General features: G+C 52.9%; 2 protein-coding genes across 5 annotated transcripts; one reads left to right on the top strand and one right to left on the bottom strand.

Annotated features, from left to right (window-relative positions):
* The first annotated feature begins 9,001 nt into the window (after nucleotides 1-9,001).
* Nucleotides 9,002-55,117, top strand: LOC133351397 (liprin-beta-1-like). Of its 3 annotated transcripts, none has more exons than XM_061566563.1 (23): nucleotides 9,002-9,237; nucleotides 12,039-12,103; nucleotides 22,968-23,236; nucleotides 28,783-28,869; nucleotides 30,135-30,248; nucleotides 32,557-32,649; nucleotides 32,869-32,986; nucleotides 33,618-33,673; nucleotides 34,456-35,862; nucleotides 38,051-38,148; nucleotides 40,505-40,568; nucleotides 41,310-41,562; nucleotides 43,892-44,066; nucleotides 44,543-44,671; nucleotides 45,330-45,480; nucleotides 45,720-45,831; nucleotides 45,986-46,074; nucleotides 46,313-46,432; nucleotides 47,385-47,510; nucleotides 48,034-48,222; nucleotides 49,288-49,488; nucleotides 50,577-50,641; nucleotides 52,813-55,117. In XM_061566563.1, exons 2-22 carry the CDS (start codon nucleotides 12,040-12,042, stop codon nucleotides 50,595-50,597), a joined length of 3,936 nt encoding a protein of 1,311 aa, XP_061422547.1. In that variant the 5' UTR covers nucleotides 9,002-9,237; nucleotide 12,039; the 3' UTR covers nucleotides 50,598-50,641; nucleotides 52,813-55,117. The 3 variants fall into 3 exon arrangements, with proteins under 3 accessions (XP_061422547.1, XP_061422546.1, XP_061422545.1); XM_061566562.1 differs by having other exon boundaries at nucleotides 9,003-9,237; nucleotides 22,968-23,221; nucleotides 50,573-50,641; XM_061566561.1 differs by having other exon boundaries at nucleotides 9,003-9,237; nucleotides 50,573-50,641.
* Nucleotides 55,118-62,952: 7,835 nt separating this feature from the next.
* On the bottom strand, nucleotides 62,953-115,222 carry LOC133351417 (synaptotagmin-10-like). 2 transcript variants are annotated; one of them, XM_061566614.1, is made up of 10 exons: nucleotides 114,979-115,222; nucleotides 82,360-82,599; nucleotides 81,443-81,541; nucleotides 79,646-79,874; nucleotides 78,215-78,806; nucleotides 77,244-77,364; nucleotides 74,393-74,564; nucleotides 73,435-73,564; nucleotides 71,611-71,665; nucleotides 62,953-70,732 (listed from the first exon to the last, which is right to left on the bottom strand). In XM_061566614.1, the coding sequence occupies exons 1-10, from the start codon at nucleotides 115,130-115,132 to the stop codon at nucleotides 70,707-70,709; spliced, it is 1,818 nt and encodes a 605-aa protein (XP_061422598.1). In that variant the 5' UTR covers nucleotides 115,133-115,222; the 3' UTR covers nucleotides 62,953-70,706. The 2 variants fall into 2 exon arrangements, with proteins under 2 accessions (XP_061422598.1, XP_061422597.1); XM_061566613.1 differs by lacking the exon at nucleotides 62,953-70,732 and having other exon boundaries at nucleotides 71,417-71,665.
* Between the last annotated feature and the right edge of the window lie 13,243 nt (nucleotides 115,223-128,465).

Raw genomic sequence — 128,465 nt, 5'->3', positions numbered from 1 at the left:
CCATGGAAATAACACACAAAAAACACGCAATAAAACGCACGCCAACTATAGATGACAAGTTATGCGATGGGGGGGGGGGGGGGTGGAACTCGGGTTTCTAGACACCCTTGTCCATCACAGGTCGAACGGGAGAGGACACACCTGGTCGCTTAGCGAATATATTTTAAACGCAACACAATATCCGACATCTGATCTCGGCACAAATTAATTCCTAGCCACTCGAACACAGGATGCCAATAATAATTACCAAACATTTTTGCCCGGGTCATACAGGGGCGGGTGGCAATCGTCGTCACAGGGTGGTGGCGCAGTGGTTAGCGAGCGGTGCCATGAACCCCAGGAGATCCGAGTTAGATTCCCGGCCACGGCTGACATCAGCGGCGAGTAATATCTTGACTCGGTCCTACCTCGCCCTATACGCTTCACCAAACCGCACTGACCAGCGTGGTGAAGTATGGTCAAACAACCACCACGACGCGGAGATGCCTTCGTCCAGGAGCGGATTAACAAAGGAGGGCTGTAAAAGTGACTACAACTATTATTATTATTGACGCCCTACTCACTGTTACAACTTGGCAAGAGCAAAGTGCGCTGTGCTAATATTAGTTCAGAGATATGCCGGGGTCTACGGTTCCTGGCTTTCCTCTACATTTTCAGCAATGTGCCGATACAGTCACTAGACGCGGTACCAACGGGTCACCGTCAGCTCTTCACTGCTGGATGAAGGTCCCCCTCCTCCCCTTAGGCCACCGCTTGATCGCGTGGCTCCATCTCCGCGGCGGTGGGCATCCTCCGAGACGCGTTCTAATCACCGGGGCTCCTCACCGCCCCTGGACCACAGCAGCAGCAGCCACGATCAAGAACCTCAATCTACGCGGCCACGCAAGCGTCGAATGGAATAGATTCTCGCCACTGATTGGTCGCCAAGAATCAATTGTTATTTTCTGATTTGTTTCGTGCGTCAAATTAATTTTCACGCTACATCACTTTGCTGATGGTTACATTTCAGACCAATGAAGAAAAATATAACCATAATGACCAGCATTGATACCACTAATCATCCCTTGCTATTCATTGCTTTACAACGGCTTTGATTCGTTTGTGGTCCTTCTCCCGCACCTCCGATAAGCACGGTTGGCTACGCACGGTTCGAAATAAATTCATAGATACCGGGACAACAGTGGTACTCGCATATCAATACAGAAACCAACTCTCGACAGATTCGTCAATTAACATGCGACTTTTCAGGCAATTATCCTGTTTTATAGCACAGAGGCCAGAAAGATAAGTTAAAAGTTGGAGAATGCAATTCATACCACGAGGCCTGATGGTGGGGAAAAAAACAATCGTATCAAACTTCATTCATCTGGACAGGATTTATTTCAGTCCTACATTTGACGATTTGTGGGTGCATGGACGATGTCTTTGGTTAAGGCAATCCACGAACTTGGTGCCAAAACAACCAGTAAGGGGACAAACGAGGCAGTCAAAACGAGACGGAAAAACCCCATCAAACCGTGACCCTAAATCATAAGAATTCCTCCATTCTGTGGGTAGAGTGTAGGGTCAGTTGCAAGGGAAGTGAACCGTCACAAAGACAAAGATCCCCCGTATAAGCTTCGACAGACTGTTGGGGCAAGCGCTGGAAAGCGAGCACCTTTGAAGGCCGGAGCGGCACACGAGGGGGTGGGTGACCAGCACCACACCCGGCCGCCTTTGAGGCTTACACAGCACACCAGGTTACTCATTCGTAGCAGAGTCGACCTAGTGGAGGCCCAGGATCGGTTCGGATAGTCGTCACCTGAAGTTGGCCGTGAGCGGGAATCGAACTCGGGTCGGCGCATTCGTAGCGCTAACCGCTGCGCCACCGCTCTCCTGAACTGTCACAGCCCAACACACACACACACAAACTTACAGCCCACACACGGCAAGCTGCAACCTCTCGGCTGCGTTTTCAAGTTCATTCGCCGATGACCGGTCGGACCTTCCGTGGTCTCACCTCTCGGACGAGTGTCACTCTCACACGACGACGGCCCTCCGGCGGGGTCTCCCGTGTCTTCACGATCCCTGGCGGACGGGTGGTCGGCCTTGCATAGCAATGCGCGCGTGTCTGTGTCTGTGTCAGCGTGGAGAGAGAGAGAGACGCTACCACGCCGCTGGACTTTACACCGCGGACTGCCCCTTCACCCCCTCGGGACCGCACCGCCCGCCTGTCTCCCTCTCTCTCTCTCTTGCCCTCTCAGCCTGGGACGTCCAAAACACCGCGGCAGCTATTTTAGTTTCGCACACTTCATTAACCTCATTTAGTTTCGTTTTAATTCATCGCAGTTAGCAGAGTGGGTTTGTGGGGCAAGAGGGCTGCACGTGGAGGGTGTGTGTGTGTGTGTGTGCCGAGCTACGCATTTGGTAAAACAAATACAAAAATATGTATTGGAAAGAACTGACCTACCGTGGTGGAGGAAAGGGTCAAGGGGGTCACGGCGTTGATTCCGGCAACCGCCGAGAGCCTGGGTTCAAAGTCAGGCGGCCGCGTGTGATTGGCCGGGCGAGGTGGTAGCTGCACTGCGCGCGGCTGCCTCCAACCCGGAACTGTGGAGGCAGCAGCGAGGGTTGGTGGGTCACTACGCACAGGAGGCCAAACTCCCGTCCCGTGGACATCTACTCGGGAGGAGCCGTACACTGGCTCGCCAGAAGGACAGACATCAAAACATGTGGACTCCACCTGCCCCATCTGTATGGGATAGAGCGTTGCTCCCCTTCTCACGAGTGAATTATCCGAGTGTCGGTTTTTTTGTCCACGTTAACAACTCACTAAATTGGCCAAAAACGCCTGAATAGGGGACCGCGGATCTTGGGCAATTGTTGTGGGCGTTGGCGTTTACTACGCGGCTGCTGCTCTTCCCGCTTATCCGTGCCTCCTCCTCGTGGCGCCTCCCCAAGTCGTCATATCGACGACGGCGAGATGTGGATGGCGTGCGGCGGCGGTGGCTTCGCGTTTCGAGTTGGCAAAATGACGATTGCTAACGACGCATTGCGCGACACCTCCACATCTGCCTCCCAACACTGCCCGCTGTGAACACGCGCGGGGCTCAGCCCGTAGTCACCACTGCCGGACGAGGACCTCCCCCCACCCCCCATGCCTTTGACCATACTTCACCACGCTGATCAATGCACGTGTCTAACGCGTAACTGCCCCGCGTTGAAAATCTTGCTTGCCTCCCCTCCAGAGAGTGTCCAACTCCTCTCTCCTAGCCTGAGGCCCGCGTCCACTCGTCTCCCGGTGGCACGTGACAGACAGAGAGGTCCCCACTTCTCAACCCAACGTCTCCTCGAGCCGTCACGGGAGGCGGATGCCGCTCGATCGCCCCGCGCCACCTTCCATTGCTCGCGCCTGGGCCTCGTGTCGCACCCGGATCTTGAATCTCCAATGGTCGCGCACACCTCGGTCTGGTGGACGTCCAGTGTCGCTCGCCCCTGGTCCCAGAAGGCCGTGTGGTGTTCATCACCCCGACAACGACAAAACATTCCCTTCACGATTACCCTCACACGTAGTCAGTCAGCCACCATTCAAATCGCCACCTGTTACCCTCTTTAAACTAGTCATGCCTCAGGTGTTATCACACAACTTACTCTTATTTTTAGTAACAAACAGAGCCACTGGTCCCCTTCACGGGTCGAAGGTATGCGCCGTGATGCCCCCTTCATTGCATCGTCTTAACATAGTACTTTGTGGAGCAGGAGTTCTTACACCAGCAAATTGGCTTCTCACGTCAGCGTGCCCCTGGGTTCTTTTACTCTGCTGGGCTCCCTCTTGACCGAACCTTGCCTCGATGTTTCGCTATCGGATACAGATCTGGGAGTGGCCTTCATTAAATAGGGGGTGCAATATTGCATATTTCCTGCCTGGCTTCAATTGGAAATGCACGCACACACCAACGCTAATACGACTTCCACAGCTCCCACTCCTCTTCTCGCATTGGAAGAGCTCGCCCATTGGGATAGCAATCACCACCGGGCATGAACTCCCCACTGCTAAACTCGATTACAATCAGGCTGAAGTCGCGCGTGGAGAAATTCCTCCCCACCCACCCCCCCTGTTCGCATTGTACTCAGTCATCATCTCTGCGTCGACTCTACAACACCAGCTCCACAAATTAATATGTCTGCTGTGGCATCGTTCACCTCGTTATAAAGAGTAAATGGGTTTGCACGTGCAGTTGGAAAACAGCACATGTTCGGGGCAAAGGAGTAAATTGTGAATAAAGAAGGTGCATTGCCCGAAACGTCGGCTGATATACATATTAGAGCAGTTGTCATTGAAGAGTGCGTTGAGTTTGTTGTTGTCGTTGTTTGTGTTAGTATGCACCATATGCCAACGCGGTATAACCAACTTGTTTTTGTTACTTTTGAATGAAAGCGATTTTGGGTTTCCCGTGCTGCACCACTGCCACCTCGTGTCTTGCGAGAAAATCAACTCCACGCACTCTTAGTTCTGGTCCAACGAATCTTCTGCAGCGGAACCACGTGGTTGTGATCTCCCAGGTTGAACCACGTGGTTGTGACAGGCCAGGTGAACAACATGGCCATAACGCATGTCCATCTACATGTATGTGTGTTTGTGTGTGTATAGCGGTAATGGGGGGGGGGGGCAGTCGTGTAGTGGTTAGCGCACCGCGCTATAAACCCGGTGATCCGAGTTCGATTCCCGCTTTACGGCCAACACCATTGACAATTATCTGAACCGGTCCTGAGCCTCCCCTACGTCGACTCAGCCTCAAATGAGTACCTGGCGCGGTGCTTACACTTCGCCACTGGGGAGACAAAGGTGGCCGGGCGTGGTGCTGGCCACCCACCCCCTCGTGTGCCGTTCCGGCCTTCATAGGTGCTCACTAACAGCACTTTCCCCAACAGTTTGTTAATACTATACGGGGGATCTTTGCCTTTGTGTATATACATTTCACGTGTTCTCAAACTGCACCTAGCCTGACACAGGAGCCACTTAGTTCATGTATATGGCAGTGTGAATGTGCGTGTATATATGTGAGTGTGCGAGCAGCACTTGACCTAACAGCCTGTGTAGGCTACACTGGAGATACGTTCCTGTGTACATGTGTTTGTTTGTGTGTACGCGCGCTGAAGCAATGGGATCAGTTCACGCGGTCAAGTGAGATGTGGGGGATGGCGTCGTGAGTCTTCCATCCAGCAGCGGACAGAACGTGGCTGCCGATGATGACGATTGTGATTGTGTAACTGGAGATTGGCAGGTGCCCTGTGCATCACACGCGTGGCGATGCATTGATGCTTTCGCGGTTTAACTCTCAGCACGCTGAGCAGAGGTCGTCGGTTCAATCTCACCGCGTTGCAGCTTAAACTCTGAGCACATCTCTTCAATATCGCCCCCGCCTCTGTGCACAGTGTGGGTCTACTCCAACTTCTTCCTATGCATGCATGTTCAACTTATTTCGCACGTAGCCAACCGTGGTGTATGGGGAAGGACAACAAACGAAATTGCAAAGAGCAGTTCTAAAGAAAAGACGTCTTCTCAGCGTGGAAGAGGAGGCACAATTTCCCTTCGAGTGGATTAACCCATCGCGTCCTCAACGTTAGAGGGAGCTCTCTCCTCGAGGCCGTTCCACCAGCGGTGTGCGCGAGCGAGCAATTGCAGGGCTGCGCCTTAACCTCTGAGCCAACATGTGGCGGCGATTCCTGCTCTAGATTTGAAGAGAACTTCTCTCGACGTCTGTCTGGAGAGAAGACGATCACTCATACGCGAAACCGCGGGTTAGCAACGACACACACACACCCTCACACACACACACCCTCACGCGCGCACACAGACCCGCACGCGCGCGCACACACACCCCCCATCGGACCCTCTGCGCAGATGGAAACAAACAACCCGATTGAATATTTTGATATTAACTGGCAATGACAGGATCGCTCCTGCTCCCGGATGTGTATCGGCTTACGTCTTTGAATGAAACCTGGGCTGGCGCAGCACAGAGGGAGGGATGGTTTAACAACGCGCAGCCCTGCGTCGCGGTCGACTTGTAGATGTTGTGGGTTTACTCTCCAACACACAACCGGTGTGCTGAACTAGTAACGAATTGGCACGGTTTTGTTTACGTGACAAACCTTGCAAATTGGCTGTGTCGGGTGGTGGCGGGTTTAACGACACAACATTTATATTTACGCGATCTAACCTCCCCAAAAAATCCCCCTTGATTATGGAGAGGGAGGGATGATGGCGTGACGTCACTCAACAAGGAGTGCAGGCGCTGGGTGGATTATTATAGTCATTATCAGTAATAATTAAGTATAACAAATATATATTATAATAATTGTTATTATAATTATTATATAGCGGGATGGTAAGACGTGGCGACGGAGGCTTGGGGGAATGCGCCACTTTACATTTGTATAAAGTGTCGCATTTCATCCGTAAATTGCAGCACGCCACCGCCGTGTATGTCAAGCAGGGAACGCGCAGAGCCTGCAGGGTCCACTGCCAGAGCTCGGGGAGGTAAAGGCCACTTTGAGAAGGTGAGTTTTCAAGACAGGACTTAAAATATACATCCAGAGCTTTAGGCGCTGCATTGGCAACAGCCCCAGAAAATGAGCCTTGACCTCGGCGTGCTTAGAAGCAGGAGATCTGAAGGTCTCAGGGACCTCGTTAGAGAGCGAGCACGGATCAGCTCCTGTAGATATTGCGGAGCGCACCCAATGAGCGCCTTGTAGGTCAGCGGCAGGATCAGGAGCTGAATGCTCAATGACGAGATGGCTTCGCGGGGAGAGCTTTAGAGGGCCCCTCGAAACCCACAGAATGCTGCCCTGACGTGATGGCTTCATACACTGGAGGGAGTTTGGCCTAGCCTTCTAATATTCCACGTGTTGGATAGACGTATCAGTATACCCACACTTTACTCCACCACACGCGACCAGCCGATCGTAGACTCATTTGGTTTTTGCTTTTCTTATTTTAAATTTATAATTAAAAATTTCAATTGTATTTTATTATTTTTATTTTCTATATCCGTGACTTTACCGAAAGAACCAAGAATGTGGTGTTACTCCCTTCTACCGTTGGGTGCACAGAGACGGGTGGGAAGGGGTGGGAAGGGGTGGGGTGTTTTAAAGAATCGTGTTCATCGCTTCCACTGCCGAGAGAGAGAGAGCGTTGAATCAACTCCTGGCAATCCGCCAGCGATGATGATGATGATGCACAGAGGCCTGGCTCTGCTGATGAGACACTGAATGACGAAACCGGAGTTTTGTTTGCTTTTGATTCAATGCGGCTGAAATGATACGCTCCCAGAAGGTCGTGGGACTGCTGGAATGTGCAAATAAAAATAAAATACTACGTATTTTGTTGTTAACTTAGGGAGACGTGTCTTCCTCGCCTGGTACGCAGGAGGTCGAGGGTTCGATCCCGACCATGATGCCTGTATATTTGGAGTTTGCGTATCTCTTCCCCCCCGCCCACATTTAGAAACACACATTTAGATTATTTAGATAATTCTGCTGCTATAAGTGTCCACGTGATAAGCCACTTTGTTGAGCTATCATTTGTAGCTTCTGAAATATAAGTTAAGAGTTCAGTGGGTTTTACTTGGTAAGATTAAAAAGAAAAAATATGAGTTTACTTCTATCCATAAATATTTTAAGTGATGTGTTTACCTGTCCTATGCTTTGCCCTCATATTGTGTTTGTTGTTGTTGTTTGTTGTTGTTGTAACATTCTGACCCGAAACCCGACTGGACACGTGTGAAAAAGAGCTTAACAGCTCACCGGATTCCTCCCGTGTGATTAAACAGATGCCGTTGCGATTGTGCTTCTGATGAAGGAGAAGCATCGGGATGAATGAACCAACGTCGCCCGCATCACGCGGGCAGCCACCCCACGTGGTGCACCACGAGCGCAGATCTCAACGCGAGGCCACGTGTTCCTCAATAGTCGTCAACCACTCTGGGAGCACACAGCCGTAACCCGCTCTGCAGATCATTCAACCGCATTCACCCGAGTCCATACGCGCAAGACTACTTTCACGGAATGTGTATATGTTTTATACTGATATTTTTTGGGAGGCATGCATTGGAAGGCGCAGAATGTTAATCAACATCTTACACCGCCTGCAGCCAGTGGTTGTAGCCCAAGGGCTCCGGCAACCTGGGGCTCCGTAGCCGCGTGCGGTGGCTCTCGAAGGACGGCTGCTTCGTGACGTTCTTTCTTAAGCACAACCGCCGGTCTCGTATTCACCGCACACTGACTGCATTGCGGCTCTTGAAATGATTAGGGTTTTTTGTTGTTGTACCGAATTCAAACAATAAATGATCTCTTCTGTTTATTTTCGTCGCCGGCACCCTGTTATAGCAGCCCAGTGCGCTATGATACCCAGCCCGTGTGAGTTGAATTCCTGAACACGGCCGCCAACAGCAGTGCTTGTGATGTCAGAACCGGCCTTGACCACCCCACCACCACCACCTTCATCGCCACTTCACCAACCTGCACTGGCACGAGTGGTCACGTGGGGTCAAAGAACCCCACCGTGGACCACGCGGTGTGGGGAGGAAATGCCCTCATCCAGCAGCGGATGAATATTCCACACGAGGTCACTGTGAGGCTGAATGTGAAGGCTCGTGGTACAGTAGACGAGCCTTAGCTCCGGGCTAAATTGAGTTTGAGACCCGGTCTCAGCGCTCAATTAAAACAACCGCACGTGCGATCGCGACGCAGATTTGCGAAGTTAAAGGCGCAGCGCTGCAATCGCAAGTTCGCTCCGCTGCTACCGGAAGAAATCAACTTCCACTCGAGGGAGCTCTAGAGGGTTATTTGGCCTCCTCTTCCATGCTGCTTAGAGGTGGGTCGGGGTCGGGGGAGGGGGCGTGGGGGTGATATTTTGGGTGGAGGGGGAGAGAAAAGAGGGATTTGAGAGAAGGAGCGAGGGAGGGACGGGCTCACACGTCAGGTGCGATTGTGTCACTGCTATTATGGGTGGCGACTTTGGCGCTGTATGGAAATGAGGGCAGGTAAGCCTCACCTGGATTAGTATCGTGGGCGGTTCAGCAAACTCTGCCGTGACTCGTTTACCTGTCAAACGAGTCGTTTACAGTAGGAAACTCACCGCGCGCATCGAAGTCTGCAGAGGAGACAACGTCGTTCGTGGGCGGACATCCAACTCGGGTCGCCAGATTTAAAGAGGCGCAGTGCGCTAGCCACCGCGCCACCGCTCCGACCAGAGTAAGCCAGCCTTTCTGTAAATTCACGCATTGTATTATAAGGTGTCGTGCCTCTGCACACGTCTCTATGTGTGTGTCTGTGTGTGTGTCTGTGTGTGTGTGAATGGTATGTCTGAGCAAGTCGACTCAAATGAGTACCCGGTGCGGTGTGTAAACATCGCCATGAAGGAGACGAAGGCGGCCGGGCGCGGTGCTGGCCACCCACACCGTCGTTTGCCGTTCTGTCCTTCATAGGTGCTCGCTAACAGCACTTTCGCCAAAGGTCTGTTCAGGCTATACGGGGGACTTCTGTCTTTTGGCGATGTCTGTGCTGTGCGTGTACACTGTATCTGCTGTGTACGTGCTGTGCGTAAGCTGAGTGTGGAGCGAAGTGGTCAGCGCGCTGCTCTATGAATCGGGCGGCCCGAGTTCGATTTGCGCTCACGGCCAACATCAGTGGCGAGTGACATCTGAATCGGTCTTGGCGCCTCCGTCTCCCGCTCCCTCCCCTTCACCCCCCCCGCCGCCCCCACCCTTCCAACCTCCACCCCCCCACCCCCGCACTTCGACTCCTCTAGATCGACGCAGCCTCAAATCAGTTCAGTATCTGGTGTGGTTGTAAGCATCAACACTGGGGGAGACAAGGACGACCGAGTGAGGATGCCGGTGACCACATCACCCCTCTCCGTGCCGCAGTGCTCGCGGCCTGACTAGATCGCTCGCTAAGTAACAGCCCGTGTCTGGACCCAACAGTCTAAGAGACTTGATGAGCGCTGTCTCCCGTCTGTGATGCTGCTGCTGCAGCACGCGCGTGTAGTATTAGAGCCTGGCTCGTGTTCGCGTCTCAATGCGTTCCGTGAAGAAAGCGCTCGGATGATTATCGCGCTGGTAATACCAAGACGCTTAATTTTCTTGGCTATAAATCCCTTAATTCAAACTCTCTCCCTTCTCTCTCTCTCTCTCTCGCGTCTCGTGTGTTCCCTTTACAAAGTTTATCTCCTCCAGAGCGGCCTGATAATTATATAACAGTCATTGCCTTGGCTTTTGCCGTGACGTGAAGACGAGCTCTCTCTCTCTCTCCTTGCGAGTGTGGAACAAAAAGAAAGACGTGCGCACACGAGACTGACTGCGACCTTCAGGACCACGTTTGTCTCGCCATATCCATCAATGCTGGTGAACTACCACGTGTTGATAGGCAAGGACTGGTTTCAACATTCAGTGTATCATCAGCAAAGTGAGTCTTCCTTGTACCAGAGCTGGTGAACTACCCACATGTGTATATGCAAGGGCCCTCTGTAGAAATGGGTGCTATGCATGGACGTCGATCTTCTTTCGTACCGTACGTAGCCAACCGTGCTCATCGTATGAAGGAGGTCACTCATTTCCCCTGCTGAACTTTAGTCTAGCAAGACACCACTGTTGAGAACAAAAAGATAACCCAAAGTAATTTGTTTAATGGTTATTTTACAGAGTGTTGTCGTTCATGCAAATTGCATCTCACAATCGCCGAGGAGCCACAGACAAAGCTGGAAGGCAGCGGCACCCAGGCGGTGATGAGCCAGCACGACCGACAATTGACTAAGCTCTGCATTACTATATATATATTAATTTGTTATCGGCAATCTAATACGTGTGTATACATCTGGTAGGCATCGGTAAGTAGTCACGTGTGCGAGGGGCAACGCTCTATCCCATTCAGATGGTACAGATGGACATTAGTCCACAAATTGCAGTACCACTTTTTTTTTCCTAGCGAGCCAGTGCATGGCAGCTCTTCGATCTCCCCGCGAAGAGAGTTTCACAGCTCATCTGTATGTGATCCACCAATCCTGACTGCTGCGTCCAAAGTGCTGGGTCACAGGCTACCACGTGCAGCGTAGCCTCCACCCCAGGCTAAGGCCTGGATCTGCTGATGAGGCCCAAACGGGGCGAGTCAGCAGTGGCACAAGACATTTCCAAAACTATCCTTGAACTTATTTTGGGCTTCTCTCTAAGGCGATTCATCCTGACACGAGTGCAGCACCTGGTGCGTAGACATCATAACCGGGGAGACAAAGGCGTTCGGGTGCGGCTCTGGCCTTACTTAATAGGTGCTCGCCAACAGCCCTGGCCGCGAGAGGAGTCCACGTGTGCGACCACCAAACTCCGCCAATGGCGTCCTGCGGCGCCACGCGGGGCCTCCCATCGCTAATTTTCTTTCAATTATTCAGCGATTTGTCTGTTCATAAACCCACTCACGACCCCCCACTGAGAAGAAGCATAAACAAACTAGCTGACAAACTCCTACCACCCCACCCCACCCCCCCAAAAAAAAGCAGGACAAGAAACAAATGTAAAATGACAACGATATTAATAATCGCGACAACAGCCGAGCCGTGGTGGTGGTGGTGGTAGCTATGCCGCACGTGGCTGCCACTCACCCCTCGCTGTAGAGGCAACAGCGAGAGGTCGGTGGATCACTGCACACGGATCATTGGGGAACTCCCTTCCTTCCCGTGGGCGTCGAGAGAGAACGTAACCCTGGCTCACCAGGACAAGGCGCTGCAGCGCAGTGGGGACTAATCACCAGCTGTTCCATCTGCACGGGGATAGAGTGTTGTCCCCTCGCACAAGGCTTAAGTTTTCTCCGGGCGCTCCGGTTTACTCCGCAATTAAAAGTAACACCCAATGTAGCAGCAGCAGCAGCAGGAGCCGTCTGGACATGGATACTATGACTCAGTGTTGCTCTTCTGCATAAATAAGCATATTGGTACTTAATTATGACAATTATTGAGTCACTGTAATTCGCGCATGGCGCCGTGGCACGGCTCCCGTTTCCCACAGGATGGAGTCGGATGCGAGCCGGATGCTGGCGGCTGCGATCCAGCAGGTGGATGGAATCATAGCAGGTACTCGTGGGCAGCGCCACACGTTCACGCAATCATTGAATCATACATTTGTGACTTTAATAATCCATTCATCCCTCCAGCAAGCCATCTATCGTTTAATCTAGTCATCAAACCATTCCTCACATCCATCCATCCTAGCTTATATCCATCCATTCTTATTTAATTCAGCCATTCATAAATCAATCTATTAATTCATAAATCCATTAGTTCATAAATCTACGTGTTTATTCATCCGTCCATATATTTCTCAATATATATCAATCTATCCATATCCTTAAATCCATCCATAAATACATCCGTCCATACATTTTTCTAGCTATCCATGAATTATTCCATATATCCATGCATTACTCCACCCGATCCATCATTCATCAATCCATTTCTCATCCTTTCCCTTCCCTCATTCATTTACCCGCTAACCTCATCCCGCCATCAAGCCATCGAATCACGAATCCATCCATCCATTGGTCCATCTGTCTGATTTATCCACCCTCCATTCACAAACTCACCGTTTTCAAACGCCACCAAATTTGTGAATGACTTTCAGCATTGAACCGCGGTTCTTTGTGCATTGTCTCCGCTCTGTCCAACGCTCTTCCCTCTCTGATCTATTTTCTCCTGCCCCTCTCCATCTCTCCTCGGAAAGAACAAAAAACCCACCCACAAACACGTCCGTGCAACGTTGCTTCGGTTAAAATCGACGACTCCTCGTTAGACCAGTAGCATCCTCAACCAACCAGCTGGCTCAGCGACAGAGAAAGCCGCTCGCAGTCGGAAAGACGACAGTTCAAATCCTGGCGATGGAGGGTTGACTCAGCCCATCATCATCATCCCTTTGGGGTCGATAAAATAGGCACCACTGTGTGGAGAAAGTCAACTGCGGTTGTTTTGCGGATATACCCCCCTCCCTCCGTCATATGAATGTGGATGTGTCACCACACACTCTGCAGGGCCGCAAACAGGGGCTGAGCACCGATGCACCAATGCTGCTGAGAGCAGCACGAATTGTGTTGAGTTCCACTTCAGTGGGCGAAGACGGGGAGCGCAGAGGCGCCGAGAGACGCGAATCACCGCGTGCCGCCGTCACTCGGAACACAGCAACGGGACATCTACCAACGTCTCGCTCTTGGGTGACAATTAGCCTTCATCTTCTTTGTTCTTTCGGTAAAGTCACGTAGAAGGGAAATAATAAACTAATAAAAATAAAACATAATAAAATAATTATTTAATTAATGTTTATTTGTATTATTAATAATAATAAAATAAGAAAAATATAACATAATAAAGTAATTATTTTATTATGTTATATTATTATTATTTTATTATTATTATTTCCCTTCTACGTGACTTTACCGAAAGAACCAAGAAGATGAATTCCTGCAGTCACGAAAGCTTTAAATCGAAAATTAGCCTTCATGTCGACGCGTCCGCTCTGCGCATATACGTATCGACAAAAACAGCAGCAGCAGCAGCAACAACAGCAACGAGACCCACACGAATAAAGAACAAAGGATGAAATGCATTCCTCAACGGCCACGGACAGCACAGGCCGTGCCTGGCGAGCACGTGGCGCCGCCTCGTTAGCGCTAACGAGGCGGCGTTAGAAGCAGCGAGACGCGGACGTGGGGGCCAGCGACGCGCGGTCGGAGCGCACTACCAGAGACGCGGCGTTGAGGACATGAGGGGGGGGGGGGCGATCATTAAGAAAAAATAAAAACTGTTGCTTTTCACAATTGCATACGAAAGCAGAAGAAGAAGAAGTGAGTGCCGGGGGGTTCAGGCATTTGAAGTGCCCCCCCCCCCCCGCGGTCGCCACAGTTAAGCCCATTAGTGCGCATTCCGCCGAGGAGAATGACATTTCAGCCCAGGGTGCATCACCGGGCTCGCCGTTTGTCTAGCGATGGAATTACCCTGGGAGGAGGAGGAGGGGGAGGTGCTGCTGCTGCTGCTGCGAATGGCCACTGCGGCTTTGCTCAGATTTAATTGCTGCGACGGCGTCCTCGATAGCTCCCTCCCACCCTGCCTCTCCGAGGCCGTGTCTGTCCGTGCGCCTGACGCTTGGGCGTAGTGCGAATTTTACCCGGAGAAGAGAAAAAAAAGAGAGACGCAAATAAATTTATAAATATTACTAAACAACCTCGTCCCGTAAATGTGGCTTTGATTAGCGAGCGGCTGCGCAGCGAGCATTGAGTGCGGGCTCGTAATGATGCTCGCGCTGTACACGGCTACACAAGGCGACACGGACAAAGATCCCCCGTCTAGCCTTCAACAGGCTGTCGAGGCAAGTGCTGTTAGCGAGCGACTTTAAAGGCCAGAACGGCACACGGGAGGGCGGGGGGGGGGGGTGTCCTCCACCACCACCACATCCGTCCCTCTTTGTCCTGCCAGTGCTGATGTTTACACGCTACACCAGTTACGCAGTTAAGGCTGAGTCGACCTACACGAGACCCATCACCTGTTCAGATAATTGTCACTCGCGTTGGTGGCCGTGCGGCAGGAATCGAACACGGGTCGCCTGGTTCGTAACGCAGCGCGCTAGCCACTGCACTACTGTCCTGCACATTCACGCGCCCGCACGCGCCCGTGTAATTAACGCTCAGCAACGATAGCGCGCGACCGTGCGCTCGCTGTCATTGCGGGGCGCAATTAGCGAGCAGCCGGGATTTGAGCATCGACGCCAGCTCACGGGCCCAGTGAACGAGGACGGATGTGATGCTCACAGAGTCCCGATTGCCCCATTAGTAACGTGTTTTGATTGTACGCGCTACCCATTAAACATGCCACGTTGGCCCAGCGTTGGACCGACGTTGGGTCAACGTCAACCCACATTGGGCCAACGTTGGACAGACGTTGGATCAATGCCTTCCAACGTAGGCCCAACGTTCCATGTCATCAGAGCCCTTCGGAGGCGACAACCTTCACGTCGTTCCTGACTCGTGCCAGGTCGATGTAGCACCAGGACCACACTCAGCCACCACGCTGTTGTGATTATCATCAACATTGTCACCATCAGTCACCGTGTCCCGGTCATGCCCGCGTACTTTCTGGAAAAGTCAACGCGCCGTCTCTGAGCGCGTTCGTCGATCTTTCACACGTGCGTTCCCCCGGTCCCGTCTCTCTGTCGAATCCAAAGGCTTGCAACTCTTCGTAGCCTTCTGCGCGTGTCTAAGCTCGTTTACTTTCTTCGCTCCCTTTCACCCGTGGTCGCACTTCCAATCCATACGGCACGGCAGGTGGCACGCGCACATCTATATGGGTGATTGGGTGAGTGAGTGGGTGAGTGAGTGAGTGGGTGAGTGAATGGGTGAGTGAGTTAATGGGTGAGTGGGTGGGTGGGTGAGTGAGTGAGTGGGTGAGTGAGTGGGTGGGTGGGTGAGTGTGTGAGTGGGTGAGTGGGTGGGTGAGTGAGTGGGTGAGTGAGTGAATGGGTGAGTGGGTGGGTGAGTGAGTGTGTGGGTGAGTGGGTGAGTGTATGAGTGAGTGAGTGGGCGAGTGGGTGGGTGGGTGAGTGAGTGAGTGAGTGGGTGAGTGGGTGGGTGGGTGAGTGGGTGGGTGAGTGGGTGAGTGAGTGAATGGGTGAGTGGGTGGGTGAGTGGGTGAGTGAGTGGGTGGGTGGGTGAGTGAGTGAGTGGGTGAGTGAGTGAGTGAGTGAGTAGGTGAGTGAGTGAATGGGTGAGTGGGTGGGTGAGTGGGTTGAGTGAGTGAGTGAGTGGGTGAGTGAGTGAATGGGTGAGTGGGTGGGTGAGTGGGTGAGTGAGTGGGTGAGTGAGTGGGTGGGTGAGTGAGTGGGTGGGTGGGTGAGTGGGTGGGTGGTTGAGTGGGTGGGTGGGTGAGTGGGTGAGTGAGTGGGTGAGTGAGTGAATGGGTGAGTGTGTGAGTGAGGGAGTGGGTGAGTGGGTGAGTGAGTGGGTGAGTGGGTGGGTGAGCGAGTGAGTGAGTGGGTGGGTGGGTGGGTGAGTGAGTGGGTGAGTGGGTGGGTGAGTGTGTGGGTGGGTGGGTGGGTGAGTGAGTGGGTGAGTGTATGGGTGAGTGTGTAGGTGAGTGGTTGGGTGGCTGGGTGAGTGACTGAGTGAGTGGGTGAGTGACGGCGCTTTCATTGTCGAGTTGAGCTGCCCAGAAGCACCACAATCATCTCGGTCAGCCTCCCTTCTCTCGGCCCTTATGTATACACGGGGACACTTTGTATCTTAACAAGAATAATCGTAATGATTAAAATGCAATTCGCAGCACGCACAATATTTCACGGATGTCAGGGACCGTGACTCCTGTGGCGACTCACAAGCCAGGCGACAAAACAAAACAGGTGGCGCCTTTAAGAAATAGTTGGAAGCCTCTGAGAAAGAGCTGGGGCATTTAAGAAAGAGGGGGGCCTTTAAGAAAGAGGAGGGGCTTCTGAGAAAAAGGGAGGGGCCTTTAGGAAAGAGCTGGGTGGGGCCTTGAAGTGTCTCTTAAAAGTTGGTGCAGCTTGAGCGCTGCAACTGCTGCTGCGAATGTGCAGTAGCAGTGGGGTGACACGAGGCCGGGCAATGGCCATGGTCTCGGTTCTTGGTGCCGTGGCGAGATGTTAACTACCTCGCCTGGTTTATAAAAGGTCGTGGGTTCGATCTCGACCCTGACGCCTGCTGCTGTATATTTGGAGTTTGCGTGTCTCTCTCCCCGTGGTCACGTGGATTTTTCTGGCTTTTCCCTCCACATTTAGAAACATGCGTTTATATCAATTGGCTGCCATACATTTCCACATGATGACAAGCCACTTCGTTGAGCTATCATTTGTAATAGCCAGGTCGCTTCTAAAAAAAGAGCTACGCAGCTCGGGCCTTACCTGGTAAAACAAACATAGGAAGGAGGAGGAGGGAGGGGGAGGAGGAGGTTGTGAGTCGCACAAATGACAAGACGCCGATAATACTCTCGGAATAAGCCGAGGTAAAAAGAAAAGACAATGCAAAAAACTATAATCATAGTTTTGGCAGAAGCCACTTGGCTCTCGTTCTGATCGCGCCCTGTGAAGGCGGAACAAGACCGACCGGTAGTCCTCTTAAACGCACGCCACTTACACAATCCAAGCCCACGGTCCAATGACGCATATCCAAATCTTACTAGATCCATCAGCAAGTCCAGCAGCAGGAGCAGCAACAACAAAAAAAGCACGATCACATTTTCATACGACTGGAAAAGTGAGTCATCGCCGTCTGAAGGAACAGGAAAGAAAATGTTGGTTAAAAAAAACATTTGATAAAATGCTGAAAATAAACGCGTAAATTATTATTATTATTGTTGCGTACAGCCTACAATGAGCGATTGTGCAACGGGGCGCGCTGTGATGTGCAGGGACAAGTGCAGGCACGGGGATCTGGGCGGAGGCCAGCGCAGCTGTCTCGATAGACGGGTTAAGCCAGAAGCATTACACACTCATTACACACGGCCACACACGCGCACAGGCACACGCACACACGCACACACACGCACACACCCACAGCAGATAAGTGTGCACACACTGCCCATCAAGTGACACTCGTTACACGACTCGCGAATGCCGTCACTCACTCTCACGGTCACTCGCCCACATGGTCACTCACTGCAGATAAGTGCCACTCGAGGGACACACACACACAACACTCGCCATTCATCACTAAGTTGCCGTGACGTCACCACGGCGCTTGTGCCAGGCTAGGAGCACTTTGAGGCCACGTGAAGTGTCGAAGGCCCACTAGCAGGAGGTCACGGAACAGACCTATGTGCCATGGGTTGACTGACTGAGATGAATGGCAGATGCACCAACTGAGCTCCCCACTGTGCCAACTTTACGCGTTGTATCTGCACGGCGCTCTACTCGTTGTTGTGAGCGTCGATCTTTTGCCCTCCGTTGTTACTGGGGGACGACTGCCTCAAACTCCCCAGTAACGTCCTTCACGAACCTCCTCCACAGAGGCCGATCTTGAAACAGCTGGTGCCAGTCATCTGAACGTCTAATCAGTTCCGCATCCTTCCGTACCAAGTTTTGTCGATCTCTTCTCTAGCCCGTGTCGCGCCCCTTAAGCACTCTTCATCCGGCCAAACATAATCTCCTTGGGCATGCGATGGCTGGGCATGCAATGGCTGGGCATGCGGGCTACATGACCTAATCGACGCAGCCTCGCTTGCCAGAGGAGCTTACCGATGGGACTGTGTCCAGATCTTTCAAGGACCTGAGGCCCTCACACAATCCAGTCTGGTTAAGCCCAGGATAGACCCTAGGCAGGCCATGCCTGAATGTTTCTAACCAGCAAATGCGTACACACGCATTCCCACACATGGTCGCGAAGAGATAAATATCCCCTAAGTCCCCCTGTTATTACAGATGACGTGGCAGGGTAAGTGATGCGAGTGTGCACACCGTCTGTGGGGAACGGTGGCGTGACAACTGCGGGACTACAACATGCAAATCGGGTTTGTGCAGTGCCTGTGCTGTCAGTCACGAGCAGAGGAGGAGGGGGAGGAGCGTGAACCTGCATGGATGTATGTGGAGCTTCTTTCGCACCGTACGTAGCCAGCCGTGCTACGTACGGTGCGATCGGAGCAGGGAGCCGACAGCACGGGCTGCTGTTCGGGCAAGGGAGCTCCAGACTGATGTTTGTCGTGGCCGGGACTTGAACTCAGGTGGCCGGGTTGATCGTGGACGATGTTCACCACTGCGACAAATCTCCCCCCAATGTGCAAATACAGATGAGCAATAACGCCCCTAATCTCATAATAGCACACTTTCACAGGTTGACACATGCAAAGATAAAGACAAAGGTACCCCGGTATAGCCTTAACATACTGTTGGGGCAAGTGCTGTTAGCGAGTAGCACCTGTGAAGCTAGGCACGTCGCGATCCAGGGCGATGTAGCCAGCGCCACACCCAGCTGATCTAGGGGAGTCCCAGAACAAGTTTCGACAAAACTTCCCACTGACGTTCCCCATGATCAGGAATCAAACACAAGGTTGACCGAGTTCATGGATTGGTGTGCTAACCAATGCGCCACCACTAACCACAGATGTACGCACAACGACAACCGCCGTTCCCCCATTAAGTGGGGGGTGAATTCACCACAGCGCTTGTGCCAGGCTGGGTGCACTGAGGCCGCGTGAAGAGTCGAGGAGGTCACGGAACCAGACCCAGCAGGTGCCATGGATTGACTGAGATGACTGGCATACACACACGGCTGCCCAGGTGTGAAGAGGCAGAGCGTCATATCGATATCACATTCTCACACACTCTTTCTCTCCCTGTAATTTCAAAGCAAAGATTGGGGGCGAGTCGTATAATCTAATATCACATAAGTAATTAGGAGTGTCGTTGTGGGGAATACAGGCGGCATATTAGACACGCAGACGATTTATCTTACTTCCAATATCTCTCCGTGCAGATTTTGTTGTTTATGTTTTTACACATCCCATCAGTCGCATGGCCTTCTGGGAGTGAATAATGTGAGCAGACGAAGCAGAACTCAGTCACGCTCGCTTGAACCAATTCTGGTGAACTGCCAGATGTTTAGAAACAATGACTCACTCTTTCTGTTAGATACGGGTCCTAGTTAGACGTAACATTATACGATACACAACACAGAATAATCATAGCGTCGGTGTGAAGTCAATTATTAACACGATTAATAAGCAAACAACATTTCGTGTCATCCAATCGGCGTGCATGAAACCAGATTCACACAACTTTGTTGATGCCGGGCACACGTTTCTGGATGCCTCTTACTTTCCACAGCGTCTTTAAATCCAGGTGATATGCGGCACGGTCAGCCACCACCCCTTTGTAAAGGTGCTACTACACCTGCAAGCGGTGATTGATAGATCAAGGATGATGATGTTCTTGATGAAGAATAATCCCGCAGCTCACGTCTCAGAAATGCCACCCAGTGGCAGCGCGAGGGATGAGCAAGCAAGACACTTCGTGGCACCAAATAGCTCGGGGGGGGGGGGGGGGGGTGCTGGCTTCATGGCAACAATAGGGCTACCCCTAAACACAGACTGCAATTCAAATCCTGCTCAACACAACGAGACACTAAAACATAACCAGGCCATTAAATTTCGATTTAAAGCTTTCGTGACTGCAGGGATTCATATTCTTGGTTCTGTCGGTAAAGTCACTTACCGAAAAAAACAAGAATATGACCAGGCCAATGCATCAATCTCTTCTCTCTCATCCCACAGGATGACACTATTTTGTCGGCATCTTTCTCATCTCACTACCGCATCTCGATCCAGGGCTTCATTAATCGCTCGATATCTCTAGAAACGCTGCTACGAGGCTGGCTAGCAGTAGGGATTATCGGCGTAAGGCACTACCACTAGAATACGCGGTACCGCCTATCCATAATGATACTAACCCGAAGTCGTCGCACCCGATATTCCTGTCACGTGATGAGTAGATTTAGGACACACATCAAGCGAGACGGATGTGGCACGCCAAGAGGAGCGTTCGGAACCTGACACCGTGTCCCTCTCGTCGACATACCTTCTCGAGTCATCTCGCTCGCTTTATTTTCATGAAGTGTAAAACCCACACCACCCCCCACTCAGCCGCCCCCACTCCCACCCCCACACACCCCCTCCCTTTCAATTGGGGCTAAAATTGTATTTCTGCCAAGGGCCCTCCAAGAGGGGCAGGCAGAGCACCGCCACCCTTGGTGAAGGGGACAGGCGGGAGGAGGAACCCAGCAGCGAGACAACAACAACAAACCCACCGTGCCACTGGGCGAGAATCGCTGCGGGGAATTATCTCGCTTGGCCGCGGATCGGCGTCTGCGCGAACGTGGAGCCGCCGCCGCCGCTCCACTCCACTCCCCCATCTCTCTCTATCTCCCTCTCTCTGCGTGTCAGCTGGAGGGGAACTAAACCGGCTCGTCCATCCGTCGTGGTTTCACGGACAAACAATGGCCCTCGCGCCCGTGCGAACTGGCAGTCGTTAGACAAAGACGACCCCCCCCCCCCCCCCACTGCAGTACAGCCTTGACAGACTGATGGGGCAAGTGCTGCTGGCGAGAAGCACCTATGAAGGCCGGCACGGCATAGAAGGGGGGTGGGTGGCCAGCACCACGTCCGAGTAGTTGGCTTGTGTAGATTTCCACACGATAAGCCACTTCGTTGATTAATCATTTGTGGCCAGGTCGTTTCTGAAAAAGAGCTTCATAGCTCAGTGGGCCTTAACTGGTAAAATAAAAAAAATACTTTAGATTTTTTAGATCACCTTTGTTTCAACAAGTGGCGACGTTTACAAACCGCACCAAGTACTCATTTGAAGCTAAGTCGACCTAGAATAGGCCCAACACCGGTTCAGATGATCGTCACTTGTGTTGGTGGCCGTGAGCGAGAATCGAACTCGGGTGGCCGGGTTCCTAGCGCAGCGCGGATTCGCCGCTGCGCTCCCGCATCCACTCCGCAGAGTCATTACACGCACGCACGGACACGCCTGTGCGCTGGGATTTAGATATATTTTTGGCTGCAAAGAACAGATTGTGTGTTCTTGGTGTTGGTGTGTGCCTGCGTGACACATGGGAGGCTTAAGGTGCCGGTAGATATTGTCCTACGTCGCGGGTGTCCGTAGCGGTGAAAGTGCAGCCCCTGCAAGTGCTCGCTCTGCTGCTTGGCGGTGAAGGGACCTCCGCTCTCGAGGGGAGATCGAGAGAGGCCACTTCTAGGGCAGGGATTCCCAGCCGTTCTGGCCTCCCGGGCCACTGTTCACCCCTCAACGTGGAGAACCGTGCGGTCAAACAAAAACACACCGTCTGGTGTTGCGTGCCAAAAATCGTCCTGGCATCAGAACCACGGACGACTCCCCACGGCCTCGCGGGACACGGGACGTGAACCACTGCTCTCAGAGAGAACGCCGGCCTTCTCTTAATCCGAGAAACTCGACACTCGCCTCGTTCACGTGGCCTCTACTCCCCGGCTAGTTCTGGTCGTGTACCCTGCAGCTTATGTCTATTTCCTGGCTTTCCATACATAGCGGCGCATTGCGATGTACGGATGAAATGCGCCAAATTAGCAATCTAAATTATCATTACATTCGTCAATAACGCCGTGGCCCTGAAACGATAATGCATTTAATAGGCGACGTTTCGTGTGATGGCCCTTACTCACACACCACGTGGAGAGTTCGTGTATCGTGAAGAAGGGCGAGGTGCTTTTTAAGTTGAAATGTACTTGACAACGAAAGGCAAAATGCCGGTGACCCAGCTCACCCTGGCAAATGAGACCCCAGGCTAACCCTCGCCTCCCCCCCTGAGTTCTGACCCAGATGAACAACAGCTAGATGTACAACTTTAAACGTGCAAGGGTTACCTATTTTCATGCTTGCGATATGACGGATCAGAGACAACCCAACACTGACGCGGAACGCGAAGACAATCGTTCACGGATGAACGGTGCGCAAAGAAGGCACGGGAAGAGGTGCACGCTGGGAATTGCACCGAGGGACAAAGAGGAACAGGCGGTGAGGCGGAGGGCGAATTTGAACGAGAGACAATCGCGCGGTGCTTGGATTCGGGACAGGCCACCGGCCCTCGCAGGGGACATTCACGGCGACCAAGCCTGACGGCTGAGAGGCAGAAACCGAAGAAGCTTCGTGGAGCGAAACGTCGGACATTAGGCTGGAAGATGTGGCGCAATCCGGGGGTACATATGCCAATTTTTGGGGGTTCAGCCGTGGCGGGAACTCACCAATGTGACTGCGTGCGCGCGCGAGTAATGACTGCGAGATCCCACGCCGCAACAGGTCCCAATTTAAGGCCGCGAGCGGGAATCGGATTCGGGTCGCCGGGGGTTGCTAGCGCGGCGCGCTAACTAATGCGCCACCGCTCCCCGCCATGACCTCGTGCTCTCTCACACACAGCTCAGTCGGAGCACACGGAGAAGGAGTTGGAGGACACGGGCGGCGGCACCGGCAGCTGGGCGCTGGCGAGCAGGACCGGCGGCGGCGAGTCGCAGGCCGTGGCGCCGTGGGCCGGGCTGCAGGTGGTGCACCTCACAGAGGAGCTCTGCCAGCGGCTCGAGCGGCTGGGCAGCCAGGAGGAGCGCGAGGGCCTCCGCAGGCAGCTGCCCCCGGGCACCGTGAGGGCGCTGCTCGGCTGGCTGCACGCGAGCACGGTGCGGCAAGCGCGGGTACACGGCGCGGGTACACGCACTCATCCACGTGCACACGGCACCGTTACACGGCGCGGGTACACGGCACGCATCCACGTGCACGCGGCACGGGTACACGCACGTAGGGGAACACAAAGACAAAGATCGCTCGTTTTCAAATTTAAAACTCATTTCTTTAAAACTGCTTTTGGTGTTGTAGTTTGTTGTCCTTAACCCCGTACCTCCGATTATCACGGTCGACTACGTACGATACAGAAGAAGTGCAACATATGTACATGGAGACTGTGGGGGAAAGTGCTGTTAGCGATCACCTATTAGGGTCTGTACGGTGCTGCATGAGGAGGTTGTGTTGCCAGCATCATTCCCAACCGCCTTTGTCTTCACCTGCGCCGATGTTTTCATATCGTACCAGGTACTTATTTGGAAGGCTGAGTCGACCTAGGGGAGGCCCAGAACCGGTTCAGATAATCGTCACTGGGTGTTGGCCGTCAGCGGGAATCGAACCCGGGTCGCCGGGTTCATAGCGCAGCGCGCTAACCGCTACGCTAGCAGTCCCCGTGCGTACAGACACACGCAGACGGTGAGACACACGCAGACACACGAGCGTGCACACACTCTCATATATAGTGTCCATATCGCCTCGCAATCCAGGGTGTGATTGTGTCAGAATCACAGGGCCTCAAAGAGACTTTAGAGCTCAACCACACGAAGAGAACAAACGCGACTCATCATATCACCGGGGTGGCTTTGCGCTGATCCACAGGTTCACACAAAGGCAAAGGTTCCCCATGTAGTCGCCACACACTGTCGGGACAGGTGCTGTGAGCGAAGGCTGACACGGCACGCGAGTGGGTGCTGTGGTCAGGACCACCCTGCTCACCTTCCTCCATCGCCCCAATGCTGATGTTTGCACACCGCAGCAGGTACTCATTTTTATGCCGAGTCGATCTAGGGAGATGCCCAGGACGGATTCCATTGCTCATCACGGATGTTGGCCGTGGGGGGGGGGGGGGGAGGATCGAACTCGGTTCGCCGTGTTCGTAGCGCGGTGCGTTATTTGCTACACGAGCACACGACCACCCACGCGGACCACAGACAGTCACAGGAGCCAAGCAAGATCGACTGCAGGTCTTTTATTTTGAGCCGGGTCTGCCCGGGTCAGCGACCACCCCGGCACACCACATCATGTATGCCCCCTAATACTGACTAAATATCAAAACTTAATAAAGTTGGTTTAACACGTAGGCTTTCGCGACCAATATAATCCATAATAGAGGTTTTTTTGTGGTTCGATCGCGTAAATATATATGTGTCGTTAAAACCCGCCACCACCCGACACAGCCAACGAGTAAGGGTTGTCACGTAAACAGAACGTGGCCAATTCGTCACTAGTACAACACACCGGTGTGTTGGAGAGCCAAGCCACAACATTTACAATCTAAGCACGACGTTTCGCCAGTAATTACAACCAGCTTCATCAGGCGACAGCCAGATTTTATCAAAGTTGGCAGACTAATGCTCCGGCTCGCTCGAGTTCTCGCCCTGGTTAAGCAACGCAAACGTGGGTAGTCTCAACACCGGTGAGAATGGGTCCAATTCACTCATGTTGACCGGTCTGGATCGTTCTAACTCACTTCTTTCTCACCGCTTATTGAGTCGAGTTGCTTTTCCTTTCCACCGCACCTCCGCTTATCACGGTTGGCTACGCACGGTGCGAAATAAGTTCAACATACACACTTAGAATGTGCATACAACCTGACGTCTCTCTCTCCCCCTGAGTCTAAAACCAGTCGCTTCCTCCTCTCCCTCTGCCCATGTCTCGATCTATTCATGTCTCCCTATCTTCCTCTCTACACGCTCTCTCTCTCTCCAGCCCTCCTTTACTCCGTCTCTCTCCCTCTCTCCATCCCTCTCGCTCACTCTCTTTTTTTACGATCAGAGGAAGCAAGAAGATGTTCGGTGTAGTCGGCACTTTGCTTCGTTCATCATTTCGTTTTTTTTTCAATGCTTTGCTTTATATGCCCCCCCCCCCTTTTTTTGAACGAAAGATTTCACGCTCTGCTCTCCTCCTACTTACCCATTACCTCTCTCTCTCTCTCTACCCCCTCTCTCTACCCCCCCCCCACCCTCTCTCTCACCCCTCTCTCTACCCCCCCCACCCTCTCTCTCACCCCTCTCTCTACCCCCCATCTCTCTACCCCCTCTCTCCCTAATCTATTTTTTAAATTGTCGATCTCTCGCACTCACCCCATCTCTCTCCCTCTCTCCACGTCTCACTCTCCCCACTCTCAATTGAGCTTCTCCATTCGACACCACAGCCCATATCGCAGGATTATCTTTAGTAAGTACATTTACAAATCCATTAATTACAACGTTATTGTAACAGCGGGGGAGTCATTGCTGTTCGTTGTCTAGCATGTGTATAAATATATTATACATGCCTACATGACATATAGTTAAATATGCAATGCACTTTTATACACATAGATGTGTGTATATGCAACACACAAACCGGTTCGTCAGCGAGGGTGACGCAACGTTGAGTGTGACGTCGTTGACAGCCCAATCGGCAGCGTGGTTCATCAGCTGCGTGGGCAGCGGGGAAAGGCGTCGAAGGGGATAAAATAGAAAAGTCGCTTTTAATTGCGGCGCTGGATGCTGCTAAATGCAGCTCGCCACCGCGTCCCATAACAAAACTTATAATGATCATCATCATTATTAGTAGTAGTAGTTTTGCAACAGGGAAGGTGGCTAAGGCAGCACAGCGATTAAATACCAACGGGGAAATCACCGCCTGGACCATGACGGGAAGCGTCCGGATGAGAGCGCCGCGTCGCTGGGGGCCCTGCTGAGAAAATATAGAGCCCCCCCTCCTCCTCCCCCCCCCCCCCTGAATTATAACAACGTTAAGTAGGTGTCTCATGTCCAAATAATGTTACTCTGGGTGTGTGCTTGCCCATATAAGGCATCGATACAATTCTATGTTTGAAGCTTTCGTGACTGCAAGGATTCATACTCTTAGGTTTTTTCGGTAAAGTCACGTAGGTAAAAATAAAAAATAATAAAAAATAATACAAATATAATAGAAATAATGATAAAAATAAAATAACAAATCACAAATATTATTTGTTTTTATTATTTGTATTACTTATTTTTACCTACGTGACTTTACCGAAAAAACCAAGAAGATGAATCCCTGCAGTCACGAAAGCTTTAAATCGAAAAGTATCGATACAATTCACGTTTCACGCTCGACTCCATGCTCGACTCCACGCTCGAACGCAAAACAACCGTGACTGTGACCTCTCCCTTTCACGTTGTTATAAAAGGGCTATTGTCCGAAACGTTGCCTGTTATAGAATTGTTTTTTTCCTCACAAGGCCACGCGGCGTTGTCCACGTTCGTGCTTAGGGGAGGCCGCAGGCTGTGGTCCACGTGCGCGGTCTCGCCCCCCATCCCCGCTCCGTGCGAGCGCGCTCCGAGTGGAGGATTGCCCCACGTCTCTCACGCGGCACGACGGTGACACGCGACGCCGTCTCTGAGTTGGGCGCGCAGCGAGAGCGAGCGGTGCAAATGCCGCTCGGCAGCATTCCTCCAGCCCCACGTGGCGTCGCCTGTAACCGTGTGGCCATATCCTCAACATTCTTTTACAAGGTTATTTTTGTCTCATTCGCCAGCAGGTCTGCCAACTTACCTCCTGTAGAGCCTCCCTAGCGCAACCTTAGATCAAACAGCAATGCCGGTACCAGATTCCGGTGCGAATCGAATTCCTGCCATCCCAACACAGATGCCAATTACCGGACTGCCCGGGTCAAACCCAAACAGCTGTCAGCCACAGCGGCAGCTGCAGCAGGTTACACGAGTAGCATCATTGCTTAAGTGACTTGCCCACAGAGGAGAAGAATGCGTTGAGTGTATGTGTAGGCAGAAGCGATTTGCGGCATGTCTCTTCATGTGGCGAGTCAACAAAAGGCAATTAGAAAAAACACTTTACTTATCGGGCGTTCAAAGCCAACAACATTTCCAGATAATGAATATCGCACCATCCGAAAATAAAGATGCACATCTTACATAAGCAGCTTGCACAAGCGCCGTGACGCCAGCACGCTTAGGCTGTGGGGTGATGTTGTGGATTGGAGAATTGATTTGTATCCACAACTAAACCAGAGCAGGGCCTGAAATGAATCGTAATGTTAAATGTCATTTAGTGTTCGGCGTAAAGCCGTCTGGAGGAAGCTGTGCGCTGAAAGAGACTGGGGAATTAATGAGTTTTTTAGGATGACAGATCAGAGAGTGCAGAACATTTATATAACTTGATTTGTCTTTATTTTACGTAACGTGGAAAACCACGCCGTGCCGACGAACCCTCGGAAAGTTAAGAGATGTCGCCTCCACGACAGACCTTTCTACATGAACACACATAAATCAAAATTCCTCCAAAAAACTTGTCACCGGACCAGCCTTTGATTGAGTAGTCTTTGCGGGCGGAGTGCGACTCACGGAACCACCACGACCGGGAGGGATCGCTCCCCAATCGGCGCCACTTCGACCACGGAGAAATTCAAAGGGGCGTTTGTAGCTTTGGCAACAAAAACACGTTCGAGTTTCCTCGAACAGGAAAGTCCAAATAGTCCCGAGGTCTGTGGTGACCGCCCCGCTGAGCTGACAACGACGAACAAGCACGATGTCCCAGGTTGACGTCGTCAGTAGCAGGCATTGTTATCGTGAGATGTTGCTCAGCGCTGGCAATGCGTTTGTATCAGCGGCTGCATCTGAGCTGCACGGGTCTGGTTTGAGAGCCATAAACAGAGCCACGAGACACTGCGGTGATCCGCTTTGATTCGTTCCAAAAGTTACCTCTCGAGTTATGTTGACAGCACGGGGTGCAATCCCTTGAGGGCTGCGGCGGCGGCGGGGGTGGCGCTCGGAACACGGCGAGAATTTTGTTCACTCATTTTGTGAGAATGCGAGAATTCACCACGGGGTCCCATTGTTACCGCCTGACTACAATCAGACCCGTGTGTGCACACGCACACAACGGTCCCCCGTCGAGCCCACACATGCCAGGTGGAGCAAGTGCTGTTCGCGCGCAGCACCTATGAAGGGCGGCATGTCCGCACTAAGGTGGTGGGTTGCCGGCACCACCCCCGGCCGCCTTTGTCTTCCCAATGCTGATATTTACACACTGCTCCGGGTACTCATTTTTAAAGCTGAATCTACCTAGGAGAGGGCCCAGAATGGGGGGAATTGAACTCGGGTCGCCGAGTTTGTAGCGCAGTGCGCTAACCTCTCCACCACCGCTCCCCACAAAGACACACACACCCACAAAGACATGCACACCCACAAAAACACACACACACACCCACGCAGCCTGGACCACGCGCACACACGAACACGCACGCTCCCCGCACGAAGCGAAAGTGGCGACTTAACCCTTGGGAGCTGGAGTGTCCACCCTGATGCCGGCCGACATCGGTGCTCGCTAACAGCCCTTTCCCCAACATTCCGTTGAAGGCTAATCCGGTGTATCTTTGTCTCTTTGTGTGGTGCACGCCTCTCCGCAGGGCGCCAACTGCCTGGTGAGGTCGTACCCGGCTCGCGAGGACCGTCTGGCTCACGTCGAGAGCGACCAGGAATCGCTCTCTCTGCAGGTGCCGGCTCGAACATTTGACCCGCAGCCTTTCTCTCACCCGTGATCTCACTATTCCGCCCCGCCGCCCACCCCCCTTGAGCTGCTTGGGTGGGTGGGCTGCCTTAGCTTTTGCTCGGTCTGCTCCACGCCGAGCGGCGCCACAGTGGCCGTGTACCGACGACAATACACGCGCCGCAAATCGCCGAGGAATTCACGTTTCAGGCGTCCACAATTCACGAGCCAAATGCCAACGGCGAGGTCTGCTCGCCACGAGAGGGCCCCGGGAGGGAGTTGGTGTCACGTGGCGACCCCCCCCCCCCCCCCCACAGTGGTCCGTAGTTTGTTTCTACCGCACGGCCACAATCGCACTCCCGTGACGTGCCGATGCGGTCGATGGTGCCACCACCAACGTCCTCAAGGAATGCCAAAGCCAAGGGGGATTGATGATGTTAGGATCTGGAATGTCCGCGTTGTTCCACTGTGTTCGGTCGGCGTTGTTTTCAGATCTGGGTGAGATTCTAGGATATGGCGAGTGATGGATGTTTATTCCCCGGCACGTGCGATTGAGGGGGGGAGGGGGGGGTTCAAGCGATTCCACGAGATCGCTGATTGAAAGGACCACGTGGGATCGAAATTGAGTGTCGATCCTCACAAGAGGATGAGTGGCTCTCTTCCCCACTCTAACGAGCGCACACAGAAACGCGCAGTGGCTCTCATCTGCGTTTTAAATCCAAGAGCCGTTGAGTGACGCCGCTTTAAAATCAAGTAGCCGCTGCGCCGCGTCACGGCACGGGGGTGGAGCGGTGGCGAAGTGGATCATGAACCTCCATCACGACACATCCGGTGGTCATCCTCGTAGCAGCAGCAGCGGCGGCGGCAGCGGCTTGTGGCAAAGCATCGAACAAAAACGGCGGTGGTCACCGCAACGCTCCGATATTAGCAAGCCACTGGAGCCAAGCACGTTTAAGTCTAGAGTGAAAACTAATTCCTTTAGAACTGTTTGTTGTCGTGTAAAGTTTGTTGTCCTTCTCCCGCACCTCCGGTTGGCTACGTACGGTGCGAAAGAAGTTAAACATGCATACACTACGCGAACGACATCCGAGGCGAGTGACGTCCCAACCAGCCCTGGCCATTTAATGAGTAGCCGGTGAGGTGGGGGTAGGAGCCATCAGCATCGACGATGGCTCCCGCTGTCGCCTTTTATAATCGGCCCTCGCCACCTGCACTTGCCCGCTACAGTGTGGGGAGGCTACACGGGGGATCTTTGTCTCTGTCTCGGCGCAGGTGGGCGTGCTCACCGAGCAAGTGGAGGTGCAGAACGACAAGCTGCACGAGTTGGAGTCCACCGTGGTGGAGCAGCGCCAGCGCCTCTCGTCCACCGAGACTCTGCTGCACGAGGTGACGACCACGATGACGACCACGATGATGACGACATCCCCCTCCTCCTCCCTCTTCTTCTCATTAATAATCAATACAATGTATTGTTGAGTACATTGACTCAGCACATCATCCCTCTGTCCGGGGTCATCCACATTGCGGGCAGGGCCACAGTTATAAAATAATAAAAATAAAACATAATAAAATAATTCTCACGACGTTTCGACCACAACGCAAACAGCCGTCCTCGACAGACCTGGTCTTCACCTGAATTATTTTATTATGTTTTATTTTTATTATTTTATTACTTCCCTTCTACGTGACTTTACCGAAAGAACCAAGAAGATGAATCCCTGCAGTCACGAAAGCTTTAAATCGAAAGTTCCACAGTGGTTTGTTCACACGGATAGACTCGCCCAGCCAATGGAACGTGGACTTCCCACCGCTGACCCAGGGCTGTATCAACAGGGGGACGAGCCAATCGCCTGAGTCCTCACTCGAGCAGGACATTTCACGTTCAAACTTTGACTTTCATCAACCAAGGGCGGCCAAGTCGGTGCTCCAACCCGCGAACCTCTGCAACGAGCGGCCGAACTTCTCCGGCCAAGCCCGGCCGCGTCTACGCGTGGAGGGCTCCACCGAGTAATTGCTCATCGCGCAGATGTGAGCCTCGGCTATTTGAGTAATTGGCAAATCAGCGCGACGAAAAGCACTCGCGAGAGACGACGCCCGTTTTGGTTCTTCCGCTAAAAATAAAGACGCGTGCCGGGCGTTGGGAGTCGCGAATCGCGAATCTCGCGGACGCGGCCCGGGAGGTCTCCCCAATAATTGCCTGGCCACGGAGACGGAAGCGCGACTTGTGGAAGTCGTCGCTCATCGCGGGAACGCACTGCCAAGTTTGCTCGCGAGCAGAACCACTAATCATGCCAATGCGCGTTCAGCACGTCAGACGATCTCATGCGCACGTCTCGGGCGAATTACGGCGGCAGCAATTGCGCACGACGAGCCCCTGCCGAGCACGGATCTCGGTAATTGGTGACGTCTGCTAATGCGGAAAGTGAACGGGCGCATTGGTCTCACACGCACAGACACACACACACAGACAGACACACATACACAGACACACACAGACAGACACTATACACAGACACACACACAGACACACACAAACAGACACACACAGACAGACACACATACACAGACACTCACACACACAAACAGACGCAAATACAGAGAAAGCGGATTCGCTCCAGAAACGTGACGCTTCGATGACTCACAATATTTTTTTTTTGGGGGGGGGGGGTCAGATCGCCGCGTGAGTACAATAACGAGGTGTGGCGTCGGGCACCCTCCTCCAGCCGACCACTGTGAAAAGAGCTTCATTGATTATCGGATTCCTCCAGTATAATATTAAATATAAAATAAAGTCCTCGCCTGATGAGCAGACACGTGCCCATGTATCGTTGCTTCAGCGCAGCGGCGCGCGGCCGAGCGATCCACGCGCGCACGCAATGCACCACTGCCCCGACGCTCCACTTCTTGGATGCTGTACAACCTAAACGTGTCGTGCATAATGCACGGGCATAATATGACTTTGAAACCCCCCGCCCACCTCCTACGCATTTCACAAGTAGTACTAATCACATACCTGCATTTCCCATAAATATGCTAAATTCCTCTTGATATGCAAATTATTTTGTCAAGGCGCTCTTCCCCCTCCAACCCAGCTTAAATATACGCTCCAAGCCTGGTGGTGTTTCATTCAGACGCTGTCTTCCCGACAGACCTGTTCTTCACCTGAGGACGGCTGCTTGCGTTGTGGCCGAAATGTCGTGAGAATTATTTTATTATGTTTATTTTTTATTTTTATTTCCCTTCTACGTGACTTTACTGAAAGAACCAAGAAGATGAATCCCTGCAGTTACGAAAGCTTTAAATCGAAATTTGTCGTCGTTGTTAAGGTGCAACAACAACGGCTGCACGCAACTGAACCAGCTCACGCGTTAGACACCTCTGCATTAATGTATGTACGTTGAACTTCGTTCACACCGCACGTTGTTATTTGGAGGTGCGGGGGGAAGGACAACACTGGTAGTCGTCCACACATACAAACAATGCGCGCGGCTTGGGTTGTGCCAACTCATCGCTGAGGTGCGGGGCCGCAGCGTCACAGAGTCCAGGAAGGACCTTGCACCAGAAAATATAAATATGTTAGGGCCAAAGCTGATAGCGAGGAGGAGAGCGCTGGGTCATGAAGAGCGTAGAGTTTGACTCGAGGGGGGTGTGGACTGTGTTCTGACCCCCCACTGCCTCCTCCCGTCGCCCCCAGGGCTTCTCCCGGCAGCTCGAGGACCTCTCAATGCGAATCTCGGAGCTGCGGGGCTCCAAGGCCGAGTACGAATCGCTCCTCCAGTCGACCAAGGTGAGGCCCGAAGGCAGTCGCATGAAGACAATGATGACAATGATGATGATGACGACGACGATGATGATGATCACGATGATGATCAAGATTACAATGGCGATGATTACAACGATGACGACGAACATGATCAAGATGATTATGACGATAATGATGACGGTGATGATCACAATTATTGCCTGTGCCCCCCCCCCCCTCCGCCCCCCCCCCCCCCCCACGTAGTCGGAACTGGCCGAGTTGCGGGAGAGAGTGAGCCTCCAGGAGGACGGCGAGAAACTCGGTGCCGTCAGGAGGAACGGCGCTACTCAGGGAGGGCAGCACGGGGACCCCAGTGGGGCAGGTAAGGGACGCCACGGGTGCCGAGATGTTAACTACCTCGCCAGATATACAGGAGGTCATAGGTTCGATCTCGACCCTGACGATGTTTATATATTTGGAATTTGCGTGTGTCTCTCTCCACGTGATCGCGTGGATTTTCCCCCGGGTAATCCAGTTTTTCCCTCCACATTTAGAATAAACATCACGCTTATTTGGCTGCAATAGATTCCCAGGTGATGATAAACCAATTCGTTGAGCTCTCATTTGTGGTCAGTTTCGCTTAAAAAAAGCAACGTAGCTCAGTGGGCCTTATCTGGTAAAATAAAAACAATGTTTAAGTTTATCTTCATAGTTTAGTTTAATAGTTTAATCTTGATTTGAAGCTTTCGTGACTGCAGGAATTCATACTCTTTGGTTCTTTCGCTAAAGTGTAGTAGTTTAGTCAATAGTTTGCGCCAGGAGCCCATGCCACCCACACCACTGGTCACGATTGAGGAATCGTCGTGAAGGCCGCAAGTTCCATGATGGGCAATGACCACGAAGCGGGGGCGTTGCTCCAAACACTCCGAGCAAGGAGAGCGTTCCAACTTTCTCTCCCTGTTGTTGTCATTGTAGTGTTGTTTTGATGTTTTTGTTGTTGTTTCTGCCAACAGATAAGCAGCAGATGAAAGTGCTGGTGGCCTCGCTTTTGGAAGCGAATGAGAAACAGGTTGGGAGCTTTTTTTTTGTGCGCAGCAAAAACAAAATCCTGCACAACGCTTTGATAATATTGCCAACGTTTAACCCAGCGCCGCCGCTATGCAGTATTTTCGCTCGCTGCCGAAGAGAGAGGAATCACAGCCAGGCAGGCAGTGAGCCAGCGCAAACTTCCCCCCTGGCTCTCCTCTAGATATGAAGATGTTATCGGCCAATTTCTTGAGTGTTTATGTGTGCGCGACAATCAGAGCACCTGGGGAAAAAAACCCCACTCGTGCAAGAGGGCAACACCCGTCTGTCACCGTTGACCTCTACGAGAACCATGACCCACATGAACATTAGCTGCCCATGCTGATGACTCTTGGGCTACGCCCATCTCCAAACCTTCATAAACAGTTTGCCTTTAGAGGCTAACCCCCCTTTTCCTGATGACGATCACTTGTGTTGCGATCGAAACGTCGGAGTTTTTTTTGTTATTTTCTTTGAACCTATTGACGTGACTTTACCGAAAGGCCCAAAGAATGTGTTAATTATTGTTGTTGTAATATTAATCTTGATTTACGTTTGTGTCCTGGTTTATATTTCTCCCGTGACGCAGTTGTTTTGTGTCTGTATTTCCATTTCATTGGTTTTGCCCTGGTTACTCTTTGCTTCCTTGTTGTACTTTTTTTACGTCACTGCTCTTGTCATTTTGGTGACCCCAGGCCACTCTTGAAACCCGAGACCCCTGCTGGTTTCTTGCGCTTCTCACCCAGTTCAAGAAAATGTCAACATTGTAACTCAATCTCGTGGCAGGAACGCAAGATCTCCGAGCTGCAGGAGATGGTGCAGACGGTCGGACTCAAGAAGCACGAGTGCACGGTCGTGGAAAACCCGGACTCGGACCGCCCGGAGTATGGCAACATCAAACCGCAGCGATTACAGCCGTTCAACCACAGCCACGAGCACAACCACGTGTGTGAAGAACAGCTGGGCAGCGAAGAGATACGCAGCGGACGAGAGACAGACGCACGCAGAGAGAAGACAGATGCAGATCTGATAGGTGCACCACAGATTCAAATCGCAACGGAAGGGACGTATGAGATAATTTTAGATCAGGTAGGAGCAGAGCGGGTACACACGAGCAGAGAAGAGATTGGTGCAGAAAAGACAGGCAGAGATAAGACAGCCGCAGACGTGATGGGCATGAACACAGAGCAGAATAGCGTACACAAGATGTGCACAGAGCCGATGCGCGGGGGGCAGATCCAGGGGACACAGATGAATGGAACACAGATGAACGAAGGGCAGATAGACTTAACGCACATGAGCGTAAACGAAGAACAGATACACAGGGAAGAGAGAGCCACAATGCAGATATACGCAGAAAAGACAGGGGCAGAACCGAGACGTATGGAACGCAGAGCCGCAGAACAGATGAATATGGAACAGATAGCTACAGGACAGATGGACGCAACAGAGATAGCCACGCAGCAGATGAACACAGATGAGACGGGCAGAGCAGAGATAAACGCAGGCAACGTTGACACCGATCAGATGAACGCGGAACAGATAGCCAAAGGACAGGTAGCCACTGAACAGGTAGCTACAGGACAGATACCCAAAGTAGAGATAGCCACAGAACACATAGCCAAAGAACAGATAGCCAAAGGACAGATAGGCACAGAACATATAGCCACAGATCAGAGAGCTACAGGACGCATACCCGACGCAGAGATAGCCACAACACATATAGCCACAGAATATATAACGACAAAAAACATAGCTCAAGAACATATAGCTACAGACCAGATCAGTACAGGACAGATACCCGAAGCAGAGATAGCCACAACAAATATAGCCACAAAACATATAGCCACAATACATATAGCCAAAAACCAGATCGCCAAAGACCAGGTAGCCACATACCAGATAGGTGCATCTGACATTGACACAGAGCAGATGAACAGAGATGAGATGGCCGGAGCGCAGATGAACGCAGGCGACCTTGGCAAAGTGCAGGCGAGCGCGGTAAACCCTTCAGCTGAGCCATCGGTGACAGACGAGACGGTCACAAACCAACCGGCAGCAGATCACACGACCACGGAACCGCCAGGCCAAGCCCATGCAGGCCAAGAGTTCACGGCCACCGGGCAGCTGGAGTCCGTCCCCTTGGCTCGAGGTGAAGAGGACTGGAGGAGCCCGGAGATCACCGGCGCTGAGGTGCGTGACGGCGCGGCGAGTTGGTCGCGCGCTTGCGATAGAGACGGCGTTTGAACATTTAGGCCAAACCGTGGCCGTTACCATCTCGTGGTGAATCACGGTCGGAGCGCAGTCTAGAGGTGGGCAGGTCGCTTCCAACTCCCGGCCGCAAATCTCGATGCGCCGGTGGTGCAGGTTTGTTCGATCCCTCTGCCCCTATCCACACGCAATTTCAATGTTTATTTGTTACGTGGGAAGTGCCCGTGTGTAGCCAGTTACCCAGATAGTTTGTAAGGGAGATCCGTGGTGCGTCAGCACTGAACAGGAACAATTGCGACATCGAAGTCGATCGGCGGGTCACCTGAGGTGGGGTAAAGCGTGGGTAACCGCACATACTCTTCCAAGACGTCTAAGCCAGCGTAGAAGAGTCGCCTGAACGCCGTCGAGAGAGGCCTGCGAGAGCTCCCACGAGACCTTCTGCCAGCAGTGACGTGAACAAGAAATTGCAGGGCGACACTTTTACCTTCCCAACTCTTGGCAAAAATATATTTGGATTGAAGAACAACTTCCAAACAAACAAACACACAGGGCTTGTGTGTGCGTGCAAGACGCCTTGTTTCCGTCATCAATCAGGACTAACCTGATACTGGTCCAGGAACAGGCCAGGGATAGCACCACGGGCAGCACCCTGGGGCCAGGTCAGTGTGGGCCACTCTGCGTGAGCCATGAGCTTCAGTGGGCTCGCCCCCTCCCTCTCCATCACCATCTGGTCCCCCACCCCGCCCCCCCATACCCCATCTACCCTCCAAGGCCAGTTGGAAGCAAGAATTAAAAACATGTATTTCGGTAATCGGAGACTAGGTGAGACTATTAAAATCTAATTTTATTTTTTCCCGGTGTTTGTGCTTTTAACACAATCTTGGCTCGGAGGCTGTAATAACAAAAAGAGATGTACTGATAACTATGACAAATTCTATATTGAAATATTATTTACAGCTCTTTGTAAATCTACTGCCGGAGGAAGGACCTCCAACTCCCCCCCACCCGGCGGCTTCAGTGACGCGCGTGGTGCACGCGCGCTCCTCGCAGAAGAGTCGAAATTAAAAGTGACAAATACAGAATCATGATCGCTGCCTCACGCGAGCCTGGGACGGCAGCAACGGAGGCTCCGATAACCCAGTCACAGACAGGTGGCTTGCTAGAATGCGTGCGAGTGCCAGTGCATGTGTTCCCGGGCGTTGGACACTTCACGTGGCCTCCAGGTGCACATGGCCTGGCACAAGCGTCGTGGTGACGTCACTGCCACATAGTGGCGAATGGCGGTTGTTGTTGTTGTGATCAATAACAGTGGCGAATATTTGAACCGGTCCCGGGCCTCCCCTAGGTCGACTCAGCCTCATACGAGTACCTGGTGCGGTGTGTAAACATCGCTACCCAACCCCTCGTGTGCCATGCCGACCTTCATAGGTGTTCGCTAACAATTATTGCCCTAATAATGTGTTAACGCTATACGGGAGGTTGTTGTCTTTGTGTGTGTGCCAATGTCTTTGCAAGGGAGGAAGTGATAGGAGATCGCGTGGCAGGGAGTTGAGTGAGATTAAAGGGGAGAGGTAGGGGAGTGCGTGGAGTGGAGTAGAGCGAGGTGAGTGGGGAGAGGTGGGATGCTGCGTGGAGTGGAGTAGAGTGAGATGGGAGAGGTAGGAGAGTGCGTGGATGGGAGTAGAGTGAGATGAGTGGGGAGAGGTAGGAGAGTGCATGGAGTGGAGTAGAGTGAGATGAGTGGGGAGAGGTAGGAGAGTGCGTGAAGAGGAGTAGAGTGAGATGAGAGGGAGAGGTAGGAGAGTGCATGGAGGAGAGTGGACTGAGATGAGAGGGGAGAGGTAGGGGAGTGCGTGAAGGGGAGTAGAGTGAGGTGAGTGGGAAGAGGTAGGGGAGTGCGTGAAGGGGAGTAGAGTGAGGTGAGTGGGAAGAGGTAGGGGAGTGCGTGAAGGGGAGTAGAGTGAGGTGAGTGGGAAGAGGTAGGGGAGTGCGTGAAGGGGAGTAGAGTGAGGTGAGTGGGAAGAGGTAGGGGAGTGCGTGAAGGGGAGTAGAGTGAGGTGAGTGGGAAGAGGTAGGGGAGTGCGTGAAGGGGAGTAGAGTGAGGTGAGTGGGAAGAGGTAGGGGAGTGCGTGAAGGGGAACGAGTGATCGTGGGGGCTCACTGTGCACAGGGAACGACGGAGGAGGAGATAGAGCCACCACCTCAGCACGTGGCGCCGTGCCCTGCTGGGGAGGGAACGATGCCAGACGGCGAGGCTGCACACCACGGGTGACTCGGCACGCCGCGTCACGGCCTCCACTCGACTCACTCACAGCACTCATCATCATCATCGTCGTCGTCGTGATAATGATCATCTCATTCTCCACGACACTCACAGACTTGCATAGAGACCCATAGACTCATACACACTTACCCTGACTTACATACAGACCCATAGACTAATATACACTTACAGAGACTTACATAGAGACCCATACAATTAAATACAGAGCCATATACTCATATACACTTCCATAGAATTGTATAGAGACCCATATAAAACACATATACATACTCATCAAAAGGCAAATACAATGACTCTCTTTTGTATATAAATATTGTATACTAAATGTGGCTAAACGCACGCACGCACACACGCATACAAAAATATACATCACTCTAATGCATAAAACACGCAGTGCATCTTTTGTGTATCTAATAAAACAAAATAAATAAATATGAGTTCCATTAATAACATCAAAATTGCATTTCATCCCACTAAGGGAGCCTAGATGAAATTCAATTAGTCGTCAATGTCAGCGCTGAGCCCGAAATAACGCCGTGGATTCTCGCGGAAAAAATGTGCACATTGACCAAGTCCCTTTGCTCGCACACACTCCGAGCCCTGACGGCCACTGCGCTCTGAAGGGACTACCTCTTCCCTTCACGTCGTCGTCGTCGTTGTTATCACCAAGGTCGTCACGGTCGTTGTTATCGGCATCGTGACATCAGCGCCAAGGGCATCGTCCGTCACCTTGCTTAACGTGATTGCCGTTGTGGTTTTAATCGTGAATATTATCATCGTCGCTCTTGTTATTACGCCATTAGCATATGGATACGATGTTCATTCACTCGTTCAGAACAAGGCCATCGTCGTAATGAACATTGTCATCATCATCATCATCACCACTATCATCACCACCGTCAAGTTAATCATTGTCATCATCTTCATTAATTTCATCAGAACCAATATTACAGCACTGTCAATTCTCTCATCATCATCATCAACGTCGTTTCATCATTAATCTTAAAGCCATCTTATCTTGAACAAGGTTAACAAGATTATAACGGCCAGCATCATCGTCATCATCACTGCTTCGTTGTCGACGGACATGGACTGCACGAAACACCATGGAAGATCTTCTTGGTTCTTTCGGTAAAGTCACGTAGAAGGAATTTTTTTTAAATTATAATAATAAAATAATTCTCACGACGTTTCGGCCACAACGCAAGCAGCCGTCCTCAGGTGACGGCTGCTTGCGTTGTGGCCGAAACGTCGTGATAATTATTTTATTATGTTTTCTTTTTATTATTTAATTATTTCCCTTCTACGTGACTTTACCGAAAGAACCAAGAAGATGAATCCCTGCAGTCACGAAAGCTTTAGATCACCATGGAAGAGTCGAGTTGCCAGGTATCGTGTGAAGAGGTGGCTCTTGCACGAGCTAGCAGCGAACGTGTTTACGCACGAGGGAGACAATGGCCTTTGAGAACAGGGCTAAAGCAGCGCAGAGGACGCTGCATGTATTCGTGGGATGACGAGGCAAGCAACTTGTAGGTTGAGAATAGAACATGGAACAACAGTGCTATTGTAGTCACGAAGAAGATGAGGAGGTTGTGATGGGTGGGACGCGTGGGCAGAGTGTAGGAGGATAGCGGAAGCGACTTGGAGGATGGAATAGGACAGAGGTCAGAAACCAAAATAACGAGAACCATTTTCATCGAATTCAGTAAAATAAAACTCAATATCCGAAATGCATGGACATACGAGACGGTGGTGCTTACCAGATGACGTCACGAAGCGGTCTCTAAAGTGCCGCAGTTTGCCGACCCCTGAGATAGAAGGACGAGGTTGTGATGGGAGGGACACGTGGTGAGCAGGGTTGAGGACGAGGAGGGCCGGTGACCGGCATGGGCATCGGAGTTGCACCCAGAGGTGGGCGAGCACGGGGAAGCGAGGGCCTGGAGCCAGGCGGCTGAGATGATGATGCGAGTTTGAGAGTTGCTCTTGAAGGTTGTGGATTTTACTTTAAAAGAACGAGTGGATCTAGCAGAAGGAGGTGATGACGATGTGAGGCAGCATCAGCGGCAACAGCTACCGTGACCTCTTCCCCGTAACCTGACCCCTGTACGTTGCGCCTGGGGCGTCGTGTGTCGCTACACCGGTGCCCGTTATTCGATCGGCAGGTCGCGTGCGGTGGCGCAAAGTGTGGGTACCCTTCCTCCAAGACGTCTTGGCCAGCGTGGAAGAGCAGGCCTACGATACCGTCGCAGAAGACCTCTCGCGAACTCTCATCCGCGAGCAGGAAACCGCAGGGCTGCACATTTACCCGTATCCCACTAACGCACGCGCTCATCATTTCAGATGCAGCAGCAGCAGCAGCGATGACGATGGAGACGCCTGGAGCCCCAGCGATGCCAGCGCTCAGGTGACCTCCGAGTGCTCGGCAGGTGACACGGGCACGGGCCATGACATCGGGAAAGGAGGGGGGGAGTAGCTGGCGACCCTCTGCGGGACAACGCAGAGGGTCGCCAGCTCACCTCACTCCACTCCCCTCCACGCACTCCGCGCTGACGATGTGTACACATCGCACAAGGTGCTCATTTGAGGCTGAGTTGATCGACCTAGGGGAGGCCCAGCACCGGCTCAGACAATCTTCCCCGGTGCTGACGACCATGCTCGGGAAATCGAACACTGGTCGCTTTATCTTCTTGGTTCTTTCGGTAAAGTCACGTTTTTATTATTTTATTATTTCCCTTCTACGTGACTTTACCGAAAGAACCAAGAAGATGAATCCCTGCAATCACGAAAGCTTTAAATCGAAACTGGTCGCTTTCTAAAAAGTGCATTACACACACATAATGACGATATTAAAAAAATGCACACACCGCACTCATCTTCACATCACTGCCCTGTTACGGGAAAATAGTCGTCTGACGTTTCGGGCAACGATCCTTATTCAAAGTAAAGAAAGTTGGAGATGGAACTTTACACGACGGGGCCCCGGGGGTTCAAATTTCATCAAGTTGGCAAGCGAGCGAGTCCCCACGAGAACGTAACAGAACAGCCGACTGACCCCTTCCCTGTGCAGTTGCACCGCCTGCACACTCGAGAGCAAATCGCGGTCCCCCCCCCCCCAAGCACCGTCGCCTTCGTTGATCTCATTCAGGTCGACAACAACGGGGGAGCGAGGACGAGCCACGCGGCCCCGGCCGTGTCCACCGCGGAGCCGCGTGGCCACACGGCGGCCCGGAACGGCGACGAGCGCGTCCCTGCCCAGGCCCGCGCGGCCCAAGCGGCCGCGAGCCCGAAGGACGGGAAGTTCAGGCTGAGTCTGAGACGGAAGGCATCCTTCAGACGGCTGAGCTTGTTCAAGAGGAGGAGCCAGAAGCAAAGGGGCAGCGAACTCGCGTCAAACGCAGGTGCGCACGTGTGTGTGTGTACACGTGTGTGCGTACATGTGTCTGTGTACACGTGTGTGTGCGTACACGTGTGTGCGTGCACGTGTGTGTGTACACGTGAGTGTGTACACGTGTGTGCGTACACGTGTGTGTGTACACGTGTGTATGTACACGTGTGTGCGTACACGTGAATGTGTACACGTGTGTGTGCGTACACAAGCCTGTGTTAGTCTTAATCTTTATGGGGAGCGGTAGTGTAGTGGTTAGCGCGCTGCATTATGAACTAGACGACCAGAGGTCGATTCTCGCTCACGGCCAACACCGGTGACGATTATTTGAATCGGCCCTGGGCCTCCCCCAGGTCAACTCAGCCTCAAATGAGTACCTGGTGCGGTGTGTAAACATCGCCACTGGGGAGACAAAAGCGGCCGGGCGTGGTGATGGCCATCCACTGCCTCGTGTGCCGTGCCAGCCTTCATAGGTGCTCCCTAACAGCACTTGCCCCAACAGTCTGTTAAGGGCATATGGGGGATCTTTGTCTTTGCGTAGACGTGTCTGTGTTGGTCTTCATGGCGAGTGACAGCGGTGTGGTTCGCGGGTTTTGCTACGTATCCGACGACCCCAGTTTGATTGCCGCTCACTGCCCAGCATCGGTGATGGATAGCGAAACTCGTCCGGGGCCTTAAATGGGCACCTGGTGCAGCGTGTAAACATCAGCACCGCGGAGGCAAAGGTTGTCTGGGAGATCTTTGTCTCTCCTGTGTGATCCTTGTGTGGAAGTGAAGGAGAAACTGTGTCTGTGTGTGTGTGTGTAAAGGTTAATAACGTCATTTATTTACCTGCGAAAGCCTCGCAGAGCCTGACGACTCACTTCTTCAAACGAGCCCTGTGATGGGATGTTTGGTCAATACCACTTTAATCCCAGGATGCAGCCCAGGATCCGAGAGTGGGGAGCTCTGTATGCCTCTGCTAGAGGATATTTGGTCGTCTCTTCCACGCTCTGCCAGACATATTTGATGGAGGTGGGAATTTCCCACGTTTTACCTCACCACTCACGACCTGCCTATCGGCTGTGATGAACCCATTTGTACGGTGGAGACAGAGGTGGTGCGGAGGGGGTAACGGGGTAGAGATTTAAGGATTTAATACAATTGCCCAATGAGATGACCTGGTGGATCAGAGGTCAGAGCGCTAGCACTGCTGAGAGCCTGGATTCCAATCCGCCTGCAATTAAACCGCATTCTCAAATGACTTACACAGAGACCCAACGACTAACATCGAGACCCATAGACTCCCATAGACGGTAAAGTCACGAAGGTAAAAAATGAAATTAAAATGAATAAAAAAAACAATTATTATTAATTTTATTATTTTATTAATTTTTATAAATTTTTATTTCATTTTTTACCTACGTGACTTTACCGAAAGAACTAAGAGTATGAATCCTTACAGTCACGAAAGCTTCAAATCTAGAATCCCATAGACGGGCCTGTGTATTGAGTCAATGGTCTCATTCCAGTCGCTAATACCTGCACACACACACAAAAAACTCGTCAAATTAATCTAGATTTGAAGTTAAAGTTCAAATAAAATTTGACTCTGGCTGAGTTTGGTTTAATTTCAGCTCTGAGAATGAAAAACATCAGCTTCCCTGCCACGCCACGCACATTGCTCTAAGTGGCTGGGCTGGTGGCAAAGTTCCGTGGTCCAGAGGTCAATTGAAGGCTTCTCAGAGGTAGCTCACTAAGATCAATTTCTGTGGACCGTTCTTCAGCACGGAGGGTTGCACCGCTGTGCTATCCGAATGGACACTCTGTCTCACGACGAGGCGTCGATTGCACAATCAGAACATCGGGGAAAGAGACCTTCAATGAAATGGACGTGTCCTCGTGCACAGGTTAATAACGTTATTCATTTCTCTGGGAAAGCTCCCCTGAATCTAAAGACTATTTATCAGAAGGGTCTTGCATTGGCATATTGACCCAACGACCCTACATTTTCAATGCGTTACAAGCATTACCATTTGCGGTACTGCTCAGCTCCCATGTTCCTCTATGCTATACGCCTTCACCAAAGCCATACTGACCAGCATGGTGCATTATGGTCAAACAACCCCCAATAAACGCATGGCGCGGGGAGGCCCTCAACCAGCAGTGGATTGAGAAAAATGGGCTGTACGTGTACATATTACAAAAAAACGCCGAAATTAACAAAATCGTTATTAAACTAAATTCGTATTTATTTCTACGTTACTTTAGCGAAAGAACCACAGAGTAAAATCTTTATATGTTTTATCTTTAAATCCCCGAACCGGCGCCACTACCCTGAGCCCAGCTTGTCGCCATTGCAGGAGTGGCCGAGGGGCCTGGGCCGAGCTCGGAGGCCCAGGAACTCCTGGAACGGATTTCTCCCGCCACGATCCATCTCCGCGGAGTTGGATCGACGGACATGCCAGAGGCGTCGCCTTCATCGCCGTCCGTGGAGAGGAAGAGGAGGGACAGCGGCTTCCGGAGGCTCCTCGACAAGTGAGGACCCCGGCAGCGAGCGTGATCTAACTTACAAACACCCCACTAAAATAGCGATCGCAGAAGGCGAAGGGGCCGCCCCTGAAAGTGTTCGCGCCACGGCTGGCGGGCGCTTGCCTTCACTCGAGGCAAGCCAGAACCTTCCTCTGGCGGATGTTTTGGCCCACTCTTCGACGCCGGCCAGACGTCTTGCAAGACGCGGAAGTGCCCACGCTTTACCCCGCTGCTCGCGACCTGCCTATCGTAGGCGAACTGTTGCGTCCCGATTTCTACTGCTGGGTGAACAGACTGTTAAACTGCCGCGCCAGGAGATTAAACCTGCGATCTCTGGTTGTGCAAGTCCAGGGTGCTATCCAAGATATAGAGATGATGTATGATGCCACATTGGGAGTGGGGCAAGTGGTGCTGTAAGCGAGCGCCTAGGAAGGCCGACGCAGACACGCGCGATGACGCTGCCTCCGATGTCCGTCCACCAGGCTGAGGAAGACTCCGTCGCTGGGGCAGAACGGCGAAGGCCTGACGCTGGGTGTCGAACTCAGGCGCAGGAGCTTCCGGGCCCCGCACTGCCGGTGGAGCTGGGCCCTGGACCCGCGCGCCTCCCATGGGTGAGATGCGCCCACCCCTCATCCCTCACCAGCCACCGTCAAATACCTACACCTGCCTACAGCAGGTCAGCCAACCAGCCGCGACTGCCAGCTATAACCCTAACGAGATAGCCAACCAGCCACTAATGCCACCTCTAACCATAACCAGCTAGACAAGCACGAGTGCCAGCCCTGTCACTGACACGAGCCAACCTCCAGTGCATCACTATTTCGGGCCAACTGCTCTAACGGTGTCCACGTCTCTGATCCATTGAACAAGCCACCTGATCACGGGGGTGCATCACTACCCACGCCTCTTCCCTCCACAGCCCTATCACCCGTGCCAAACGCCCTGTCTTGGCCGGGACAGTCACCAGAACATTTTGAGAAAACCTGAATTTTCTTTTGTTTTTGACGTAATATCCCGGTGGCCTCAACTCTCGGCTCATTATTAGGGCAATGGGCGGGACTAACTGAGCAGTGGGCGGAGCTAGTCGAGTTGTGGGCGGAGCTACCCGGGACAGAGGGGCGGGGCTTATTAGGCAATGGGCGTGGCTAGCTAGGCAGCGGGCGTGGTTATGTAAAAGTGGGAAGGGCTGGGGCCTGCCAGCTCAACCACGTGTCCCCCCGTGAACGGTGCCACGTGGCCCACCTTCTCCCTTGCCGTGCCGCCGTGCAGGGAGCTGGAGACCCCCTTCGCCAGCTGGGGGGTGGAGCAGGTGTGCGGCTGGCTCAGCGAGCTGGGCCTGGGGGCCTGCGTGGGCCTGGCGCGGCAGTGGGTGGTGCGAGGGGACACGTTGCTGCGGGCTACGACGGAGGACCTGGAGCGGGTAGGCCGCGTGCACGGGCGCCTGCGCACGCGCGTGTGAATGGCATGTAAACACCCGGCAGCGTCATCGTGATCGGCGTCAAAGTACCACCCATCATTTGTTAGGCGTCAAATCATCGGACATGGGGAGACGGGTGGCCTGACGTGGTGCTGACCACCACCACCACCCCCTTGTGTGCCGTAACAGCATTCGCAAAGTGCGCTTGGCTCAGCACACTGTGTGTGTGTGCGTGTCTGCAGGAGCTGGGGCTCAAGAACCCTCTGCACAGGAAGAAGCTCACGCTGGCGCTGCAAGCGCTCGGCTCTGGAGAGGCAGTGGGGACCGATGACCTGCACCACACCTGGGTGACGCGTAAGCCCTGCACCACACCCGAGTGCCACTGATGTTAGCCGTGGCTGGAGGTAGAACCGAAGCCTCCCGGTTCCTCGTGCAGCGCGCTAACCGCTGCACCGCCGCTCCCCCTGCACCCGCGTGTGTGGCGGCTGCTGCTGCTGCTGTGCCCCAGGCTGGCTGGACGACGTTGGGCTGCCCCAGTACAAGGAGCAGTTCCACGAGGCACGCGTGGACGGGCGGATGCTGCACTACATCACCACGGTGAGCAACCACACTCTACCCCACCACCACCACCACCACCATACACCCCCGCACGAGACACCACCACGATACATCACCCACAATATAACACCACCATATACTACCATGATACAACACCGCCAACACCACGAGACACCACCACCACCACATGACACCACCACCACATGACACCACCATCACATGACACCGCCCCCCCCCACCTCCACGTTGACCGCCGCGTGTCTCCGTGCGCCACCAGGAGGACCTGCTGCTGCTCAAGGTGACGAACCTGCTGCACCACCTGAGCATCAAGCGTGCGGTGCAGGTGCTCCGACTCAACCACTTCCAGCCGGACTGCTTCATCCGCTCCGCCCCGGAGGTGAGGCTCAGGGGGGCATGCCCCCCCCCACCCCCGCCCCCCACCGGACAACCATCGCTTTTGACCCCCATGCGCTCATTGCCACGGTCGCCCGTTCCCCCATCACCTACTTCAGAATCAGAGTCTATCGGCATCGGTATTTAGACGGAGGAGGAATCTGATGTTCACGGATGTCCAGTCGTGGCGGGTCAGCAAGTTACAACAACGACAGCATGACACTTGCCCTGTGACCCGGTCGCAATATCACACCATTCGCTCGTTCGCTCTCAAATTTTTTATGCGCAAGCATTGAACTTGTAAAGAACGTTCAGAGGGAGAAGCGACGACAGAGAGAGAGCGTGACAGCGGAGTCTTGAGACTCCGACAGAGGCGACGGAAGCATTGCCGACGTGCGGCACCGGCAGAGAGGAGGAGGGGGGAAGTGAATTCTGGGACCGTAGTTGGAGAAGCTCGGGCCTTGACGAGGAGGAGGGATGAAGGAGGAGGAGGCCGCTTAAGGCCGATCGGAGTTTGATGGACAGGACACCGGAAGCCAAATATGCCGGCTATTCTGACTTAGTGGATTTGTCTCTGACTTCCTGGATCTTGTCCTGAAGATGCTCGGCGCAGTTGCAGATATTTGATTGCAGCTACATGTGGCTGTGAGGATTCTTCTGCAGCTCGCTGGGTGAGCGACATGAAACAATCCCAATTGGCACGTGATTCGCTCGAGCACCGTTTCACGATTTCAACTTGCTTGGTCGTGCCGGGTGGTGGAGGGTCTTGACGACACAAATTTTGGCCCAGATGATCACGTGGTGGCTGGCCTCACCCTTAACGTTTGCCTTAAGTTGTTGTTGCGGTTGTCGCTGAGGTTGCCGTACGGCTCCGGTAGCGTGTCTGTCGCAGCGAGCGCGTAGTTGTTGTGGGCGGCACGACGCCGCTAAGTCCGCCGCCGTCTCCGCCTGGGCAGGGTGCCGGAGAGCCGGGCGACGTGAGCCGGTGGCCCAACGAGCGAGTGATGCGCTGGCTCCGCTCCGTGGACCTGGGGGAGTTTGCGCCCAACCTTCGTGGGAGCGGCGTTCACGGCGGTCTCATGGTGAGCACAGCTACTGGGGAGAGGAGGTGGGGGAGGGAGGGGAGCAACTCCATCGCGTGAACTTGTTAAAGGGGGTGGGGGGGGGGGCATCCAACGATGCAGGGGGTCCGCGGCAGAGTGAATGGTGCACGTCAAACGAATGTTGAACGCTAAGCGGAATGAGCGAAGCTGCGTCCTGCTCGCACATGTCGTGCGTGACCCCCGGGCCACCGTTACAAATGAGACTCGATCCTGGTCTCTAGAGATCTCATCCGGTTAAGTAAAATCAACTCGGACACTTGAACCCGAAACTCACTTGCTCACTCACCACGTCGCTCAATCAATTACCCGCTCGCCCCACCCACCATCGCACAAAACCATTCACCCACCCGCCCGCTCATTCACTCACCCGCTCGCTCACCCGGTCACTCACCCACTCACCCTGGTCTCCTGAGCTGGTGAAACAAAATCAACTTGAGACCTCTCCGGCCCCGTCATCCCCCCCCCCCCCTCACGGCCACCACCGCCGCCACCCCCGCCGCAGATCTTGGAGCCGCGCTTCAGCGTGGAGACGCTGGCGAGCCTGCTGAGCATCCCGCCCGGCAAGACGCTGCTGCGCCGCCACCTGAGCACCAGCTTCGGCCTGCTGGTGGGCCGCGAGGCGCAGCGGGCCAAGCAGGAGGCCGCAGACGCCGACGGCTGGGCTCCTCTCTCCGTCAGCGCCAGGGTGAAGGTTAGCTCGCGGGGTGTGGGGGGGGGGGGGGGGGGCGGTACCACGCTCCAGGCCACCTTTGTCTCCCCCGGTTGCTGATGTTTACGACTCACCGTATCAACCAGATACTCGGTGATGGTTGAGTCGACTGAGGGGAGAACCCAGGACCGGTCCAGGTATTCGTCACCGATGTTGGGTTTGTCACTCATCTCCATTGGCCATTCCCTTCCTCTTCCCTCCCCTTGCCCCTCCACCATGGGGCGGTGTGGCTGGCAGTCTCGTAGACTGCAGCAGCAGGCGCTGTTAGCGAGCGCCTATTATGGTGTGGCTGGCAGTACTCTTGGCTGCCTTTGTCTTCACTCTACCCGGTACTCGTATGAAGCTGATTTGACCCAAAAGTTGCCCAGGACAGGCTGAGAGTGAACATTGCATTGCATCTGTGCCGTTACGGAGAGTTTTATTTCTTATTTTTACGTCCAGCGCTTTGAGACATTTTGATATGAAAGGCGCTATTCATGAGAAGGATTATGATTATTGTTGAAAGAAGAGCTTTTATCTCAAGGGGTTTTGCCCGAATTAAACTGACTGAATAATACAATTGTAATCGCTGCTTAGATCTTCCGAGATCTGACGGGGTCGGGCGCACTCCCCCCCCTCACTCCCACCCCCCACCGAGCTTACTTGCACCTGTGCTTGACTTTTCCTGGCGCTTCTTGTTCTCATGTTATACGTGCAGGTTTTTAAAAAATATGAATTCACCTGCGTTTCGTTTGTGACCGTTAGGCACCTCGTTTGGTCGCCGTGCAATACCCCTTAACGTCCCCCACTCTACTCGCTGCCTTCGCTATTCAATGTTTTCGCTTTTAGTTGCTGCTTCCAATACTGCTGCTGCTGCTGCTGCCACTCTGCTCACGCAGCGCCACGGATCTCCCGTGCTCAACGTCTGGGCGACAGGCCGAGCGCGACGGTGATCCGCGTAACAAATCAAATAAACTCAACACTCAAAGCCTGCAACGCCGCCTGCTCGTGGTCACGTGCTCGCGTGACCACGTGCGCGCGCGTGTGCCGATGTGTGCCGATCGGCAGGCGCAGCGACGCCGCGGATTTGTCCGAGGGCGGCAGGAGCCGACGGGGGCGGCGGCAGATTTCACCGAATACCTGTGCCCCATGGAGCTGGGCTGGGGCCCCTCGCAGCAGGGATCTCCCCCTGGGTCCCCTCCGTACGGACTCACGGTGACACCCCTCCGCAGGGGTCGCAGTCAGGATGGGCTGGACTGCATCGACGAGGTGAGAGCCACGTGGCCGCCGCCGCCGCTGCTACCGCCGCGGTCGCGCTACCGGACGGCTCGCTCTGACGCGTGTCTTCGGCGTCGTTGGCGTCGGGCATGATGTCCGACGTTTCGTGTCCGGGCAAGCGGCTGCAATCGGCAACTTGACGAAGTTGCGGGTGATTGCGAGTGTGCTGGCCTCAGCCCGGTCGCGGCAACGCGTACGCAATAAATAAATAACTACGTGTAAAAAATCGTTTTGCGCGGAATTTGGATAAAGTCCATCAACGACTGCGGAATCAAAAACATTGGTTTGGTTCGACGGCCATGTGACAAGCATTACCTCCAGTGGCAGCACGAGTGGGAAAGCGCTGCCCTCCCCCCTATTATGTAGACTAGAGGTTACTTGAAGGCATTCAGAAGTAGTTTTTGATATCCGCTTCCGTGGGACGTTGGGAAAGGATTCTTCGCCTCGTGACGCCGATAGCACAATTATGGTCCAAAATAAATCGGGGGAAACAAAAGGATGAGTCGTGTGCGGTGATGCCAGTCGGTTGACGATTCCATGCACAGGTCAATGGCGCTGTCACGACGTGACATCGTCATCACGAGTTACTAGTGACGATGATGATGATGTGAATAGAGATGATGCCATACTTTGGCCAATGCCATTGGTGCGACGATGCCACACATGGGATGATGATGGTGACGACGACGACGATGATGATGATGACAATGACACTAATGTCATTGTTTTTGTTTGTTTAAATCGTGATCGCTCAGCACTGTGCCAAAGGCACAAAGCGCCAAGGGTCCAGCAACAAACAGCACAATGACAGTTTCAATGGCTAAACGTTGATACGTTTCTATAATAACTTGGGGAAAGAGATGCACGATGGGAGGCAAGCATACAATGATGTCAGTTAATCGATGCCGATGATGACAATAACAATGATGATACCACTTCCTTGGCGATGCCGTTCACGCGACGATCAGCACTCTATCTCACGATGTCCTCCCTGTACGCCGTCCCCACTCCTCACCCACCACCCTCCCGCCCCCGCGCCTCTCTCCACGTCCCTGCCTCGGCCCCGTCTCACCAGACAGGGAGCTCCGAGTCGGTGGTGAGGAAGTTGGGGGAGTTCTCGCACGACATCGAGAACCTGACGACGGTGAGCACCGGTCACACCGACTCGCCCGGTCACATACACACGCATGACACACACATGACACACGCACGACACACACATGCACACGCACGACACACACATACACATGCATGACACACACACACATGCATGACACACGCATACACACACATGACACAAAGATACACATGCATGACACACACATACACATGCATGACACACACATACACATGCATGACACACACATACACATGCATGACACACACATATACATGCATAACACACATATATACACGCATGACACACATATAAAAAAAGTACATGCGCGCACACGCGTGCATGTACGCACACACACCCGCCCGCGTGTTTAGGCACACATATGCAAATGCTCGCACACACAAAGACAAAGATCCCCCATGCAGCCTTCACACACAGCCGGCACGGCCCGCGGCGCACGAGCGGGCGGGTGGGTGGGTGGGTGGCCAACACCGCGCCGGGCCAGGCTATCGTCTCTCTCCGCTCGCCCGCGAGCTCAGAGCCAGAGGGCGGCTCGGGAATGGGGGTGCGCTGTGGTGCAGTCGGGGGGGGGGGGGTGTAAGGGGAGGGACAGGTGTTAGGCCAACGCGATTGGTATTCATCGCGCATCAGAAATGTTTGAGTGTTCATACGCCATTCTGCTTTCACCTCTATTACCGCGTGCGCGCGTGCACGCGTCGCGTGTCGCTCGCGTGTGTCACACACCGTGGGCTCCCATTGCGCTCGCCGCTGCCAAGGCCGCCCGCCAATGTTCCGCCATCGAGCGTCGACATTGCCGCGATCGAGGTCGCTCCGCGCCCCTTGAGCCAGGGTCGTAACTCGCCCCCCTCACCACCACCCCCCCTCCCCCATGCCTTTGGGCTCCTACACCAGCTCCCCCCCCACACTCTCCCCGACCCTCCCCCAACCCCCCCCCCCCCACCTCTGGGTTTAGCAATGTCGTGCCGAGCGAGGATGATGAACGATACGAGTAACCGGGATCAGCCGCTCGGGACTGGCGCCCCGTGGCCGTGACGGGGCGCGAGCGTACGTGCCGCGCTGGTGCCGTGCGTCAGCAGCGGGGAGACAAAGGCAGGCCGGGCGCGCTGCTGGCCGCCCTCGTGCGCCGGGGGGCAGCCTTCGTCGGCGCCGCTGCACCGACCATCGCTGGCGGCGACCTTTGCCTCCGTGGCCGTGCGTGGGTAGCAGCGACTCGAGTTCGATTCCCGACCACGGCCAACGGCAGTGGCGATTATCTAAGCTGGCCGTGGCGTTTCCCCCTAGGTTGACTCGGCCTCAAATGAGTACCTGGTGCGGTGTGTTAACACCATCGGTGCAGCGGAGGCAACGGTGGCCATTGCACCCCCCCATCATGCGCTGGCCTGGCCTTAATAGGCGCCCGTTAACCTTTGCCTCTCTCTTGTGTGTGTGCGTGTGTGCGTGCGTGTGCTTGCGTGTGTGCATGCGTGTGTGTGCATGTGTGTGTGTGCGTGCGTGTGAGTGTGTCCACGTGCGTGTTTGTGTGTGCTGCGTGTGTGCACGTGCGTGCGTGCGTGTGCTTACGTGTGTGCGTGTGTACGTACGTGGATGTGCCTGCGTGTGTGCACGTGCGTACGTGTGTGCGTGTGGTGTGGGCGCGCGTGTGTGACCATGTCTTTGTGTTTACGTGGGTCGACTCAGCCGAGGTCTAGGTCGACTCAGCCTTAAATGGGTAGCTGGTGCGGTGTGTGAACATCAGCATTGGGGAGACAAAGGCGGCCGGGCGCGGTGCTGGCCACCCACCCGCTCGTGTGCCCTTCCGTGCCGGCCTTGGAAGGTGCTCGCTAACAGCATTTGCCCTAACTGTCTGTGCAGACTATATGGGGGATCTTTGTCTTTGTTATGTTTATATAAATATGCGAGCGCGTCACTGTGTGTTAGCATATGCGCGCGTTCAATTATGTACGTGCATGCATGTGCATTTCCTTTGTTTTAAAGCACGGTTGCTGTGCGTAGACACAAAACACAATCGAAAAACGCCAAGGGACCAGCAACAAAAAGCACAATTGACGGCGTAAATCGATGAGAGCGAATTAATTTCTCGGGCGTACGAACGCTCCCACCGCATTCACCCCGTATAACCGTCGCGCTGCTCTCTCCTCCTCCGCCTCTCTCTCGCTCTCTCTCTCCCCCGGCACTAGAGCCTGTTGCACGAAGACTGATTCTCACGCTGGGAGGAACACGATCGCGGAGAGACGCTGCGAGCCCCTGCCGCCGGAACAAACAGATCGTCCGCAGCTCACCAACGTCTCCCGCAGCCAACACACTCTGTCAGTGAGCGGCGGGGGTCGAGAGGTCACGCCCGACCGCGCCGCGTGCGCTAACAAGATGACCTGCTCGCCGCTCGCCGCTGTGCACGACGCCCCACGGCGGTTATGTCCAACGGAGCAGGCCGGGCCCCGCCGTGGGAATGTGGAATTGCTGGACCCTGCAAGGGCCCCCGCTTGAGACACCTCCGCAGAGTAACCCCCCACATCGATTAGCACGGTTGGCTTCAACATACGTATGTACATACAAGGTATTTTTGGCCTACTCTTCCGCGGTGGCCAGATGTCTTGGAAGCGGTGCGAGTTACCCACGCTTTACCCCACCGCACGCGCTCGGGAGATTTAGGGAACGGGTCCCCGTCGGGGTCAGTTGCCGCTCCGGGAGATCGTATCGACCCCCGGCGACCTCTGAACCGCGGCTCGCCGGTAGGAGCCACTTACAATTATCGCCACATTTTTTTTGCATCTAGTACGATTAACTTTGAACGGATATTATCGACGTCGCAGATGTTTATCTGTTTTTAAACAACGTGAAACATTAACCGCGTTGGCGAGGCGCAGGCCGGCGCGCCGAACCTTGCTCACGCGCCGGGTTGAGAAGAGACGCGCACCTCCCGCGAGCATCCGGCGCCCCCCACTTTATTAATGGATTCATGGGCGCGTAGCAACAGCAGTGGCATACAAATGTGATCTCCGCTCACACTCACGTGCCCCCCCCCCCTCCACCCCCTCGCCCACCCTCCTTCCAATCCTGTACACACTGCTGGGTCAAGAGCTGTTAGCGAGCGCCTATTAAGGCCGACATAGCAGGAATGGTGACGGATTGCGAGACGCGTCGTTCCTAATTGCGTCAGCGCGCCCTTTGATTTTGTGCCGAGTCGACTATAGGGTGGGACAGACGAGGTGTTGTGTGCCAGGTGAAGTGGTAGTGTAGCGGTTAGCGCGTTGCACTACGGATCTGGCGACCCGAGTTCGATTCCCACTCACGGCTTGCACCATTGACGATTATCTGAACCCGTCCTGCACCATCCCTAGGTCGACTCAGCCTGAATTGAGTACCTGGTGCGATGTGAAATACGAATCGGCACTGGGGAGACAAAGGCACCCGGGCGTGGTGCTGGCCACCTGTGTGCTGTGCCAGCCTTCGTAGGTGCTCGCTATCAGCACTTGCACCAACAGCCTTTTAAGGCGACAAGGGGAATCTTTGTCTTTATGGAGCGGCGGCGCACTGGTTATTGCACTTTCGCTACGAAGCCGTTGGTCAGTTGCATGAAACGTCTGAAGTGATATTGCCTCCTAGTTGGTACTGTGCATCATCGTGAACTAAGGGGACGTTTTACTTGAGGATTATTTTTGTATCACAAATTTTATGTCATTGTCCACTGATGCGGAGTGTAATCATCAGCACCGGGGAGACAAACACGGCCAGTCGTGCGTGGTGCTGGCCACCCACCCCACTTCGCGTTCCACGCCGGCCTTGATTGGTGCTCGCTAACAGCGCTTGCCCCCAAAAGGTCTGTTCAGGGCGACGCGGGGGCCCTCTGTCCCGACTGCGCCAGCCTCCTGCCAGAGGCATCGTGCACGCGACCAGGCGCTGAACCCGGCCAGCCGGGCCCACGGCGCAGCGCTGCGCGGCGCTTAATAACCGCGGTTATGCAAATTCAATCTCGGAGGCGCAGGGCGAAAAACACATCGCCCGTGACTATATTTAGCGCCGCTCACGACGCCGCTATCCGGCGGAGGGAACATCGTGTTTCATTAATGCACAAGGAGGGCTCGCCGCGGGAAATTCGCCGTGCGGGGATCGTGGGGGGCGCGGCTCGTGGCGCCGGAGGGGATTGGGGGGCTCGATGATCGGCGCTCGCTCGCTCGCTCGCTCGATGCGGCCGTTAACACGAACCTCGCATTAAACTATCGAGCGTGAAGTTTACTTCTTCCCGCTCGGCTGATCCGACTCGCGCTTATATTCCGACAGATTGCCTTGTTGAGGGTTTTAATAATAATTATTATTATAATCATTATTATTGTCCATACCAAGTTGTTAAATGTGCGCGGATCGCTGTCCGGCACCGTCATAAATTGTTCACGTTTTGTTCATCGCGTTGCAACTCCATTTGTTCGGCTGCGTCGGGTGGCAGAGGGTGCACGACACAATACCCTCGGTTTTATTTTTACTCCGAACTAAACAAATCATCTTCTTGGTTCTTTCGATAAAGTCACGTAGAACGGAAATAATAAAATAATTAAACATAATAAAATAATTCTCACGACGTTTCAGCCACAACGCAAGCAGCCGTCCTCAACTTGTATTTAAGAGCTTGAGGACGGCTGCTTGCGTTGTGGCCGAAACGTCGTGAGAATTATTTTATTATGTTTTATTTTTATTATTTTATTATTTCCATTCTACGTGACTTTACCGAAAGAACTAAGAAGATGAATCCCTGCAGTCACGAAAGCTTTAAATCGAAACTAAACACATCAGTTACGAATCATAATGTCGCGTTAGAAATGACGTTCAAATTCCGTGTTGTGTTCGTTCCGTTGGCTATAACCGGGGCTTGGTTTCAACCGAGGGAGCTGTGCGGTGCCAAGCCCCAGGAAGTCTCTCCCTGCCCCTCCACTCCTCGTCAGCAGGCAGGGCTTGGGGCCATGGTCTGGGGAGATGGGCGCCCCATAAAATGTGAAATTAGAATCAAGGCCCGCTTATAATTAAATTATAATAAATGCCCGCTTATAATTTAAATATAATCAAGGCCTGCTTATAATTAATCGGTGTGAGGTCTTTTTTCTCTCTCGAGATATTCACGCTGCAATTAGATAACGACATTAACCCAGAGTGGGGGTGGGTAGGGGCAGGGTGGGTTGGGTTAAAGAAAGCAGTGCATCACCCTGCGAAAGATGATAATGTCAAGTGACATTAGGTGCACGACGTTTATACCCCCTTGCAATAGAGCAATTGCCGCAAGCCAAACTCGTATCGCTTCAGTCATCAGAGCTGGAAACAGGCGATTTAAGTGACACCATTTAAACGGGGAGATTATCAGACGGAGACTATTGAGACACTGCGCTGGAGAACCCGGTTTAATCACAACTCGGTCTGTGTGACTCTATGGTCTCTGTGTGAGTCATTGGGTCTCTGTGTGAGTGTATGGTATATGTGAGTCTTTGGGTCGGTCTGAGTTTATGAGTCTCTGTGAGTCACTGGATCTCTGTGTGAGTCTATGGACTCTGTGAGTCTGGGTCACTGTGTGAGTCTATGGTATCTATGCGAGTCATTAGGTATCTGTGAGTATATGGTATATGTGAGTCTTTGGGTCTGTGTTAGTCTATGGTCTGTATGTGAGTCATTGGATCTCTATGTGAGTCATTGGGTATCTGTGTAGGTTATTGGGTCTTTGTGTGAGTCTTTGATTCTCTGTGCGTCTTTGGGTCTCTGTGTGAGTCATTGGCGAACCTGGCTGAGATCGACTCGCTACACTCGAGCACCTCCGATGAGCACGGTTGAATACGTGCGGTGCAAAAGAAGTCCAACATACATAGTGTGCATACAACCTGGCTCTTGCGGTGGGAATCTTACTGCGACCCAGGATTCTGAGTGGTGCTGGCTCATTGTCGCCGACGTGGCCACGAGGAGTGACGACCTCCGAGCAGTGGTTGCCCAACGAGCCGACAGGCGCATCTCACAAAGCGTGGGGCTCCAACAACAACAATAATAATGACCATAAAGTCAAAGATACATTTGGTATTCTGCAAGGCTATCTGCGAAGGAGGGATCCGTGTTTCACACAGGGGTACAGTCTGCCAGCATGGAGGAGATGTCACCAATATTGTTTTATCCAATTAAGTGATTTGTGGGTAATATTTGGCAAGGGTCCGTTATGCCTGTGACGCAGACGGCGCGCAGTGTTTGATGGTTAATATTCACCCGCAGTAATAACCACCCACCCAGCCGCTCACTCACTCACCCACTCATCTACTCACCCACCCATTCACCCACTCACCGGGCTACACACCTACTTGGCCACCCATCCACTCCCTCACCCACGCAGTGACCCACCCACTTAGCCAACTACTCATCCACCCAACCCATCCACCCACCCGCCTATTCACCCACTCACACACCCATCTCTTCACCCACTCACCCACCCACCGATTCACTCACTCATACACCCACCCACCCACTCATCCACCCACTCACGCACCCACCCACCCACCCACTCATCCACCCAACCGCTTGCCACTCTTCCTATTCGATTCACGTCACGGGCTCTGTAAGGTTCTCTGTGAAGCAGGCGGACCGAGGCACTCTGCAACAAGCGGCGACCGTCGTCATCATCATCATGGCAACAGCAGCAGGGCGAGGCTTGGCTTCAAACATCCAGCACTTTTATTTGAACATAGAAAACGAGAACAGTCTTGGTTTGTTTTATTGTCTACACAAGGCGCGACATGTGCACGATCACCGTTCCAACCCCTAAAAAAGATACCCGTCATCCCCCCCCCCCCAGTGCCCCCCGACCCCCCCCCCCCCCCCACCACAATACACGCCACCTAGCCCCCCTGTTACACGACGGGATTGAAGACAAGGGAGCCAAACAATGTTTGAGAATCGTACCGGGGATTTAATTTCAGCCACACCCGGCACAGCACATCCAGTATACCCCCTCTCGATATCCACATGGCTACTGCCAGTCACGTGTCACCTATCGAAGTCTACCAACGACCCGGAAAATGTCTTCCCGCCCGGAACACCACATCCAGTATACCACATCGCTATGGATGTGGCTGCTGATCACCTGCCGCCTACTCCAGCCTTCCGACGAGTCGGAAAATGTTTTCACACAGCACACCACATTCACCATACAATCTAGATATGGCTGTGACGACTGCAAGTCACCTGCCCACGTACTCCAGTCTCCCATCGAGCCGAGGACTCCGATACATAGAAGATGTGCACATGTCACAGGGGCCGTCGTTCTCAACACCGAGAGCCCCGTCATAGCAACGTGGAATTTCCAACCACTAAGAGTCTTGTTTTTGTTGTTGTAACTTGCCGACCCGCCCCTGCTGGACATCTGTGGGGGGGGGGGGGGGGAGAGCTCAATAGCTCATCGGATTCCTCCAGCCTCAATAGAAATTGTGATTGTGAGAAAGACGCCCGTGGAATGATGATGCCTGCATACAAGCGAGCTCCACTGATGCAGCGTCCAGCCAACAGTGGGGCCGAGGCGGTGGTCAGCTCCCCCCCCAACCCCACCCGCCTTGATAAGACCCCCCCCACCTCCCTCCCCCCCCCCCCCAAGTTATTGATATTTCCAGAGAATATTTTTCGATTGATTTTTGTTGTTTTATGAATGTAGGGGCCCTATTTAAATAGCTTAACATTTCTGGCTCTCACCTGCCCCCCCCCCCCACCCCCATCTTCATCCCCTTCCACCCTCCCAGCCCTGCTCCCTCCTCTTGGGAAGTTTCTATGACCGCCTCTGTGCCCCTCTGCACAGATAAACACAAAGGTCCCCCGTATAGACTTAACAGACTTTTCGAGCAACTGCCTCGTTTGCTGCAGACACACACACAATTCCCTTCGCGATCTCATGGCGCACACACACACACACCCGCATTCTAAAAACGCAGTACATTACCAAATATGCATGCACACACACACACCCAGCTCTCACAAAGGCCAGCTTGCCCTATGCTGTGATTTTCTGTTCCAATGTGGTGTTAACGCTGACCCGAGCAGGTGACAGTCGTGTTTAATTGAGTATTACACAGTAGGCATGCAGCGACGTCCTTCCTTCGCAGCGATTAGGTGAAGTTACAGTAATGCATTCAGATTCCAAGGCCACGATTTAAAAACGAAAATAAGATTTTTTTAAATCTTCTTAACTCGTTTTTTTGCCGTCTCTTTTGTGTTGTTCTCTCTCTCTCGGGGCCTTCATCCAGTAGTGGATAGATCAATTCCGATTATGATCATGACGATGATGGTACATTGACATGCGGAGAAATCATCATTACATGCCTATTATATATATACACATACAAACACGTACGCCAACACATGTGTGTCATGCAGCACCATGATCCGCTGCCGTTTCCTCGTCCGCGAAATCATCGCGGACGAGGAGACGTCACGTGGTGGTGGCAGTGGTCACGCTGCCTCCATCGCGTTCCCATCACCACTCGCACGCACGAAACGAACGAACGGGGTGTCCGAAAATAAATGTTGGGGGTTAGGTCGCGTGAATATGAATGCGTCGTTAAACCCCGCCATCACCCGACACAGCCAATTAATAAGGTTTGTCGCGTAAACAAAACGGGCCAATTAGTTACGAGTTCAAAACCTCTATTACGGATTATATTGGTCGCGAAAGCCTGCATGTTAAAATGAATATAACAAGAAGAAAGTTGAATAGTTTCATTGTTGTTCGAGATACTGACATGAATTTGATATGAATACGTGTATTAGACTTTTTGTTGTGAATATTGATTGGTTCTTTCTTTCTGTTTCAGGAGAATGCCCATTACCTGATATTACAAGTCCGCCCGTTCACTCCGACTTGACACCATGACATTTATTTCTGGATTTTTTTCAAATAAAGTCTACAACTAGAAAACCAAGGGACCTTGAAGAACTTAAACACCGCATTGTTGCTGCTGCTGCTGCTGTGTCATCATCCATCCCTACAGCTGTCAGTTTAACACGTAGACTTTCGCGACCAATATTATTAATAATCAACGTTTTTGGGTTTAGATCGCGTTATTTATAAATGTGTCGTAACCCTCCACCACCCGACACGGCCAATCAGAAAAAAAGTGTCACGTTGACAAAAGACAAATAGTTCACTGCTTTAGCCCACCGGTGTGTTGAAGCGTGAAACCACAACATTTACAATTTTTGAGTACGACATTTCGCTGGTAATTGCATCCAGCATCATCGGGCAATTCGCCAGAATGGTGAGGCTCTGCTCTGGCTCCCGGTCTTAAATAAAGCAGCGGCAGGGTGACGTCATCATTAACTGGTGGGCTAAAGCAGTGAACTATTTGTCTTTTGTCAACGTGACACTTTTTTGCTGATTGGCCGTGTCGGGTGGTGGAGGGTTACGACACATTTATATATAATGCGATCTACACCCAAAAACGTTGATTATGAACCCTACAGCTGTGTTGGGACTTTTATTCTCCGTGTTTGAACGCTAAATTAGATTGACGATAGGGAATGATGGACGGCATGTAGAAGTGTATGACAAATTCGAGAATATATAATCAATATCATACAACAAAAATACAACTTATAACTCTATTACATGCATTCATAATGAATGTATTTTAGTATCTCGATTAACAATAAACCTATTACACGTTTTTTTGGTCCTTTAATTTTCGGACACCCTGTACACAAGGACAGCCTGTACACACAGACAGCCTGTACACACAGACAGCCTGTACACACAGACAGCCTGTACACAAAGACAGCCTGTATACTATGGGTAGCCTGTAGTTTCACATTTTATTTGGTCGCCTCCGCTCGCCAGCGCCACAACATCTGGCGGCTCTCCAACACCCCCTAAACAAAAAAAAACCTCCGCGCATTCTATCAATAAACACAGTGCAGCCTGAAAAGAGAAAATATACAAGCGACGACGTTTAGGGCAATGGGTCTTCTTCAGAGCACATAAAACAAGATGGACCCATTTTTGTTATTTTAAGGACCAAGCCGTATTGAGTGTGTTCTGTAGTATTAATGCTGTTACTGCCAAAGCAGTAGCAGCATTAGCAGCAGCAGCAGCGCCATCACCAAATGATTTCGAACACCTTCACGCGTTTTAATCGAAGCGATCGCTCTAATTGGTGAGCGAGTCTGGAAGTCTGCGAGGTGCGCGCGGTGGAGGAGGCGGCGGTGGGGGGTGGTGAGCGACACAGATTCGGCAGCTCGCAAGAGGTCAAACCGCGGGGTCACGAACGCTGAGCGGCAAAATTCAGCCAAGTGCCTCGGCGTGGCATATAAAAAAATATTTTAAAAACCCGGAATTTGAAGGAGGCCTCGGGGTCTTAAGCACGACCCGCGTTTGACGGCTCTCAAAGAGCGCTTCCACGAGAAGCCGTGGATCTCGCTCGCCAAGTGGCTCCAGGCTAACCGAGCCGCCGCTGAGCTCACGCGGAAGACCGACGACCTCTTCCCTCCCCCTCGCCTCCCCTCCGGCTTGGCGCCGAGTGGCCGTGCTTGCGCGCACATTTCAGGAAGTGTCAAAGCGGCCGCGACCTTGCCGAGAGAGCTGACCACGGCACGAAAGTGAAGAAGCGGCGCGCGTAGCGAGAGTGCCGCTTACACGGAGCCCATCACGGTAGCCCGCCCCTCTCACGCAGCGTGCCCACTCGTGGTGTGGTGGGCACGCTGCGCTGTGGTGGGCACGCTGAGACGCGCTCTACGCGGCTGCCGTGGAATCTGCTCATTTGACTCCTAATATCGAATTAAAAGTGGTCCGGGTTTTTTTTTTTGGCTTTTTAATAATTCACATGTGTGTGAGAGAGAGACTTAATTAAAACACAAATGCACCTTACACGCCCGGCAAGCAATATCCTCTCTTCTGCGCTTTATTTCCCATAATTCATTATCATCATCACCACCACCACCGTATTCGGCTTCGTCGGCTGTCGACCTTCCATCGGCTCGTTCGCCCCGACGGGACCACGACATTTATTCCCGCCGCTGTTCCCTCTCTCCTCCCTCCCTCGAGCCGGCCGGTGTCACCGCTTCGCTCAGCCGCTGCCGCCTTTTCTCGGTCTTCCCACCGCCGCGTCAGGCACCCATCTCTGGGCGCCTCTCCATCCTCGCCGCTTCTCACGCGCGGACAACCCCTGTACCCCCCCCCCCTCTCGCCCCCGGGGGAGAGGGAGGGGGGGTACAGCTCGACCGGCTCGTTCGAGTCACCGTGTCCGAAACCCACTAAACCATCGTGCTGCTCTTCTTGACGGATCGATCTCCCACGCGTCGTCGTTATTGTTGTTGTGTGCATGTGGGGAGCGGTGGGGGAGCGGTGGTGCAGCGGTTAGCGCGCTGCGCTACGACCCAGGTTCGATTCCCGCTCACGGCCAACACCGGTGCCGATTATCGGAACCGGTCTTGGGCCTGCCCTAGGTCGACTCAGCCTCCTTTGAGTACCTGGTGCGATGTGTAAACATCACCACTGGGGATAACAAAGGCGGTCGGTCGCGGTACTGGCCACCGACCCCCTCGTGTGCCGTACCGGCCTACATAGGTGCTCGCTAACAGCACTTGCCCCTCCAGTCTGTCAAGGCTACACGGGGGATCTTTGTCTTTGTGTGTTTGCTTCTACTTGCGATACAACCCAGAGAAAGCCTGCGAGTTCTACTAACACACCTCCGATGAACACGGTTGGCTACGTACGATGCGAAAGAAGTTCAACACGCACGCGTACACACGCACGCGTACACACGCACGCGTACACACGCACGCGTACACACACGCGTACACACGCACGCGTACACACACACGCGCGTACACACACGCGCGTACACACACGCGCGTACACACACACGCGCGTACACACGCACGTACACACACACGCGTACACACACGCACGCGTACACACACGCACGCGTACACACGCACGTACACACACACGCGTACACACGCACGCGTACACACACGCACGCGTACACACACGCGCGTACACACACGCGCGCGCACACACACACGCGCGCACACCGGAGAGGGATCGATGTGCGCATGGCAAGCGCGCGAAGCCACAAGCGCCACCGCGACCCTTGACCCCGTGAACAATGACGGGGTCCCAGCGATGTCCAGCAGTGCCCCACTGACCCACGGCAAGGAACACAAATCACGCGTCCTGCGACACTTTGATTTGGAGAGAAACACACACAATGTGTCCACATCAATCCCGTCGTGTGCGTGTCACGCTATTACCCCCACACCCCTCGTCGCCCGCCCCCCTAACCCCCAGTCGCCCCCCCCCCCCCACCTCACCCGCACCAAGAGTTACAAAAAGCACCCCCACAACCCTCTTGGCGTACAACATTGGCCAGATTGTCTCACATTGCACAACTCAGCATTTACACACTCACACACGTGTGTACAGGTAAGCTCACACAGTGTGCACACTCACACACGCACGTGTATACAGGTAAGCTCACACAGTGTGCTCACACACACACGTGTGTACAGGTAAGCTCACACAGTGTGCACACACACACGTGTGTACAGGTAAGCTCACACATTGTACACACACACACACGTGTGTACAGGTAAGTCCACACAGTGTGCACACACACACGCGTGCAACCGCGCGCGCGCATGTGTACACACACATGCACACGCAGGCTCATAGAGACGCACACATGCTCATACATGCGCACGCACAAATCTAGAATATTCTAGGGAAAACTCTACTATTCATGTGTATACACCACGACATCACGTGTGTTCCAGTGTGTATTAGCAGAGCTGTAGTGTAGTGATTCGAGCGCTGCGACACGAGTTTGATTCCCGCTCACGGCCTACATCTTGTGACGATTATCTGAACCGGTTCTGGGACTCCCCTATGTCGACTCAAATGAGGACCTGGTGTGATGTGTTATCATAACCACTGGAGAGACAAAGGCGGCCGGGCGTGGAGGTGGCCATCCACCCCCTCGTGTGCGGTGCCGGCCTTCACAGGTGCTCGCGAACAACTCTCCCTCTCACCGCACGTCTGTTCGAGGCTATTCAGGGGATCTTTGTCTTTGCCTTTGTGTTAGTGGTGGCACACGAACTGAACAATGGGAAGGAGACATCGTCTGATAATAAATGTTGCTACTTTTCTTCTCCACAATGGTGATAATCACGATATTGTGTTCCGTAATAAACATAATTTAGTGTTGAACTATATAGGACCCATATCGAACAAAGAGAGGGGCCCTTGCCGGCAAACATCTGGCAACTCGCCCGAAATCGTTTTCAGCAGCAAGCCTGACCTTGCTGATGAAACACTGAACGTCAAACACCGTGTCCAGACTACTTCATCATCACCACCACCAACGCTGCTGCTGCGCAAATTCACTCCGAGGAAGCCGTGTGGCTGATGTGATGTGTCGAGAGACGGATACGTGCAGGAGGCAAACTTATGTGCTGCATCCTGTCACAACTCATGGCCAACGTTTCCATCTTATAATATATACTTTATATATAATATGTTTCTGTTACGTAAAATTGTTGTGAACTTAGTGGGGGAGCAGGGTGAACACGAAATAATTTATGTACAAACGAACGGGCGTGGAAAAATCCAGATGAGTCGCAACATCAACGCGTCCGTCACACACGCCCACGCGCGCGTGTGTGTGTGTAAACAGGTTTTGCGTGGGTTTCTTGTATTTTCATCCCTAATATATATCGTGTATACATATGTTTTCGTATAAAGACACGAGGATACGTGTTTGCGAGCGCATATCTAAGTAAACATTTGGTCACGCCAACCAGACCCCCCCCACCCCACATCAAACTAAAATATTGTCAAGGTCTCGCGGACGTCCATACAGCGCCGAGTCAGCCCACCGATCGCAAGGCGCGCCCCACGTTAAACTGCCCCCCCCCTGCCCCCCCCCCTGCCACCCCGTTGCGATTGGTCACAGCTCATGGCTTGGTAATTTCCTGCTCAGTGACACCGAGCACTCGAATACACAATCCCACCCCCGGCCCCAAACAATGAATATCGTGGCTCTTATTTCGTTATTGGCAATAATAATAATAATGATACAACCACTCAACGCGTCCGTCACGAATTGCACTGTCTGCCTGTAATCAAGTGCTGTGTGTGTGCAGGCAGCAGCCAGGGTTGGTGGATCACCCCGCAGATGGTTGCGAAACTCCCTTCCCGTGGGGCGTCAAGGGGTGTCATACCCCCTGGCTCGCCAGACGAAGGCGGCACAGAAAAGGGTGGACTAATCGCCATCTGTTCCCATCTGTACGGGGATGAACGCTTGGATGTTCTCCGGGTGCTCCGGTTTCCTCGCACTGCGTTCGTACCCGACGGCTGTCGGATGGCTCGAGCGTGGTTCCGAGACTCCTAATAACGGTCCCCACAATCATTGTACGGACGACGACAATGAGAACGAACTGGCTTGGGAAGAAACGCGCGCTTTGCATCTGTACGTTGATTGTATGCCTCGACCATCCCTTGGTTCTGTGCAAAGAAAAAATGATGGGGAACGAAAAATGCCAGACCTTACTCCCGCCACGGGCGACCTGCCGATCACATGGACCCAGCGTGGCGGCTGTACCCATTGCTGCTGCTGCTGGGTGAACGGGGATGGCGGCGAGTGCGATTTAAAGACACTCACGCCATCGTTTTCTACCGTGAGCTTGACGATTGGCCAGAGGGAGGGCCCATTTAATTCCTTGCACCAGAGTCCATGTCAATTACGTTACCCCACTGGGTTGAACCTGTGGGTGGTGGGGGGCTGTTGGGTGGGGGCTGTGGGGGGGGGGGATCTGGAGGGGGGGGGGGAGAACATCGCGAGGAGCAGACGGAGCCAGCAGCTGCAGCCGAAATGTGAGTGCGGCCTCGCGAGGCTGAGACGCGAATATAAATGTTCCCAGAGTCACATTTGCACGCACGGAACGATACCAATTAGCGTCGCTGCGATGCGCTGCCACCGCCACCAGCACAACCAGAGGCGCACCCAGGGGAGGGGGGGGGGCAATATTTAAATTTGGTCGCCCCCCCCCCCGCTCCCCCCTTACCTCCTCAAGAACGTCCATGGACGTTAAACGCACACTGCTGAATTCCATCTGGAACAGTCTCCAGTCTGTGATGATGTTGCGACGATCACTTTGGCCACGCCAAAATCCATCTCAGACCACTCGCAGGGAATGTGGAATTTCCACCGATGGCCCCGGCAGGGCTGTAAACAAGAGACGAGCACCCAGGGCCTCGATGGTAACTTGAGTCGGGAATCACTGCGCACTTTGATCGGTTCATACGATCACAGCAACGTAAGGTGCAATGATGTAGAGGATCATTGCAGAATGGTTGGTACCTTGTAGCTCTAACGGCAGTGCCTTAAGGCGACAATAGCTACCCCGAGCCAGCCGAGCAGCGTTCCTCGAAACATCGAGCGAGAAATGCTCCCACGTCGTCTGTCATGGCTTGAGGGAGTTTGCGTGGTGATCTTCTCGAATGCGTTGACGTGTCTCTGCCTTCTCCTGTCTCCTCCAGAGGAGCCGCCACGATCATAGGTGAGAAGTCATGGCCAAACATCCCCAAGGTTCACCAAACAACGCTGACCAGAGTACGGTCAATGCTATGATGAAAGTTCATTGCCCGAAACGTCGCCTATTGTATGTTTGTTTGTTTCATTTCCAGGCCACACACATCGGTATTGACGAACGTGTTGATTTTGTCGTTGTTTGTTCTTGTGCCAACGCAGCAGCAGCAGCAGGTAATTTGTTGAAGATAACACTCGTGTCGTTGACATCCGATGTGGAGGGCGGGGCGAAGGGGATGTGTGAGCTGACAGTAACAGCTGGGGAGAGAGAAGCTGTAGGCGTCACCTACAGATGCCACATCTGCATCACGCGCGCTCCACGGGAGAGTGGGAGGGACAACCAGGGACTTCATTTCAGCTTGGAGCTGCCCGGAGCTGAGCTCCTGAAAATACCGTGTGTGTGTGTGTGTTTGCGGTGTGTGCCTTCAACGACAGCCTGGGCAAGTCGAGCAAATCCCCCACCCCCAGCATACTGTCCCAGGGAAATACCGTGAAGATAGCTTTGCCGTCTTCATGAAGGTCTGTGCGCATGTGTGTGTGCGTATGCTTGTGAAACGTGAACCCCCTTTGATGGAACATCTGCGCCGGTTATAAACATTCAGGCTGGTATGCCTACGATCCATCCTGGGTTTAACCAGCAGGCTGGATTTTGTGAGGAGCTCACAAATCCTTGAAAGATCTAGACAAAGTCCCATCGGTGAGCTCCTTCGGCAGGCAAGGCTGCGTTGACTGGGCCATGTAGCCCGCATGCCCAGCCACCGCATGCCTAAGCAGCTTTTGTTTTGCCGCATAGAGGGGGCTAAACAAACGGGCACGACATGGTCTGGAGAAGAGATGGAGTGATGCGGTACTGGAGGAAGTGGAGCTGAGTCGACTTGCCGACGACTGGTACCAGCGGTGTCAAGATCGACCTCTGTAGATGAGGCTCGTGAAGGACGCTGCTGGGCAGTTGGAGGCAATCGCCCTTCAGCTACAACAGAGAGCAGAGGAGCGACGCTCACAACAACAAGCGGGGCGCCGGGTAGATAAAATAGAGGAAGTTGGCACAGTAGGGGGTACAGCTGGTGCATTTACCGCTCATCTCAGTCAGCCAACCCATGGCACCTGGCTTTGTCAGCAAGCTCTCACTCTTCACGTGGCCTCAAAGTGCACCTGGCCTGGCACAGGCGCCGTGGCGACGTCACCGTTACTTAGTGGCGAATGACGGGTATGTGTATCCGTGTGTAAATGCCATCAGTAAGCGATTATCTGAACCGGTCCTGGGTCTCCCCTAGGTCGACTCAGCCCTTCAATGACTGCGTGGGTGCGCCGTGTAAACATCGTTCTTGGGAGAGAACAAAGGCGGCGGGCCCGAGCGTGGTGATTCCGGCCACGACCGCACAACCGCACAACACAACCGCCTCCATTCGTCATGGCGGCCGTCATCAAGTACTCGAAGTGATGGGCGGCTGGGATTTGTCGCCTGTTTTTTGCATTGTCTAGCTAGTGGCACCCCCCCCCGCCCCCCGCAAGTTATTCCTATCGTCACGGGTATATAGAGTCCGTGGCTTTGGCTCAGCGTTGGCACAGCATTGTAACCCGATGTCGATTCTAACGCGCATGGCACATTTTGGCGGAGCGCTTATTTACACAGCTCGGTGAGTTCACACGAAGCAAAGGGGCGAATTAAACAAGAGCTCTTCATTGTGATCGTCGTCATCGTGATCTTCAACATCGTGATTTTCAACATCGTGATCGTCATCATCGTGATCGTCACCATCGTGATCGTCATCATCGTGATCGTCACCATCGTGATCGTCATCATCGTCGTCATCGTGATCGTCACCATCGTGATCGTCATCATCGTCGTCATCGTGATCGTCGTCATCGTGATCGTCACCATCGTGATCGTCACCATCGTGATCGTCATCATCGTGATCGTCACCATCGTGATCGTCATCATCGTCGTCATCGTGATCGTCACCATCGTGATCGTCGTCATCGTGATCGTCGTCTTCGTGATCGTCATCATCGTGATCGTCGTCTTCGTCATCGTCGTCATCGTCACCATCGTGATCGTCGTCATCGTGATCGTCACCATCGTGATCGTCGTCTTCGTGATGATCGTCGCGGTAGCTACAGCTACGGTACAAGCGTCACTGGCAAATCGAGTCGAGAGTTGTAAGACTGGCTTCAAAAAGGGTCGGGTAAATCCGCAAGAAAATTGAATAATTTACACAATGTATAAGAAATAGCAGGGGGTTTTCTACGTGTGGGTGCATGTGTGTTAATGTGTATGTTCACGTGTGCATATATTCACGCGTGTGTGCATATTCCTGTCTCTGTGTTCGTCCACGTGTGTTTGGGGGGGGGGGGGGTGTTTTCAACTGTGTGCGCGTGTGTGGTGTTCCAGCATGCTGGCATGTTCATCTATTCGGGTATGTATGTGTGTTCACGTGCGTTGCAGTGTGCGTCTTCACGGTTGTATTCACGTGTGTCTATGCATATGTGTGTGTGTACTAAGGATAATGTTTGCGTGTTAATGTATGCGTGTATGTGTGCATATCGTCTATATCGACACATGACCATGTCTGTATGTTCATGTGTGTTCCTGATTGCCCCTATTTGTTCGAGTGCTTGATTGTTTTTTACTGCGTGTGTCCATGCATGCGTGCCCATGTACGTGTGTCTGTGTTCACCTGAACTCCTGTGTTCGCGCGTGTGTGTGTGTACGCGTAGATCAATCTGTGCATATCTTCGTGTTTGCGCACTCATGTGTGGTGTGTGTGTGCATGGCCTGCCTACGATCCATCCTGGGTTTAACCAGGCTGGATTGTGTGAGGAGCTCACAAATCCTTGAAAGATCTGGACAATGTCCCATCGGTGAGCTCCTCCGGCAGGCAAGGCTGCGTTGGCTGGGCCATGTAGCCCGCATGCCAAGTCACCGCATGCCTAAACAGCTTTTGTTTGGCCGGATCGAGGGGGCTAAACGGGCGCGGCATGGGCTGGAGAAGAGATGGAGTGATATGGTACGAGAGGATATGGAGCTGAGTGGACTTTCCGATGACTGGTACCAGCGATGTCAAGATCGGTCTCAGTGGAGGAGGCTCGTGAAGGACGCTACTGGGTAGTTGGAGGCAGTCGCCCTCCAGCAACAACGGAGGGCGGAGGAGCGACGCTCACAACGACGATCAGAGCGCCGGGTGGCTAAAGCACAGCAAGTTGGCACAGTAGGGGGCACAGGTGGTGCATCAGCCACTCATCTCAGTCAGTCGACCCATGGCACCTGGGTCTGCCCCGTGACCTCCTGCCAGCGGGATTTCGACACTTCACGTGGCCTCAAGGTGCACATAGCCTGGCACAAGCATCGTGGTGACGTCACCGCCACTTAGTGGCGAATGGCAGTTGCTGTTGTTGTGTTTGCGAGCGCGTTCATATCTACGTTCGTGTGTTCCCACCGCGCCGGTCCGTGTGTGCGTCGATCGCGCGTGTGTCCACGCGTGTGTCATCTGTTCGCGCGAGTTACTCGTTGTGGCTTCGTGATGCATGTGCGCGGCCGGCTTTGATGTTGAAACGTGTGAACATCTCCCCACTGGCACACGAGCGCTGCTAATTGCCAGAGCTGGCAGGGAGTACAGGCGGAGGGCATTCTCATGGGATTGGGGTCAGTGTCCCCAGTTAGGGTCAATCGAAGGCTTTGATTGAGATCTCACTGAGTCCCGGAACATATCTATTATATATACAAAGAGATAGAGAGCGAGAGCGGGAGCTCTGATCTGGTATGTAAGTGACATCCTAAACACCGTGATTATCAACATCCGAGCCCGACGACAAGCGGGTGGTAATGCCTTCCCCAGCAAGAGGATTTTTGGCAGGATTTCAATGTCCGTCCGTGTTTGTCTGTGTGTGTCTGGGCTGTGTGTGTCTGGGCTGCGTGTGGCTGGGCTGTGTGTGTCTGGGCGGTGTGTGTCTGGGCGGTGTGTGTCTGGGCGGTGTGTGACTAGCGGTGTGTGGCTAGCGGTGTGTGGCTAGTGGTAGTGTAGTGGTTAGCGCGCTGCGTTGCGAGCCCAGAGATCCGAGTTCGATTCCCTCCTCACGGCCAACACCAGTTGAGGGTTATCTGAACCGGTTCCTGGACTCTCATAGCCTCGAATGAGTACCTGGTACTGTGTGTAAACATCTCCATTAGGGAGACAAAGACGGTCGGGCCTGGAGCTTACCACCCACCACCCTCCAGCACGTGCCAACCTTCATAGGTGCTCGCTAAGAGCACTTGCCCCAACATAGTCTGTGAAGGCTACACGGGATACGTTTGTCTTTGCGGGTGTGCGTATTAGCAGAAGCGTGCGCGTGGCACCCTACGCACCGCACGTGAGGCTCCAGATGTGTCCGTGCGTAAAAGGTGAGTGTGCGTGCGGATGCGTGTAGTTGTTCTGATGTTGTTGTTGTTCTGATGTTGTTGTGTTGTTGTTGTTGCTTAAGGAGAAGAGCAGGAGCCCTGGCTCTCAAAGCTGGCTGCACGCCCTGCCCACTGTGCCACGAGGGGAGGGGGCACAGCGAGTGGCAGAGGAGCGCAGAGCAGTGCCACATGCCACCACACGCACCAACACGCACACACGCACACGTGGACGAACATAGACGCGCACGCAATGGCACACGCGCACACGCAGATACGCAGGGGCATATTTACACGCACGCGTAAGCGCACACACGCACGAATAGATACACACGCACGCACACACACGTACATACACGCGAGCTTACACACACATAGATGCATATATGCACATGCACATATACGCGCGCACACACAGTCCAATAATACAATGAAAGTAAATGCCATGGGGTACCACAAGTAATGTATAGTGACCCGTCCATTAAGCATCCCGAAAAATGCATGCGATCGACACACACGTGCACGTGAATATGCACGTAGGGAGAGAGACACACACACACACATGCACACGTACACACACGTGCACACACGCACACGCGCGCAATGAAATTAAAAGAGCGGGGTGCAATGGGGATGAGAGCGGTGGGGGCCGGGGCATTGAACGGGACCCGGCGCGTCGTCAATCGGTTGGACAAATCGAGACGGAGAATGAGTGAGATGAAAGTACATAAATCATAGAGGAGGGAGGGGAGGGGAGGGAGGGGACACAGAGACACGTGTTAATACTCCACACAGGACGAGCACCACTTGTCCCTGGCTTAAGACGGCGAACAACAATTGCTTTTTGTCTCTCTTTATAAAAAAATAAATATACGCGAAATACACTTTGTATTAAAAACGGTTGCGTTGTTATCATTAAAACAGAGGGATAGAGGAAAGTCACACCGAAACCAAAACTGTCTGCTGCAGGGGAAAGGTTTATATAGACAGTAGTGTATTATCGGAATACACACCAATATTTGAGCCAAAGTCTTTCAAAATATCCCAGTGGCAGAACCGACTTGCGCACTGAAACATTAGAAGCACAGCGAGAGATATGATTGGCACCTGCACGCGAATCTACGTTGACATGCGAACAACCTCAAAGAATAGTCACTCACTGCTGCCCGCTCTTGTTCAATGTTTTTCGAACTTTTTTGTGTGTGTTTGGGGTCAGTCGTGTGGTTGATGTGCGCGCACGTGTGTGTGTGTGTCTTTGTGTCTGTGTGCATATGTCGATGAGAACCTGGTGCGGGGTGTAAACACCGCCACTGCACAGACAAAGGCGGCCGGGCGTGGTGCTGGCCATTAACCGCCTAGTGTGCCGTGCCAGCCTTCATGGGTGCTCGCTAACAGGACTTGCCCTAACAGTCTGTTAAGGCTACACGGGGGATCATTGTATTTGTCTATGTCTGCACGATAGTGCACTGGTTAGCGCGCTGCGTTACGAACCTGGAGACCCCAGTTTGATTCTCGCTCACGGCCAGCACCAGTGCCGATTATCGGAACAGGGCCTGGTCCTCCTCTAGGTCGACTCAGCCTCAAATGAGTCCCTGGTGCGGTGTGTAGTAAACATCGCCATTGTGGAGACAAAGGCGGTCGGGCGTGGTGCTGGCCACCCACCTCTCTCTAGTGATTGCCGGCCTTCATAGGTTCTCGCTGACAGATAATAACCCCAACAGTCTGTCAAGGTTATAGGGGGGATATCATCTGTCTTTGTAGGAGGTGCCATTAAACCATCAGGTCCACACCAGTCCCCCCTCCCAACCACACTGGCTGCAATGGAATGGTGTTAAACTACACGTCTGTATACAGCAACGAACGCCCTCTCTCGCAGAATTGATTCGTGAATCGTGAGCTCGATAATCGACGTGAAATCGATTAATTGGGCATCATTTCGCCTCCAGCGTGCATGTCTATTGGTACACGTGTACACGTACGTGCGTACACACGTACGTGCGTACACACGTGTGTGCATGTGCATACACGTGTGTACTCGAGTACACATGTCAGCGTGTACAAGTTTCGGCATGCGTGTGCACAAGTCATCGAATGAATGAGTGTGTTAGTTTGTTTCTGCGTCACGTGAGCGCCGACTGCGAAGTCAGATGTCACAGCGGCGAGCATCTAAACGGTGCCGGCTCTGCGTGCCGATCGCCTCGCGCCTGACCCTGCGTCCGACCCACCTTGGCACTGAGCCGCGCTCTGCGTGAGACGTCAGCTGATGCGTTTGAGATCATTATTATTGTTGCTGTGTTATAATTCGTTCGCAGTATTGACAAAGCTGATTTTTAAAAAAACAACCACCACCACTTTCCGATTCGTCCTATTTAGATTCGTCCCATTTAGACCCGCCGCGCCATTCGCGGGCACGGCGTGTCGCCTTGTTTGTGTTGCCATGCACTCCGATCGACCCATGGGCTGTTGGTCACGAAACAAACAAGCGGGGACAATGTCTCTGTCACGTCTCCGTCTCTCCACGAGAAATTCCTCGCGCATTCCATCAGCCGCGCGGCCTTTTGGGTGCGCGTAATTTCTGGAGTATTGGTTCAATAAAGCAACACCCCCGCGAACCAGCTTTGAACCACATCGTCTCATCATCAGCAGCAGCAATCAGGCTCGCTCGAATCAATGCTGGCGAACTGCCTGATCATGACTCCGAGTGTGTGCACGTACACGTGTGAATGTAAGTGTGCGTGTTTACACGTGCGCGTGTGTGTGTGTACGCGTGCATTGGAACACATGCGCGGGTGTGTGTGTGAACACGTGCGCGTGCATGCGTGCGCGTGTGTCCTGACCTCCTGCAGCAGGTGCCAGTGGGCGATGGGTTTGCGCGGGTAGGCCAGCATCTCGTTCCAATGGTCCCTGCCGAGTCCCTGGGAGTCGTTACCCACGCGACACACGCCGATCACCTCGTTGTGTCCCACGCTAATGGCACGCGTGGGAAGGGGGCGAAGTGTGTGGGGTGGGAGTGGGCGGGGGGGGGGGGGGGGCACGATCAGTCCACACGATGGGCCCACAAGACAATCCCCACCGCAACTGAACTTTAACCACGGGACTTCGACGATCAGGTTACGAACCGCTCCTACAACGCCGGCACCTGGACAGCGCTCGTGCCAGTGCGGGTGGTGAGCTGTGGTTGTGGCTGTGATCGGTCTAAAGTGAAAAGCACAACCTGCCAGGAGCCGACTGGCGCTGCAGGGAATTCAATATCTCACGTCGATTTACAATGCGTGCAATATGGCCCATTTCCCAAGCGACACAGTTAGGGTTGGTTTTTACTTAACATTCGTTTGATTGGACTTTAGTCAATTCGGTGACCCGGAGTGACGCTCGCAAACGAGACTAATCCTGGTCACTCGCGGTCTCAGCTGGTGACACAAACTCAACTTGAACGGTCTCTCATACTCAGCCGACTCGTGTCCCACCCTGGATCTCGTGTCCCACCCTGGATCTCGTGTCCCAACATCTTGGCTACAGCTCCTCGGTAGAGCCCAGCAGCTAATGATCCAGGGGTCGGCAACCACAATAACAAGAGCGGAAATTACGTTTCAAATTCGGTAAAACAAGACAACGACAAAAACACTGCGGTGGTGAATTACGAGACGGTGCTCCTCAATTAATGACGTCACGAAGCCAGTCCTCAAAGAGTCGCTCGCGGCTCCGGAGCCGCAGGTTGCCGACCCCCCCCCCCGAGCTAAACGAAGCCGCCCCCGCGTCCCATCGCTTCGGCGGCGGTGCGGACCCCGAGCTCACCGGTCGTAGTCGACCACGGCGATGAGGAGGCACACTTGGTCGACGCTCTCGGGCGGAACGTCGAACACGATGGCCTCGTTGTACACGGGGTTCAGGGTGCTCTTCTTGGTGGACGTCTTGCGCTTCTTCAGCCTCCGCCCGTCGCACATCAGCGACACCTTCACGTACGGGTCTGAGCGGCGGCAGCGGCGGTGGCGGAGGCCGTGAGAGAGCAACCAAGGTGGTGGTGGCGGTGGTAGCGGTGGTGGTGGCGGCGGTGGTTGTGATGGCCGTTGGGATGGTGGTGCTGGCACAGTGCTTCTGGTAGTATTGCACTGTGGTGGTGGTGGCGGTGGTGGCGGTGGTGGCGGTGGTGGTGGTCACGGTGGCTTAGCGGTTAGCGCGCTGCGCTGCACGAAACCGGCGACCCAAGTTCGATTTCTCGCTCACGGACGGCCACCAACATCTGTGACGAATATCGACCTAGTCTCCACTAGGTCGACTCAGCCCTAAATGTTTACCTGGTGCAGTGTGTAAATATCAGCACCGGGGAGACAATGGTGGCCGGGCGTAGTGCTGGCCACCCACCCCTCATGTTACACACCGGCCTTCATAGGTGTTCACGAACAGCTCTTGCCCCAACAGTCTGTTAAGGCTATACGGGGGATCTTTTTCCTTGGTATTGGTGATATCAGTGGTGGAGGTGGTGAATGCTTTTGGTAAGAGTAGTGATAGAGATAGGAGTGACTGTGGTGATGGAGGTGGTGATGGCAGTCATTTTAGTGGTGGTGTGGTGACAGTGGTGATAGTAATGGCAGATCTTGGGATAGTGCGTCCAGTGGTAATGGTGGTTATCACTGCATTGGTGATGGTTATCATGATGGTAGTGGTGCTGGTAGTTAGTGGTGCTGCTGGTGCCGATGTTGGTGGTGGTCGTGATGACAGCGCTGGTGACGATGGTGGCGATGGTGTTGACGTCGCTCTATCGTAGCTGTGGCCATCGCGTGACGTCGACGACGATAGCTGGGGCGGTATCGGCGGCGGTGACAAAGAGGTGCGTCGCGGCATTGTGCGTGATGACAATCATTCCGCTAGCGGCCGACCCCCGCGACCCTCCTCCCCGCGCTCTTTGGACAAGGACGCTGACCGATAAATATTAAATTGGCGACGTGAATTACCCCTCTTCCTGCAACGAGGGACATTTGACCGAGCCGCAAATGGTTTTCATTGTGAGCAGCAAGCCGCAGCGCGTGGAGGGAGTGGGGGAGCGAGCGATTGGGAGAGCAAGCGAGCGTGCGTGTGCGCAAGCGCACGTACCCCACCCCCCCCCACCCCCCCCCCCCCCCGAGAAGAATTGTTGATACACGTGGGTGACGGAGCCAGAGAGATAGAACGCCCCTTTGGGTAGGATGAGAGAAAATGAAGAAAGCCCTGTACGCTAATAGTCCGGCGTGTGTGTGCGTGGGTCTGCCCACAGCGACGTGGCGTGTGCAACGACGCGCGGCGGGAACGTGATGTGTCAATCGTAATGAGCCACGCGTGAGACGGACTGCACGCGCACATCGCCTCGCGTAGCGTGCGCTGCATCCACAAGTCGGGTAATTCATGAACACACCGCCCGTAGTACGAACGCTACACGCGTAGTACTAATGCAGCACGCATAGGCCGAGTAAATCACGTATAGCCCTTACAGACCACCCACAGCCCAAATACACAACCCATAGTAGATCTGTGATATCTTCTTCCACAGGCCATTCCCAATGGACCACTCTACGAGGCCCCCTAATGAACAGCTATCTGTCTTGTGACAGTGCATCCATAGCCGGGGATTATTATCAGCCGGGTCTCTCCGGGTCGGCAACTCAGAAGAGATTTCTGCACTCGGCACACCACATGCAAGTGTATCTCTCGCTATGGCTGCGGCTACCACTAGCAGCGTGCCGGCTACCGCTAGCCACGAGACGGCTACCGCGAGCCACGTGACGGCTACCGCCTGCCACGTGATGGCTACTCCGGGTCACCCCCACCCCCTCCCCCCAGCCACCCGGAAGACTGTCAGTGAGGGTTTAATTTCTGCCTGGAGCACACTTGTAATGGAATTTGAGGACATTTATTGTGTACTAGTTCATAAAGCCTTTCTTTGCTGGGCAAAAGTTTTCAATAAAAACAATAATGAACCTGATATGAGTTTTTACAATTTGTATCTACGATCAGACACTAACAACTACTCCAAACATTCGTATTTTTCCGCAAAAAAAACGAAAGGTCATCGACTTTATTTAACTTCTTATATTTAAAGACGTACTCCCATCTGAAACTGCTTCATTTAAAGATTACGCTCTTTCTTTTATTAGAAAAAACAAACAGGAATGTATGTAGTACTCTATAAGGGGAGTTCCTATCTTTAACCGTTTTCAAATGATTCAGATATGAACATCATCAAGTGCGTATTTTTTTCGTCAAAACCGCTTGAATCTGAAATATCTCAAAACAATAAAAGATAGAACCAATGGTTCTCGCTTTTATTGTATTTGCTGTTGAACACTATATTTAAAAAAACACAATGTTATATTTTGAAAGGTTTTTGAATGACACCAGGCACAAACATGTTTATGGGGCACTGAAAATCGAGATTTGGGGGCCTTCAAATTAAAAATCTCAGACATATGTACTAAATTTCAGCTTTCTTCCTTGTCGGGAAGTACCTTGAAGGTTTTTGAGACATACAGATGAAGGTCTTTTCGAGATTTTTTTTTTTAATGCAGACATATATATTTAGATTCCTTTTGGAACTCCGACAGCGAGCAGCGCACCACCACCTTGTGGCAAAAAGAGCATTCCCCCGGGGAACAGACGCTGCGCGGGAGCTCACCCGAGGCCCCCGTGATGTCCATGGCTTTGAGGTTGCGAGCCTTGATGACGGTGAGCGTGAGGCGCCCGGCGGTGGGGAGGTAGCAGAGCGAGAACATCAACTCCCCCAGGTCATCCTTCTCCTAGTACCACACACGAGCACACAGACACAAAGACCCCCCCCCCGCCGCGTAGCCTTCAATGGACTGTTGGCGCAAGTGCAGACAGCGAGCAGCAACAGCGAGCAGCAACAGCGAAGGCCGGAACAGCGCACGAGGTGGTTGGTGGCAAAGATCACGCCCGCACGGCCGGCCGTCCTTGTCTCCCCAGTGCTCATGAATACACACCGCACCAGGCACTAATTTGAAGGCCGAATTGACCTATGAGATGTCCAGGACCAGGTTCAGATGATCCGTTATTGAGGTCGGCTGTGAGCAGGAATCGAACTGAGGTCGCCGGCTCCCTCTACGCAGAGGGCACTACGGTGGCGAGATAGTGACTACCTCGCCTGATATTCAGGAGGTTGTGGGTTCAATCCCGACTCGGTATATTGGCAGTTTGCATGCTCTCCCTGTGGTTGCGTGGATTTTTATCCGGGTCCTCCGGTTTTCCCCTCCACATTTATAAACATTTGTTAAGAATATTTGGGGCTGTTATACATTTCTACATGATAAACCACCTCGTTGAGCTCTCATTTGTGGCCAGGTCGCTTCTGAAAAAATAGTTATATAGCTCAGTGGGCTTTACATCGTAAAATACAAAGTTTCGTTTAAAAAGTAAAAAAAGAATTAGTTTAGTTTAGACACACGAACAGACACACATATTAACGACACGTCACCCCCTCCCCACCATCAAGAAATGCCACTCAACCCCCTCTCCACCATCACCAAAACCACCACCACTCGTCCTCCGTTCAACTCCACCACAAACTCAGCGAGCGAGCATCCTCCAACACCACCTCCTCGGCCGCGTGCGCCGCCGCGGGCCTCCTACCGATGCGACGCACTCAATGTCTCTCCAGAGCGAGGTCTCTCGCGACAGGTCCGACTCCTCGAACAAGTTGTCCACCACCACTTGGCCGATGGTGTCATGGCGCGAGAAGCGGTCGAAGTCGTAGACGCTGAAGTGCAGGCGCCGCGCGGGCAGCTCCGCGTACGGCACGAAGAACTGGAAGGTCTCTTCGAACACGGGGTTGAGCGTCTTGCGGTGCACCTTGGTCTGGTACTTGCGCTTGCGGTCAGGCAGCAGGTAGATTTTCACGTAGGGGTCCGACGTGCCCGAGAAGTCCTTGGCGGGCAGCTCGGCGGCACGGCACACCCTCACGAGCAGCTGCTCCGTCTCGTAGTCGTACTGCAGCGCGAAGTTCAGCTTCCCCGCCAGCGTTCGCCCGTCGTCGGCGGCCGTCGTCCCGCGGCCGCCGTCGGCGTCGTCGCCCTCGACGGAGCGCTGCTTGTACAGCTCGGGCTTGATGCGCCCGATGTCCAGGGGGGACGGCCGCCGCGTCGCCGGGCTCGGCGGCGCGCCCACCACCTCCAGATGGGACAGGTTGAGCTGCCGTGGCAGCTGCCGCCGGAACGACGTGTGGCTGCGGGGAGACAGCGGGAGAGAGAGAGTGAGAAGGAGAGTGAACCTCACCTTGACACGCTTGGCCTCCGCGACATTGTCCTCTCTGTGACCTGGCACGGTGGCTCACTGGGAGGAGCACGTGGGCTCTGTGACCTGGTGTGGTGGCTCACCGGGAGGAGGACGTGGGCTCGGTGACCTGGTGTGGTGGCTCACCGGGAGGAGCACGTGGGTTCTGTGACCTGGTGTGGTGGCTCACCGGGAGGAGCACGTGGGCTCTGTGACCTGGTGTGGTGGCTCACCGGGAGGAGGACGTGGGCTCGGTGACCTGGTGTGGTGGTTCACCGGGAGGAAGACGTGGGCTCTGTGACCTGGTGTGGTGGCTCACCGGGAGGAGCACGTGGGTTCTGTGACCTGGTGTGGTGGTTCACCGGGAGGAGCACGTGGGCTCTGTGACCTGGTGTGGTGGCTCACCGGGAGGAGGACGTGGGCTCGGTGACCTGGTGTGGTGGCTCACCGGGAGGAAGACGTGGGCTCTGTGACCTGGTGTGGTGGCTCACCGGGAGGAGCACGTGGGCTCTGTGACCTTGTGTGGTGGCTCACCGGGAGGAGGACGTGGGCTCGGTGACCTGGTGTGGTGGCTCACCGGGAGGAGCACGTGGGCTCTGTGACCTTGTGTGGTGGCTCACCGGGAGGAGGACGTGGGTTCTGTGGCCTGGTGTGGTGGCTCACCAGGAGGAGGACGTGGGTTCTGTGGCCTGGTGTGGTGGCTCACCGGGAGGAGCACGTGGGCTCTGTGACCTTGTGTGGTGGCTCACCAGGAGGAGGACGTGGGTTCTGTGGCCTGGTGTGGTGGCTCACCGGGAGGAGGACGTGGGCTCGGTGACCTGGCGCTGGATGCGGGCGCTGTCAGAGCGACTGTCGGCGCCATGTCCGGCACGCTGCACGTCGGCGGGGATGTCGGGCGACGTGTGGCTAATCTTGATTGCCTGCTGCTCACCAATGCGCGTCACGGTTCCACCACCACCGCCACCACTCCCGCTGAGGATCTCCACCCGCTTGTTCCGCGCCGAGGGCTGCTCGCCTGCACCTTGGTGATGGTGGTGGTGGTAGTGGTGGTAGGTGGTGATTCGTAGTGATGGTGTCGGTAGGGGTGGATATGGTGGTGGTGGTGATGGTAGTGGTAGTGATGGTGGTGGTAGATAGTGAGTGGTAGTGATGGTGGTGGTGGCAGGGGTGAGTTGGTGGTGATGTTGGTAGTGTTGGTGTCGGTAGGGGTGTATAGTGGTGGTGGTAATGTTTGGTGGTTATGATTATGGTAGTGATGGTGGTGATAATGGTGTTGATGAGGTTGATGGCGTTGATGGTGATTGTTACAATTATTGATATGGTCATCATCATGTCCATCATCATGTCACATCATGCTCAATGGTGAGAGTTTGAGAAGGGCTTCATCCAGAAGTTGACAGATCATGGCTAATGATGAGTTATCACTAGCATTATCACTATCATCATGGCGATGATCTTTCACTGACATCATAATCATCGGTGCACAATGCATGGGCAATGCAGTTTCAGACAAACGCGTGGATCGTGAAGGGAGCTGAGGGCCGGTGGATTCATTGGCATCGTGTGGGACGGGACAAATGCGACTCGAGACTTCACTCCAGTGGTGTATTAACTACATCGTCGGCTCAGGGGATGCGACAATCGGTCAGATGGGGCCCCTGTATTCGATTTGACTTGCGCGGTCGCACCTCGGCTATCATTTATCGCGGCTCCCCTTGTCTAATCACGTCGTCGTTACGTTCACGGCCTCGAACATTTAACGCCGTAGGGGTGCTCCGTCTTCGCAAAATAAGTTTTTGGTTTTTTGTTTTAAACATATCTCGTGGTAGCTGTCAAGGGGGCCCCAACTCGTAGCTTTGGCCTACTGGGGGGGGGGGCAATGCACCCCCTGCCTGCCCCCACGCTCGCTACGCTGCAGCTACACGCGAACTCAACTCGACGCGTCGTCGTGCGCAAGAGCGCCCTGTCCCACACGGTCGCGTCCTGTTCCAGCCACCTGCCTCCGCTTATCCGGCGATCTCTCTCTCTCTCTCAATCCACACCGATCGTCCCAGTGGCATCAGTCACAGTCCAGTGCTGCACTCCGTTTATTAAAAACAAAACATGTATAGGCGCAGCCCCGCAATTGTTCCCTCGCGTCACTGTTGGTGGAAGAGGAGGTCTCTCTCTATTCATACGAGGGAGTGCCAGAGGGTTGATGGGTGGTCCTGGCTCCAGAGTGGTGAGAGTGAGCGTTGTGGTGAGCGGTAGTGTAGCGCTTAACGCTCTGCACTACCAACCTGGTTAGCCGAGGTCAATTCCTGCTCACCGTCAACACAAGTGACGATTATCTGAACCTGTTCTGGGCCTCCCCTTGGTCGATTCAGCCTCAATTGATGACCTGGTGCGATGTGGCAAACAAAGCCACAGGGGAGACAAAGGCGGCTGGGCGTGGCGGTGCCCACCCACTTCGTCGTGTGCCGTGCCAGCCTTTGTGGGCGCTGCGACTCGCTAACAGCTCTTGCCCCAAGAGTTGGTTAAGGCTACAGGAGGGGAAGGGTGGGGGACCTTTGTCTTTGTAATGCCGAGTGGGTGATGAGGGGTGAGTACCGATGGACGTGGAGGTGGCTGGCGAGGGCACGGACGAGGCCGCGTGCTGGAGCCGAGGAGTTGATGCCACCGCTCCCACCGCATCCTTGCCAGCCCCATCTACCCCCACCACCACCACCACCACCACCACGGCCACCATCACCACCACCCCCACCACCACCACCACCACGGCCACCATCACCACCACCCCCACCACCACCACCACCACGGCCACCATCACCACCACCCCCACCACCACCACCACCACGGCCACCATCACCACCACCACCACGGCCACCATCACCACCACCCCCACCACCACCACCACCACGGCCACCATCGTGTGACAACTCCCACAGCCAAGCCCCACAGTCAACCCCCACAGTCAACCCCCATAGTCAACACGCTCGCATCTACACTCTCACGGGAAACTTAACAACGCTGGGTGGCCTCACAAGTTAAACTGTTGAATAAATATAGCACACAGAGAGAGAGAGAGTGCAACTCTTATCATCCACTCGATCTATCTGGAGTCTCTCCTGAACTCCTGGACATCTGTGAAAAAGAGCTTCATAGCTTATCAAATTCTTCTCGGATAAATATTCTGAACTGCTATGTAAAAGGGCCATTGCCCGAAACGTCCATCATTAAAATGCGTGTGTATATATTCATTTTAAGTCTACAGTATTGTTATTGACTCATGCGTTGACAGTGCTTGTGCAACACTGCCAACGCAGCAGCAGCAGCATCGCCGTCACCAGATCACTCGATTTATTCCCACCACGTGCTTTCTCGAGGGTTGCGCTGCGGCTCGCCACGATGTCCTCGGGGTCGTGGCGGTGTGCCGACGTTTCGCCGCACGTGCCGAGGAAGAAGCCGCCCCGGCGCGTGACGCCAACTGAGCCGACGTGGACGCGAGAGAGACATTACGAACGCACCTCTGCCGGGGTTGTTGTCCCTGCACGAGGGCGCGTCCCTGGCCCGGCCGTTCTCTCGGCTCGCCGCGTTCTCTCGCTGCTTGGCGTGCGCCGCCGCCGGGGACGACGCCGCCGCCTTGAGCTTGTGCCGCCAGGGCAGCCAGCAGAGCTTCCACGAGACGAAGAGCGACACGAGCAGCAGAGCGATGGCGCAGAAGCTGACGATCACAACCAGGAGGCTCACCGACACGTCTACATCCACTGCTCGGTGGGGACGGGGGGCGGGGCACGTGGGGAGGGGCGGGAGTTGAACGGGAGAGAGGCAGGAGAGGGGAGCTTTGTTAACAACGCTATAACTTACAAGACGCCAGGCAATCTTTCGGCAATGTTCCTTCTTCACAGCAAATGTGTTGGTGCTGCTGCTGCTGTGTGAGCAGTGGCGCACAATTACAATTGATGAAAAAAAATGCGATGCGTTCCGTGTCAATAACACCACGTTCTGAAAGGAGAGAGAAAAATACTATGAGTAGAATAAGTGACGTTTCGGGCAATAGCACTTTTTCATAGCAAATAGATTTCAGATGTTATATGAACCAGTGGCAGATCGTGAGGAGTGGATGTGGGCAATTGACCCCTCCCTCTCCAAAATAATCTCATTTATATTTATAGAGACCTCGAGAATTCGTGTTTACCAAAGCGAATGGGAAGTGGCTGCAGAGGAGAGAGCTACCCCCGGGCTGCTGAGAGGCTTGGCGACGTCATAGGGCAGCCTTCATCCATCGGTGGATTAAATAAACAACACACCTCCTCCACACACCTAGAACTACACATGATTAAAATAATAATTATAATGACACGTCCCATCGTTTCAGCGGCATTGGTTCAACACATCCTGGCCGTCTTCTTGTTTCTTTCGGTAAAGTCACGTAGAAGGGAAGTAATAAAATAATAAAAATAAAACATAATAAAACAATTCTCACGACGTTTCGGCTACAACGCAAGCAGCCGTCTTCAGGTGAAGAATGAGACACTACCAAACTAGGAGCTTATATATAAGCTGCATTGGGGGTTGAAGAGCGCCTTAACAAAAAGAATGTGCATGTGAAGAGGGATTTAGCATATTCATGGAAAATGCGTAGGCGTTGGGCGGGGGGGTGTCAAAGTCATATTATGCCCATGCATTATGCAGGATCAGCAGCAACCAAGGGGGGTGCAGGGATTAGCAGTAACAAAGGAAAGGAATGTTAATGATATGTAGCTGCAGTTACTCAACAACCACGTAGAAAACTAAAGTATAAACTACATAAAAAACTAAAGTATAAACTGCATCGCACCATCAGTATACTTACTATACTCTATAATAAGCTGAGTTACTAACAGCAAGTAATACATTACAATTTTACCTCGTAAAAATTCTATAATATGCTTCCATCTAAACCTTATTCTCTTACATCACACGAGCATATACCGTACTATATACTGCCATAGATAAACCCAACATTAAATTATATACTGTATTGCTGTAAACCAACCTATATCTTATACATTTAATATCACACTATGTATTATTCTACACACCCTAATGTGTATCGAAATGGTTTATTACGTCCTTCCAATGATTGCTGAGCCAGAATCCATCTTCTCGGTTAAAGTTGTCTCTGTGTTTGTATATGTGGATCGCCTCATGAACGAATCTCTCATGATAGCCAGATGGCTTGCAGAGAACCTCTGTCTTGGAGAAGTCAATATCATGTGAGCCCACTGAGTTGTAACAGTGATCTGCCACGGCTGAGGTGTTAGTCCTACCGTGTTTCAGGTCAGCTTTATGTTCACGGATGCGGTCCGAGACATGTCGTTTGGTTTCCCCAATGTAACTGCTACCACAGAGGCAACTTAGTTTGTAGACGCCAGGGTACTGTATGTCTGGAACCACATCTTTTACAGACGGTACCAGATCACGGATTTTATGCACTGTGTTGAATCGGACCTGGATCTTGTGTTTAATCAGGATTTTGGAGATCTCCAAAATCCTGATTAAACACAAGATCCAGGTCCGATTCAACACAGTGCATAAAATCCGTGATCTGGTACCGTCTGTAAAAGATGTGGTTCCAGACATACAGTACCCTGGCGTCTACAAACTAAGTTGCCTCTGTGGTAGCAGTTACATTGGGGAAACCAAACGACATGTCTCGGACCGCATCCGTGAACATAAAGCTGACCTGAAACACGGTAGGACTAACACCTCAGCCGTGGCAGATCACTGTTACAACTCAGTGGGCTCACATGATATTGACTTCTCCAAGACAGAGGTTCTCTGCAAGCCATCTGGCTATCATGAGAGATTCGTTCATGAGGCGATCCACATATACAAACACAGAGACAACTTTAACCGAGAAGATGGATTCTGGCTCAGCAATCATTGGAAGGACGTAATAAACCATTTCGATACACATTAGGGTGTGTAGAATAATACATAGTGTGATATTAAATGTATAAGATATAGGTTGGTTTACAGCAATACAGTATATAATTTAATGTTGGGTTTATCTATGGCAGTATATAGTACGGTATATGCTCGTGTGATGTAAGAGAATAAGGTTTAGATGGAAGCATATTATAGAATTTTTACGAGGTAAAATTGTAATGTATTACTTGCTGTTAGTAACTCAGCTTATTATAGAGTATAGTAAGTATACTGATGGTGCGATGCAGTTTATACTTTAGTTTTTTATGTAGTTTATACTTTAGTTTTCTACGTGGTTGTTGAGTAACTGCAGCTACATATCATTAACATTCCTTTCCTTTGTTACTGCTAATCCTTGCACCCCCCTTGGTTGCTGCTGATCCTGCATAATGCATGGGCATAATATGACTTTGACACCCCCCCGCCCAACGCCTACGCATTTACCATGAATATGCTAAATCCCTCTTCACATGCACATTCTTTTTGTTAAGGCGCTCTTCAACCCCCAATGCAGCTTATATATAAGCTCCTAGTTTGGTAGTGTCTCATTCTTCACCTGAAGACGGCTGCTTGCGTTGTAGCCGAAACGTCGTGAGAATTGTTTTATTATGTTTTATTTTTATTATTTTATTACTTCCCTTCTACGTGACTTTACCGAAAGAAACAAGAAGATGAATCCCTGCAGTCACGAAAGCTTTAAATCGAAAAATACATCCTGGCCGGTTTCGACATTCAGTTTCCCATCAGCAGAGTCGGGTTGGCCCAAACCAAATGCTGGTGACCGGCTGGCTTGCTGTTCTTGTAGGCAAGGATCCTCTATCTCTGCAGCAGTGGATAGAGCGAGGCCGCCGATGTCGACGATGACGGTGGTACACGCTGGTGGATGAGCAAACCAGAACATGGTCAGAGCAAATTAGACGCAGGATACAATGCGTGCTGTATGCGTGATGATATGAAGAGGATGGTAAAGAATGAGACGAGGAGAATGGAACTTTGAATCAAATTACTCCCCTGCTGTATTGCGACAAATTAATTCCAGTGGGGGAGGAGGGGAGGGGGTGGAGGGGCTGGGAGAGGGGGAGGAGGGGAGGTGGGGAAGGGGGAGAGGGGGAGGAGGGGAGGGGGTGGAGGGGGTGGGAGAGGGGGAGGAGGGTGGGTGGGGAAGGGGGGAGAGGATGAATCATCCCAGTATATTTTTTCACTCTGAATTTTGTTAAGAATTCCACTTCCTCGTTTGACCAGGACAGCCTCCAACACCGAGTCTCGTGACTCCTTTTCAGGAGGATCCTGCCTAGTTTTCACAGGAGGGATGGTGGGATGGGGGGCATGGGGGTGGCGACGATCACGATGTAGATTCCAAAGTCATAATTTGTGCGGTGTAATCTTTAAAAAAATTGGCAAATGTTGACCGTGACGCCAGCGCAGTGGCCTTCACAGTGGCCTACACGATGACATACACAGTGGTCTACACAATGGCCTACACAGTGGCCTACGCAGTGGTCTACACATTAGCCTACGCAGTGGTCTACACAGTGGCCTACGCAGTGGCCTATGCAGAGACCTACACAGTGACCTACACGGTGGCCCTCACTTGCAAATGACATCGTGGGAAGTTTAGAAGTCCACTTCAAGTGAAGCATTCTTTTTTAATTAACTGTCATTAATTAACGCGGCCAAAGATTTAGTTCAGATGTGGAGAGTATTACAACAGTGATGATTATCATCATCATTGTTATTGTTGTATTATTGATGCCACAGTGGTTGTAGTGGTTGGCGCACTGGACTTGCCATCCAGAGCTCGACTCAATTTCCCGGCGCGGCAGCTGAATGCTATGGTTGCAGGTGTTGTTAAATTACCACTCAGCCTCTTCATCCATGTCTACACCACCGTCATTCGATGGGGCAGTTCGCCACGCGGTGGGGTAAAGTGTGGGTCTATTCCCACGTCGGGCCAGCGTAGAAGAGTAGGCCAAGATCCCCTCCACAGGGGGCTGTCTAGAGCTCCCTCGAGTGGAGGCCTCCTCTGACAGCAGTGGCGTGAGCGAGAAACTGCAGGGCTGCACCTGTGCCTCCGTTACCACCAATTACACGATGTAACACAATTTTTGTTCCTGGGTAGTGTTATTTCCTAATTGCTTACGCCTAAAAAGTACAGAAAATGGCTATTATTATTCCCCACAAACTTTGCTTTTGTGACCAGGATAGTGATATTTTGACATTTGCCTATATTCAATGAGAAAACGGGCGAATTTGTATCTTTTCGTTCACATAAAGTCAGAAAAAACAACATATGAATCAAAATTAACATGTATTAATACTACAGTAATACAAAAATTACTACAAAAGATTTAGAAGTTAGTAGTTTTTCGAGATTTACGATTATACCGTAAATCACTTTAACGAATCAGCCCCCAAATGTAGTCTCCCAACATGTTCCCGTTATAGTGTCCTTGGTAGCGGCGTTAAAAGTCCAGTATATCCTGGTGGAAGGGCTCGCCTTGCTCCTTCGAGTACGCTCCCATGTTCTCCTTGAATTTATCAAGATGAGCATCAAGTATATGGACTTTGAGGGACATCCTACAGTCCATTGTGCCGTAGTTTTTCACCAGAGTCTCAAACAGCTCCACGTAGTTTTCTACCTTGTGATTGCCCAGGAAGCCACGAACCACTGCGACAAAGCTGTTCCAAGCAGCTTTCTCCTTACTGGCCGACAGGCATGCCGACATATGCCTTGTAGGCCTCCCACATCTTAGCAGATGCTTCCACAGACTACTTTTGACTCTTGTCTTGATAAATTGACCGCAGACAGAGCAAAATGCGTCTGCCGGATGCTTGCAGTTTCTTGATGCCATCTCAGTAAATACAGATATGTATCCATTAAGGAAGCTGGAACTTAACTGAACTGGTGGGCTTAAGGCCCCTGTATTTATACTACTATTTATATTACTGGAAATTTCTAGAATGTTCTAGAAGTTACTTCAAGTTTACTCAGCACTGAATCTATCTGGAATGTTCTGGAAAATAGGTACATTTAAAAATATCACTGTCCTGGTCACAAAAGCAAAGTTTGTGGGGAATAATAGCAATTTTCTGAACTTTTGAGGCATAAGCATTTAGCAAATAACACTTACTACCCAGGAACAAAAAAATTTGTTACACAGTGTAATCATTCAACAGACTATTGTGGCGATGCTGCGTTGGCAGTCGTGAACACGCACAGCCAAAAACAACACTCAACACATTCGTGAATTACGCTGCCTGTGGTCTTTTAAAACAACACCTTTGATTCGCGACGTTTCGGGCAAATGGTCCTTCTTCATGGCAAATTTTATGTGCTTCTTCATTTGATGCGTTCCGAATAAGGACCATGGCCTAAAGCTGGTCACGCAGTGCTGTTGCACCGAACGAATGGAGTTCATTCTAATTAGAGGTGGGAGACAGGCAGTCTCTGTACGTAGTTATTCATTTCAAATTCCAGTTAATCATGAGATTAATCCATTTCATACAAGCGGCCATTTATCAGTCATTCTAATCGGGGTACGTTTACAATTCACCCCCCTCCGTTGTTGACAGTTTTATTTGTATCTTCTGGTGGTAGTAAAAAAAAACAATTTTAACCGCATGAAACGCGCCAATCCCTCACGAACACGCGAATGAGAACAGCGGGTGACAGTCCCGGCATGATGGGTAACGACGTCTGATGATTGTTGTTGTTGATGATGATGGTGGTGGGCAGGCGCTCGACGACTGATGCCGGGACGCGATGATTGACGCGAGACAATTGACGGTGATAAGCCACCGTCGTCGTTGAACCGACAAGAGGCAGTGGAATGACGGGGGGGGGGGGGGTGAAGGTTGATCGCCCGATTTTGTTTGCGGAAGCGCCCTGGCGTCCTGGGTAGGGCGCGGGGGGGGGGTATTCGGTAATTGTCACGGGACGGATTTGGAAAGCCACTTCACGAAATCAGTCACGCGTTTTCTGGCCACGGTCAATCCACACCGAGACGTGAAATGCCCGGGGGGGGGGGGGGGGGGGAGCCTGCAGAGAACAATTTGGCCATCAAAGCAAACTTTTCCCCGCCCCCCCCCCCCCCCCATTACTTGCCCCCACCCCCCACCCGTCCCCCCTCCCTTCCCCCACACAACGCAGAGGAGGGTTCCGAATCACTCTGTGATGATGCTGCTGCTGTTGCGTTGGCAGTGGTGTTGTGCAAACACCAGGAGAAAAAACCTAAACACACCAGTCTTTAATTGAAACAAATATATACATGTGATTGGCGATGTTTCGGGCAATGGTGGATATTCCACATTCCCATGGCGGGGGCGAGACGGTCCATCGGACAAAAACTGCTAACTTCTCAACAAAGCAGTTCTCATTTCGTCGACCCCAGTGGGACGATGATGATGATGGGCTGACCCCCCCCACCCCAACCTGGAGTCGGACTCGCAACACTCCGACTGCGAGCCACTCGAGCGGTTCCCGTGTCTGGTCCAGCGTCTTCAGATGTCGTTACCATCATCATCATTATCAGTGTTATCATCATTATCATCATTATCACTGTTATCATTATCGGTATTTTCACTATTATTACCATTATCACGAATATCATTATCATCACGCTGGGTTTTTTTGTCATTTGGGTCCTGCCACGTTTTGTCGCAGTAGTTAGGCGACGTTGCTGCGATGCGCAACACTCCAACTGAGTCATTTGCAAGCAATTCTTCAGCGTTGCGATCTTTAAGTGGCGGTGGGGGGTTTGCTATGGGAGGAACCCAGAGAACCCGGAGGAAACCCCACGCAGAACACGGGGAGAGAATACAAACCCCAACACCGGCAGGTTGCGTGCAGACAGACGCACCGCAAATCCAACTTGCATCGAACTCGTGCGCGCAACGCGGAGCGGTTCCAATGGACACTTCACGTTTTCAAACGTTGTGGGAACAACTCCACACAACGGACCCTCTGTGTAAGCGTGTAAACAACTGGCACACGTTACACACATTCCCCAAAACATCTCCCACATTGAACTCCGCTTTCTTCTTCTTCGCAAGCTCTCGGCTCAAACGATTTCGATGCTGCATTTCGCATCCCCTAGTGGGGGACACACACTGGTGGGAGAGGGGCGGCGGTCACGACACAGTCGATCTGGCGTCGTCTATCGCCTCTGCTTTGCGCGAGTCGATGCCGCTGAAGTAGCGCACTCGCTCGCAGCGAGCGCCGTGCGCGTGGGCGATGGGGTCGTCGTTCTCCACGCATTTTGACAACACAAATGTATCCGTTGCCTCTCCTCGCCGGGTTTGTAGCGCGGTGCGCTAACCACTGCGCCACCGCTCCCCCCACTCGCCGCGTCACACACAGCAGAGGCACGTGTGTGTCCCCCCAAGCCAACTTCTCAAGTCCTACAGAGAGAGGGGGTGGCGAGTTGATTGGGGGGATGGTGGGGGGTTGAATGTTACTCCTGGGAGAGAAGGGTGGTGAAGGCAGAGCCACGATGCTGTTGCCTCTCGGGTTGGGGTCAGAATCTCTCTCCGTCTGGATCGATGGGTCTAAGAAGAAGAAGATATCCGTCCGAATGTCATGCGGCTCTCCCCCAATAGCTACTGTCTTACTCTCGTCTATTGTCTGACAAAAGCATTCACAGATCGGCGATAGCGATAAAGAACACTCGACGCGCGACTGATGGTATTGACGGGGGGGGGGGGGGCTGCATACACGGGGGGCGCGTGGCGACGAAGCGTGGACAGACGCTCGCCTCTTGGGGGGTGAGAGAGCCCCCGGTGGTCAAACACGACGGCGGTAGAGGCATGAGACGCAATTTGAGAGTACGTCCGCCGAGGAGACGGAGCTATGGAATGAGTTCGCGTGTCCAGGCAAAGGTGCTCGGAGGATTTCTCGCATCGCAAGAGAGAGATGGCGACGGCTTTGGGAGGGGGGGGGGGTGGTAGTCGGGGGGGGGGGGGCTTTCATCCACGAGTGGATGGCCCATGGCTGATTGTGATGATATACTGGTCAGCGTGGTGGGGGGGGGGGGGGGTCGATTGATCCTCTAACCGTCGCTGTTAATTGTCGAGACAATTTAAGCACAGCGAGGGGTAAGGGTTCGTGCAGGGCGTTCTGGGGATTATTGCCTTTTAAAAATCACGACTTGCACACGCACACTCACTCACACACTCGCACACTCACTCACACACTCACTCACACACTCACTCACTCACACACTCGCACACTCACTCACACACTCACTCACACACTCACTCACACACTCACTCACACACTCACTCACTCACTCACACACTCACTCACACACTCGCTCACTCACACAATCACTCACACACTCGCACACTCACTCACACACTCACTCACACACTCACTCACTCACACACACGCACACTCACACACTCGCACACTCACGCACTCGCACACTCACACTCACTCACACACACTCACTCGCTCGCTCGCACACTCACACACTCGCTCGCTCGCACGCACGCACACTCACTCACTCGCACACTCACACACGCACACACTCATACACTCACTCACACACTCACTCATACACTCGCAAACTCACACACTCACTCACACACTCGCACACTCACACACTCACGCCATAACACGACGGCTCTGCGTGTAAATATGGCAATTAATGTATATGCGCGCAAGCAGCTATGTTTAGCAAGTAAGATTTCACAGCCGATGTTATTCTATTTATTATGATGCTTTTTTACGCAGAAAAGTCTCAACACTCCTCACCAAGACTCCTCACCAAGACTCCTCACCAAGACTCCTCACCAACACTCCTCACCAACACTCCTCACCAACACTCCTCACCAACACCCCTCACCAAGACTCCTCACCAACACTCCTCACCAACACTCCTCACCAACACTCCTCACCAACACTCCTCACAAACACTCCTCACCAAGACTCCTCACCAACACTCCTCACCAAGACTCCTCACCAAGAGGTCTCACCAAGACTCCTCACCAACACTCCTCACCAAGACTCCTCACCAACACTCCTCACCAACACTCCTCACCAACACTCCTCACCAAGACTCCTCACCAACACTCCTCACCAACACTCCTCACCAAGAGGTCTCACCAACACTCCTCACCAAGATGTCTCACGAAGAGGCCTCACCAAGACTCCTCACCAAGACTCCTCACCAAGAGGTCTCACCAAGACTCCTCACCAAGACTCCTCACCAAGACTCCTCACCAAGACTCCTCACCAAGACTCCTCACCAACACTCCTCACCAAGAGGTCTCACCAAGAAGTCTCAACAAGTGTTCACATTACAGGGGCTCTGTCGCTGCTATGTGTAATCCAAACTAAATACATTTACGATACTCTTAGGTTTTTTCGGTAAAGTCACGTAGGTAAAAATAAAATAAAAAGTTAATAATGGAAATAAAATAAAATAATAAATCACGACGTTTCGGAGGCAACACAAGTCTCCGTCATCAGGTGGGACCGTCACAGCTAAAATTACTGCATTTTCTACTTTACTGAGTGTTGACATCCCCAGCGTTAAACAGTACTGTCTTTTTTTTATTTGGATTCTCAACCAATATCGGTTCAGGTCGAGGTACACCGATTGTTGTTGTGCACAGGTCGACGTTGAACAATTTCTCTTGTAGCCCCGCCCACCACTCCCACGTTCCATTCCCTGGTTACCACATTTAGATAAGCCCCTCCCCCCTTAACTTGTATTTAAGGGCTGGTCTTTTCTAATTTTCCTTACTTGATGCGGTAATTTTAGTTGTGACGGTCCCACCTGATGACGGAGACTTGTGTTGCCTCCGAAACGTCGTGATTTATTATTTTATTTTATTTCCATTATTAACTTTTAATTGAATTTTTTACCTACGTGACTTTACCGAAAAAACCTAAGAGTATGAATCATTGCAGTCACGAAAGCTTCAAATCTATAATAAATACATTTACGATGTTTATTTATTTGGATTTGGATTTGCCAAATGTTGAGGACGCTGGCACACAATGGCATAACTCTTGAGAATGACGTCTCTGGATCTCTCATGTCTACTGTTGTGAAGCGAATGGCGAGTAGTGTAATACTGGTCACGTGTTCACATGGGGCGGGAGGGCATGTTAATGCACTCTGTAATCCAAATTGAAACATTTACACTGGTTACTTTTTTTCAACATTGAGATCAATTAATTTATTATGAATTATATAAGTAACTGACAGTGTGCATGTCTCGCTTGCTACTCATGGACCTGTGCATCACAGTCGACTGGAAGCAGAGTCGTAGTAGCAGTATTATATTAGTATTACTAATATTGTTACTTGGTTCAGAGCACCGAAAAAAACAAATTGAGTTATTGAAAATCCGATTTCACATTCTCGTTTCATCTGCCTCCCAAAATTCACGGAAGATTCGTATAAGTGGCCCTGCTTCAAAAATCAAAAAGTTTAATACATTTGTTTCAAAAAGTGTGCTATATTTTAAAGAAAAGGGAAAAAATTGTTGGAAAATTGAGTTATTGCAAAGCTGACTTCCTATTTGAATTGGACCTCTTATCCTCAGTCGTCGTTCCATTGGCTTCGATCAAAAATAAGTCAATAAAAAAATCTCATTTTCGTCCCAACATTCGTTGGTGGCCTACATTCTAAAGTTCTGGCTTCATAACTTTTGTAGTTTATGAAGCAGAACATTGTTACATTATATATAGATCGTCTGTCCAAGAGTCCAGTGTCTCTGTCTCTGGGCCAATGGCTCTCTGCCTCTTTGTGTCTGTGTGTGTGTGTTTCTCTCTATGTATCTCTGTGTGTTCAAATGTCTCTTGATGTTGGTATCTGTCTGTGTGTTTCCGTTTCTCTGTGTCGTCCTGTCCATCTCCCCATGTCCTTCTCATCACTCTCTGTCTCTCTCTGGATCTCCTTGCTGCTCCCCGGTATCCCCACAGGCCCCTACTTAGTGCAGAGATGCATCTGCACCCTGGGTAGTCCCCAACACAACGGCGACCGCTCACCCCTGACTCCAGACAGGGCACCTGCCGTGTAGTCATCTGTTGAGGGGCGCTGTCACTATCGTCAGTGCAGCACCCGGCCTCTCCTGCAACCACGAATTCATCACGGCGCCAGCTGGCGCAGCGGCCCAGCGGCTCCTCGCTATGCCCATGAAGTGAACTCCACCCCTGGAGGCGGAAGTTGGGGGGGAGGGGGGTAGGTGGGGGCTGACCAGAGGTCGCAACCGGGTACCCGATACCCGTACACTACCCGATACCCGGCTACCCGTACCCGGCTGGGTACGGGTACGGGTAGCCGTTTGCGACCCTGGTGCGGCCAGGTACGGGTACGGGTAGGCTGTGAGTCACTGGTGAGTAGCCGTTTGTCACTCATTTCGGGTAGGGTACGGGTAGGGAACGGCTACCCGTACCCGGCCGGGTACGGGTACCCATTTGCGACCCTGGTGCGGCCGGGTACGGGTACGGTAAGAAATCAAAACCCGTTTGCGACCTCTGGGGCTGACTCAGCCCATCATGAAATAATGAAATGAGTAGCACGTTGTGCTGAAGTTATCGGTGGCTGTCCTTTGGATATACTTGCCCTTGCCACGGGAATGTAGAATTTCCACCAGTGGCTCTGCTGCCCTGCAAACGGAAGGTGAGCACCAATGCCTCGATGTTCATTTGAGCTGGACACCACACAGCGCTTCTGCCAAGCTCCCACGGACTCTCACTCACCAGCCCCACGGCCTAACACCTCGGTTCAATTCCTGGTTTCAAGAAAAGGTAAAGGCTCAGCCCTGCAATTGCCTGCTCGTGCCCCTGTTGACAGAATGGCCTCCACTAGAAGGAGCTCCAGAGAACCCCCCTATAGATAGTATTTGGCCTACTTTTCCAAGCTGGTCAGAGGTCTTAGGAAAAAGTGGGAGTAGCCGCACTTGATCTCACCACATTCAGCCTTCCAATCGTAGCTTAACTGTGGCCTACCCATTTATGAGAATCAGAATAATCATTCTGGAGAAATCCGATGAGCTATAAAGCAATTCTTTTTACAGATGTCCAGTTGACCACTGGGTCTACTGGGGTTTTTTTTAGGGGGGGGGGTTCAGGAATTCGCCCCGTTTTATCAGCCACGCCGGGAGACGATTCAAAGACTCGAGCCAGTTCCTTCATGTGGTACAGAGCGGTGGCGCAGCAGTTAGCACCCTGGCTGTGCCCCGCACCACGCATCCCTGTTATTCGCGAGCAGCCTGCGCATAGATTAAATATTCCGAATCCAAAGCGACCGCGTCTTGAGAGAGCCGAAGGGAACGGGAAGGCGTGAGAGATGGAGGCAGGCCAGCCACCTGTGCATGGGGATTACCTGCGTACCAGGGCAGGGCCTGGCGCAGTGAGCACCAGGAGGCGACAAGCAACACATGTCGAAGTATACAGGCAGCAAGTGAATATGTAAAAAAATACAAAATAAGTACGCGATGATAAAAAATACTCATATCTCTTCCTCCACACAAACACAATACAAATATTCTGGTTACAAATTCCCATCAGACCACAGGGCTTTCCTTCTGGGAGTGCATCATCTCAGCAGCATTGGTTCAACAGCACAAGCAAACACTCTGCTGGGGGTTTCGACATGCATCCTCTCATCAGCAGAGTCGGGCTGTCCTTCCACGAATGCCGGTCAATTGCCAACTGCTTGTGGTAGTGTGAGGGCCAAGAAAGTGCGGGCCACTTTCACCGACAAGACATCATCGGTGCGAGGGCCGCCACACATTTGCAACTACTGGTGTTTGACAGCAGCAGCAGCACGATGATGATGAGGATAGGATGGTGTTTTCACAAGTTGTGTATTTTCGTGGGCCGAATGTCAGGCGCCTCCAGTGGCCCATGCGCCTTGCCATGAAGAACCCTGCTCTCTCGGCATGGATGCTCCATCAGTGCTAGATATGCGTCCGAGTTGAACTCGACGATAAAACATCACAGTCATTATTTGGCGATGCCGCGTTGGCAGCGGTGCACAAGCACAACTAGCAACACAACTAAACACACTCATCCCATTAGCACGGTTGGTTGCGTACGGTGCGAAAGAAGTTAAACATACACAGGGCAAAAAAACACATGTTAGACAACGTTTCTGGCAATGACCCTTATTAACCGCAAATACATCATTCACGTGCTATGAAGAATGAGTAACATACTCTTAGGTTTTTTCGGTAAAGTCACGTAGGTAAAAATAAATAATAATAATAATAATAATACAAATAATAGAAATAAAATAATAAATCACGACGTTTCGGAGGCAACACAAGTCTCCGTCATCAGGTGGGACCGTCACAGCTAGATTTACTGTATCCAGTGAGTCAAAATTCCAAGAGACGAGCTCTTAAATACGTATTTAATGTAGAAATGATATTCTCCACAACGCCGATCGCGATCATATTTTTTTTGTTTCGAGACAAATGAGTAGATTTAAATAAATAACTAAACACCCGGATGGATGGATTCAATATTTCATTGAGATCCCTAGAGATTCCATTACCTGGGCAGAGTTTCGCTCATCCCCTGTCGGTGTTCATCATTCCACGCGTGAGGGTTCACGCGATGCGTGCGGTCGCGTCGCGCGCTGCGTGCAGCGACGTTCTCGCTGCGTGCAGCGACGTTCTCGCTGCCAGCCCTGGGTTGGAAGAGGCCTGCGGCTCATTTCCTAGCGGCGGAGGACAGCCCCGTGATTAATAACACGGGTCAGCGGTTCTATTAAAGCGCCGCCTAATTCGGTTTGAATTCTATTTTAAACCCTGCCACCCCATTTTTCTGGGGGTTGCCACCTCTTCCACCGCCGACAAAACACCGGACAGATTTTCTCAGTTTACCGCGAGGCAAACAACACCGTAGCAGAGTGGAACGCATGTACTGAATTGAACTTCTTTAGCGCCGTACGTAGCCAACCGTGCGAATCGGAGACGCGAGGGAAGGACAACAAAATAAAACACAGCAAGCAGTTGTTAACAACGCTAACGACCGGAATAGCCACCCTGTCATTCGAGACCCAAACATCATCATCGTACCTCCTCCTGACTTTGACATTCCTCTTCTCCACATCGAAGGTATTGCTAGGACCATCATCAACCGCATTAGAACATCATTGACAGCAGGCCGATGGGCGCATCTCCTGCACAAGTGTAAAATTAAAGACACAAGCCACAGTAGTGCCTTCGACCCTTGCCGGGTGCTGCGGTGGCGAGATGTTAACAGCCTCGCCTGGCATACGGGAGGTCGTGGTTTCGATCCCGACCCTGACACCTGCTGTATACTTGGAGTTTGCGTGTCTTTCTCGCCGCGGCCGTGTCGATTTTTTTCCGGGTCCTCCGGTTTTCCCCTCCACATTTAGGAACACGCGTTTAGAGTAATTGGCTGCTATACATTTCCACATGATAAGCCACTTCGTTGAGCTATTATTTATGGCCAGGTCGCTTAAGAGCTACGTAATAGCTCAGTGGGACTTCCCTGGTAAAATAAAATAAAAATAAATTGATTAGTTTAGCTGTGGCGTGTGCTGTTCAAGGCCCCCTTGTTTTCCTTCATGGTCCAATGTGATGCCACCAACTTGCGTTTGTGACCAGGCGCACGCACCGTGTGTCTTTCCGTGCAATTCAAAACTGGAATTTTTCGTGCTTCTCCGAGCACTCTCAGCTTAAAAAAAAAAAGTTACATCAAAAGCTTTATCTGCTAACAGGCTCCATTCCCTTTCCACTTGACATGTTGCAGAAATGGACGATGTTTAGGCATCGATTGTGGAGCTCAATTAAAGGCCACATCATCGCGTTCATCCCTAAAACGGCCTCACAGAAAGACAAAGAGACCAGGATAAGCTCGTTTGCAGGAGTGATCTCGGTCAATTACATGATCATTAGCAATGTCCAATAACACACAACAAAGTACAGAAATGAAGCAAATCCCAGTCAGGCGCGAGGGATGTGGGTTGACTCAGCCCATCATCCCTCCGGAGCCGATACAAATCGTACTATTTTTCTGGAAAAGTCAACAACAGGGTAGATTGCCCCCCCCCCCTCCCCACCCCAATGGAAACGTGGAATTTCCATCAATGACTCTCCAGGGTTGTAAGCAAGAGACGAGCATCGATGGATGGCCTAAATGTTGACTTGAGCAGGAAATCGTTTTGAACTTTAAGAAACACATAAATTGTTAATCGTTCACGTAATTGGTTTCTTTGTCCACTGTTCCCGAGCGGTGTGTGGGAGTTCCTCGCAGGAAACCCAGGAAACAATGCGACGCGCTTCTGACATCGCCATCGACGTGGCAACAATCCGCAGTCTCCTTCCCAGGAACCTTCTCGACACACCTACCCCTGCGGACTGCACCCACGGAAGGCCACGCAGAGTGACAATCTTGTGGGCCACCACCCATTGTGTGATGGGGTTCAGAAGCGTTTGTTTAATCCCATGACGGTGGCAAAATGTTATCTCCCTCGCCTGGTACGCAGGAGGCCGTGGGTTCGATCCCCTGACGCCTGCTGTATATTTGGAGTTTGCATCTCTCTCTCTCCGGGTCCTCTGATATTTCCTCCATATTTAGAATCAACATCAAGTGTTAAGAGTATTTGGCTGCTATACATGATAAGCCACTTCGTTGAGCTATCATGTGGCGAGGTCGCGTCTGAAAAACAGCTACAAAGCTCGGTGGGCCCTTACCTGGCAAAATAAAAGTAGTTTAAGATCATTTAGTTTTAGTCAGATACCATACAGACCACTCCAAAGAGGCTATGCAGATGAGTGGGTCAAGTGCTGTTAGCGGTCGCCTATGAAGGCTTGCGTGCCGTACAAAGCGGTGGTGCAGACAGCAGTGCCACCTTTGTCTTCCCAGTAACTACGTTGAAAACATACCACACCACCAGCTACTTATTAACAACTGAGTCGACCTAGGGGAGGCTCGAGACCGATTGAGATGTCACTCGCGATGGGTGTTAGCCACAGCCTGGAATCGAACTCCGGTTGTTAGATTCAGACTGCAGCGCACCAACCACAACGGCACCACTGTATCTCTCTCTGTCTCTCTCTCTCTGTCTCTCTCTCTGTCTCTCTCTCTCTGTCTCTCTCTCTGTCTCCCTACACACAAACAACTCCTGTTCAGCCATTACAACGCTCTCGGCAGTTGTGAAGCCAGCACAACGCCCGGCCACCTACGTCTCCACCCAGCCACTGATGTTGATAACACACGGCACCAGCAAGCACGAATTTAGTGCCGAGTGGACCTCCTCGCACACCCACCCACTCACCCACTATTGGGCGGTGCCAGGTGTCACCTCTCGCTGTTGACAGCTCTCTGCTCTCTCCCCTCTCTCTTCTCCGACACGTGTTGTCATGGCGATCAAGGGGGGGCTGCTGCAATCTTACCTTGTGTCAACCTAACCCTACAACGCAAGCTCCACCCAAACGAGCGCTTCTTGACCATGGAGCAATCTGTGAGATGCAGCGACAACACCCATTATGAACACACAAACATAGCAGCGCAGCGCAACATCGGTGCTGACGAGTCCTGATAAGGACAAAGCCGGTCCACCCTTCGTGTGTCTATTCCGCAGCAGCAACAGAGTTCAGTCTACACCAACTTTAAAGAGACACATACGTATGTTGAAATTCTTTCGCACCGTACGTAGCCAACCGTGCTCATCGGAGGTGCGGTCGGAAGGACAACAAACTCAACACAAAAATCCATTCGAAAGAAAGACATGTTTAAGGCCTCAACGCCTCTTCCTTGAAGGCCCCCATCACCTCTTTCTTGAAGGCCCCCATCACCTCTTTCTTGAAGGCCCCCTCGCCTCTTTCTTGAAGGCCCCCATCACCTATTTCTTGAAGGCCCCCATCACCTATTTCTTGAAGGCCCCCATCAACTCTTTCTTGAAGGCCCCCATCACCTATGTCTTGAAGGCCCTCGCCTCTTTCTTGAAGGCCGAGGGCTCGCGTGCCGAGTGGCCGGCGCGGTCGAGTCGGCGGGGGCGGGGGGGGGGAGACGCGGAGTGGAGGCGGAGTGGAAGAGGGGTGGATAAGGGGTGGAGGAGGAGGGGTGGAGAAGGGGTGGAGGAGGGGTGGAGGAGAAGGGGTGGAGGAGGAGGGGGTGGATAAGGGGTGGAGGAGGAGGGGTGGAGGCGGAGTGGAAGAGGAGGAGGGGTGGATAAGGGGTGGAGGAGAAGGAGTGGAGGAGGGGTGGATAAGGGGTGGAGGAGAAGGAGTGGAGAAGGGGTGGAGGCGGGGGGGGGGCCGCAGAACTCCGTGAGAATCGAAGGATAATGACGTTAGCCACGAAGGAGCAAATTAGAAACGCATCCCTCCGTCTCCCGGCAGCAGCCGCACTGAGTAGTGCGGATTCTTGCGTGGGAGCGACTCAACTCAGGGGTTGGGCTCCCAAGCAGCTTCGCAATCCGCTCCTGCTGCTTGTTGCTGGCCGCTTGACGTGCTGGGCCCCTTGGAAGCTGTGTTTAAATAACATCATCGCCACTGTGTTGTCTTGACGTGGAGACGCTCTTACGTGTTACGACGCCGGTTTTCGACCGCCGTGGTGCGGCGTGGTGCCCCCCGCCATTCAAGATCTCGAGGCCCCGCCCCCCGCCCCCCTCAAGAGAGAATCACCGCGAGCGCGTGGGGGCGCGTGTGGAGTAGACGGGGGACAAAGCAGAGACGCGCATCTGTTGGCCTGTGGCATGGTGGAGGGGGGGGGGGCATCGACAGCTGTAGAGATCCATTAGCTGTCGATTGAGAGACTTTACGTTACGGGGCGGGGGGGGGGGGCAGTGCAGTCCGGGAGTGGGTGGGGGGGAGGCGAGAGGAGGCGAGACGTGCGACTCATCTCCTGATTATGAGACGTTCAGGAAAATAAAAATAAAAGGTATCCCCAAAACTGCGGGGTCGTTTAAGAGAAAAAAGTGGAGTTCTACCTATACCGAGGAGAATGCGGTAATGAGTAAAGACGTCACCCAGAAGATGCTTCTGAACTCAAAGATTCAAACACGTCTTCAGTAAAAACAATATATTGTTCGGATTATGCGACGCACCCTCAACTTTTGCTCTAAATTATCCCGGGGATCCAGAAAATGCGGAGCTAAAGACGGAGAGTAGAGTGAGATGAGAGGGGAGAGGCAGGAGAGTGCGTGGAGGGGAGTAGAGTGAGATGAGAGGGGGGAGGCTAGAGAGTGCGTGGAGGGGAGTAGAGTGAGATGAGAGGGGAGAGGTAGGAGAGTGCGTGGAGGGGAGTAGAGTGAGATGAGAGGGGAGAGGTAGGAGAGTGCGTGGAGGGGAGTAGAGTGAGATGAGAGGGGAGAGGCAGGAGAGTGCGTGGAGGGGAGTAGAGTGAGATGAGAGGGGAGAGGCAGGAGAGTGCGTGGAGGGGAGTAGAGTGAGATGAGAGGGGAGAGGTAGGAGAGTGCGTGGAGGGGAGTAGAGTGAGATGAGAGGGGAGAGGCAGGAGAGTGCGTGGAGGGGAGTAGAGTGAGATGAGAGGGGAGAGGCAGGAGAGTGCGTGGAGGGGAGTAGAGTGAGATGAGAGGGGAGAGGTAGGAGCGTGCGTGGAGGGGAGTAGAGTGAGATGAGAGGGGAGAGGTAGGAGAGTGCGTAGAGGGGAGTAGAGTGAGATGAGAGGGGAGAGGTAGGAGAGTGCGTGGAGGGGAGTAGAGTGAGATGAGAGGGGAGAGGCAGGAGAGTGCGTGGAGGGGAGTAGAGTGAGATGAGAGGGGAGAGGCAGGAGAGTGCGTGGAGGGGAGTAGAGTGAGATGAGAGGGGAGAGGTAGGAGAGTGCGTGGAGGGGAGTAGAGTGAGATGAGAGAGGAGAGGCAGGAGAGTGCGTGGAGGGGAGTAGAGTGAGATGAGAGGGGGGAGGCAGGAGAGTGCGTGGAGGGGAGTAGAGTGAGATGAGAGGGGAGAGGTAGGAGAGTGCGTGGAGGGGAGTAGAGTGAGATGAGAGGGGAGAGGCAGGAGAGTGCGTGGAGGGGAGTAGAGTGAGATGAGAGGGGAGAGGCAGGAGAGTGCGTGGAGGGGAGTAGAGTGAGATGAGAGGGAAGAGGTAGGAGAGTGCGTGGAGGGGAGTAGAGTGAGATGAGAGGGGAGAGGCAGGAGAGTGCGTGGAGGGGAGTAGAGTGAGATGAGAGGGGAGAGGCAGGAGAGTGCGTGGAGGGGAGTAGAGTGAGATGAGAGGGGAGAGGTAGGAGAGTGCGTGGAGGGGAGTAGAGTGAGATGAGAGGGGAGAGGTAGGAGAGTGCGTAGAGGGGAGTAGAGTGAGATGAGAGGGGAGAGGTAGGAGAGTGCGTGGAGGGGAGTAGAGTGAGATGAGAGGGGAGAGGTCGGAGAGTGCGTGGAGGGGGGTAGAGTGAGATGAGAGGGGAGAGGTAGGAGAGTGCGTGGAGGGGGGTAGAGTGAGATGAGAGGGGAGAGGCAAGAGAGTGCGTGGAGGGGAGCAGAGAGATGAGAGGGAGAGGTAGGAGAGCGTGTGGATGGGAGTAGAGTGAGATGAAGGGGGAGAGGTAGGAGAGTGCGTGGAGGGGAGTAGAGTGAGATGAGAGGAGAGAGGCAAGAGAGTGCGTGGAGGGGAGCAGAGAGATGAGAGGGAGAGGTAGGAGAGCGTGTGGATGGGAGTAGAGTGAGATGAAGGGGGAGAGGTAGGAGAGTGCGTGGAGGGGAGTAGAGTGAGATGAGAGGGGAGAGGCAGGAGAGTGCGTGGAGGGGAGTAGAGTGAGATGAGAGGAGAGAGGCAGGAGAGTGCGTGGAGGGGAGTAGAGTGAGATGAGAGGGGAGAGGCAGGAGAGTGCGTGGAGGGGAGTAGAGTGAGATGAGAGGGGAGAGGTCGGAGAGTGCGTGGAGGGGAGTAGAGTGAGATGAGATGGGAGAGGTAGGAGAGTGCGTGGAGGGGGGTAGAGTGAGATGAGAGGGGAGAGGTGGGAGAGTGCGTAGAGGGGAGTAGAGTGAGATGAGAGGGGAGAGGTAGGAGAGTGCGTAGAGGGGAGTAGAGTGAGATGAGAGGTAGGAGAGTGCGTAGAGGGGAGTAGAGTGAGATGAGAGGCAGGAGAGTGCGTGGAGGGGAGTAGAGTGAGATGAGAGGGGGGGAGGCGGCAGGAGAGTGCGTGGAGGGGAGTAGAGTGAGATGAGAGGGGAGAGGTAGGAGAGTGCGTGGAGGGGAGTAGAGTGAGATGAGAGGGGAGAGGCAGGAGAGTGCGTGGAGGGGAGTAGAGTGAGATGAGAGGGGAGAGGCAGGAGAGTGCGTGGAGGGGAGTAGAGTGAGATGAGAGGGAAGAGGTAGGAGAGTGCGTGGAGGGGAGTAGAGTGAGATGAGAGGGGAGAGGCAGGAGAGTGCGTGGAGGGGAGTAGAGTGAGATGAGAGGGGAGAGGCAGGAGAGTGCGTGGAGGGGAGTAGAGTGAGATGAGAGGGGAGAGGCAGGAGAGTGCGTGGAGGGGAGTAGAGTGAGATGAGAGGGGAGAGGTAGGAGAGTGCGTGGAGGGGAGTAGAGTGAGATGAGAGGGGAGAGGTAGGAGAGTGCGTAGAGGGGAGTAGAGTGAGATGAGAGGGGAGAGGTAGGAGAGTGCGTGGAGGGGAGTAGAGTGAGATGAGAGGGGAGAGGTAGGAGAGTGCGTGGAGGGGGGTAGAGTGAGATGAGAGGGGAGAGGTAGGAGAGTGCGTGGAGGGGGGTAGAGTGAGATGAGAGGGGAGAGGCAAGAGAGTGCGTGGAGGGGAGCAGAGAGATGAGAGGGAGAGGTAGGAGAGCGTGTGGATGGGAGTAGAGTGAGATGAAGGGGGAGAGGTAGGAGAGTGCGTGGAGGGGAGTAGAGTGAGATGAGAGGAGAGAGGCAAGAGAGTGCGTGGAGGGGAGCAGAGAGATGAGAGGGAGAGGTAGGAGAGCGTGTGGATGGGAGTAGAGTGAGATGAAGGGGAGAGGTGGGAGAGTGCGTAGAGGGGAGTAGAGTGAGATGAGAGGGGAGAGGTAGGAGAGTGCGTAGAGGGGAGTAGAGTGAGATGAGAGGTAGGAGAGTGCGTAGAGGGGAGTAGAGTGAGATGAGAGGCAGGAGAGTGCGTGGAGGGGAGTAGAGTGAGATGAGAGGGGGGAGGCAGGAGAGTGCGTGGAGGGGAGTAGAGTGAGATGAGAGGGGAGAGGTAGGAGAGTGCGTGGAGGGGAGTAGAGTGAGATGAGAGGGGAGAGGCAGGAGAGTGCGTGGAGGGGAGTAGAGTGAGATGAGAGGGGAGAGGCAGGAGAGTGCGTGGAGGGGAGTAGAGTGAGATGAGAGGGAAGAGGTAGGAGAGTGCGTGGAGGGGAGTAGAGTGAGATGAGAGGGGAGAGGCAGGAGAGTGCGTGGAGGGGAGTAGAGTGAGATGAGAGGGGAGAGGCAGGAGAGTGCGTGGAGGGGAGTAGAGTGAGATGAGAGGGGAGAGGCAGGAGAGTGCGTGGAGGGGAGTAGAGTGAGATGAGAGGGGAGAGGTAGGAGAGTGCGTGGAGGGGAGTAGAGTGAGATGAGAGGGGAGAGGTAGGAGAGTGCGTAGAGGGGAGTAGAGTGAGATGAGAGGGGAGAGGTAGGAGAGTGCGTGGAGGGGAGTAGAGTGAGATGAGAGGGGAGAGGTAGGAGAGTGCGTGGAGGGGGGTAGAGTGAGATGAGAGGGGAGAGGTAGGAGAGTGCGTGGAGGGGGGTAGAGTGAGATGAGAGGGGAGAGGCAAGAGAGTGCGTGGAGGGGAGCAGAGAGAGGAGAGGGGGAGGGAGGAGGGCGTGCGGATGGGAGGAGAGTGAGATGAAGGGGGAGAGGTAGGAGAGTGCGCGGAGGGGAGTAGAGTGAGATGAGAGGAGAGAGGCAAGAGAGTGCGTGGAGGGGAGCAGAGAGATGAGAGGGAGAGGTAGGAGAGCGTGTGGATGGGAGTAGAGTGAGATGAAGGGGGAGAGGTAGGAGAGTGCGTGGAGGGGAGTAGAGTGAGATGAGAGGGGAGAGGCAGGAGAGTGCGTGGAGGGGAGTAGAGTGAGATGAGAGGAGAGAGGCAGGAGAGTGCGTGGAGGGGAGTAGAGTGAGATGAGAGGGGAGAGGCAGGAGAGTGCGTGGAGGGGAGTAGAGTGAGATGAGAGGGGAGAGGTCGGAGAGTGCGTGGAGGGGAGTAGAGTGAGATGAGAGGGGAGAGGTAGGAGAGTGCGTGGAGGGGGGTAGAGTGAGATGCGAGGGGAGAGGTGGGAGAGTGCGTAGAGGGGAGTAGAGTGAGATGAGAGGGGAGAGGTAGGAGAGTGCGTAGAGGGGAGTAGAGTGAGATGAGAGGTAGGAGAGTGCGTAGAGGGGAGTAGAGTGAGATGAGAGGTAGGAGAGTGCGTGGAGGGGAGTGGAGTGAGATGAGAGGGGAGAGGTAGGAGAGTGCGTGGAGGGGAGTAGAGTGAGGTGATAGGGGAGAGGTAGGAGAGTGCGTGGAGGGGAGTAGAGTGAGATGAAAGGGGGGAGGCAGGAGAGTGCGTGGAGGGGAGTAGAGTGAGATGAGAGGGGAGAGGTAGGAGAGTGCGTGGAGGGGGGTAGAGTGAGATGAGAGGGGAGAGGTAGGAGAGTGCGTAGAGGCGAGTGGAGTGAGATGAGAGGTAGGAGAGTGTGTGGAGGGGAGTGGAGATGAGAGGGGAGAGGTATGAGAGTGCGTAGAGGGGAGTGGAGTGAGATGAGAGGACGAAGCAGGAAGGGATGAGTCCATGGAGGACCTTGAGATTGATCTGGGACTGGATTTGGAGCCATCGGAGGGATCAGGAGTACTGGCGCTGGTGAGGAGTCTGCCAGCGTCATTGTGGATCACCTGGAGACTGGAGGTGAGGGTGACGAGGGAATTTCGGAGCCATAGGGCACGCAGATCATCACAATTAAGCGACGAACCATCACCAAACTGTCCAAGTACAACCGCGATTCGGGATTATTTTATGAGTATTACTATTAAGCGATAGAATATTGTCTGTTCCGGCCAACATCTAATTTTAATGACTAAGAAAATTTGAACTGGCAGAGATGAAGGGTTGCCGGCCTTCCATTCAAACCGCCCGTCATTTGCATTCTAAGACGAGCCAATTAAGCGCCGGAGCCTGTGTTAGGAGCCCAGCAAAAAATGAAACTCGCGTTTCGTAACGTGAGCGCCCTATTCATGACATGCAGAGCGCCCGCTTCGTCACCACTGCAATGCTCTGGGCGAGTGCGGCGAGAGGCACTGAGAGGCTGGCTTCGTGTTGAGAGCACCGAGAAGAGAACACGGTACAGCGCAAAGGCAAAGCTCCCCCTGCCGTGTGAACCTTCAACAGACTGTTGGGGCAAGTGCTGTTCGTGAGTAACTTATTTTAGCAGACGCAGCACACTAGGGGGTAGGTGGCCACCTAGTATATGTGGGGGCGGGGGGGGGCACCACACTTGGCCGCCTTTGTCTTCCCAGTACCGCGCACACACACGCTCTCACAGGCTGCTGGGGCAAGTGCTGTTCGCGAGAACCTATGAAAGTGCAGGAGGAGGTGGGTGCTGGCCGCCTTTGTCTCCCTGTTGCTGATGTACTTACACAACCAGTTAAGGCCGAGTCGACCTAGGGGAATGCCGCATGACTGGTTCAGATAATGTTCAGCCACTGTTATTGGTCGTGAGCGAGGAATCGATCTCATGTCGGCCGGGTAACGTAGCGCAGTGCGCCCGACCACTGCGCCACCACTCCCCACTCCATATATACCGCACTTGCCAAAACCCAAAGACAAAGGTCCCCCGTATAGCCTTAACAGACTTGTTGGGGAAAGTGCTGTTAGCGATCACCTATGAAGGCCAGAACGGCACACGAGGGGGTGGGTCACCAGGTTCGTAGCTCAGCGCACTAATCGCTACACTACCTGCTCCCCATACCACATATACCATACTTACCTACCACATACACGCGCACGTGTGTGTGTGTGCACTCATCATTCCCAGAATAATTGATCAAGTCGACAAGGTCCATCCGATGATTAAAGGCAAAACATTCTAACATCGTGGTATGTATCGATCGTAAAGTCATCTGTGAAATCCCATCTGAAATCTTAGTTAATGCTTGAATGTTTCTGTCTGCTTGACTGACACTCATTATGCATGCGTCTGTGTGTCTGTGCGTCTGTGCGTCTGTGGGTCTGTGTGTCTGTGCGTGTGCTGCGGTGGCGTAGTGGCTCGCATGCTTCGCTACGAACCCAGCGACCCGAGTTCCACTCACGGCCACCAACACCGGTGACGATTGTCAGAACCGGTCCTGGGGCCTCCCCCGTGTCGACTCGGTTCGAGTGCCTGGTGCGGTGAGAATAGGTCACGTGATCTGGCGGTGTCGGGTGGAGGAGGGTGTACGACACACGTGCAATCTGACACAAAATAATATACGCGAAAGTCAACACGTGGTCAACACAAACGGACATACGTGCAGCATGGCGAGGTATTGTCAAACAACAACAATCATGGCCGACAGCGCGTGGGGAAGCTCTCATCCAGCAGTGGATTGACACAATGCTGAACTTATTTACGGGCGCGTGTTTTTATATTGTGTATATATTGTGTATTTGTATCGTGTATATATTGTGTATATATTGTGTATTTGTATCGTGTATATATTGTGTATTTGTATTGTGTATATATTGTGTATTTGTATTGTGTATATATTGTGTATTTGTATTGTGTATATATTGTGTATTTGTATTGTGTATATATTGTGTATTTGTATTGTGTATATATTGTGTATTTGTATTGTGTATATATTGTGTATATCAGGGTCGAGACACCATCGTGGTCAAAGTTGCTGATGCCTCCACACCTCGTCACTGCACCTCCCCGCTACTTCTCCCCTCCACCAGATCCCACAGCCACGATCGGCCCTGACCACCACCGGCACCACCACCGGCACCACCATCACCACCACCACCACCGCCGGCACCACCATCAGCACCACCACCACCAACACCGCCATCAGCACCACCACCACCGCCGGCACCACCATCACCACCACCACCGCCGGCACCACCATCAGCACCACCACCACCGGCACCACCATCAGCACCACCACCACCGCCGGCACCACCATCACCACCACCACCGGCACCACCACCAGCACCACCATCACCACCACAACCAGCAGCACCACCAGCACCACCAGCACCGGCTGCTCTGAGCTATTTTTCCTCCCTCTGGTCGCCGGACTCGTTGAGACCACGCCAGTGGCGGTATCTGCAACCGGCCCTCTCCCATCCTGCCCGACCTCATCTCCACCACCCGCCTTTCCCACCCTCCAAGTTGCTTATTCTCCATCCTCCCGCCCTCTGCACCCGTCCCACCCAGCTCCGCCGTATTTCCTACAACACTTACCTGCCCCCACGTTCCCCTGCGGACTCCTGCATGGCTTCCCCCGACTCGCCACCGACACCCGAGCTCAAATGCCACGGGGACTTCACTTCGAGCTGTTCGGGTTAGGGCCCAGCTCTCTCCGGACACGCACAGTGAGAGAGAGCAGTGGCTCTCTCTCTCTCTCTCAGCCTCCAAACCCCTCCGCGTCGCACTCACGCTGAACTCCCCCCTTCTGTTCCACAGTGGTTTCCACAGCCCATCGACATCTTAACGGGCTAAAGCAGGGCCCGCTCTTGACCTCCTCCTACGAGACCCTACCCCGCCCCTCGTCCCCCCCCGGCATTACGGACATCACTGCCTCAGCACACCCAGTCCTCGTCCACCCCGACCTTCTGTCCTCCTACCGGGGGGGGGGAGGGGGGCTGAGACCGGCACGCGACACGCAGTAGCCGTTGTGGAGTCATTCAATGTACGACTGGCCACTGCATCTCAAGACGCTGAACCAGAGAAGAGGGGGGGGGGGAACATCCCCATCCAAAAAACGCTGAATGAATACGATGTTTTATTGACGTCGCTGCGTTGTTATTGGCGCACAAACAACAACAAATCAAGACATTCGTCAAAAAAAACAACAACGTGTGGCCTTAAAAAAAAATAACAACAAATATATTAAGGGTGACGTTTCGGGCAATGTCCCTTCTTCACGGCACATTAACAGAGGCGCCCAGGAGGGAGTCGTTGTGCACGGAGTCGTCGTCTGCGTCCTCTGAAGAAAGGCCACTGCTCGAAAGGAGCGGGCGCTTCTTTTTAAATCCTTTATATTAAGTTCACTTGCTTGCGTGCTTGCGTGCGTGCTTGCTTAGGACCGTGCAAATATTTCGGTCGTTTTTTAACCCACTTCCCGTGATCCAATCAAGCTGACATTTTGCACACAGACTCGTTGTGCTTGACAATTAATTTTCATGAAAAAATTTTCCCAAAATTTTACACTGTTTAGGGAATTTTTTTTAAATATTTAATTACCAATTGCTTAATTGTGGCAGACAATCATCTGACCCATAGGTGGCAGCCATCTCAAGCCAGAGGACGAGAGGACTCTAGCCGCCACGCATATAAAATATTTATAGTGAAAAACTTTGTTTTTACGGGTTAATTTTTTGTCTCCTGCATTCGTACGTACGTATGTGAGTTGAACTTCTTTCGCACCGTACGTCGCCAACCGTGCTAATCGGAAGCGCGAGAAGGACAACGAACTAAACACACACACACAAAGCAGTTCGAAAGGAATGCGTTTTCAATTCAGATGTAAGTGCGTGAAGATATCTCTTTCCTCTGCCTCTCAAGTTCAGTCTCAAGACGTTGCATTTCTTTCCTCCCTGCGGCTCTCTCTCTCTCTCTCGCTCGAGTGTCTCCATCCTCACTTCTATCAAAATGCTGCCACACATGCCACCCCCCACCCCCACATTATTGGACTGTGTATTTCTGCCCACGATCCCCTGCTCCAATTTTTTTTTAAACGCCAAGTTATTCATATCTCTCACACCCACGCGTGTGTTGCGTAACGTTTTCCAACATGCAACGGCCTTCGGACGAAATGAATTAGCAGTTGCGAAGGCTGCCACCAGGGCTAAATGCATGGACACGTTGGCAAACAAGCCTTGCTCGACTCTGCTCGAGTCTGCGAGTATTTGGGCAAAACCGTTCAAAAATGTGGACAGTTTTCACTCGGCCGAGTCCCGAATGGCAACAACAACTCTGTACAAAAGTGTCATTCGTGTTGTTCAATTGACTCTTATTTCTTGATTTGAAGCTTTCGTGACTGCAGGAATCCATACTCTTGATTCTTTCGGTAAAGTCACGTAGGTATATACAGTGAGGGAAACAAGTATTTGATCCCCTGCTGATTTTGTACGTTTGCCCACTGACGAAGAAATGATCAGTCTATAATTTTAATGGTAAGTTTATGTGAACAGTGAGAGACAGAATAACGACAACAAAATTCAGAAAAACGCATGTCAAAAATTGTATAAATTGATTTACATTTTAACGAGGGAAATAAGTATTTGACTCCCTCTCAATCAGAAAGATTTCTGGCTCCCAGGTGTCTTTTATACAGGTAACGAGCTGAGATTAGGAGCACTCTTAAAGGGAGTGCACCTAATCTCAGCTTGTTACTTGTATAAAAGACACCTGTTCACAGAAGCAATCAATCAATCAGATTCCAAACTCTGCCCCATGGCCAAGACCAAAGAGCTCTCCAAGGATGTCAGGGACAAGATTGTAGACCTGCACAAGGCTGGAATGGGCTACAAGACCATCGCCAAGCAGCTTGGTGAGAAGGTGATAACATATTCTTGGTTCTTTCGGTAAAGTCATGTAGAAGAACCAAGAATATGAATCCCTGCAGTCACGAATGCTTTATATCAAAGGTGATAACAGTTGGTGCGATTATTCGCAAATGGAAGAAACACAAAAGAACTGTCAATCTCCCTCGGCCTGGAGCTCCATGCAAGATCTTACCTCGTGGAGTTGCAATGATCATGAGAAGGGTGAGGAATCAGCCCAAAACTACACGTGAAGATCTTGTCAATGATCTCAAGGCAGCTGGGACCATAGACACCAAGAAAACAGTTGGTAACACACTACGCCGTGAATGACTGAAATCCTGCAGCGCCCGCAAGGTCCCCCTGCTCAAGAAAGCACATATACATGCCCGTCTAAAGTTTGCCAATGAACATCTGAATGATTCAGAGGACAACTGGGTGAAAGTGTTGTGGTCAGATGAGACCAAAATGGAGCTCTTTGGCATCAACTCAACTCGCCATGTTTGGAGGAGGAGGAATGCTGCCTATGACCCCAAGAACACCATCCTCACCGTCAAACATGGAGGTGGAAACATTATGCTTTGGGGGTGTTTTTCTGCTAAGGGGACAGGACAACTTCACCGCATCAAAGGGACGATGGGCGGGGTCATGTACCGTCAAAGCTTGGGTGAGAACCTCCTTCCCTCAGCCAGGGCATTGAAAATGGGTCGTGGATGGGTATTCCAGCATGACAATGACCCAAAAAACACGGCCAAGGCAACAAAGGAGTGGCTCAAGAAGAAGCACGTTAACGTCCTGGAGTGGCCTAGCCAGTCTCCAGACCTTAATCCCATAGAAAATATGTGGAGGGAGCTGAAGGTTCGAGTTGCCAAACATCAGCCTCGAAACCTTAATGATTTGGAGAAGATCTGCAAAGAGGAGTGGGACAAAATCCCTCCTGAGATGTGTGCAAACCTGGTGGCCAACTACAAGAAACGTCTGACCTCTGTGATTGCCAACACGGGTTTTGCCACCAAGTAATAAGTCATGTTTTTGCAGAGGGGTCAAATACTTATTTTCCTTATTAAAATGCTAATCAATTTATAACATTTTTGACATGCGTTTTTCTGGATTTTGTTGTTGTTATTCTGTCTCTCACTGTTCAAATAGACCTACCATTAAATTATAGACTGATCATTTATTTTTCAGTGGGCAAACGTACAAAATCAGCAGGGGATCAAATACTTTTTTCCCTCACTGTATATATTGTATTTAAAACCTACGTGACTTTAACGAAAGAACCAAGAGTATGACCCTTAATTCATTGCACGTGATGGAGGGCCATTGCCCGAAACGTCGCCGGTCATATTTGCTGTCGTTAAATGCCACGGTGTGGTTGACAAATTCGTTGAGATTTTTTTAATATTTATATTGCATTATATTTACGAGATTTATCGTGACTCCCCAACTAACGACTCAGAGGAACCACGAGGAGGAACCACGAACGAGCAGGGAAGGCAGCATCAGCCACGCAGTGACGAGCCGGCGCTACCAACAATCGCCCAAGCTCTGCGATCCCCTCTGTATGCTATGATGTTGTTATCAGTCAATCGATGAGTGTTTACACGTGGGAGGAAACTGACTCACGCAGAGAAGACTCACGCGTGCGAGGGGGCAATACTATATCCCATACTGTTGTAACAGATGGAGTCCACACATTGGTCTTCTCCGCGGTGTTGATGACAGGCCACGTGCAATGCCACCACTGCCCAGCAAATAAGCAGACGATATGCCTCGTTCCTGTAGATGTCCTTGCACGTAAAAAAATGCAATGTTTTATATATCTTATCAGCCATAAATTCAGCAGTGTCGGTTCAACACAGGTAAAACTCTGGACTGATTTTGACATGCAGTGTCTCATCAGCAGCGTCAGGCTCGCTTGAACCAATTCTGGTGAACTGTTATATGGTTAAAGGCAATGACAGCAGTGTGTGTGTGTGTGTGTTCGGTGTGTGATGTGCGTGTGTGTGTGTGTTCGGTGTGTGCGTGCTGTGTGATGTGTGTGTGTGATGTGTGTGTGTGGTGTGTGTGTGATGTGTGTGTGTGGTGTGTTGTGTGTGTTCTGTGTGTGTGTTCGGTGTGTGATGTGCGTGTGTGTGTGGCGTGTGTGTGTGGTGTGTGTGGTGTGTGTGTGTGTTGTGTGTGTGATGTGTGTTGTGTGTGTGATGTGTGTGTGTGTGGAATGAGTGTGTTGGGTGTTTTGTAAGGCAGAATGTGTATGTGAGTGTTGTGTGTGTGTTCGTGAGCATGAGTGTATTAAGTGTTGCTGTTGTTATGTGTTGGTTAATGGGAGTGTGTGCTTTTAGTATCCATGCTTGTTGTGTACGGGGGAATACGTGTGTGAATGTGTGTGTTTCCTTTGTTCTTGAGTGTGTGTTCCCTTTGTTGGTGAGTGTGTGTGTGTGTATGGGGGGGATGTGCGTGCTACCATCGTACCGCGTGGTTCTAATCTGCGTCTTCTCTCTGCATTCTGTGTGTGTACTGTGTGTAGCGTGTGTACTGTGTGTATTGTGTGTGTGTAGTCTGTGTGTAGTGTGTGTGTACTGTGTGTAGTGTGTGTGTAGTGTGTGTGTGTGTACTATGTGTATTGTGTGTGTGTGCGTACTGTGTGTGTAGTGTGTGTGTACTATGTGTATTGTGTGTGTGTGTGGTGTGTGTGTGAGGACTCTGTGTGTGTGGACTGTGTCTGTGTAGTGTCTGTGTAGTGTGTGGACTGTGTGTGTGTAGTGTGTGTGTACTATGTGTAGTGTGTGTGTACTGTGTCTGTGTAGTGTGTGTATTGTGTGTGTGGACTGTGTGTGTGTAGTGTGTGTGTACTATGTGTAGTGTGTGTGTGTACTACGTGTATTGTGTGTGTGGACTGTGTGTGTGGATTTTGTGTGTACTAAGTGTATTGTGTGTGTGGACTGTGTGTGTGTAGTGTGTGTGTACTATGTGTAGTGTGTGTGTGTACTACGTGTATTGTGTGTGTGGACTGTGTGTGTGGATTTTGTGTGTACTATGTGTAGTGTGTGTGATGTGTGTGTGTGTTCTGGATGTGTGATGTGTGTGTGTTCTGCGTGATGTATGTGTTATGTGTGTGATGTGCGTGTGTGTGATATGTGTGTGTTGTGTGTGTTCTGTTTGTGTGTGTTCTGTGTGTTCTGTGTATGAATTTGTGGCTCCAACCGTTCACGCACTCCACCTACCAATTGAGGCCACATCAGTTCAATTCCTGCCCATGATGGACACCATTGGCACACGCGGTAGCAGCAACACTCCTGGGTCTCCGCGAGATTGACGCACACTCTGCCTGGATCACGTGCCGAGCGTGTTGTGTGTAAACATCAGCACGGATTGCCGGGAAGACAAATACGACCGGGCGCAGCAGCAGCCATGCCACCGACTCGCCTGCGTACTCTAACCACCTTCACAGGTGGTGGTGTCTGTTGAGGCTATCCTTGTCCTGTGTGCGGGCCTCCCCTAGGTCGACTCAGCCTCAAATCAGTACCTGGTGCGATGTGCAAAAATCGCCACTGGGGAGACAAAGGCGGCCGGGTGTGGTACTGGCCACCCACTCTCTACCGCGCCAAGGCTTCATAGATGCTCGCATACAGCACTTGCACCAACGAGTCTGTTAAAGGCTATATGGGGGATCTTTGTCTTTTGTACGCACGTGTGTATGTGCGTGTGTGCGTGTCTATGAACATACGGCATCGCCTGTGTGTATGAACGCAGGATCTGGTGATGCTGCTGTTGCGTTGGCAGTGGTGCGCAAGCACAATAAACACTTTCGTGAATAACACCGTGTGTGGTTTAAAAAAAAAAAACTGGCAACGTTTTGGACAATGATCCTCCTTCATGGCACATACATCATCGTGTGTACGAGCGCCGGTTGCACGCGTGTTTGCGCGCGCGCGCACCTGTACGCATGCACGAGCACAGACACTCACACACACTGACACACACACAGACACACACACACACAGACACACACACAGACACACACAGGCACACACACAGACACACAAACACAGACATACACAAACACACACGCACACAGACGTGTGTTCACGCGTGCGTGTGTAGTGGAGTGGCAGTGGAAGAGCTGAATGTGGCAGGGAGCGAGTAGGGGAGGGATGCAACAGGCATACAACAATCAAACATCACCGGGCAATACGAATCCTAACCATCTCTGTCCCTCCGCACAAATATATCTTATAAACAAAAGTCTTCTCGACACATCCCATCAGCCAGCAGACGCTCTTTCTCTGGGGGCGCATCATTTCAGCAACGTTATTCGTTCAACAGCACGAGTCAAAACTCTGGACCGGCTTTGACACCCAGTCTCTCATCGGCAGCGCAGAGTAAGCCACGATTGCTCGGACCCCCCAAACCGGTGCACTGACAAGACACATACACAGATCATTGCCGGGCCGTCCTCAACGGATACTTGCTGGATGAATGAACGAACGAAAGCAATGAATGAATGGGCGCTGAGGTTATTATTATTATTTTTGCTTTACCGGTGTGGTTGCTCTGCCGAGAGCGTTCAGGCAGGAGCGACAGGAAGTCGAGGCAGCGGTCCTTGACGACAAATTCTTTGATGCAGAGCTCGGAGATGATGCTAATGGCCTTGCTGCACCTCTCCTCCTCTTCAGCGTGCGGCAAACCCGGCATCGCCCCTGCCCAGCGATCGGACTCCTCGCCTCCCTCTCCTCCTCCACCCCTTCGCCTCCGCGGCTCCGCACGACTCGTCGACGGCGCGTGGGCGTGCGAGGCGGACAGGGATTGAGAATAGCGGCGCGTGGATGTCGGGGTAGGGACGGGAGGGAGACGCGCGAGAGAGGGAGGGGGAGGAGGGAGGGAGGGAGGGGGAGGTGGGGGCACGGCAGAGGCACGGACAGAGAGCGCGCGCGAGGCAGAGACAGCGGTAGGGATGGACGGATGTGATGGATGGGAGCGCGACCGAACAGGGAGATGGAACGCGTCGTGTTGCCCCTGGCTGCGGGATAGGGACGGCTAGACGCGGGAGGGAGACAAATGTGGCTGAGCGTCACCCGGAGCCAGAGGCGAGCCGCGTGCGAGCCGCGTGCGAGTGCGCGCTGCTGGTCAATGGGAAGGGCGAGAGGCTGCGCGTCCGTCGAGGAGCTCGCAGACGCACCACGGCTCAGAGATCGATTCATCATCGAGTTATCGTGTCTCTGTGTGTGTGTCAGTGTGTGCGTCAGTGTGTGTGTGTGTGTGAGTGTTACTGTGTGTGTGTGTCAGTGTGTGTGTCACTGTGTGTGTGTCAGTGTGTGTGTCAGTGTGTGTGAGTGTCACTGTGTGTGTGTGTGTCAGTGTGTGAGTGTGTCAGTGTGCGTGAGTGTCAGTGTGAGTGTCAGTGTGTGTGTGTGTGTGTCAGTGTGTGTGAGTGTCACTGTGTGTGTGTCAGTGTGTGTGAGTGTCACTGTGTGTGAGTGTCACTGTGTGTGTGTCAGTGTGTGTGAGTGTCACTGTGTGTGTGTCAGTCGTGTGTGTGTCAGTGTGTGTGTGTCAATGTGTGTGAGTGTCACTGTGTGTGTGTCAGTGAGTGTGTCAGTGAGTGTGTCTTTGTGCGTGAGCCAAGCCCGGAGTTCGTTGTTCCCCGCTGTGTTACACACACGCGCACACGTGTTGCTATGTTACACACACACACATGTGTTGCTGTGTTACATACACACACGTGTAGCCGTGTTACACACACACACGTGTTGCCGTGTTACACACACACACGTGTTGCCGTGTTACACACGCGTTTCGTATTTATGTGTTACACACGTGTTGCGTATTTCTGTTACAAACGTGTGTGTGTGTGTTATACACACACGCGCGTGTTGCAGCGAGTGCGCGCGCGTGCGCACTCACGCACAATTGAAGATAAATATCTCCGGGGCGTTTAGCCTGATAAGCCTGAGTGCAGGTTACCTTAACGAGCAACCTATTACGGCCGATGGGTCACACGGGACTGGCGCGTGTGGCGTTGTTTGCATGGCAAGCAGTCAAGATCGAGTCAACCCGAGGGGAGGCCCAGATCAGGTTCGGACCCCACTCGCTACTGATATGATCCGTGACCGGGCAATGATCGTTGCCCAGCGCACGCACGCACGCACGTACACAAAGGAAATTATCCCCTGTGCAGCCTCTATAGACTGTGTGGGGGGGAGGGGGGTGGTATGTATCGTTAGCGTGCATCGAATCGGGCGCGCACGGCGAACAAGGGCTGGTCAGTAACGACGCGCGGCCGTCTTTGCAATCCCAGTTAATGCTCAGTCGACCTAGGGGAAGGCCGAGACCGGCTAAGGTAACACCCGCTGCTGATGTTCGTCGTGGCCGGGAATCGAACTTGGATGAAGAATTTGCGGCGCAGTGCGCTAGCCATTACCCCACCGCTCCCCCCTACACACACGCACAGCAATGCACGCACACACACCGCGATTCACACACACACACACTGAAGCTCACTCATTCACACAAAGTTGAGGGCCGCTCTCTCTCGGCGCCGCGCTCGCGCATGAATGAATGAATGAACGCAGCTGATGAATGAGCGCGCAACCGAATGAACCACGACACAGTTGCGTAGCGATTCAGAGGCAGACGTTAGCGCGTTCTCGCACGCGTGAGCGACTGCAACCTCGTCTGTTGCGATGTCTCTGGAGACCTGGAGGCTAGCTCACACGTGATCGAACTCTGCAAATAACCCCCCTCCCCTTCCACCCCCTCCGTCGCTACGAAATTTCTAACGCAAGCATCCTTGCGATGCCAGCAACAACATCCAGCCAACCCAGAATCATCTCTTCGCTTCGCTCATCCGCATCCTCTCCCCTCTCCTCCTCCTCCTCTCTCGCCACCTCCTTACTCTGCCACCACCTCTTTCCTCTCCATCCCCCTCTTCCTACCCCCCTCCCCTTGCCCCTTCGTAGCCCAATCATCTCTCCGAGGTCCTCACTTCACCTCAACGAGTTCTGAAGGAAGTGTTCGTCCTCAAAATATCTCCCTCTCGCCACGCGCGACACCCACGCACCGCATGCGTCAACAAAGCGTCGCGCCCCCCTCTCGGGCGAGAGCAGATGAAGAGGAGGAGAAGGAGGAGGAGGAGGGTCTACATTGGTGATTATATTCATATCGTGTTTGTCTAGCAGCCCACACGTTCTCTGGGCGTGTTCCTCAGTCACTCCATTCATCCAGCAGCCAGCCAGCCAGAAAACAACTTAAAAGCGATAGAGTACGTCACATCTCCTCCGGCACACGTGGCAGATGCCATCAGGCGGCTGTGAGACGCCTCGCCAATTGCAGCGAGTCGCGAAGCGCACCGCGCTCGCTGTGCGCACGCACGAGAACGGACGGGAGGCATCGGTGATTGGAGTTAAAGGCGCAGCCCTGCAAGTGCTTGCTGCACGTCACTGCTGACGGAACGAGCCTCCTCTCCCACACTGACCAGGCGTGTTGGAAGAGGGGTGCGAGTACCTCCCCCCCCCCCACACCGTACACGAACGGCCGATCGCCACACCGTGGCGTGCCCATTTACGCTGCTGCTGCTGCTGCTGGATGGACAGAGTTTTAGTTCATTCGAATTGTCGCACGCATGATGGACCCGCGTATGCAGTTACCCGGCTCTTTTACAAGGGAGATCCGTGGTGCGTGAACACAGCAGCAGCAACAACAACAAAGACGTGGGTGGTTGGATAGGCGTGTGGGGGGGGGGGTAGATTTGAGAAACTCGCCCCCATAGTTTAAACCGCGGCACCGGTAGACAGCATCGAAGCGGCGACCTCGAGGGTGGCGACTCCGGTGTGCAGGTAACCATTGCACCACGTGGTCTGTGAACAGCGGAGAACTGAGAACAGATCACGAAAAGCGAATCTGAGCGGAACTCCATCCGTCCCGTGTCTCCACGTGAAAAGAATTTAAATCCATCAGCCTTGCGGCTTTCCACACCATTAATGTCCAGCAGCTGCATTTGTTTTAAGCGAGTAAAACATCTCAGGGGCGCAGTCGGGACAGGGGGTGCCTTGCCCCTCCCCTCCTCCCTCCCTCCTGGTGGACAAAGCTACGATTTGGAGCCCCTTGACAACCACCACGAGATTTGTCTTCAACAATATGCAAGGGCGCTCCCACCTGACCGATTGCCGCACCCCCTGAGCTGATAATGTCGCCACTACGCCACTGCCGCGGCGGTTTTGACCTTCTGGGTCTCATCAGCGGTGCACAAGCACAACGAATAACAACACCCCACAACACATCCAGCAACAGCGCCGCGTGTGGCCTTGAAAGGACAAGCATGTAATAGACGACGTTTTAGGAACTGGCCCTTCTTCGTGGCACATTGGCGCGTTAAACGTTTCCTTTAAAGACGAGATTTGTTATTTAATCGTGAAACGTCCGCTGTTGGCTTGACCCGTTGTTATTGGCAAGATAACTCTGCACAGACTACGGGACTCAGTTCAACGCATAGAATAACACCGAACAAACTCAATTAGGCGGATGAAGGAGCACACGTCATGATGCAAACGTGCCCACGTGTGCAGACATCTCCGACTTGTTGCCTCTTATATAACCTGATGCTGCTGCTGCGGCAGAGAGAGAGAGAGGTGGGGGATGAATGGTGGGGGAGGGGGGGGTAGAGCGCGAAGCAGCTTCGTCACCACTGCGATGTCAGGATGCGCAGGGGGAATTTGCTCACCGCCACATTGACAATAGCCAGAGGTGGTGACGGTGGAATGTGGTGGTGAGGGAGGGAGGAGGGATGTGTAGCGGTGTTGGTGGTTGAGGAGGAGGGGGGTAGGAATGAAGTGATGACGGGGGAGATGAGGATAATGATGATGATGATTGATGGAGGAAACGTGAGGAGCAGGTAGCGATAGCGGAGGAAGAGGATGAAGAGGCATAGGGTTGCTGTCGTGTTGCGGTGGTGATGGTGGATCTGTAAACATCGCCACAGGAGAGACAAAGGCGGCCGGTCGTGGTGCGCACAACCACACCCTCGTGTGCCGTGCTAGCATTCATAGGTGCCGCTCACTAAGAGCACTTGCCCCCAAAGCAGCCAGGTCAGGCTATTCTGGGGATCTTTGTCTTTTGCTGGTGGTGGCACGAGGGGGGGGGGGTGAGGAGGGGAGGGGGCACTGTTATGACAACGGGGGCCGCGATGTCGCGTCTCGTTCTGACATTTACGCGCGGCTCCTGCCTCTGTCTCTGGGTGGCTTTAGAGTGACCGACAATTGTGCAAACAGCTCGCGGCGTGCGCCTTGTGCCCGCGTGCTGCTCAGGTCGCCTCGGGGCGGTGTGTGAACGCCAAGCAGCACTCGGGATACAAAGGCGGCCGAGCGTGGGGGTGCCGGACAAATCACCCGGCCCCCCTCCCCCATCTCCCCGCCTCCGTCGTCGTGTGTCAAGGGTCCTATGATTAAGACAATTAATACAAACAATAAATTAATCAAAAGACCAGTTGTTAGAGATGGGGGTCAGTGTTAGAGATGGGGGTCAGTGTTAGAGATGGGAGTCAGTGTTAGAGATGGGAGTCAGTGTTAGAGATGGGAGTCAGTGTTAGAGATGGGAGTCAGTGTTAGAGATGGGGGTCAGTGTTAGAGATGGGGGTCGTGTTAGAGATGGGAGTCAGTGTTAGAGATGGGAGTCAGTGTTAGAGATGGGGTCTGTGTTAGAGATGGGGGTCGTGTTAGAGATGGGAGTCAGTGTTAGAGATGGGGGTCAGTGTTAGAGATGGGAGTCAGTGTTCGTGATGCAGCGGCGGTGTGGTGGATTACAGGAGCACAGGGTGCAATGATACAGCATTAGAATGGATCGGAGTGATGTTGTACTCCAGTGATAGTGCCGTACGCCGAGAACTCCAAGCCACTGTAAGCCATCAATATGGTTCCGAAAGAAATATCGAGGGCGAGACGAAGTGGGCGCCACGGTGGCTATGAGATGTTCACTACCTCGCCTGGTATGCAGCAGGTCGTGGGTTCGATCCCGACCCTGACGCCTGCTGTCTCTCTCTCTCCCCGTGGTCGCGTGGATTTTTCTCCAGGACCTCTGGGTTTCCCCTCCACATTTAGAATCAACTTCACGCGTTCAGAATATTTGGCTGCAATACATTTCCACGTGACGAGCCACTCCGTTGAGCTCTCGTTTGCGATAGCCAAGTCGCTGCTGACTTAAAGCTACATCGCTCATTATACGTATAAAAAGGTGTAATATTTTAATTGTAGTGTATATCGTTGTGTGTTTTTATTGAAGCCGTGGTGTTAATGCGTTGCACAATGGAATTGAGTCCGGGTCGCGTGCAAGCTCGCAACAACGTCCACGTGCCTCCCAGCTGCAAACGCCTCCCGCGTGCTCCTCCTCCGCCTCGAGTCGCGCTCCCTCCGCGTGTCCCGGGGCGGCTCCGCTAATTGTGAAAAATCCCCTCTTCCCCTCCGCTGGGCTGGCACTCATCATTCAGGTGGGGGGCTGAGAGGGGGCTGGGGGGGGGGCGTGCGCTCCACACGCCGCTTCATAATTTCCATTCATTAACCCGTGCCATCGATCCCGCCTCACCGACACGTGTTAGAGCTCGTGTGCTGCTCGCTGCTGCTGCTGCTGCTGCACGCTCGCTGCTGATACACGCTCGCTGCTGATGCTGCTGCTGCACGCTCGCTGCTGATGCTGCTGCTGCACGCTCGCTGCTGATGCTGCTGCTGCACGCTCGCTGCTGATGCTGCTGCACACTCGCTGCTGATGCTGCACGCTCGCTGCTGCTGCTGCACGCTCGCTGCTGCTGCTGCACGCTCGCTGCTGCTGCTGTTGCTGCACGCTCGCTGCTGCTGCTGCACGCTCGCTGCTGCTGCTGCACGCTCGCTGCTGCTGCTGCTGCTGATGATGCTGCTGCACGCTCGTTGTTACTGCTGCTGCTCGCGCGTTTCTTCATCTGTTGTTTATTTATTTCGCTTTCGTTTTATGGTCGAGTTTGCTGCCTTACATTGCCCATAGACTAACATTGCCCATCCACTGGCATTGCCCACAGACTAACAATGCTCATAGACTGGCATTGCCTATTGACAAGCATTGCACATAGACTAACATTGCCCATATACTATCATTGTCCATTGGCTAATATTGCCCATCGACTAGCATTGCCCATTGCCTGTAGCATTGCCCATAGACTCGTGTTGCCAGGTTTTACGTTTCAGTTTTCAGTTTCATTTATTAGGTAGAACCCTGTGGGGGGCAGCGGGGAGGCGAGGGGGCGGGGTGCCTCAGCCCATCACCCCTCCCTGCGGGGTCGATACATGACAAAAATACCAATTTGTGGTGGAAGTCAAAGGTGGTTGTCCTCTTGGTAGAGAGAGGATGTAGAGGCTTGTGGTCCAGCTCACTCCCAAGCGTCTCACAACTCGCCCCAATCCACCAATACCAATCATCCACCATCGATTCCCAGCCACGGCTCACATCAGTGGCGAGGGATATTGTTTTAACTATCCTTTGTACTGCCCTCCCTCCCCATCCTCCCCCTTCATCGCTCACACCGACCAGCGTGGTGAAGTATGATCAACCCCCCCCCCCCCCAGCGAGCAACGCGGCGTGGGGACGTTTTCATCCAGCAGTGGATTGGCGACCGTCTGTCAACGAACGAACTGGTGCACGTGGAAAGCCGGGCACTGATAATGCTTACTCTGCTCTGTGAATGAACACCGCTGTGTGGCCTTGAGAGAGAACAAGTATAATCGGCGACGTTTCGGGCAATGGCCCTTCCTTCCGCATATCACACATACAGAGGCCGGAGAGACGATGAGTAACATCATGGGGTGAGTGGGGGGGGGGCTGATGAACATTCCATAAAAAACGTCTTCTGATTATTTTATTTTCTTCTGGTGACCAGCTTTGTTTTTAATTTAGGGATATGAATAGTTGCACTACTCGTAGCGATAACTCGGAAGGCAGTCTCACATTCTTCTACTCTCTCGCTCTCTCTCTCTCTGCGTCTCTCTCCCTCGCTGGGAAGAAAGTTCGTGAATGGAGCCGAGTGCGAGGAATCTTGAATGAGTTTGCGCTCTCAGCTCTCGCTCGCTCTCTCTCTCTCTCTGGTGGTGGTGGCGGCGGTGGTGGCTACGCTGCACGCGGACTGCCTGTCAGCAAGGGCCATGGGGGCAGCAGCGAGAGGTTGGCTGGCTCACACAAAGATGTTGGGAAACTCCCTTCCCTGGCTCGCCAGGAGGAAGCGGGATATCAAGGCGGACTAATCGTCATCCGTTTGCGATTTCCCACGATAAGCAGTGATCGTTCGATGGTAGCAGCGCAACTCTGCACGATTTACGCAGGGACGGAATACGCGTGGTGGTGTTGGTAGTGGAGCGGTGGCTCAGTGGTTAGCGCGTCACGCCGTGAGCCCGGGTTACCCGAGGCCGATGCCCGGAACACGGCCGACGTCAGTGGCGAGTGATATCGGAACCGGTGGTGGCCGTGAGCAGCAGTCCCACCTCTCATCGCCACCAGCAAGCCCGCGCCGAATCGCGATGCATTCACCACCTCCACCTCCCGCCCGCATACCGAACCGTAACGAATACTGCGTGATAGGGCCTTCATCCAGCAGTAGATGAAGCAGGAATCATGTAAATCATGAGCGTGTGTGTGTGTGTACGCTTTGACCTTCAGCCGATGAAACGAAACAGTCGGAAAGAACCCCCCTTCCCCCCAAAAAATGGGTTTTACAACCGTGACCCCCAAATCGTTTTTTAAGCTAAACGCGCAGCCCCGCAATTCTCGTTCGAGCCACTGCTGGCGCTAGAGGCATCGGCGAGACGGCGCCCTGAGAGAACCCATCTCCAGTGGCAGGGAGAGAGAAAGTGCTGGAGAATACCCAGATTTGACGCCAGCGCACGTTCAGTGGAGAGAGGTGGGAGTTGGGGAGGGGGGGCTGGCTGAGGGAATCTACAAATCGTTGCCCATTGTCTTCAACTGCCGCGCCAGGGAGATCGAACCGGCTTGTGTGCTGTCCGTTGTGCTGACCGCTGCAACCACGGCAGCTCTCTATTTATGTTGTATTGTATAGTGGGGGGGGGGTATACATAATTAAAGACAGACACCTGTGCGATCAGTCAAACCGTCCTGAGCGAGAGAATTAAACCAATTTAAAGCAAAGGACGTTGCTGATGGCAGTGGTGGTGATTAAAGCGCAGCAGGTGGGGACCTCGTGGTGAGGGGGGAGGGGGAGATGGAGGGTTTGGAGGATGAGGATGGATTAGGCAGGGCGAATGGTAGACTAACACGGGGTGAAACGATGCGTTGCTTCGTCGCATTATAACAATGCAAAATGTTACATATGGATTTTAAGGTAGCAATACAAGATAAACATTTTTAAAAATAAATTACAGCTCCCGTTGTCACTCCACTGCTGAATGAAGCCGACAAAAGTAAGACACGTGCACACACGCATTGCCTTTCATTGCCATGATTACCAACGACAAAGCGTGCGCGTGTCGCGAGCCGATCTCACCAACAATAATCGATTGATCAATGCGGTACATCCTTATCCCCCACCCTCGTGGGCTCTCGCCGGCGAATTGACTTTTAAAATCGCTCCTGCATCCACCCCCCTCCCCCCCCCCATGTCCGCCACGCGTGGAGCCAATTGAGTGATTGTGAATGGCTCATGTGTTTACGAGCGCTGTTAAATTGCCGGGGCTGGCAACAGCTGTCTCCGACAAACAGCGCCTCCGGCCACGGCGCGGCACTGCCACGGCTCCCCACTGCGACGCCGACGCGGCTGTGCGACAGGTCGTGGGCCGGTTCGGGTCCGCTTCGACGGAAAAGGCTAAACGCAACGCAGAGGGGAACACGCTGAAGACAGACGCGCCAGAGACGCAGAGAGAGAGATGCAGAGACGCGTGCGGAGATGCGGAGTCAATCACAAAGATCCCCCGTATGGCTTGTGACAAGCTGTTGTGGCAAGCTGTTGTGGCAAGCTGTTGTGGCAAGCAGCGTTAGCGAGCGCCTATTAAGGCCAGCATGGCACGCACAACGGCGGTGTAATAGACGGCACCATACCCGGCCACCTTTTTATCCCCAGTCATGACGTTGACAAACACACCGCACACCAGGTAGTCATTTAATGCTGAGTGGACCTGTGGGTGGTCCAGCACCAGGTTCAGGAAAATTTGTCGCCGATGTTAGCCGTAGCCGAGATTCGAACTCGCGCCCTTAGAATGGAGCTTGGTTTAGAGGATAACCCCGATTGTTCCTAAATCATTATTTGAAAGGCTGTCTGTACCCTCCCCCCCCCACACGCCCACCTGCTCCCCTTCCCCCTCGTCCATGACATTTTAATAAGATCCCATGGGAAGAGACCTCGAGTGGTGCAATGGACTTGCGATACTCAAACAAAAATAGCGATTTATATATTTTTTCTTAACATTTTATTGGCGTTTATTTTTTTGTAATGCCTCGGTTTTCTTGCAGATCGTCCTCTCCGTCTGCGTCATTTTCACAAACGTCGCCCGCAGTGAGCAGTGTACAACCGCGTGACGGAAAACTCCCCCTAATTGTGTCTATACACTGCATACCAGGGACGTGCGGTCAGGAGAGGCAGAGGAGGCAGAGCCTCGCCTGTCATACTCAAATGAAAATAGCTGTTACGAAAAGTAAAAAAAGAAATCTATCAAATAAAATGTAATATTAAGATTTTCCACTGATCTGTGTTATGTCATTTCTGTACGATTTCAATCATTTTATAGTCAAATTCGCCAAATTTGCGGAGCTCCGCTCCAAATACAGGAAAGACCAGAGGTGAGGCAGAGACGAGCTCAGCCTCCCCTCTGATTGCGCAACCCCTCAGTAACTGGATGGAGCGCGGCCAATAAGCGCGTGCCTGTTACTATCTCAGTATGTCACCAATGCAATGTTTGTAGACCCCTTCATTTCATGTCCTCGCCTTCCATACTCCAGGTAACTTATTTCACGTGTGTGTATAAAGATATTTATGCTCGCCGATCTCGTCATGAAACTGCAATAAAAAAAAGCACCAGGGGAGGCAGCTGTCACATCTGCCTCACTGAGGGGGACGTGTCTAACACGCCCCGCTCAGTGAGGACACACCCCCTCCGTGAGGCCACGCCCCCCTCAGTGTGTGAATCTGGCTCTGACACGAGCCAGTGCCTCCCCAGCCATTGACCTCACCGCTCGTCACTGCTGCATGCCCGTGACACTCACTTTAGTCCAGGGTTTCCCAAACTCCAGTTCTCGTGGGCCCCTTCCACCACCACCACTCTTCGTCTTTCCGCGATTACCAATGTACACCTCCCCATTCCATTAAACAAATTAACTCGTTGCACGCTGCGCGCGCCCGATAATTGTTAAGCAGTGTCCCACGTGACGCGCTAAGCAGTAATCGAGCTGATTCAATTTAAGTACGAGATCTCAGTGTGTGCGTGTGTACACGTGTGTGCGTGTGTACACACGCACATTGATCGCAAAGCCCATTCTACTGATCACCAGGCCCCGCCCACTGATCACAAGGCCCCTGTTCCTTTGCCCCTCAATCACAAGTCCAGCAAGAGGCCCTAAAAGTTTAAATCGAAAAAAGTCTTCATCGACCCCTGTGAAAGTGAATAGCGAACCTATTATTGAACCCACTCTGAGAGTGAATGGATATTAGTGGTGGGTGGCACAATAATCCAGGGGATTTGTAGAATTCGCCCTCTCTCCTGTTCCATCAATCAAACTGATCTCTCTAATCCCAATCTCCGAGCGCGTTCGTTTGGCTCACTCAATGGGGGAGGGGGGGGGGGGAAGAGATGGGGGGGGGCTGCTAGGGGGTGTCTAGGCCTGTGGGGGGGTTAGAGGGGTAGTGACGTTGCCAAACGGACTCTGAAATCTCAGGGTAATTGTTGAAGAGCGTTGCGTCGAGCCAGGACCCATCTCTAACAGAAAGGGCCATTGCGGATACACATCTGGCAATGCACCGGCATTGCCCAAAGCGAGCCTGACTCTGCTGGTGAGACAATGGATATTGAAACCGCTCCAGAGACGGAATGTGAAATACAATACAAACGAGACAGTGGTTTTGCGCACGGTGCCATAGAACCCCGACCACCTGAGTTCGATTCTCGCTCACGATCAACACCACGGCCCGGAATCTCGCCTAGGTCATCTCAGCCTCAAATGAGTATCTGGTACGGTGTGTGGTAAACATCGCCCCTGGAGAGACAAAGGCGGCCGGGCGTGGTGATGGCCACCAACCCCCTCGCGTGCCGTGACGGTCTTCATGTGTGCTACTCGCTATCAGCACTTGTCCCAACAGGCTGTTAGGGCTACACGGGGGATCTTTGTTTTTGGCAGCGAGATGAATTTTGAGCGAGGAGCAATTGTGTGGGGAGCGGTGGCGCAGTGGTTAGCGCACTGCATTACGAGCCCGCACCGACCAAGGGAGTTCGATTACCGCCCACGGCCAACACCAGTGACGAATATCTGAACCAGGTTCCTGCCCCCCTCACCTCCCCCCTAGGTCGACTCAGCCGTAAAATTTGTGCGTCGCCCATCATACGCACCGATTGCTTGCTGAGCGACTCTTGACACGACTGGAATCGCAGGAGTTTATCAGCGATGTGGGGGGGGGGGGGGGGACCGCGAGGCGTGGGCGAGAGAGGGGAGCGAGGGACGGCTGGGCAGACTAAATGGAAGTACAGAGATGGAGCGAAGCATCGGCCTGCGGGAACGAGCCGACACTGCAATCCTAATTATTCACCACCCACATCCCCCCCTCCATCCTCCTCCCAACTCCACCCACCCCCTCCGCTCTGGCGCGAGCTCACGACTCTGCTCCCCGCACTCGCCCCCGCAGGAGGAGGAGGAGGAGAAGAGATTGTGCCGAGAGCACGAAACAGCCCAGAGAGGGGGGAGGAGGAGGAGGGAAGGGGGAGAAGGCGCGATCGATCCCGGACGGCAGCTCAGAAGGACGGACTGAGCCACGGGCAGATCTCGTGAACTCGGGTTCCAGGTGTAACTCGGATTATTTAATTATGAAATGCAATGAATGAAAACATATCAGTGGAACTCTCTACCTGCGCATTCACACACAAACTGCCAGATGTTTACAGACAAGGGCCCTCCCTCAACTCCGTGTTCGATGTGGGTCCTAGTTTAACACGCAGGATTATTATGGATGCGGGTCCTAGTTGGACGCAAAACTCCGTAGCACGGAGTCGCCAATCGCGTCGTCGTGCAGAATATTAATAACAACACAAGTACGCAGACAAAATTATGAGCGGCGCCGCACGAAACTCATTCGCGATTACTCAAGTTGCTTGAGTGGATAATTTAAAGCATTTGTCTCAGAGACAGCCAAGGCTGCTGCTACTGATGGTGCTAGTGCTGCTACTGTTGGTGCTAGTGCTGCTACTGCTGGTGCTAGTGCTGCTACTGCTGGTGCTAGTGCTGCTACTGCTGGTGCTAGTGCTGCTACTGCTGGTGCTAGTGCTGCTACTGATGGTGCTAGTGCTGCTACTGATGGTGCTAGTGCTGCTACTGCTGGTGCTAGTGCTGCTACTGATGGTGCTAGTGCTGCTACTGTTGGTGCTAGTGCTGCTACTGCTGGTGCTAGTGCTGCTACTGCTGGTGCTAGTGCTGCTACTGCTGGTGCTAGTGCTGCTACTGCTGGTGCTAGTGCTGCTACTGATGGTGCTAGTGCTGCTACTGCTGGTGCTAGTGCTCCTACTGCTGGTGATAGTGCTGCTGATACTGCTACCGCTACTGCAGCTACTGCGCCTGCTGGTGTTACTACCGCTGCTGCTACGACTATTGCTGGTGCTACGCCTTCTCAGGCTACTGCTGCTGCTGCCGCTACTATTGCGACGCGTTCTTCTCCTGCTGCTGCTGCTACTGATGCTGCTACGCCTGCTGTTACTGCTGGTGCTGTGTTTTCTGCTATTGCTGATGCTACTGCTGGTACTACGCCTTCTCCTGCTACTACTATTAATGCTATTGCTGCTACGCATTCTCCTCCTGCTGCTGCTGCTGCTTG

This window comes from Lethenteron reissneri, chromosome 37, assembly GCF_015708825.2.
Source record: "Lethenteron reissneri isolate LAM-NWPU_2019-01 chromosome 37, ASM1570882v1, whole genome shotgun sequence".
Lineage (NCBI taxonomy): Eukaryota > Metazoa > Chordata > Hyperoartia > Petromyzontiformes > Petromyzontidae > Lethenteron > Lethenteron reissneri.
This window is presented reverse-complemented; position numbering and strand designations above follow the sequence as displayed.

What these genes read in the sequence shown, in the direction of transcription:
- LOC133351417 (XM_061566613.1), bottom strand. Translation starts at nt 115,132, where the DNA reads ATGCCGGGTTTGCCGCACGCTGAAGAGGAGGAGAGGTGCAGCAAGGCC. An exon ending in TCGGCAGAGCAACCACACCG is followed by an intron (nt 82,600 to 114,978) that starts GTAAAGCAAAAA and finishes CCCACCGAGCAG; the next exon opens with TGGATGTAGACGTGTCGGTG. An exon ending in GAGCCCACGTCCTCCTCCCG is followed by an intron (nt 78,807 to 79,645) that starts GTGAGCCACCAC and finishes GTCTCCCCGCAG; the next exon opens with CCACACGTCGTTCCGGCGGC.
- LOC133351397 (XM_061566561.1), top strand. Translation starts at nt 12,040, where the DNA reads ATGGAGTCGGATGCGAGCCGGATGCTGGCGGCTGCGATCCAGCAGGTG. An exon ending in CCGAGACTCTGCTGCACGAG is followed by an intron (nt 30,249 to 32,556) that starts GTGACGACCACG and finishes CGTCGCCCCCAG; the next exon opens with GGCTTCTCCCGGCAGCTCGA. An exon ending in CGACGGAGGACCTGGAGCGG is followed by an intron (nt 45,481 to 45,719) that starts GTAGGCCGCGTG and finishes GCGTGTCTGCAG; the next exon opens with GAGCTGGGGCTCAAGAACCC.